Source organism: Ciconia boyciana, chromosome 7 (assembly GCF_034638445.1).
Source record: "Ciconia boyciana chromosome 7, ASM3463844v1, whole genome shotgun sequence".
In the NCBI taxonomy this organism is placed as follows: domain Eukaryota; kingdom Metazoa; phylum Chordata; class Aves; order Ciconiiformes; family Ciconiidae; genus Ciconia; species Ciconia boyciana.
Window position 1 is genome coordinate 43,330,436 of NC_132940.1, and position 142,454 is coordinate 43,472,889.

General features: G+C 46.8%; 2 protein-coding genes across 10 annotated transcripts; one reads left to right on the forward strand and one right to left on the reverse strand.

Moving 5' to 3' along the window:
* Positions 1–6,666: 6,666 nt before the first annotated feature.
* On the forward strand, positions 6,667–67,286 carry ST6GAL1 (ST6 beta-galactoside alpha-2,6-sialyltransferase 1). 9 transcript variants are annotated; one of them, XM_072868432.1, is made up of 12 exons: positions 6,667–6,805; positions 8,881–8,951; positions 10,197–10,294; positions 11,036–11,126; positions 27,285–27,451; positions 49,341–49,467; positions 50,154–50,300; positions 50,590–51,271; positions 55,582–55,679; positions 62,152–62,253; positions 63,611–63,785; positions 65,800–67,286. In XM_072868432.1, exons 8-12 carry the CDS (start codon positions 50,641–50,643, stop codon positions 66,039–66,041), a joined length of 1,248 nt encoding a protein of 415 aa, XP_072724533.1. In that variant the 5' UTR covers positions 6,667–6,805; positions 8,881–8,951; positions 10,197–10,294; positions 11,036–11,126; positions 27,285–27,451; positions 49,341–49,467; positions 50,154–50,300; positions 50,590–50,640; the 3' UTR covers positions 66,042–67,286. The 9 variants fall into 9 exon arrangements, with proteins under 9 accessions (XP_072724533.1, XP_072724535.1, XP_072724536.1 ...); XM_072868434.1 differs by lacking the exon at positions 50,154–50,300; XM_072868435.1 differs by lacking the exon at positions 11,036–11,126.
* A 23,798-nt stretch (positions 67,287–91,084) lies between these two features.
* On the reverse strand, positions 91,085–120,934 carry LOC140654773 (pinopsin-like). Its single transcript, XM_072868486.1, has 4 exons — positions 120,157–120,934; positions 116,806–117,134; positions 98,395–98,628; positions 91,085–91,327 (listed from the first exon to the last, which is right to left on the reverse strand). Exons 1-4 carry the CDS (start codon positions 120,932–120,934, stop codon positions 91,085–91,087), a joined length of 1,584 nt encoding a protein of 527 aa, XP_072724587.1.
* Between the last annotated feature and the right edge of the window lie 21,520 nt (positions 120,935–142,454).

Genomic DNA, 142,454 nt, shown 5'->3' on the forward strand with positions numbered 1-142,454 from the left:
CCCATTCCAGCTGCGGTTTTCTATATTCAGGGAGGAATATTCTGGCAGTGTCTTCCTCCCTTTTAGATTTCTGAGCCCATTACAACTTGAGTGAAGGATTCCCCTGTCCTCTAGAAGAGCACATTTAATTTGGCTGTCTCTGCACTGTGTATAAAAGTTTCTGCTCAAGTTTTCTGCCCCTTTTTTTCCTCTTAAATCCAACATTTTTCAAAGTTTAATTTAATCTATGAATGCAATGTCTTTAAAATCCATGTAGCTCAGTACAATAAACTGCTTACTGTTCTCCACTTAACTTCTGAACAGACCTACTGCCTCTGATTTAAAGGTATTAAATAAAAAATGTGGCTTTTATTCATCTTCCCTTTCAGGCTCCATCTGCCTTTTTGAAAAGCTGAAGTTTTTGCTTGAATCTTTTCCAGCTGTCAGAAATATTTTGGGGAGGCTGAGGTAGATTAGATTTTATAGCTACTGTCTCCCACATTCTGCACCTGCCACCTCTGCTTTTCCCACCTGTTTCCATTTTCTGTGTTTGGACCCGCACCTTCGGTACAGTGCAGCATCACGGTCACCAGGAAGGACTTTGCAATGGGATCAGGATGAGTCGTTAATATAATATAGAGAAAGATTCACACGGTTCTTTCAGGCTGCTGCTACTAAAATAACAACAGCTGCTCTAGACACGAACCACCTTTCAGCTGGAGCCTTCCAGCGTTTGCAATCCAAACCCTTCACAGATGGGGCTGCAAACAACAGCCCCCTTCTTTAAATCCGTACATATGGACCTCTGCTAACCCTGGCCCTTTCGCTGGGCTCCAGTGCGTAAATACACATGCATGAAGGAATAAGGCCAATGACTGCAGGTGGCTTTTTGCCAACACATTCGAAGAAGACTTGAGAAAAGCTTGACTTTTCTTTCAAGGCAGGTGCTGTCAAGGCCAGGTCCCTCTTTCCAAATGGGCATGTGGAGGGGGCTCTGGTGTTCATCCCACTGCTGCATGCAAAGGCTGCTGACCAGACATCTTCCCCTTGGTAACATTTGGCTCATCGCTCCATGCAGCAAACCAGGGGCTGAGTCTCCTGGCAGAGGACAGCTGGGGATGCACCCTGCTGCCATGAAAACAGGAAGTGGTAAAAGGCTATCTTTTTTTACAGCTTAGTTGACTTTTGAAAAAATGAATAGTTATCTGCTGTTCATACCTAATAGTGAGTCTTTTGCTTCCTGTGTTATTGTAGATAATGAAGAAATCATCTTATGAACCTCATTTCCTTGAGATCTTTTCTCAATTCACAGTTTCCCCTTTGCACACCCTTATGGAAGCAGCTCTCGGGTCACATCCTATTTTGAAGTCGTGTCTTGGAAAAGAAGAGGTGCAGGAGATGTGGCTGAGGGGGATCAGGGGTAACTCCTGTTTAGAGCTGTGGTGTTTGTGGATTTGCAGTTGGTGTCTGTACAGCAACAGATGGAAGGATAAAGCTCCAGAACAGGTGGAGAGGACAGTTAACATGAACGGTCTCATCTGCATCAACTAACATGTTGAGGGGCAGAGCCTGGGCTGGGGCCAGCACACCTCAGCGTGCCGGCATCAAGGGAGCGGGTGTTGTGCACCCAGAATAACAGACCACTGAGACAGACAGCTCCTGCAGCAGGTCTGCGGGCTTTGCAGGTGGAAGGACACCCTTAAGGATATCCTTGCAGACTGGAGTAGCCAGGCTTGGTCTGAGCTTTTCTCTTGTTAAGTGTTCAGAAGTGCGCATGTTTTCTTCTTCTCTGGTCTGTGGGATTTCTAAGAAACTAAAGGTGGTGGAGGATGCAGGACAAGGGAGGGCTGTGTTCTGTGTGCTCTGGGCTGGGCAGCCTGCAAGGGCAAATCTGCCCCTCTCTTCTAATTGCAAAGTTAGTCACAGCACTACCTTTTGAGGGGAAACCTCATCCCTGGGGGTCCTGTGCTTGTGCAGACGTGCTGGGAGGATTGGTGGGGAGCGTCTGCTCAGCTCTAGGAGCATTGCACCGTCTGACATCTCCTGTGGCACTTGGATCCACATCAGTGCTCTCCTCCCTCCTCCTTTTGGACTTACAAGCCATCTCCCCGGCAGGAGATTCTCCTTCGAATGGCAGCCCCCAACTCAGGATGAACTGCTGTGCAGATCTTACAGGGATCACAAGTGTGGATGGTGAAGGCTGACATTGGACCAGTCCAATCTCCTTCCTTGCCTTGGTGCTGTCTCCACGCATGTCCCTCAGGAAAAGTGTGCTGCCTTTGCTGCCATCCTGCTCTCATGACTGGGAGGAGAGAACTTGGCCTGAAGCATGTATACCTCTGCATCGGGTGTATGGCTGTGGGAAAGGGGAGGAGAGGAGGAGCTCAGAGGATGCCGAGCTTCTGAGCTGGCCGTGATGGAGCATCACACTAGAGAGTCACCACTTCACACTAGAGAGGGATTTGGCCTGTCATTGAGGGAAATTTTGTGACAGTGATTCTGCCCATGCCTAAATGGAAATGGGGCCCTTCTGAAGTTGAAATGGGCCACGAGCAAGCAGTGAAGCCAGCCTGGCAAGGAGAGTGTGGGCAAGAGGCAACGTGGTGCATGGGGCAGGGGAAGCATTGCCAAGGAGCTGCAGGAAAGTGCTTCAGAAAGCACAGAAAGTTCACAGCTGAAGGGGCTGGTGAGAAGGCAGGCATAAAAACAACATGCAGAAAGGTTATGGGGCATGGAAATAGGCTCAAGCCACAAGTGGTTGAGAAGCTAATGGTGAGCAAGTCCAGACAGTAAAGGAAGAGAGCAAGCATCAGAGATATGAGAGAGGCATCTTGCAAGACAGTGTGGGCATGGGGGCTGAAGCATCCCTTGTTAGAGGAAGTGGGAAATATGATAAAAGAGAGAGGAGAAGCCTGCTGTAATACCTATAGGGACAATTAAGGTGTTAAATGCATGAAAGACAAACATCGACATGGCATTAAAAAGAAAATATATCAAGAAAGCATGGGCCAAGCAGGCAGTAGCAAAAAACTGGTGAAAGAAAATAGGTACAGCAATCATGAAGAAGTATGATCCTACACATCCAAATGATGGTAGAGAGGTAGGGTTATTGTTAGCACTATGAAAAATTAAGGTGAAAGTAACTGGGGCCAGTCTTGCAGAAAACAGTGGGTGAGACAGAAACTGTTTTAAGAACAGGCTGAAGTTCCTCTAATGGACTATTCATGCTCCAGCAGCTGGAGAGTGAAGCCGGGTAGGAAACAAGAAGGGAATTGAAGATGTTTGCCATTCTCCTCAATTTTAGAAAGATCCCTCTTTCAGCTTCCAAAGAGGGATTACAGTGAAAGCAGCAGCAATCACCTGGTGCTCCTAGTGTGATAATTACAGAGTGAGTTGGAAAGGAGGCGATAGTTTTAAGTCAACGCCAAGAGAAGCCGTATCTTTGTTCGATTTTCCATAATGTGTTTAAACTTTCTGCATCAGGTGGTCCCTCCTCTCTATGAAGAGGCACATCCTCTCTGTATGAAAACTGCTGAGGAGGACGCAAGGTGCGTCCTCGCCCTGCCCTGCCGTGGGCCCGGCAGAGCTGAGCTGCCAGCTGCAAGTGAGGGGACGAACAGCAAAGGGTTGTTGCTTCAAATCAAGGCGTGCGACTGCTTTGCAGGCATGGCTGTCTGCAAACAGGTAGTTGTGCTGCACAGCTAAGGTCAGGTGGGTGGCAACCAGGTTGTGCTTTGAATACAACCTTCCATGCCAAAGGACAGTCAAGGCTGTGAGCTGGAAAACTCTTTGTACCAAGGCAGTTTGAACAGATAACCACCAGCAGCTTACCCCACACCAGCCATAAATAAGGTAGCTTACAAAAGCCTCCCTGTAAGCAAAGGCAGCTTTGCACCCTAACTGGTCACACCAGCACTCTGCTCTCCTGCCTTTGCTACCACGCTAACAGAATAACTGGGATTCTGTTTCTCCTGCACCTGAATACTCATTGCAAAGTTGTACTTGAGTTTCTTGAGCATTGCGCACAAAGCCAGCGAGGCGTTAAGGGCTACCAGCTAAGAAGACACTGTGTGATTGCTTGGGAGGCATTCACAGACCCTCACTTAAACACTTTTAAAGCAAACTAGAGCACATGGCTCCGGCGAGGCGTTTAGGAGGAGGGAGGGCTGTGTCCCAAATGTTTTGCTTGTGACTGTATTTTTACACTGGCAAATACACCAGAGCTGGTATAAACCATTGTCTGGAAGTTCCTGTGCATATATTATCAACCAGTGACATCTTTATTTGTCCTGACTCCTTGTTTATCTGAGATCCCAAGGCCAGAGAAGAATCCCCTGTATGTTTTCCTTCAGCAGCATAAACATCACTTCTCTCTTGCCTCAGCTGCACACTTTGCAGTGGGCTGTGGGTCCCTGGAGTCATTCTGGTGCTTTTAAGGATACTGTGCTTTACCGTAAGTGCTCTGGTGCTAGTGCTCATCCCGCAGAGCAGGGTTTGCCATCAACAGCGTTCAGCAGCACTCCCCTACAGCCAGTTGCTAGAGCTCTCCTCTGCACCTTGAATGCACCTCGAATCCTCCTGTATTGCCATGGGGAACGGTCCCTCCCGGTGCCAGGACAACCTGGCTGCAGCCGATCCCTCATCACCCCCCCTGCGGCATTCCCTCAGCTCCTTCGGGAAGAAGGGAAGCGTGCAGGGATGTGGGAGGACCGGCCGTCAGCCTGTGGTTTGCAGGGTGATGGGAAGAGGGAAGGTTTTCTTTGGATCTTGGCCCCCAGGTGTAACCTGTATAACCTAGATTTCAAATATTTTATTTCTGTTACTTTGATTAGCTAACCTGCTGGTGTCTCAAAGGGAGGCACTGGGTATCTGCTGGGTCCGTGCTGCACCAATTGTATGGCATTAGCAGAGCCACACTTCTGACAGGGGGATTAAAAATCTGTCTGGATGTGCTGCTCTTCTTTTTTCTCTGTTTTTGTCACCTTCTCTTTCCCAATTTTTTTCTGAGAAACCCAGCAGACACATAATAACAAGTGCTATTGGGCGAGTCCATCGTAAGCATGGTGAAGGACTGCTATTTTTCTAAAAAAGCATGCATGCTGTGAATTTTAAAGAGAGAAAACTTTAATTATCCTTGTCATATAAGGGGCTACGCCAGGGAATTTTCTGAGAGTGGTGGGCAGGAGGGCCAGCCCCTTGCAGCAGAGAGGAGCCTTTTCTTGTAAGGCAAGTAAGAGAATGGCAGGGCCTGGCTGCTCCTGCAGTACCGGCTGGGGAGGTGCCAGACCCAAATTGGCTGGTGATGCTGCAATGTTGAAATGGTATTGAGAAAAACCCTATATTCCCTGCTGCTGCTGGTAGAGGCTGAAAATAAACAGCGATCGGCTTGGGGAATGCTACTGCCTTGTGTAAATCCACTGCCATTTGTCTTGCACTCTTAATTGGCACCATGCAGGCAATGAACCCTGCAGGAGAGGTGGGTACTGGTGGCTGGGAAGGTGTTTGTGTGCTTAGGTTTGTTTCCTATGTCTGGGCTAGGGCAGCAAATGTGTCTGTAGCTGCGTGGCGTTTCTTGTCAGAGATGCAGGAGTCAGTCACTGAAGTGACAACAGACTTCTCCCCTTGGAGTATTTTGGAAATCAGCCCTGAAAAAGTGCATCTTGATGTTAAATTACAGTAATGGACTGGCAAGCTGTCCTGACAACCTCCATGCTGTGCTTCTAGTAGATAAAAAATCTAGATATTTTATTAAATCACAACGTTGCAGGGCTCAGGGTGAGCATGGTCTCAGTCCCAGTCCCCGGTTTGTCACATCGGGGCTCATTTGGAGTAAATTCTGCTGTGATGCTACAAGTGCAGCCAAGTGCCATGAGCATCGGCACTCCTGGAAAGTGCCTTTCCAGGCATTGCTGGAGTAGGCACTGTGTGACCGCTTTTTAATCCTCTTTTGGATGTAGATTAAAAAGTCAGCATGCTGGATAGTAGAGTCCTGTTGGATACCTTGCTTTCCCTACTGTACTTTCTCAACCAAGGATTCAAAGTACCTGTCATCTTATGCATAGCATGGGCACAGGACATGCTGTAATCAGCATTTCCAGCACCCTTATAACAACCTCTTCTTGCACTTCTTCAGGAAAACAACATCAATACTGAACATAAAAGAATTTTATTTGTAGATCTTAAACCCCCCCAAACAGCAGGCTCCAGAATCAGAATGGAATAAACTTGTGTTTCCATTGAACCACCACAAAATGAGACTGAACACCTCTCACTACCCCATGAGTTCTCTGGAAATCTTAAAAATGCAGAATCTGTGACGTTGCTCCGTTGAGCAATACCTCACTGTGACTGCAGCCGAACTTCTTGCACGCATGAGTGTGGATCAACATGCGTAAGGGCTGTAAAATCTGTCCCTGAACTTCCACATTTGCAACTTGAAAATGCAGTTAATTAGTTTGCAGATGAGTTCAGGATCTTACGGTGTAAAGTGTGTTGAGGATGCAGGTACGCATATGATAATTAAACCAGACCCAGGAGAACCAAGGGGAAATTTTAATGTGAATGACACATGGTGAAGATATCCTGCTGCCTCCCTGCTAGGGACAGTCAAAGAGCCGTACCTTTTCCAGTGCAGCATTGCACAACATCCTGTAGCTGATTATAAAAGTGTAAAATTTCTTTCTGAAGTAAACTCAAAGCACCGTTCTTGATTTAAAGGAAAGAAGCAGTCATACAGTAACATGGAGTTTGCAGAAACAGGCAGGAACAGCATACCTTTGGACCTTTTCAGATCAGTTGGCTTGTCGTGAGTTCACTAAAAAGGAAGGTAAGCAATGATTTCCTTTCTTAAAACTTGTCTAATACATCCTTTAATTTCAGCCATGCATAGGGAGTCAGACAACTCGATTAATCAGCATGAGAACACCCTGCAGAAGTATGCAAGCCAGTGCAATGTCCTCATCATTGGCTCTCTGCTATGGACTATGAACTGGGAAAAGCTGATGCCTTCTGGTAAGCAGAGGCAAAACCTCTAGTCCAACCCAAAGCGCTCCTCCTATACGTTGTGATCACACACTGAATACAAAAACACTCTGTGGTCCAGATGAACCTGGAAACAGTGGTTTCTGCTGAGGCCACCTTTCTCTGTTCAGTGTGTGCTGAGTTTTGATGTCTCTTTAAAGGTTTCTTAGATTTACTGCATTGAGTTCAGCTCAGGTAAGCTCCTAATTCTTCAACTCTGCACATACATACACCAGGTAGAGCATGAAGTAGCTACACTGGATCCACTGTTTCTTAATTCTGAGCTGGAACATCTCCTCTATAGGAGGAGGCTCACATAGAGCTCCCTTGCATTTGTCCAGGACTCTGAGAAGTGGTGGGGAGTTGTATGTCCTGATGAGAACTACCTGAAAATGTTTTGTTGAATTTATTTTTCAGTTAACTAAGTTTTTTTTTCTAGGTGTTTTGGTTTTTTTCCCTAACAAACTTAAGAAAAATATTTTTACTAAATTCCATCAAGAAAAACACTTCAAATTGAGCGGTTTCCTTGTTGGAGTTCTTGGTTTTTGTTAAAACATTATCACTAATGGCAGCTGCTGACAGGATTGGCTGAAGTGTCTGATCTTTTTTCAGGGGTCTGACTCTGGAGTGCCTTGTAATGAAACAGTTTAGTGCACACAGTCTAATTACTATACACTGACAATGAAACAGGATGACTCAGCCAGCCCCAGACCAAGCTCATTTGATTTTTGGGCCCTGTGGTTTGTTTGCATTTCACGGGGGACAAGAGAACAAAATTAAAACTCGCCTGTAAAAGCAGTTTCTGACTCGGAATATTCCTCTGGAAAAGAAAAAAAGACCCTGCAAAACTTCTGACTGGGTCACGGTGCCCTGATGTGTTTTTATCTTTGACACATGATGGTTTATAGTACAGAGAGGAGAGGCAAAGGGTCTGGTGTGTTACTACTTCAGGGCTGTGCAATTCACCTTCACAAGGAAGACTGTTGCCTTCCCCCCCAAAAAAAAAACCCCATAGAACCAAACACTAAGAAACCCCACACAGTGGTAGACCAGAGCCTGTGAAAGCTCTTCATGAGAGAAAATTTCTTCAGGAGAAAATTTCTGCTGTTGCACGGGGTGAAGGCATCCATGTATGTCCCAAGCGTGCTGGGACTTCTGTGCAACTGGTCTGCCCAGCACATGTGGCTTCCCTGCCATTCAAGGACAGTCATGTTAGGCAACCGAGGAGGCAGCAACTTGTTGTCATAAAGTTATTAAAGCTTTAATCAGAGAGTTAAGGAATTGAAGATGTGATAAAATATTTTTTTTCATGTAAAAGCTACTCAAACCCACCTTTATAGGGCTCTTAGTAAAGGAGTCTTTGAGAAAAATTCCTTTTAACAGCCCCATAAAAGTATAATCTACTGTTCCTGAACTTCTAATATTAGCAGGCATGCAGCATAAATATTAATCACTTCATTGAGCAGCTGAGCGCTTGTATGTAACATTTCCAGCAATGCACAGGTAATGTGTCCCCTCCCTGCCGAGACAGTCAGAACTAGAAGTCGCATGAATATAGCCATGGGGGCAAAGCTGTCAGCCAGCAACCTTACAGACCTGCCTGCTTCTTTCCACTAAAGCCACCGAGGGCACTGGAAACTGAACCCGATGGAGAATGAGTTAACGCTGGGACATGCAGCAGCAGCTGCTGATGCTGGGGGTGGTACAAGAGTCCTTGAACTGGGCTGGGATGTGTCTGGGACAGGGCAAGAGTGTGCTGGGACAAAAGCCTTCTTTTTATGCTGTTCCTCTTTCAAGGCTGCCCGTCTCCTTAGGGTGACAAATGGAGAGGAGTGACTATGACTCCCAGCGCTTACCCTGTAACTGCTTGTTCTTCTGCAGCATAGGAGAAAATGACTTGGACGAAGATGCTGATGCCGGCTTTGTTCCCCAGAAAGAAGCACCGCTGGAAGGTAGGAGTCATGAGCCTGAAAAAGCCAGCACAGCTCAGCACATCCCTCTGGAATTTGGATGCTCTCCCTCTCTTCCCCTGTGGTCTCCTTTGCTGCCTGCCCGGGGGCATGGCAAGGCAAGTGGGTGAGGTTCGCCCCACAGAGGCTCCTGGGCTCCAGCAAAGATTGTTTTCAGTTATCTGCAGATTTTGTAAGAGTTTCCAAAGGTAGGGGAAGGTTTCCCTCACCATGGGTGGTCCCTCTTAGGCACCATCATGGTCTGAAACCTCGGTACAGAAAGAGGGGAGGGATGAACAGCGTCAGGAGGCGAGGGGGGAGTGCTTACAGTGGTTTGGGGCTTGTTGTACCAGCCAGGCAGATGGACTTGTTAAGTTATGCTCCTTTCTGCAAGCAGCACAGCACAAGGGGAATCTGAGATGGAGCTGAGGACCAGCGAGAAGGGGACTTATGTGAGAGGGGAATGGGTGGAGGGAGAGGCAGAAAGCGAGCCCTATATGTTACCGCCCTGGAGCCCCCGAGAGGGAGAGCAGGAGGCTTTTCCCAGCTCCTTGCACTGACAGCAGGTGCCTACCTCTTTGCAGTCTAAGTGCAAAAGGACTGGGAAGATGCTCAGTGAAGGATCTCAGCCCAGGCTAAGACCTTTCTGAGCAAACATCCACATAAACATGCCACAATTAGTGGTAAATGTGGGCTGGCCAGCTGCCCATCTCACTTATGTCCCTACTCAAAAGCTGTGCAAACTCATCCTGCCTTCAGGTTCAGTGTAAGGTTTAACCAGCTTTTAAATGCTGGGAAGTGCCCTAAACCATTTGGCCTATGCAGGAAAGCATCTGCCTGCTGTGAAACCCCAGCTCAGGTGCTGGTGCTCCAAGAACAGCACTCTCAGCCAAGGGTCCTGAAGGACACGGGGTCCCGTACAGAAACCTGGCCAGGACCTGAGCCCTGCACCCCAGCCTTGCCCAGGCAAGCAGGCTCTGCCTCCCCACTTCTCCTGAGCAATGCATCAAGCTGCTTGTGGGGAGCACCCTACTCGGCCCCTCTGCAGCCGCGGAGAGGCACCAGGAGTCGGCTGCACTGCGCACAAAAGCTGCATCTCCCTCAGGTGCCTGGCTCAGACTGGTATCGGCCGTAACAGGAGCACCTGGGGAGAGCACAGCGTTGCAATGTGAACCTGCATTCCACAATAACACTGTGGGTTATTTCTTTTCTGGGGTTTGTTTCAAAATACTTTGTATGTCCTTACAGATATTTCATCTCCTCTGACGCTGGAGAGCCCTTGGGATGACCTCAACCTGGTGGGAGTGGAGAGGTCCGCGTGCAGGGGAACATCATCTGCTGCCAAGGTGGGAGTAAGGCACAGCGAGATGCCAAGCTTGGGCACAGACTTGTAGGACAGGACTCCAGACCAGAAGCTGACTCCTTTCAAGGTGGAAAAACATGGATACACCCCAGAAACAGTTTGCTTGCTCTTTCCAGTTGAGCAGTGTAAACGCAGCAGCCAGGATAGGTACAGTGTACCATGTCCTGCAGCCCCAGTTGCCCCCCAACGGGGAATGGCACTGATTTAAGCAGGACCCTGTTTTGGCTTGCGTGGCCAGGGTCTCTCCTGTTCCAGAATTCAAGCTTTTATGATAACACTAATCACATTACTTGCCTGGAGCCTAATTAGTACATAACTTGGCAAAATGTATTTGCTCACACTGGTCCTTGCTCGTGCTTGTATGTTCGATGCAGAAATAGAAGAGGCTGAAAGCCTGAACCTAGTTTAAGCCAGAAGGTAGCCATGAGCCTCATTTTCTGTGCTCTGGGCTGCAGGCAGCCCTTGGGCATGCACCCTGTGCTGCTGGTACGCACGGGCACGGGGGCTGGCCCCTCTGGAGCCATGGGCCAGCCGGCTCTCCCCGGGGTGGCAGTGAAATATGGTGCTGGGGGAAGCTGCCTGTGACTTGGTAACAAAATACTGATATGTCTGCTTTGTATGTTCAAAATCAGGCTGTAGCAATCAAGATAGATGGCAGCGTTGCCAGAGCTAGTCTCTGTCTGTAGTTATAATAGGGGTAAGATCACTTTTTGTTTATTTCCAGAAAGAGCTCCCTAAAGGCAGGCAGGAAGGGAAGGGCGTTGTGCGCCACCACTGAAGGGTTTCTGCAGGAGGATGGGGAAACTTTCTCCCAGGCAAGTACGACACCGAGCAAGACCCTCTCCCCTGGCGCACTCCTCTGTCAGAACAGTGTCGCCGGTCACGCCTCAGCCTCGCTAACGGCTTCCCGGGTGCGGACACCTCCGTTACCGCGGGGCGCGGGGAGGTAGGTGCGGGTGAGGAGGCGCCCCGGGGGAAGGCTCGGGTCTGCGGGTCGTGGGCAGCCGTTTCTCTCCTCCACAGCTCTGCCATGGCGGGAGGAGGAGGAGGATGCTGTGGGGCCGCTGCCCTGCTCTGAATGACTCGTCCTTTCCAGGAAAGCAGCCGCCCCGAGTTTTTGACTAGGTTTTACCGGTGCCAACCCGGCCGGTACCGTTCGCCGCCTAACATCCCTCAGCTCGCTCCTCACCCGGGGCGGCTGCGGGCAGCGCCCGCCGGTGGGCGGCGGGGCGGGGGCCGCTGTGCCCCGTCCCCGCCGGAGGCAGCCGGGCGGGCGGCAGCGCCTCCCCCAGCGCGGCGGCCCCGGCCCCGGCCCCCGCCCCGCCCGCCTCGGCGCAGCGCCGCGCCGCGCGGGGGAGCGACGGTTAAATGCCTCGGCCGCGGCGGGAACAAAGGCGGGTGGCGGCGCTGGGCGGCGGTGAGTGAGTGAGTGAGTGAGTGAGTGAGTGAGTGAGTGAGTGAGTGAGTGAGTGAGTGAGTGAGTGTCAGACTGACGGACTGACTGACAGACTGACGGACTGGGCGGCGGCGGGGCCGGGGCCGGAGCCGGCGCGCAGGTGCCGCGGGAGGGCGGGAAGGGCCGCGCCGCCCCCAGCCCAGCCCCGCGGCCCTCGGGGGTCTCGGCGTGGCCAGGCCGGGGGAGGTTCCGGCGCAGGGGGGAGACAAGCGAGCGGCCTCGAGTGAGCGGCGCGGGGCGCTCCCTTGATTGCCAAGTGCCAGCTCCGCTGCGGCGTAACTTTATTAATACCTCTCATAATTATTTTGTTTTTATTATTATTATTATAACCCTAGCAGTATAAACTTTTAAGCAGTAGTTGTTCGTGGCCGTAGCTGCCCAGGCTGCTCGTCCCCCCTGCCTCGGCGGACACCCCGGCCGCTGCCCGGGCTCCTCTCCCCAGGCAGGGGTGGGAAGCGGCGGGGCCCGGTGCTCGGTCCCGGCGCCCCTCGGCGGGGTTTTGCCAGCGGAAAACCGAGTCGATCCTGGCCGCGGAGCCTGCCCCAGTGCCGGCACCGAGGGAGGTCGGGCGGGGGATGAGGCGGATAATGCTAACGAAAAACGTACCCTGTGCCTCCAGCCCCTTCCTCTCCTCGTATTTGTACTTATTCTCGTCTGAATTTAACTGATCTCTGCTGGCGTGGGTCAGTTCGCACGGACCTATGAGTTGTAGCAAGGGATATATGCTGTAAGTAATTTTAGAAGTAGCTAGATTCGGTTTTAATAGTTCACAGCAGGTCAGACTGCAGAGAGGAAAAATAATATTTAACGTGTTTTCTGTGTTGCCATGCATTAGTGTTTTCTTTTGGGGCAAATCTCATTTGCTGTATTTACGAGCCCCCCTGCAAATCGGGGCGGTGGAAGGCAACCTGGGGAGGTAAAGGAATGGAAACAGCTCCTGCTCCATGCTGTTTTCGTAACTGCTTGCTGCAACTGGATCTAATCACTGACAGTGTCAAAACAAAAATATCTGAGAGGGAAAAGGTGCCATTGCTGGGCAGCTGGATGTAGCAGGAGATTTGCTTGGCTGTGAGGGAGTGAGAAACCAGAGCTGCCTATTAATGTGCTAGGAATGAATATAACTTGCAATGTGCGACTCCTTAGTCGCACGCTCACCGGACTGCGCTTGCCTAAAAGGTTGGTAGGTAACCTAACGGGATTTTATAACCTTCCTTACATGAAGGATTGTGGAATAGTTTTCCTGAGCTAGGATAACCGTAAATATGTGGGAGCACTGTGACGCATGCCTGCGCCATCCTCCTGCACTCAGAGGGGGATCAAGTGGAAGGAGATCCCAGCAGCGTGGGGCAGGCCTACCTAAGGTGTGTTACCAAGGGGGAAAGGGGTGGCTTTCTGGCCTCAGCTTTTGTTGCAAAACCTGGTTATTGGCCTTGGTTGCGTGGGTCTTGGAGAGTTGTCCTCGTTGGCTAGAGTCCAGGACAAGATAAAGTAATGAGCACATATCCCTCGCACTTCATAACCGTGTCCTTTTGCCTGGGTCATGGCATCAGGGAAGGTTTAAGTGAAGCTTTGAGCAACTGAGGAGTTTGTATAGACATGAGTGATGCTGAATGTTCCCCAAGAGGAAGAATATTCCCAGGAAAAATTTTCCCCAGAAGGCCCCTGGGACAGAGGCCAAGAGTGTCTAATAAGGCAAACTTTTCCTATTAGCTGCAGCTTTTGCTATTTTGGAGGGTGAGGGCTTGGGGGGCTGGAGTCAGCAGGCATGGGGACCTCTGAGGTCAGGCAGCCTTTCTCCAGGTCTCCTCTGCTCTGGGTAGCCGATCTACTTGCCTCGGCATAAGCCACTGCTTTGGAGGTGATGCAAGTGCTGAGTCTAGACAAATCATCCGTTTTCTTCTGGTTTAGCTAATAAATTGGTTTGCTGCTGCTGGAGGTGATCGTGCTGCAGAGACAAGTAGCTCCATGGTGCTGATGCATGTGTGCTCAGGGAGCTCTGGTGCAGCTGCTGTGGGTGCTAGGGACAGGACAGGCTTGCGGGGCTGCAGCTTGGCTCCAGATAAGTATGTCCACTGGCTTTCTTTCCTTCATTTTATGGTTGCTTCCCTTAGGTAGGCAGAATACTGTGGAAGAATCTCTGTTTTGGGCTGCGTTCATATGCAGCCATGATGACTTAGTGTGGGCTTTGTGCGTATATTGTGGGGTCCTCTGCCTAAATGTGTGCCTCTGGCAAAAGCGGTGGCTGGCCTGAATATCCTCCTTAGGAGATGGACAACCCACGCAGGGAGCGGCCACGTTATCCAGCGGTGCTGCAGTGCTCAGCTGGGCGTGTGTATGTCTCTCGCTGACAGCAAATGTAAGGTTAAATTTCAGAAAACAGGACGAATACATGATCATCTTTACCTAATTCCTGCACAAACAAATATTTGTTGATGAGGCTTTGATAAGCAGGCTGCTTGCTCAGTGGCTACTGTTTGTTTGCAAATACTCTGTAACTTGGTTAAAACCAGACTGCGGAAATGGAGGTGCATCGTTGTTCACTGAGACCTAGTTTTCTAGGCATAAAGTAGGCAAGTACTTAAATCTTGATTTGAAGTGATTGTTGTCAGAGTCCTCTATTGCAGGAGCTGGAAATGCATGGGAGGAATTAGAGGTGCCAGTATGAGATGGCTGAGGGTGGTCTAATGAATGGCAAAGCGGACACAGATGGTAACGTTTTGTATCTTTAACTCTGTCCTTGAGACTGTGGTGCAAGAGGAACTCCGCTGCAGAAGCAGATTACTGTATTTTCAGAGGCTTATTTCCCTGCCTGCCTCTGTCAGAGGATGGATGGCCCGCTGAAGGGCAGCCCTTTGCCAAAGGTAGTGCATGCATGACATGGCCCACGCAGGCACCTTAACCACAGGCACTTGGGAAGCACACGTCTCTCTCTGCTTCTGTGTTGCTCCAGGCTGGAGGAAGCAGAGGATGATAATAGGTGTTGGCCACGTCAGGTTGTCCTGCCCTTTGCTCTCAGGCTGGCTGGCGCAGAGGAGGTGTTCGAACTCTAGTTCTTACACCTCCTGTGCTTCTCCTGACCCACTTGATCTGTTGCATTGCCAGCTTTTGAAAGGGCAGAAATGATGCAGCAGAGTCATGGTCCTCCTCCCTTTCCCCAGGAGAGGCTAAGCAGCGCATGCAGCCCTCGGTGAAAATGTCATTTTGCTGTTCTCAACTCGACATTCATAAAGATCACAATAAAAGATCTTACAGAATCATTTTGATGCTCTTTTACAAAATGCACAGACCTTTTCCATACCTCTTGGATTTTGCTAGTGATATAAATCACAATTCTGCACAGGATTAGCAATCAAAGAGCATTATGAATCAGTCTGATACTTTGTCTTAACCATAGCCCTTCTTAGATTGCTGACCTACATATTACAGCTTTCACTGTAACTGCTTCGCTGAGGACGGGCTTTGTTTCTGAGTGTAAGATGGCCCAGCTTCTGGAGATCTTTATGTTTGGAGAACATTTTCACTGAGATTACGTAGAGATTGACTAAAATTCCTGGTGACTTCAGATGCGCTTAATGTCTGTGCTGCTTGACTGGTAACTTGTCTATGAATTGTGAAATATAAGTGACTCTTTTGAATGTTCTTTTAATTATTATGCTGATTAAAAAACTAGAAGATGAAATGAGATGCTTTCAGTATAAAGTGCTCTTAGATGTCTAGCCAGCAGGAATCATTGTTATCAGATGCCCTAATCACTTGTGTGATTAAAAACCTTGGAAGTACTTACATATTTAAGCCACTTGCTTATAGGTAAAAATCAAGGTTTCTTGCCTTTCTGAAACGTGCACTGCAGTTCAGCCTTTAGTGAGATGTGAACCCCAAGCTTCCTCCATAAAATCCCTCCCTGAAGTTTGCTGATGGTACCAATGCGAATGCACGTCTGCTTGTTCCACTCGCAGGTGAGTTTTCCTTCTGAGTCATGAGGTGAACGATGATAAAAAAGAGGATCCAGAATTGGGTCTGCGAAGCAGTCACTTACCCGTTTTAAGGCAGCACTTAAGCCCATTCCTACCAGTTGTTATGATTTCAGCTCTGCAAGATAGATCCCTTAGTTTGAAGGACCCTGGGAAGCAACGAGAAGTGCATGTACGAAGCATGTGTGTGTTTCCCAACGTGTGCCGATAGACTGCACATGTGCTTCTTGGTGTGTTCACTGGTGCCAGGGTTGGTAAAGGCCCTTTCAAGTGGAGTGTGTGTATGGCAGCATGTTCACCTGCAGATCTTGGGTATGAAATCTAGTTTGGTCCTATGAGCTACTAGGAGCTCATCTGTAAAAGAAGTAACAGGGCTGTATGATCGAGCACCTCTGCACAACACGGGAGGTCTGTCCTCTAGTTTTTTGTCTCAGCAGGTCCCAAGTGATGCCTTTGCTTAGCTTGGGTTTGCCGGTCCCTCAGCAGTGTTTGGAAGCTGCCTGCTGAGTTTCTGCCTGTATGCTTGGCTTGGGGTGTCTCTGAACTTAAAACTCTGCCAGTGAGTCATCAGATGATCTTAAATATTTGCTCATGATCTGTTGCTCACCAGTTATCACAACCTCTGTTCTCAAACAAAGGTTGCACAGAAAGCTGCCACACAGCATCTTGCTTATTCTTATATCCTCATAGCTCAAAAAAGGTCTGTTTGTGAGATCTTTATTTAAAATAGAAACATTGCATGGAATATCCCCCCTTTTACCAACAGGATGCTGAAGGGCAGGGAGGCCTCTGCTTTTTCACATTTACTCCTGTGCCCCAGATGCCTTTGCCTGGGAACGGTATGTCTATACAGGCAGAAGAAGAGAGCTCTTTGCCAGACTGTGCTAACATTTCTGTGTGCTCCTGATGTGTGTTTCCTCTGTGAACTGGCAGCTACTGAAAATCAACTGTGCGAAGCTGCTTGCTGGTACTGTGCTGCTGGAGGAAGCAGAGAACCTAAAGGCATCCAGCACAGGATGCCAATCTCTCTGTACATTGCATACTGATCTTCATTCAGCAGCTCCTGCGGTACTGGCAGGCGTGTGTCATGGAGCCCAGGCTTGTGTCTGGGATTCCTGGGGGTGAGAGAAACTGGAAACAAGCTAATGCTCCCCTCATAAATATTGCATCCCTTCCCACTTGCGATGGATGAAGCGGTTTGCATTTTCAGCTGTAAAATTTTGCAGAAAAATGGAAGTTGTTGACAGCAGTGATTAATTTTTTTAATATGCATTATGGCTTGCCCTTTGTATCTTTGTAATGCAGCATTTGCTGATTAGAAAATCAAAGGGGTTCAAATCAGCCTGGCTGCTGCGTGTGTCAGTGGAGTCGCCTGTCTGTGGGGAGAGTGTGTTGACACTCAATGGGATGGGATGACAATAGAAATTGTCATGGCAATCCTGCAGCAGTGATAGCTACTTTTTAAAATTGATCTCCTGGGGACTAAGAGAGATCTGGGGTCATGGTTTCCCCCTGCAGATGACTAATCTCAAGGAGCTGCTTTTTATCTTGTAATGGCATTTAACTCTCAGTACCAGAGTAATGAGGTTTTGTTTTTTCTAAATTTGTTTGTAAGGCAGAATCCTCAGGAAATGCTGCAAGCGGAGGGGTAGTGTAGAGCTCCCTGTGCCTTCTGAACAGAGCAGCTCAGGCACAGAGCATCTCGAAAGCAATTAGTTTGTATTTTAAATAAATAAAAATCTTCTCTGCTTGCTCAGAGTAGATACCTTCATGCTATGAGTTGCATTGCCTAGCAAGACTGAAAATTTGAGCATGATCCTTTGTTAGCTAAGTTGGGATGTTATGTTTCTTTATTTGGTTGGGTTTTGGTGTTTTTCTCCTTCCCCCAAGGTGTAGTTCTGCATAACTTAAAGATTTTTACTTTGGTCCAGGGATGGATAATCACTGTGTTGTTTCTTGATTGTCCCTATGACCCAACTGTAATCCTGTCATCCTTTGTGCTTGCAAGGGGTCTTATGGAAATTAGAGATTTGGGTGTACAAGATTATAATTGTTGGGATCAAACTATATATTTGTTTTGTTTACATTTTTATATAAATGTATATTAATACTCTGCCCAGCTCTTATTTCCCCAGTAGAGATTCAGTATAAAGAATTGTCGGAGAGTCGGGCACTTTGTAAGTGAGGTCCCTTAGCAGAAACAGCGCAGAGATGGAAACGTTGTATTCTGGCTCCTCTGTGCTGATTTTTCACAGGCGAGTCTGACTGAAATACTGCATATGTTTTATGAGAGTCTGGAAGGTGCTGGATGGATTTTGCTCTCATCCAGATAATTGTGTCTGTGAGTTTGAAGTTTGTTTCCTATTAACAGCTGTTCTTGCAATATTAAAATTCACTTTTCACAAATGCTTATGTCAATGAAAGAGTGCAGCTTTCCTGGAAAGATCATAAAAGAGCAACCAGTTGCGCCTTAACAATTTCCTTCCAGAGCTTGATGACGTGTATTTTATGTAGTCTGTAACTCTGCTTAGGACGCTGCCTTGTGCGTCTCTGAACAAAACACATTGTGGAAAGGGACTTCCTCTCCAGTAAGTGACATGCCATGAGTTACCTCCAACAAATGCTGCAGGGGCAGGTTTTAGTGGAACAGAGATGGGATTCAGGTTGAATGAATTGGGAACAGAGCTGAAAGAAGTAAGTCCCAAGGATGTGTTTTAGTGTTGGAGGCAGGGGGATTCCTGAAGACAAAAATGGGATTGACAGAAATAAATATTGCTTGTGCCTGTAACAGGAAAGGGTAATTTGAGAGATGTGAGAGTGCCCAGCTGGAAAAGAGCAATGCTGGAAGGACACTTCAATTCAAGAACGACTTGCATGATGGGTTAGTCAGGCTTTCTGCTCACAATACAAAGTGGGGACTGAGAGATCATTGGCATTTTCATGCTCTTCAAATTTAGTTTAACCTGTGTTTCAAGAACAGCTGTGTTGAATCTGGCAAAATGAGTAGTTCACCTAGGTATTGAGGAGTCTGAAAAGGTGATGGAGACCTGGCCTTGAGCAGTGGCCCCATGTGCTGTGTACATGGACCGCTGCTGTGCTGGCCATGCCGAGCCAACAGCAAGACTGCATGCTTTGTATCAGGGATCTGGAAAGCACAGAGAGATGGGAGAGCTGCACGGAAGGAATCTCATTTTATTTAGATTTATCTGCTGGTTTTCAGAGCAGTCACTACTTGCTGTCTTCTATTTTATTCTTTTATAATGTAGCGTGGGTGTGGACTGGGAATATTTTAGGTCCTGTGGATGCGGCTCAGCAATTTCAAATGTGGTTAGAAGTGCATTTTTAAAAATCGAGGGGAACTCCTTCAAGTCTGCACCTGGGGTAGAAATCAAGTTAATTTTCAGCTGTGGCGTAGCTCCCTTTGGCCTTTCTGCTCTCAATTTTGGAAACTTCTTATCACTTCATAAACCACTTTGCAAAACACCTGTCTCTTTCAGATGGACAACACCGATGCATGTCAATGAACTACGTGTTCTAAGGTTGAGAAGTTTTCCTAGTTATTATGGGAGTGCAATTGGATAAATATTTTATTAGATATTAATGGATTGTTTAATTAGATGGATAGATCATCATATACTTGCAATCTAAGGAGAAAAATTTAGAAAGGTTAAGGATTAGTTGTAAAATTTGATGTCAGAAATAGTGTTAATTTTCAGTGTGGACACTCTTAATTAAATTTAGTTTAGTTCGTGCTGGAAGTGAATGGAAATGAAGGAAATTTAAGCTTACCGAAGCTACAGATATGAGGGTGTGCCAAGGTCATTAATGCATATTAACTCATACTTTTAAAATTAATGCCTGCCTTTAATTTGGCTTCATTTTTGCCATCTGTCTCCATGCAAACAACACTCGGGAAGCCTGACTTTTTTTGACGTATTGCAGAAATGCCTTTTTCACCCCACTATTCCTTCACAACCTCCGAGCTGAGACTTTATGCTGGGTGAGGACAGCACATAAAACCCTGCAGGTATTATTTCAAATGCTTAATTTTGTGCCTAAACATCATTTCACTGGTGCCAACGTTTCACATCTGTGAAGTGTTCTCAGGCGTGAACGTCATGTCCTGCCACATGTGCACCGAAGCAGGTCGGTGCGGCAGTGGGGTGGCTGCCTCTGAGGTTGCAGAAGCAGGGGACGGAAAGGGGTGGCTCTACCACAGCTGCTTCTGGTCACAGCTCGGCTCCACCATCAGCAGGGTTTTAAGCCTAGTCTTAGACCTCCCATCCGTCAGAGGTCTTATCGGGCAGCACTCAGCCTTCTCAGCACCTCGGCAGTGGTCTAATTGGCGGCTGAGCTGATAAAACCAATCGCTGCTGTCAGGAAGTCTCGGGTCTTTCTTCCCAGCTTCCACCTGTGTGGATCTCCCTTGGTTGCAGTAACTCCCTAATCTGGAAGAAAACAAACCTGGGGTGTGATTAAACACTACGCAGGGCTCCCAGTAAGCAGAGGGAGCAGCTGCGGGCGTGTTGCCAGCCCCCCACATCCCCTGAGCGTGCAGCCCCAGCATGTGCTGTTCTCGGCCAGCTGGCGCCCGGGGGCTGCAGGATGGTGACAATGACTTTTGGAGAGCCTGGCCTGCCCTTTCTGCCCTAAGCTCACCTGCCAGGATTTCATAACTGCAGGCTGTGCTGGTGGTGGGCTTTTGGTGGCTAGCTTTTTCCACTGCTGGCTGCTTTTCTAAAGTGAAAACACTCAGGCTGGGCAAGAAGGTAATCACGTCTTCCTTCTCCCCATCTGAGATTGCCCCACAGGCCATTGCATGTTCTAATGCTGTGTGTCGCAATCTTGCAATTGTTTTAAAGCATTTCATAGACGAGCAGCCTAAAGAGCACCTTGCAGGCATGCTCAGAATATTGAATCTGCACACCTTTTCCCTTGGCCAAATCCTGGGCTAACCATATGCTCCAAGAAACCTTCTCCTCCTTCCAGTATTGTGCCTTCTAGCCCCTCTCAGCTCCTGCCAGATTCCTAAGTAGCCATCTCCTAGAGAGCTTTGTGTGTCTTCTGGTCCTTGAGCATCTTTGAGCCCCCCACATCCTTTGCTTTCTTTCTCTTAGGCTCCATGAAAACAAACTTGCGGGGGGGGGACACGGGACGGGACCCAAACCCCTCCAAATGTCCAGTTACATTCTGCCTCTCTTCTCTGTAGTTACGCTTCCTATTTTTCCTCAAACTGAATTTAGCTGTTGGTGTTCTCAGTAGTTCTAATGAAATTTTTTACAGCCGCATACTGTCACCGAAATCGGGAATCAAACTCCTTAACACCAATGTAGTATTAAGAAGCAGGCATTCTTTGTTACGGCGCCGGATGCACGGGGGATCGTTCCACCTAGCGTGCATACCACAGGTTACATCAACCAAAACTTATATTATCTGATTACATACGTATGCATCAAATTTCCCAGAATGATCATGCATATTCATTCTGTTTTCCAGAACTAATTATCATATTTGCATGGTCATTACGCATGTGTCCTTGAACTCTGAGGGGCTTCCGTGGCGGTCTCTGGTTGTCCTTGGTGGTTGTACAGGTGTGTCCTTTAGTTGACCCCTTCTTATGAGCATGCGCAATATCATCTTGCTTGTGTAACTTGCTTCCCTTCTTCATGGTACATGGTCCCCAACAATGATTTGGCACCCTTATTCCTATTCTAACACAAACCAATTATTCTAACTGCCCCTCGACTCATTGTCAGGATGGGCTGGGGCTGTACTGGGAGCATAGCAGCATGTCCATACTACTCCTTGTCCTATTGTCTTTGGGCATAGTGGCATAGCCATAGCCATAGATGTACAAACACAACATTAAAGTATTTTCTGCCCTGCTCCTACCTCCATGCTGCTTAGTTACAAAATAAAAAACTAATCACTTTGGTTACATTTGGTTACATTACCAGGAGACTACTAGCTGTGTGTTTGTGTCAAAAACTAGATGTGCTGGTTCAGAGCAGATGAGCTGCAAAAACTACCCCCTTAAAAAAAGCCTGGGGAGAAGCTACTTTGGTGTTGCTCACTGGAAAAAGAGCAGTTCTTCAGCTCCGGTGTGGGGAGGAGGATCAAGGAAGTTGAGTTTATCTCAAGCAAGATGGGTTTGAAATGAAATGTTCGTGCTTGCAGTACCTTGTCCGAGGGGAAGCAGGGAGAAATTTCTGCGAAGCTGGTGGGTGTGGAAAAAGGATCCTGTTGGGTTGTTGCCTGGGTGAGGCTGCTGCTAGGCAGAAGAGGTTGGATTAGCCATAATTTGCACAGGTAATCTTTCTTCAATGACCATGATGTAGTTCCTGCTTGAACCATGTCTATTGTGTGGGTTGGCTGTCTTTCTGTTACTGCACTGTGTCCTGGTGAAGTGTGGGAAACAAAGTCCTCTTTGAACTTGCCTTTCAACAGATGAGTTTCTAGCTCTGTTCATGGGAAAGGCAGTGTCCTGATTTTGGCTGGGATAGAGTTAATTTTCCTCCTAGTAGCTGGCATAGTGCTGTGTTTTGGATTTAGTATGAGAATAATGTTGATAACACACTGATGTTTCAGTTGTTGCTAAGCAGTGCTTACACTAGTCAAGGACTTTTCAGCTTCTCATGCTCTGCCAGGTGCACAAGAAGCTGGGAGGGGGCACAGCCAGGACAGCTGACCCAAACTGGCCAAAGGGCTATTCCATACCATATGGCGTCATGCTCAGTATAGAAACTGGGGGGAGTTGGCCAGGGGGCAGCGATCGCTGCTTGGGGACGGGCTGGGCATTGGTCAGCAGGTGGTGAGCAATTGCATTGTGCATCACTTGTTTTGTATATTCTTCTATTATTATTATTTTCTCTTCCTCTGCTGTCCTATTAAACAGTCTTTATCTCAACCCACGGGTTTTACTTTTTTCCCCCAATTCTCTCCCCCATACCACCGGGGGCGGGGAGGGTGAGCGAGCGGCTGTGTGGTGCTTAGTTGCCAACGGGGGTTAAACCATGACAGTGGTGTGATAGCAGGGGATTTCTTCGCTAGTATTTCCTGATAATGTCACAACTTGGGCATGCGTTCCCCCAGGCATATGGCCAAGATAGTAATCAGTAACTGTATTTTCAGTTCCTGCCCTTGAGAGCAGTAGCCCTGTTCCTTGGTAGCAGAGGTTGAGGTCTGGCAGCAGCAATCGCATCATCCCCAAATCCCTGGCAAAGGTACCACCTTAGTGCTGTCACAGTTCTCTGCTTTCTTGGCTGCTGTGCCCCTCTTCTGCAGAAGGGATGGCATTTGCAAAGTCCAGTGTTTGCAAAGACCTGTTGCTCTGAGGTGACGTTGGGCCACCTAAGCAGAAACTGGCCAATTTATGTGTGTACCTAGAATTAATTGCAGCAGTCTGCAGTAGCCCTAGGCTTGTCCTAAAAGTTGCTTTAATAAAGGGGAAATGTGGCTTTATTAAAGTGGAAGGACTTTTGTGTTTCCCCTGGAAACTGCTGCCTTCTGCTCCTCTAGCTTCAGCAGTGATTGGTGTCTGAAGTCTTTCTCCTGCAGTATTGTGAAGCAATTGAATTGAGTAAGGGTCAACAATAGCTTGTTAGGCTGAAGGCATCAAAACCAAGCAAAGCTACATCCGATCAAAATGAATGCAACTCATGGAATTCCTGTAGTTCACGCTACGTTCATGCCTTTGATTTTATTTTTTTATTATAATTTATTTATAAGAAGGTTCCATTTTGTAGCAGAGGTGTATTCTAGTAGCATCAGCCATGCCAAAAATTTATATATGAATTCAACAGTTTACATTGTAGAAATGGCAGATTTATCAAGCATTATTGTGTCCTTGTGGAATTGTTAAGCTGTTAACCTGGGCCTCAATAGCAGGAGGAAAGGGTTGCAAAGCCAGGCTCTCAGAAAGCAGGATAGCATTTAAGTTACTTATACAGCCCAAATTTGACTTGTGCGTGTGCTACAGCTTCTGATTACATGGTTTGTCAGCTTCTTCTCAGCGTGATGCTGCCTTGCTCATTTTGCACAATGAATTTGTATTTGTTGTTGGTTTTGTTTCTGTGTTTTTCTTTTTCTTTTTGCTGCTTGAGACTGTGCTTTACTTGTGCACTTAAACCCTGCCCCAAAGACAGAAACCTAAGTTCTCCAGTATGCTTGTCTGTGGTGCTCCTCGTAAATGTCTGAGCATCTGCACTTCGCAATGCATTTGTTGGAAAGCATCTCTGTATAGATGGGGACCTGAGGCGTGCACAGGGTACCTAGCCAATTTTGGGAGTTTGCCAGGACTTCACTCCTCTTCATAATTTCTGATGTCCATGAAATGCAATTCTGGTGCGGAGAACTCAGCCCATGTGCAGACTTGATCATGGGCCTGACCTTCTGCAAGGGTCTGGCAATAAAAGATGTGAAAAGTTTATTTTAAGATGTTTGTTTGGTTTCATAGCAGCTCTAACAGAAGCAAGGCAGGAATCACTTCTCTCTGGAAGCTTTGATTTGCCTCTGTCATGGCACTTTATCTGGCCTTTGTGTCTTATTTACGACACTTCTCTTTTTTTTTAACTTAGTGGAAAAAAACTCAGGCAGAACCTTGCTTCAGTGCTGTTATTCAGAGAGCGCTTCTGCTGCATGAAGGAAGTATGCTGTGACAAAATGAGGTGCAGGATTATAATGTCTTTTTTTTTTTTTTTTAATGTTTTGTGATGTGTGGGGAGGGGAGAAGGCTGTTCTACCAGGGGCTGGGCTCCTCAGCCCACCACACAGACTTCTGCCACTTGAGTGATCAGCAGATGGTAGCAATGAAACGGTCTTCTCTATGGACTATGGGTGAGGAGGATGCTTTGCTGATAGGAAATACAATTTCTTTTAGAAGAACACAGACAGCAGGATGTTTTCCTCTGCCAAAGCAGCCATCAGGCAATTGGTTATGCTGCAGCTGGGTAAGGTGGGAAGGAGAAATAATTTCTCACTCGTAGAAAGAAGATAAGCTGTAAGTCTCTGCCGGCTGCCAGTGGGAGGGATGCTGAATGACTGCAGAGAGTTGCTGCCTCCTCTTGCCTCCTGGTCCCACTATCCATGATCACTGACTGTTAGTGCACATACCTGTCACACTGGAGCCTGGATGTTACTAGGGTATTAATTCCCTTCAGGCCGATAAACTCACCTGGGCTGGTACCAGACCTTCAGCATCCTCTACTATCTTTCCATAAAGATCCTCTGTCTGAGGAGGGAAGAAGAATTAATGATAAATTAATGATAATTTTTTACAACATTGTTGTGCGTGAGGGGGTAATTTTGGGTCCTTACTTAACCTTGACATCTTCCAAGGTATCTTCTCTTCCAGTAACTCTCTGCTAGTATTCCTGGTGATGCAAAGGCTTGCCCTCTAGAAATGCTGTGTTGATGAATTTGTCAAACTCAGGCTTGACCAGAAGGCAAGCGGGCCTGATCATTCTCATGCTCATGGCTTGTAGGACAAGTGCTGAGGATTTGAGCTACCCATCCTGCAGCTGGTGACTCCCAGCACGGGCTCTGTGCACATCTAGAAGGGGCTGGGCCACCAGAGCTGCTCCTGAGCAGGCAAACTCGCTGTCCTGCTATGTTGAGGCGTGCACGTCCCCTCGATCCTCTTACCTCCCAGAGATGCTGGTGAATATTTCTGAACATCTGTTAGTGGGAAGGAGAAGGCAGACAGCTGAGCAGCTCCCTCGGCCCCAGCCTGGCCGTTGTGCTTCCTCTCCCAGCTCTGCGGCTGCCCCAGGCACTGCCACGGCAGAAGATGCATGCCTCTGATGGCATCTCTGGGTTCACTTTTCAGTCATGTATAAAGGCAGACTTGGGCAGGGAGCAGGAAGCCAGAGGTGTATTGTTGTACATTTTTAAGTGATGTCCCTGAAGAAGTGCTGTGTGGCTGGACAACCAGTGTGCAGGGCTTGCTGTGTACTGCCTGTGTTCTTCTGCCTCCCTTTTCTCTCCTGTTTGCATCGTTTCTCTAACTTAAACATGCCCTTACTGCAGGCCACAAAGCCTGGTGTGAGCACAGTCTGCAGCAAGGGGATATTGCTGCTCTGCTGAGCTCGCTGGCTGGAGATTTCCTAGCCTGGAATGTAAATGTGCTGGGGCTCAGGCTCACCATTACTTATCCCGCCTTCCCGTACTGCATTACAGCTGTCCTGTAGTCTGCCTGTCCAAATTTCCTCGCCTGAGGGTGGCTTGCTCCAATTGCTTGCTGTGATGGCTGACCCCTTGCTGGGTTAGGTGGCTCTCAAAGGTGCTGCTATGCCGAGGTACACTGCTGGCCGGGAGACGCGAGGAGTGTATTTTTCAGTCTAGCAGCCAGCTCTTTCTGTTTTCCTCACCTTTGACGTAACCCTCAAGTGTCGTTTTAGTTTCATTATTTCTCACCCGGCAAGAACCTGCACCAGCCGGCGCTGATGGGACCGCAGCGCTCGTGGTAAGGCGTTGCATGTCGGTGTCTCTTTGCACTGAGCAGTACCCCTCTTCTTTTTTCTATCTTCCTCCTTTCTTGCTTTTTACCTCTCTTTTTTTCTATCTTCTCCCTTTCCTCATCACACAAACTTTGTAAAGCCTAAACTTTTTCCCTGCTGCTTTCCCTCCCCTGCAGTGGTGTGCTGCAGTGGGTTGGGGTCCTCGGATGGTTCAGGCTGGCAGTAATTTGGGATATCAGCATATCAAGACCTCTCCTTAAGCTGTGAGCGCTTGGGTTCCCTGCTGAGAGCAGAAAGCTGAGCTCCTGGACTCAGAGGTGAAACATATGCCAGGCCATGCACATACACTGGAAACTTGCCCAGGGCAGGATAATTATGGGACATGGCATTTTTCGAGCGGACCATGTGCTCTCACTTGCTGAACAGTCTTGTGATTAATATCTTATTTAAGAGGATTTTAGGACACGTGCTGCAGTTACACTGAGCTTCTTCTAGAAGTAGGGGAGAGGTTAGAAAAATAAACTCTGTGAAGGCTCTTTTGTGTTCCCAGTGAGGGTCATCAGATAAGTGCACTGCATCACTGCTCTGTTGCATCAGTGTAGGCAGTGGGTTTTGCTATTAATGGTTCAGTGGGAGAAGGATCTGCAAGAAGGGCTTTGCACATGTGTTTATACAGGCTGCATTGCTGAGATCTCCTTAGGGACCCAGAACTCCAGTGCTGAGGGTGAGTTCTTCTGCCCTGATCTCAGCATTACCAGCTCTCCCTGACTCTGGCTCCTGGCGTTAGACTCTGGGGAGTTCTGCAACCAGCGGGTCTTCACCAGCAGATTTTGCCTTCAGAATAAGGCTCTGTGTGCTGTTTTACTCAAGCACAAGTTATGTTTAAAGGTGTTGGTGGCTTGGTTGCTGGCCTCACCCAGGGCACCCTTGCCTGTGGTGTGGGTGCAGCAGCATCTGTAGGCTATGGGCGTTTCTGTGTCACTGCTGACTTGCTGTGTAGTCCTGGCTGGTGGTTGTAGTCCCCAGTCTGGTAGTTTCTGATCAGTCTGATGTGACTGTCTAACATCTTCCCCTTAATTTCTTTCCTAGGCTAGAGAACTCGATTAAAAGAGAGATGGGAGCATGAAGAATTGCGTGCAGAGGACGGATGTGCTCCCTGTGGTGGCATCTCCTACAGACCTTACCTGGCAATCTACTTCTGCCTGGAAGGGTTTGATAGGAACTGCTGTGGACAGCGAAGGAACCTGGAGATGAAGGTGATGACCGTGGCTCTTCCTCTTCTTTTCTCTGCCCTTCTTTTCCCTTTCACATGCCTGCAGCAAGAGCACAGCTGCTGTTGGCATGATGAGGCCCCATATATTCAGAGGCACTGCTGTTTGCACTGGGTCTGTCTCGTGTTGCATGCGGAGTTGGGAGGACAGTAAAGAAAACAGGAAGAGTTTTCTGCCATTCCCCTTGCAACTATCCTATATTTCTCCTTTAAAGCAAAAGAAAACATTTATTCTGCTTCTTGTGGGAGCCCTTGTAGATGTTGATATGTATTGGTTATGCTCCAAAGATACGTGTCTAAGATCCAGTGATTATTCTGACTTCCATAAAATTAGTATAAGATATGTGCTGGGGCTCATTTCAGTTTGGGCTTTCCCCAGAAACCCTCTGGGGATATTGCCGTTGGTGCTAGGTTAGAGTAATTAGCCGGCTGCTTTCACAGCTGACCTCTGCTGAACATGCCTGAAGTGCTTTTATTGTTGTTGCCACTACTTTTCCTTTCTGTCACTCTTCCGCACCAGCATCCTGCCCCTTATCACAGTGCTGCAAACCTTCGGCAGCTGCCTCCCGGGATGACAAGCTAGTCCAAAAGATCCATATCACATATTGAATATTCCTAGAGCTCTATGCTTCAGCTTTGGGCCTGATTAGTCCAGTAACTGTGTGAATGCTGCTACCCTTTGGCATACAATTAGGGTACACTGTAAGGTTTTGATCATGCAAAGCAAGACTCTTGGGCAGCCTGAGCCATCGCAGTGGCTGGGGAAGGTGGTGATGCTGGGACCCCGCCTTTTCTCTTGTGCATGAGAAAGCTAACTTGGTAGGGGGCATTTTTGGAGGTAACTGCAAATACAAGTATTGGGTTTGTGCCTGTTTTCATGTGTGAAGAAGGTTTGGGAGGACCTCATTGTATAGCTGTTTCTTTAAATCCTTAACTTGCTATCATCAAGAGTGCCAGATGTTCCTCCTCACTTCCTCTTCTGCTGGTAACATGCTAATCTCCTCTCCTCTGCTTAAAACCTGAATCTTTAATACGGTAAAGGTTAATATGGTGAAAGATTCACCACCCTTTTTTCCTTTCTGGCCAGGGAACGCTTCTCCCTCCCAGTGTTGTATTACCTTTAGCATTGCAAACTGAAACACTTTGGCTGGGGTGGTGGAGCTCCAGCAGCCTGCCTGCCTGGAGGCTGTTGGATTTCCATCCCCAAAGAGGGCAGAGAGCAGACAGAATTTGCATGGATGTCAAGATGGAGCATATGGGGCCTGGGGAATGTTGGTAGGAGTGGCAACGCACTGCTGGAGGTGGGTGAGTGGAGAAGAAAGAGCATGGCATGTTGCCTTGGGCATCTTTTCAGCTGCTCTTTTCACGGGGAAAGAAGGAAACTAAGCTGGAGAGAGCTTGACTTCTGGTTAGGTGCGATTTGGGTATAGAATAGAGGATAAAAAAAGCAGGTCAGCCATGAAGCTCCACCCCTGTAAAACCTCTCTCTCTCTCTCTCTCTCTCTCTCTCTCTCAAAATCTCGTGTATATATGGGAGTCATCCTCTCTCGGGAGGTGTGGGAGCACAGGGCAGCTCTGTGTGCATGTGCAAAGTACAGTTATGCAGCAGTGACTGATTACTATTATTTTGACCTTGGTTGGGTGCCAGTCTTCAGGACAGCTGAAATCTAAGGCCAAGCCAACCTCTTAAGCACAGGTTCACTTTTAGTGCTGAGATATTCCTTCTCTTAACATGCTTTGGTAACACTGAACTGAAGAGTTACCTTCCATTTGTGCCACGACAAAATCTTTAGTCCCTTTTGAAATGCTCAGAAGTCTTCCTGTTGAACACAAACCCAATCCCCTGTTACTAAATACAGTTTCAGACTAGGCAGCCTGGTTAGGCCTGGCTTGTAATATACAAAGGCAGCTGGGAAAGTCGAATATTTGAAAACCAGCAAAGTGATATATTTGGTCTGTAGTGTCTGTATCTCTCAGTCTGCCCAGCCCTCTTGTCAGCAGTTACGCTGTTTAATATGTTAATAGCTGAAATGGAAAAGGGCCTTCTCTCTTTCCTCCTTTGGGCACATCTGAAATAGGGAAATAAAACCAAAAATAGGCGTGCACACACTCCCTTCACACCCTGGTGCTCCATATAGCTGTGTGGAAGCCTCTGACCCCTGCTCCTTTAGAAAGTGGCTTGTGGCTGAGCAGAGCCTGCCTGTTTGAGAAGAGGGACTGTTGATGTGTTGGGTCTAGGTGGTTGAAGGTGGAGGAGAGAAGGACAGGGATGTGCTTCGGTGTGTTGCGTCCAGGTTTAGCAATGGTTCTCCAAGGTGGGCGTTCAGACCAGTGGAGCATGCTCAGCAGAACCTTGGACCACATATTAAAATACAGTTTCCTTTAATGATAACAGGATGATGTATATGTAATCATATTTTGTAAGATCAACAGAGTAATTAATTCTGCATACTTGCTGCTGAAGTGGCAAGCCCACCTGCTTGTTTTCACTGAAGTTTTGCATGTGCTTTAGAGGTGGCTCCATCAGGACTATCAGTTGGGGGCAGCTTTTACTATCAGGAGTTGGCTGTTGGTGTGTGTGGCTCTGCGGCCCTCTCGTGTCAGCCTGCTTCTGTATATTCAAGGCTTCTGCTGTCTTTCTTACATGCATGAGGTCTATGCTGTGTTATACTATGGCAGAAGTCACCCATCTCAGACGTTACTTCGCACTTGAAGCATCCTATGGGATTCATGCATCAGCTCTGAAACATCTTGGTGAGCAGAGGACAGAAGACCAGAACAGGCACTGCACGCAGGGGATCCGTGAGAAATGGGAGAAAAGCTGATAAAAAATGCAGATAAGGAAAGGACTTTCAACAAGGGAGGGAGGGAGGAGAGCTGGAGGTGGGTATATGTATCTCACCAAGGCAGGAGGGCAGTTGCCTGCCACTGCACTGTGGGGAAAGGCCACGGAAATTACAGCATCCCCTCCTGCGGTGCCGATGCTGGAAGGGGTGTGAAGGGCCTTAGGGAGGATTTCCCAGGAGGAAGAGGAGAGTCCTGGGGATGCAGACACAGTAGAAAGGTACCCAGTTCCTCATGAGTAGCATGTATATCCATCTCCAGCCCTCCTCCCCCCCTCCACGCAGTGCTGTGCAACCTTGGTCTCTTAAAAATAGCTCTTTTAATTACCAGTGCATTCAGAGAAGTGGTTTTGCCAAGCGCTAACCACCAGAGCTGCTGCGCGAGCATTTGATCAGACGGTGCAGAGTACAGCACTTTGATCTCTCCTGGCAGTAGCAGCGCCCTGGCGAAGTCAAAGGGTTCGGGGGAGCCAGCGCCTCTAGACAAGCGCGTGGGAAATTTCCACTTGGCTTCCCTGCTCTCATGCAGATGGTTTTTCACCTCTTTGGGCTGTAATCTGCTGAGATCTCTGAAAGAGCTCTGATGTTTGGTCACCTTGTAAAGACCTCCCAAAAAGGGCAAGGGAGGTTGGCTGCAAGTGTGCTCATTTCTGAAGCAGTGGTGCTCCATCCTATTTGAGATGGCTGCAGATAAAGCCTTATGGTGATCCAGGCAAAGATAAGGCTTTACACACCACCCAAAGTGAGAGGAACCTTAAAAACTGGGGCAGGCTTATAATTTTTATCCCTGTACTTTGGGGAAAAAAAATTAAAATTATTGTTCCTAACGGACCTCAGAAAATATTCGTCAGACTGATGCATTTTTTTAACTAGTGATTTCTATATTTAATAACTTCAGAACGAGGAAGAAAAGTTCAGAGAAGATGACTTGTAAATGTAATTTCCCTTGACAACATACAACTCTGACCTATATGCATGTTGGACAGTTTGTGAAAAAGCTTTTATTTCAGCAATATCAATTTCTTATTGTATCCTGAATGCATTATTACCTAATTCAAAAATAGGTGGGAATAGGTATATAAGTACGTATATGTATTTGTTATATATTTGAGAGAGATAGATACACATTTTAGTGGAAGCAGAAAAACCTGAGCTGATTCCTGAAAATAAAAAAAAACCCAAACCAAAAGTCTAATGAAATGCAAATTAATAATCCCAAAATAGTGTGAGAGGGCTTTGCTAGGCTTCTCTGTTGTTTTTTCTTTGCTTTGATAGTGGAGTGTTGCAGCTCCTTCTACATGAGAGGAGATACTCTAACCAGCATACCCAGGGCTTGGAGGTTCTCTGCCAGTTTTGCCTCAGGGGCTACTGGTGTGATGGCCCAAGGATGGAAAAGAAACTCTGTGCCTCCTGTCAGGAGACCCCAGGATGGCCAGGGCTGCATGCCTTCAGATGCCTGTGCAAGCTTAAAGCATGGTGTGGTAGCAGCTGAGCTCCCATCCTGAGAAGCTGGAGGGGGAGATCATGGAACAGAGAGTGAGGTACACTGCTGGTAAGGACCCCTTCAACAAGAAGAGGGAGGAAAGTGGAGATGAAGGGTCACCTAGGATCAGCTCCCACGAGACTATGGTGGCATTCCCAAATAAAAAACTTAAAAACTTGTCCCTTAAAAGTGTACTGGAGTAAAAGTAGACAGATTTGTTTAAATAAAATTAATGAGTATCTTCTAACCTAAAGCCAGATCAAAAGTCAGCCTTGTTTAAAGTTCAGTGAACTTTAAGCCCAGTGCTTTTCCACTTTGAGCTTGGATCAGGTGCATTCAGCAGCAGGAAGAAATGGCCTTGTCTCAGATAAATTGGGCATGTGCTAGAGGTGGCATGAGATGACCCTTGCAGTCTTCAGCACCATGTGGGATGTTATGGCATGTGAAATCAATGCTGTGCGGAAACACCCCGTTCTTGCTCTAAAGCAGTTAGGCATGGTGTCCCCCCCAGGGTGTCCTGTGAGACACCCCCAGCAGCTGGCAGCCACCACCGCGCACGTGGAACATCTCGGCTGGATTTTGCCAGGTTCCTTGTCTGCACAGAAGTGTATCTGCTGCTGGGATGTGGATGGTTTTGGCACTTGGACTTATCCGTGCAGTCCATTGAGGCATGTTACTGTAAGAGATGACTGTAAAAAGTGTTACCTGCACAGCCTCATCTCGGAGACAAGTTTTGCAGTATTCTGCACCTTCTCCCTGGTTTGTAAAGGTTTGTTTCAACCAAATGTCAAGTGCTTTATGCTGCCAAGCAGTTTCCTTCTGTCCTGGTTTTGGCTGGGATGCAGTTAATTTTCTTTCTAGTAGCTGATACAGTGCTGTGTTTTGGATTTAGGATGAGAATAATGTTGATAACACACTGATGTTTTAGTTGTTGCTACGTAATGCTTACACTAGTCAAGGACTTTTCAGCTTCCCATGCTCTGCCAGGTGCACAAGAAGCAGGGAGGGGGCACAGCCAAACTGGCCAAAAGGCCATTCCATACTATGTGATGTCATGCTCAGTATATAAACTGGGGGAAGCTGGCTGGGGGGGAGTGATCGCTGCTTGGGGACGGGCTGGGCGTCAGCCGGTGGGGGGGTGAGTGAGCGAGCGGCTGTGTGTGCTTAGTTGCTGGTGCCCAACGTGGGGCATGAAGGGTTTGAGATAATAACAGATTAACCAGAGCGTGTTAAGGAATTTATATCTTTTAACAGTTGTGGGTCACTATTGATTCATCTGTTCTCCATTAGTTTATCTGATCTGCACCATGCTGATTTTTTTGCTGTACATGTTAAAGATCAGTGTTGGTTTTTGCAGCTTGCTGTGTTCTGCAGGATTAGTGATGTTTTGCCTGGGAGATTTGTTATTAAAACACTGTCCTTGAGCTTAATCTGGTATTTGAGTTTTATACTGAAGCCATTACTGTACTTTGGGTACCACCTCATGGAGACGATTAGCAATTATACTTCTTCCTCTGAGAGGTTTTTTATGGAGGAAATACAGAATGGCACCTTTGCTACCTTCTTCTATGATGTTTCTTCCTTCATTACAATAACTTTTCAGTATCTTAAACATCCTTGGGTAGTTAAGGTACTTCTACTGGTGTTTCTTGGGAATATTGTTTTGGTTTTGTCTAAGGTTAATAAGCAATTTAGTAATATCATCCAGAGATCTGCCCCAAGGCTGTATAGTTATGAGTGGCAGCGTGTGTGTGATAGCATGGGCAAATGCCTAGGATGGTGGACACCTCCAGTGTTTTGGAACTTCACCCCTGAACAAGTGCAGAATCCTGAAAAATTAGTAGAATATTTGGAAAAAGTATGCTGTCACCCTGGCAATTCTAGGGAGACACGAATCACTGCAGTGTGCTGGGGCCTGGCCCATGCCTGCCAAGCCCTGTTCAACACTATTCAGTACCCTCAAGGGGAAGAGAAGGTCTCTGGATCTGACAACAAAGCGACAGGTGCTGCAGCTACTCCAACGCCTGCGACAGGTGCTGCGGTTGAACCAGGGAACCGACCCATATCGGTATTAGTATCTGAGAAATCTTGGAAGCGAAAGTCAGCTTGTTTAGAAAGGGATGATGAAAAAGAAGGGCCACCACGAGGAGAGGAGGAGGAAAAGGAAGAACTCGTAAACGAGACTGAAACCACCCGATCCCTATCCCTGAGTGAGCTGCGAGATATGTGAAAAGATTTCAGCCGTCATCCAGGCGAGCACCTTGTCACCTGCCTGCTCTGATGCTGGGATAACGGGGCCAATAGCCTGGAATTAGAGGGTAAGGAGGCCAAACAGCTGGGATCCCTTTCTAGGGAAGGGGACATTGACAAGGTGATTGGAAAAGGGGCACAAGCCCCCAGCCTCTGGAGGCGACTCCTGTCAGGTATGAAGGAAAGATACCCCTTCAAGGAAGATGTTATATATCGCCTGGGCAAATGGACCACCATGGAGAGAGGTATCCAGTACCTGAGGGAATTAGCCATGCTGGAGGTTGTTTATGGTGACCTGGACAACAAGCAGTTATCCAAAGATCCAGATGAAGTCAAGTACACGTGACCCATGTGGCAGAAGTTTGTACAGAGTGCACCGGCATCGTATGCCAACTCATTGGCAATACTGACCTGGAAAGACGGAGAGGGACCAACGGCGGATGAAGTGGCTAGCCAACTCCAGCAATACGAAGAAAGTATCTCTTCCTCCCTTGTCTCAGCTGTGGAGAAACTGTCCCAGGAGGTCCAGCAAATCAAAGAGGATAGGTCCTACTCTCCACCTGTATGGACCAGCATCTCATTAGTAGTACTACTATTAGTAGTATAGTACTACTATTAGTAGTACTACTATTAGTAGTCAACATTCTTCTGCTCAAGAGAGAGGATGTAGAGGGTACACACCATGGGGCTCCCTATGGTTTTACCTGCGTGACCACAGAGAGGATATGAGGAAGTGGGGTGGAAAATCTGCATCAACCCTAGGGGGACGGGTATGTGAGTTGCAAGGAAAACCAACCCCACATAAAGGGGTTCTTCCCGGAAAATTGCTGTTCTGGTTTCCAGTGGACAGTTCCCCAGACAGAGCAGAAGGGCTGATCTTACTCCTGATTTTAATGAAGGAGCTCCTGACTCCTATGTACAAGAAGTGAGTAGCAAATACTATGACCAGGACTAGGGGGGGCCCTGCCTCCAGCCAGGTGGAGGAAAGGGGCAACCAGGTTTATTGGACTGTGGATTCGATGGCCTGGCACATCAGACCCACAGGAGTATAAGGCTCTAGCAGACACCGGTGCACAGTGTACCCTAATGCCATCAAGCTATATATGGGTTCTGTATTTCTGGAGTGACAGGGGCATCCCAACAGCTAACTGTTTTGGAGGCTGAAGTAAGCCTAACTGGGAATGAGTGGCAAAAGCACCCCATTGTGACTGGCCCAGAGGCTCTGTGCATCCTTGCCATAGACTACCTCAGGAGGGGGTATTTCAAGGACCCAAAAGGGTACCGGTGGGCTTTTGGTATAGCTGCCTTGGAGATGGAGGAAATTAAACAGCTATCCACCTTGCCTGGTCTCTCAGAGGACCCTTCTGTTGTGGGGTTGCTGAGGGTCGAAGAACAACAGGTGCCGATCGCCACCACAACAGTGCACTGATGGCAATATCACACCAACCAAGACTCCCTGATTCCCATCCATAAGTTGGTTCATCAACTGGAGAGCCTAGGAGTGATCAGCAGCACTTGCTCACCCTTTAACAGTCCCATATGGTCAGTGCAAAAGTCTAATGGAGAGTGGAGACTAACAGTAGACTATCACAGCCTGAATGAAGTCACGCCACTCCTGAATGCTGCTGTGCTGGACATGCTGGAACTTCAATACAAACTGGAGTCAAAGGCAGCCAAATGGTATGCCACAATTGATATTGCTACTGCCTTCTTCTCAATCCCTTTGGCAGCAGAGTGCAGGCCACAGTTTGCTTTCACTTGGAGGGGCGTTCACTACACCTGGAATCGACTGCCCCAGGGGTGGAAACACAGCCCCACCATTTGCCATGGACCGATCCAGAGTGCACTTGGACAGGGTGAAGCTCCAGAACATCTGCAATACATTGATGACATCCTTGTGTGGGGCAATACAGCAGAAGAGGTTTTTGAGAAAGGGAAGAAAATAGTCTAAATCCTCCTGAAACCTGGTTTTGCCATAAAACAAAGTAAGGTCAAGGGACCTGCACAGAAGATCTATTTTTTAGGAATAAAATGGCAAGATGGACATCGTCAGATCCCAGATGTGATTAACAAAATAACAGCCATGACTCCACCAACTAGCATAAAGGAAACACAAGCTTTCTTAGGCGTTGTGGGTTTTTGGAGAATGCATATTCCAAACTAGTCTGATTTGTAATCCCTCTCTGTTAAGTGACCCAGAAGAAGAATGATTTCAAATGGGGCCCTGAGCAATGACAAGCCTCTGAACAAATTAAACAGGAGATAGTTCATGCAGTAGCCCTTGGGCCAGTCCGGGCAGGGCAAGATGTAAAAAATGTGCTCTACACTGCAGCCAGGGAGAATGGCCCTACCTGGAGCCTCTGGCAGAAAGCACCAGGGGAGACTCGAGGTTGACCCCTAGGGTTTTGGAGTCGGGGATACAGAGGATCCGAGGCCTGCTATACTCCAGCTGAAAAAGAGATATTGGTAGCATGTGAAGGGGTTCGATCTGCTTCGGAAGTGGTTGGTACTGAAGCACAGCTCCTCCTGGCACCCCGACTGCCGGTGCTGGGCTGGATGTTCAAAGGGAGGGTTGCCTCTAGACATCATGCAACTGATGCTATGTCGAGTAAGTGGGTTGCACTGATCACACAGTGGGCTCAAATAGGAAACCCCAGTCACCCAGGAATCTTGGTAGTGATCATGGACTGGCCAGAAGGCAAAGATTTTGGAATATCACCAGAGGAGGAGGTGACGCATGCTGAAGAGGCCCCGCTGTATAATAAACTGCCAGAAAATGAGAAGCAATATGCCCTGTTCACTGATGGGTCCTGTCGCCTTGTGGGAAAGCATCGGAGATGGAAAGCTGCTGTATGGAGTCCTATACGACAAGTGGTAGAAAATGCTGATGGAGAAGGTGAATCAAACCAGCTTGTAGAATTGAATGCCATCCAGCTGGCTTTAGACATTGCTGAATGAGAAAAGTGGCCAGTGCTTTATACTGATTCGCAGATGGTGGCAAATGCCCTGTGGGGGTGGTTGCAGCAATGAAAGCAGAGCAACTGGCAGCACAGAGGCAAACCCATCTGGGCCGCCGCATTGTGGCAAGATATTGCTGCCCGGGTAGAGAACCTGGTTGTAAAAGTATGTCACGTAGATGCTCATGTACCCAAGGGTTGGGCCACTGGAGAACATCAAAACAACCAGCAGGTGGATCAGGCTGTTAAGACTGGAGTGGCTCAGGTGGATCTGGACTGGCAACATAAGGGTGAATTATTTATAGCTCCGTGGGCCCATGACGCCTCAGGCCATCAAGGAAGAGATGCAACATATAGATGGGCTCATGATCGAGGGGTGGACTTGACCATGGACACTATTGCACAGGTTATCCATGAATGTGAAACATGTGCTGCAATCAAACAAGCCAAGCGGTTAAAGCCTCTGTGGTATGGAGGGCGATGGCTGAAATATAAATATGGGGAGGCCTGGCAGATTGATTATATCACACTCCCACAAACCTGCCAAGGCAAGTGCCATGTGCTTACAATGGTGGAAGTAACCACTGGATGGCTGGAAACATATCCCGTGCTCCATGCCACCACCCAGAACACTGTCCTGGGCCTTGAAAAGCAAGTCTTATGGTGACATGGCACCCCAGAAAGAACTGAGTCAGACAACAGGACTCATTTCCAAAACAACCTCATAGACACCTGGGCTAAAGAGCATGGTATTGAGTGGGTATATCTCATCCCCTATCATGCACCAGCCTCTGGGAAAATCGACCGATACAATGGGCTGTTAAAGACTACACTGAGAGTAATGGGTGGTATGACGTTCAAACAATGGGATACACATTTAGCAAAAGCCACCTGGTTAGTCAACGCTAGGGGATCTGCCGATCGGGCTGGCCCTGCCCAATCAAAACTTTTACGCACTTTTAAAGTCCCTGTAGTGCACATAAAAATATGCTGGGGAAGACTGTCTGGGTTACTCCTGCCTTGGGCAAAGGCAAACCCATTTGTGAGATTGCTTTTGCTCAAGGACCTGAGTGCACTTGGTGGGTGATATGAAAGGGTGGGGAAGTCCGATGTGTACCTCAAGGGGATTTGATTTTGGGTGAAAATAGCCAATGAACTGAATGGTATGATGTTAATTGCTATATAATACTGTATGTCATAACTTTTATGGTTGCTATATGCCATATCAACAGTATTTCAGTAAGAATCACCCAGATTAATGAAGAATGAACTTTGATGAAACCAAGCAAAGTGCAGTGGTGATGGAACCAGAACTGGCTTCAGCATGCAACAATCCAATACCACACACCATCTCTCCTGCCCTGAAGGACTGTTATGACAGATGGAGCCCAAAGTCCTGCGCTAAATGAACTTAATGGACATTTTAGAGGGACGGCCCATAGACTAAGGGAATTATATCTGTGTGTATATATCAAAAGACAGGGAAAGTGGTGGTGATTAATTGGGATGTATTAGAAAGGGTAGAACCTAGGCATGATGTAGATGGTCTAGAATAAGGGGTAGATACTCTCCTGGTTTTGGCCGGGATGGAGTTAATCTTTCTTTCTGTATCAGCACAGCTGATACAGTGCTGTGTTTTGGATTTAGGATGAGAACAATGTTGACAACACGCTGATGTTTTAGTTGTTGCTAAGCAGTGCTTACACTAGTCAAGGACTTTTCAGCTTCCCATGCTCTGCCAAGTGCACAAGAAGCTGGGAGGGGGCACAGCCAAACTGGCCAAGGGCTATTCCATACCATATGACATAATGCTCAGTATAGAAACTGGGGGGAGCTGGCCAGGGGGCATCGGCCAGGCATCGGCCAGGGGGAAGCAAGCGAGCGGCTGTGTGGTGCTTAATTGCTGGCTGGAGTTAAACCATGGCACCTTCTTTGGGGGTGGGGGAAGCCCCAGCAAAGCACTTCGGCCTTCTGTGTCTGGGCTGTTGAGATGTTATTTGAAAGAATTGGGTGGATTTGGGGATTAGGCTTTCTGAGTGAGAGCAGTGCAGCATGGATTTGATTAACATTGGGGTTGAGGACATCTGCTTCAGTGATGTACTTTGGGTCAGGATTGCGCCATCAAAGCTGACCTGCTGATAGCCCCCACACGTACTGTGTTTCCATCCATACTGGGAAGCAGTTTCTGATCAAAGAGGGTTCAAGTCAGGTGAAATCCAACAAAAAGAAACTTCCCAAGAATGGTCTAACATCTAGTGGTTGCACTAGCTACTTGGGTTACTGCATTTCCCAGCAGCAAGACACCAACAGGTCATAAGGAACACCCCCTCCCACTGCCCTGATTTTTTACATGTGCTTTTTTGAGCTTTCCTTTAGGATTTACTTGGTGAAGAAGATGAAGTCGGGATTGGCAGTGCTATAAAATGGCTGACCTGAGGACAGAGCTGACTGATATGGTGAAATGCTGGATGTACTTCAATACTTTAATGGAACCATTTGGTGATGTTATAAAAAGAAATATTGCAGTACAGATAACTTGGGTTTCTCTTGGGGCATGAACTCTGCAAAGTAATGCTGTTACGTGTGTGTTCCTCTCAAGGCCCTCGAGCTCTTATGTGCTAGGAAATGGCTCCATTTTTAGCAATTACATTTAGAAAACAAGGTGGGGGTGAGGAGTTACTAGTAATGGAATAGTTACTATTGTAACTAGTAATGGAAATTATCAGTGGTTGATAATGGCCTCTTCTGAAGCCATCCATCCTAGACATGACAGATGCCCAACTTCTATGTTTGGGGGGACTTTCCTTCGCGAAAGAAGAAGTCTGGTGTCTTTGTGGCCAGGTGGCACTGAGCAGATGGGAAGAGAGCTGTGTGCTTGTGTGCAGGAGTCGAGCTCTTGGCAATAACGTCCTCCTCCAATAGCTCATCTCTTCTTCCAGTGAAGTGCTGGCTGGTCCTGAGGGGAGACAGGAATCTTTCATTTCTCTGGGAGACTCAGAGGGCTTTTTTAGGTCATACAAGAGCTCTCTAAGACTGCTGAAATGTGTTGTGCTAAAAGCAGTACAAGAGCCAATATTGAATGGAGGAGATACAAAAATGTCTGGGGCCTCCTTTACTGCTTTAGGGAGTAACTTATGTTTTTGTTGGAATTATCTGTCTAGATCTCTTCCTCCATGCTGTGAGTTGCTACCTGGCTTTGATGAAAACACATTTGTGCTGAGATTCATTGGTTGTCTCGCTTTTTTTCTGCTTTCTCAGTCACCCCGTTCTCTGTTTCGTGCACCTGGTTTGGCGCTGTGCAGTAAGCCCTGCACACTCAGCTGGTCTGCCATCGTGCTGTGCGCGAGGCTTGCACTCTCAGCCTGTGCTGTGTGCACATGCGTGTCTGCAGTGCCTTCAGAGGCCGCTCTCCAGTGTGTCTGGCACAAGCGAGCAGGAGGGTGGCTGGCCGTGTTTCTCCCCTGGCACTATGCAAACCCAGGGAAGATGGCCCACTGTTAGTGACACCCTGGGAGACCAATATCCTGCAGACTTCAGGAACCATTGCTGCTGTGGGTAGTGACAAAGTTATTCCTGTCTGCTTGTGCCGGTAAGGCAGTGCTGCGGGGCTGGCAGAATGGGTTGGCATCCTTTGTAATGGAAGCACAAGCTCCGGTGTGCATGAAATTTCTGTGGCCTTAAATAGCAGAGGGGAGAGAGCAGCCTGCTTCAAGGGGACGTGTGTGGTTCAGATCCATGGTCGATCCATCTAGTTGCCATCTGCAAGCTCTGCTGCTGGACTTATTTCTGAAGTGCCGACCATAGCAAGCAAGTGATGTGTTTGGGGACAGGAGCTGGGTAGTGCTTTCCAGGCTTTACACCTAGTTTTCTGATAGAGGGAAAAAGCAGGCTAAAAACTTGGAGTAGGAGATACTAAAGAGAGTGGAGAGACACTAAAATGGCCTTTATTGCCTTTTTGGCCTCTCTGAACCCTGTTTTGATTTCACAAGCATCATGTTTTTCTCCCTCCAGCAACTGTGTAGATTTGTTGCACTTCAGATCACTTGATATCATGCCCATAACCACACAGATCCATCATTGGGATGCTGTCAGGGTGTGTAAGTGGGGAAGAAAAAGGCAATTCTTTGGATAGGTTGTACCTGGCACCGTGAAGCTGCCAGATGCATGGCACGCTCTGTTTGGGAGCTTATAGCTGCAGCTGGTGCTAGGCTGTGCCAGGTCCTCCGTCCCACCAAAGAGTGGGTGTTGCACGCCGTTTTGAGAGGCACCTGTTTGCTCCTGCAAAGCATTCTCCATGCTGGATCCTTAAGCAGAGGACATAGTCTTAGGTTTGGGTAGGAGGTACCATTGAACCTGTTTTTCTTTCCTACATGTCTGGGGGGATGCTGAGGGAAGAAAATAGCAAGGAGGTTTTAAATGAAGGCTTTATCAGGAAAGTTTCATTAATGTTTTCTGGTTTTATAAATACATATGTGAAACTTTGAGGGGGAAGGAGTGTCTTAAGCTCTTTAAATATATCTAGGTGCCCAGATTTGTGCTATACGTTTATATTGCCTATGATTTATAAAATTGAATTTTATTCAGGCAAGGTTACTTCCCTGGCAATGTTCTTGTGGGCTTACTGACGGTAGATACATTTGAAATGATGCTACAAGGCAATAGTGTTACCAGATGAATAAACCAGACTTGTGTTTAAAAAACAGAGCAGAACTTGCTGTTATTAATGTCTGAAGTCCAGCCATGCCATGAGCTCCCTGCCCGAGGATGTGACTTGCTGATGTGCCTTGGCAAAACGCGTATTTGACATCTGCTACTGCAAATATTTTGACTTCTGAGAACCTGGCTGCTGCTTCAACAGTGAGAGATATCCAGAACTTTGGGGTATATGGATTCCTGTGTACCTGCTACCTTGGCTGCTCTGCTGCAGGCTGACACTGAACTTGGACCAGGGTTTCCTCGACAGCTTGTGTTAAGCTATACCCAGCTTTCCTCTGGTCATTTCAGTCTCGGTTTAACCAGTGGAACTGATGATGCGTGGTAGAAGTGGTATCAATTTAGCTTACCTAACACTGTGACTATGGAGAGTGAAAGCAAGCATTTTTGGCTTGTGGAAAAACATCTGATTATTGTAACGTGTGTTTTTTCCACCTCCTTTTCTGTCAGAGACAAAATAGTTAACTGTAATTTTGATGTTTCCATTTGTCTTCCATGCCTCAAGTTCCTTGCATAGAAAAGAACTATTTTGATTTTTGCCAGATTGTAATTGAAGTGCTTGTTAAATAATTTTTCTTACAATTTCTCTGAAAGTTATTTGCTTTGATGGGCTCTAATGGGTGTCCATTCTAATATTCTCTTTATTGCCATTGGGACGTGCCTTTTTTGTCAGCACGTGGTACTTTCTGATGAACACTCTGGACGTCTGTATGTCTCTCTTACATGATAAAGTGTGCATTTCTTAGTGAAAACCAATTTATTTTAAATGTAATGCAAGAAGTGTTTTGCTTAACATGGAGGGGTTTGAATAGTGCTTTCTGAAGTCAATGGGCAGAATTCCCATTTTATCTCTGTCCTCCAGTGAAGTTGGCATGGTGGAGCACTGCTGTTGAGTGCCAGCCCTGCCATCCCCGACAGGGATGAGCTCTGGGTATGAAGAAGAAAACTAAATCTCAGTGGTGCTGCTGGACTGAAAACTAGCAATGGTGGATGCACAGCTCTGCAAGTTTATTTCACTGTCTTAGGTTAAATTGAATTAGATTCTTCTCTGAGCAAGTTGCATTGGGTTATTGCATTGTCCTTGAGGAGACAGAAAGACATCACACCCACCTGCAAAAGGCTGATGTAAGAGAAATATTATCCTGAAAGGTAGCGTAGCTGCAGCTGGCACAAAGTGTATTTATTGTCTTGGGCCACGGAATACCAATTACATGGCTTGGCATGCAGTAATATTTGCAGAGGCATTAAGTGTTGACCTGCCACATACTGCTAATTTGAAATAAAGAAGCACTTCCCTTTCATTTTGAAAGATAAATGTCATAGAGAAACACATGATTGGGGGGAATGAAGAAGTGATTTGTTTGATTTGAAGGTGTAATGTTCCATGTAAAGTAAATAGTCCTAAATGAGTGATCACACCCTCGTCTTTAAAGCTGGGGTGGGGGGATTTTTACTGTTGACTTCAGTGTGGGAACGGTTATTATAAAGCTGACTGGTAATGAAAACCTCACTTGTAAAGTCATGACCCTGGGGGGGTCCTGGGTATGGGAGGAGAAGCAGTGCTTTTGGGAACTGGTGCTGTTCATGCATGGTATGATGCACTTTCTTTCTCTTTCTTCAATTTGAACATGAAACTGGCAATTTTAGAAATTGAAAAGGTTTGTTACCAGCAGTGGTCTCCAAATATCTCGCTGAGTGAGGCTCCCATGGGCATGTGCCCATCATGAAATGGCTTCTGTATTGAATTGCACTCTGAAAGCTCCTGTGGTGGCTGTCTGACCGCATCCGAGCAGGACCATGCTGCCAGAGCCCAGGGCTCGCCTGCGGCACTCCGGTACCCCACAGAGGTGAGGTCTCTTTCCTGTCCATTACTGTTAACAAGGAATATTTGGCAGGTGTCTGTCAGTGGGGTAGGACATGGGGTTTTGTAATGGAGAGGTGCTGGTCCCACCAGCCGAGAGCTTGGTCCTCTTCCAGAGCTCATAAACGCACGGTCCCTCTGGGCGAGTAACCCACCAAGCAAGAAACACATATATGGTATTCTCCAGTCTTCGATTATCAGTGGCATGCCCTGATAGTTATTTTTTCCTGTCCTAAGAGTTAAATTGTCCTTCCATCTTCATGTGCCTGCAAAGGAGCCTGCGGTAGCCCATTTCTCCCTTAGCCAGTAGGGTTAGGGACTGTTACTGCTGGTCCAGGGCGATGGTTAGAGCTTGTGGCTTTGCAGAAGAAGATACGCTTTTTGATGTTAACCGCTTTCCTGACAGTGTTGGAGTGAAGGGTGGTAATGTGATACACTTGTCGGACCTGAAGGTCATCCCTCTATGGATGCCAGTCTCTGAACAGGTAGGCAAAGGGACAGGAGGACCGTCCCTTTTACAGTCACCAGCTGTTAGAGCAGCATGGCAGTGCTGTAACACTGTTGAATCCCTCCCTTCCTCTCTTGGTACGTTGGTGTTGAAGATGGTCCCTGTATGTGCGTGTTTGTGTCCACTCCTAGTCTGGACAGGAGCACAACAGCAAACAGAGGCTCACTTCTTGGGAAAGCTGCTTCTCAGCCCTGTGGGTGCTGCTGGGTATACTGCTTCTTGCTGCAGCCATAACCACTGGCATGTCCTTAACTGCACGGGTTACATGGTTCAGATGCCCTGAAGCGGATTTGTCGTTGCGTATGTCATACTTGCTAACATAAAGTGGTTTATTAGAGCTGAGCTCCAACAGCTCCAAGCATGCACTTCATTTAAGACCATGCCCTGGTATGGGCTGTCCTGGGCCAGAGCTGTGCAGGCATCCTGCCAGGATGGCGGCAGCTAGAGATGGGAAGCCACAGAAGCACTGGTCACCTCTTGCCTTGGGTCTGTGGCCAATGGTGACTGTGTTGTTCTGCAGGTGCCTGGCGGAGCATCTGCGGTGAGTGAAGGCAAAACTACTGCTTTTTAATTAGGGCAGAAGGGGAGGCAGTGTGCTGCTATGCAGAGCCACCCTCCAAAAACAACACAGGACCTCAGAAAAGAGGGAGAATAAAGGTCTGACACAGCCAGAAATGAAGGCTTCTGCCTTTATTAAATCCCAATGTTTGTTGACACATAAAACGAAAATGAAACACATGCTTAAACTTTCCCCTGTGCCTCCCCCCAAAATCTGCCTCTCCTGTTCTCCTGGAGGATTTTCTTCAGCTGTGACAGCAGCATATTTTTTCTGGCATATGCAGAGATTTTTAATGCAGGCAGGACTAATGGAATGATTTATTTCATTAGCAAGTGACTTGTATAGCTCCTCAATGCATAATCTGAAATTTAACCATGTTCCTCACTTAAAAAGCTTCTTTTCCTCATTCTCCACGTAGAAACATCTCATTCTCCACTTTATAGGCATAATAAGGCAGGCATTATAGAACAGGTGGATGTGATCCCTGCATGTGCCTGTCTCCAGGGGTTGCATCTCTCAAATTGTCATTTAAATTAAATTAAAGGTGTTATTTGACATGGTTGCATTTCAGAGGGACTCTGGTGGGATCCATTGCTTCAGACCAGTAAACATAAAAATAACTAACACCTGTAGAGTATGTAAGAATTAATGGAGAAGTCTCATCTGTTTGCAGAAGAGTCATGTTTCAAATCTATCTGCCTGTTTCCTCTTCTCTCACTTTCAGAAGTTAGTGAACCTGGAGAGAGGGAAACAGCACGCTTGAATTTTCAAGGTTTTGGTGAGACTGCTCAGGAAGAGCCTCAGGAAAAAAAAGAAAAACCTAAGCTGTTGTGGGATAAGAAAGTTCTGTCCTGGATTAGCAACTGACTAGCAGGTAGGAAACCAAGCAGTCAGGTTTCACAACATCACAGAAGTCCCACAGGGATTTGCTCTGAGATCTCCACTGCTGAGCAGCGATAACAGATCTGCACAGGAGAGGAGGAAGGGCTAAGTTATGGGCTTGGCTGGCTTTGTCTTCAGAGGGCTGCCAGGACCAGAGAAAACACTGAGCAGCTGTAGAGGGATCCGGTGATCCTGGGTGGCTGGGCAGCGCAACGGCAAAGGAAGCCTGTGCTAGCAGGGGTAAGATAATGCTCTTCAGTCGTATTTTATTCCTGCCCTCGGCCCTGTGCTGGGGACAATTCTTAGTGAGTCAGTGCTGTTTGCAAAATATCCTGAAGTCATTACCAACAGCCTAGAGCTCAGGGCTTGGAAATGGTCAGGAAGGGAAATAGAGGTGGAGGAAGTTTTGGAAGGAGAACAAAGCAGCCCTGTTGTTATGTTGCTGCCAAACCACATGGCCTGAGCGTATGCAGCTGGGACGTCCCGGTGTGCCTGCCTCGAGGGATGTTCACGGGCTGCAGACGGTGCCAGGGAAGTTGACCAAGAGAGTCAGAGGTATGGAAAAGCTGCTGTGCAAGGAGGGATTGGAACAAGTGGGATTTAGCCCGCAAAAGCAGCGAGTGGGGAAAGGAGGGTGTTGGGAGAGGTGGTGCAACCATGAACAATGTGCAGAAAATGAAGGCAGAAGGATTACTGTCAGTGCGATCGGATTTGCCGGTGTGAAGCGGAGAGAGGAGGGGTTGTCTCTGCATGGTGCGCGATTGCGGAATTCATTGCTTCAGGCTGTTTGGGAAATGTGAGCGGTTTCAAGAAGCAATTAAATGTGCAGAAGATGGGCATTGGTACAGCTGATGACACAGCTTTTTGGAAGCTGTGTGCATTTACTGGAAGAGAAATATATTCATATGTTTGTCTGTACTTACATGGTTTCTCTGTGTATCTGCTGTCAGTCACTATAGGAGACAGATGAGGGCTTGATAGACTTTTTGTTTAATGAGGTGAAGACACTATTGTTAGCAATTTTAGGGTAAATCTGCTGTGGGTTGTGGAAATGGGGATTGCCTGGTGTTCCTCACCAGGGCACTGCTGGCTGCAGCTCCCTGGGTGGACAGCAGCATCTGGGATGTGAGAGGTGGCAGACACTCTTCTGTACTTTCACACTCTTTTATACTTTGATGATTAAGACCTGAGTCCAGTGAGATACTTGAACAATAAAAGTTAAGTATAAGAGTGTGTGGACAGGATATAATTCCCTGACTGCCTTGAAGATACTGCATCACTCACTTGTTCTCTGCACAGGATTAATTTACCCCCAGAGGACTTGCTGTGTGGGCTTAGCCTGCCTGCCAGCCTGCCAGGCAGTGCTGCACCCCTCAGCCATGTCAGGCTCTAGGTTTCAAGAAGGCAGCAACTATTTGTTTAAGTATTTTTATAGGTTTGGGGGATTTTTTTTGTCCTTTCTTTCTTAGTACTCATAGCTGACACCTTGTGCTTTGTGTAGGGGCTAAGTTTCCATCACCTCCAGAAGAGCACATTTGTACTAACTGCTGCGATACAGAATGCACACAAGCGACTTATCTAAAGTTGTGGAAAGAGAGCACCACTTGTGGGCTATCCGACCTTGCCTGGAAGAGCAACTGCCTTCCCGTTCCACAGAAGAGGTTCGGTGGCAGAATGCTTGAGAGGGACCTCATGCTAGGACACTACTTGTTCAAATAAAATAAAATCATATCATGTGAAGTAATTGTAATAATTAAACTGAACCGCAGTGAATCCATGGTGAGCAAAAGGTACCTTGAAATGTTGTGGCTCTGCTAAAATGTACTTGCTTGCAGAACCTACTTTGCCAGCTTAAAAATCAAAGCAAAATAACTGTTCACGTTGCAGCAGCGTGCACAGTCCTCAAAGGCGGGGATCACGTGCTGAGTGCTGAAGGTGAGTTTTCCAGGTTCCTTTGTGTGGCCCGGGGAGGAGAGGAGGTGTTCTGTCTTGTTGGGCATCCTCCACTTTGTGGCATCAGGAGGAGTGTCCTAGCAGGAACTTGCAATGAGCTGTAAGGTTGTTCCACTGTGATGAATCTGCCACTCCTCTAGATTATCCTAGCCATGGGAAACAAAAGCTGATGGTACTGAGATGTGCCTGCTGTCACCTACACCTGGAAACCCCTCAGGAGAGGCTTCTGAAGTGAAAAGCATGGCAGAGCCCTCCAGGGGCTGGAGCGAAGAGCTCCGCTCTGCATGACAGCGGGGCAGCTGGGGCACCTCCTGTGGCGTGGAAGCTCTGTCCTGCCTGCGCAGAAGATCTTGGTTGAGTTTCCTGGAAGCCAGACCCTCATCTTGTGTAAAGAAGTACAGCGTGAATAAAGTCAGGTTGGGAGCTGCACAAAGCGTGGTTGGAAGGAGGTGTCTCAGAGTTTTGTGCTAAGCTAACACTGGACAACTCTATTTTGGCATTTCTCTCTCTTGATTTGGAAAACATTGCTGTCCAAGTGTGGTTTGCCTGCAGAGCCTCTGACAGTGTGGGGGCTGACTCAGCGGTGCTATCCCCTTTAGCAAATGGCTTTTGCAGTCTCCTGCCTTCATGTGGCTCTTTCTGTTCCCGAGGGCACCAGGCAGACACCGAACGGGCTGGCCCACCACGGTCTCCAGCTGTGGAGGAGACAGGGGAGAGGCAGGGGTGAGAGTGTCTTGCAGAGACCACAGCAGAAGAGGAACTGTAAACAGCGTGGGGAACCTTGCATTAACTACTTGCAGAAGAGAGCACAGCGATGTCCTGCATCCCCTCCTGACACCCCCCCCTTCCCCAGACTGCTGTACCTCTGCATCTGAAACCATATGGGCCAAAAAGACTTCAGCGTGCCTTTCTAGCACTTGCTTCTCAAGCAAATGAAAAGTGAGATGGTCTGTCAAGGCAGGGGAAATTATTTCAATAAAAGCTAGAATTACTTGTGCTTCTTTAATCTTTTTTTTGTTAAGAACTGGAGGTAGAACAACGTTTGCTTTTTAATTGTGGGGTGCTGTGTAAGGAATCAAGTTGAATTCCTTAATAGAGTTAAAAGAAAATATAAGTAGTCAGCATTAGGATGCTTTAATAATTTAGTATTTAATCCTCCGAAGGGTAGCATTTGTAATTTAGCTTATGTAGCATTGTACCGACTCAGAGTTCCTGCAAAAGCAAGCTACTTCTTGAATTGTATAATACTGTGAAATCTCCCTTTCTCTTGCTGCATTTCCGTGGTAGAGTGAAGCTGTAAAGTCTAAAATATATTTGTCTATTTTGTGAAGACCTGTGGATTAAGATATATGTTATAAGCAACTTTTCATATGACTCACTTGCTCCAAAAAAGCAGGGAGTCTTCTCTGCGACTGCATTTGACGAAGAGTGCATGAATTGCCCAAGAATAGTCAGTAAGATATTTCCCTAGGAAAAGTTAGCTTTTTCTTTCCTCTCCCCTGTTCGTTGTGTTAAGCATCAGCATTGGGATTTTTCCTTCACTGTATTACAGGTGTATTCAGTGCTCAGAGCCTTTTCCACAGAGAAGGCTGTTGGTCTGGTGGGAGCATAGAGCAGGCAGCCTGCGAACCGGTTCCTGCTTTAGCTGAGAGTAGATTTCAGACTAAGGAAAATGCCCATTTTGAGTGGGCATTTAAGCATCTAAAAGGCTTATGTGGTGTTAATGTGTTTGCTGATGGCCCTTCTATGCCTGGGTAACAGCTTTTTGTGGGACCGCAGGGCTTATCTGAGGAAATACTTGCTCATCCCCAGAACCACGAAGTTCTTCCATAATAGGGTTTTTTTTATTTCCCTCTTTTTTTGCAGATGTTTCTTGAACTCTTCAGTGCATCACAAAATTGTTGTGGTTTGGGATATCCTGCTTAAACCCTTGGAAGAAAAGTGGCCAACAGCAAAAATGACTTGAGTTGGAGAACTGCTGCTTTATCCACAGGTAGTGTGTTGGTAGCTCAGTAACTTCTCAATACCACAGCTTAGCACTGCTTGCTTTCAGCAAGTTGCTCAAGGAGGGAGTTGTCACTAGTGCCTCTCTAGGATGGGTAGTGATCTGCATGTGTTTGTCTCCTGAGGAGCACTGGGGCACCTGCTGTCTCTATACCACTCCCATGTTCTTGGATGCATCCTGGAGCAGCCACATAGGAAATGAGCAGCTACCCTCCTGTCTTCTGTGGTCCCGTGCATTGATCATGAGGCATTTATGCCTCAGCATATGTTTCCTACAGCAGCCCCTTGCTCTGCCTAGGTTGAGCTGCCCTTTGGGCACTTGTGCTATTGAATTGCCCCTGTTTATAACATGATGGGAGCTGGAGGTGTCTGCTAATATGAGGTAGTGCAAAAAAGGGCAGGCAATGCTGTACAACAGGTTCTGGCTTTGCTTTCTCCAGGGGTGACATCCCTCGAGTAATGTTTATCAGAGTGCATTTATGAACCCAAACATGCCTCAAACCCTACTGTGGATTAATTGGCTCCCAGCAGCTGTTCAGTGAGGTTTCATGTTGGGAGTGCACTCAGCCCACTGCAGGCTTGCAGAAGTTTCCTATGAAGTCACCAAGTGTGTCAGTACCAGGCTGGTGAAGCTCCTGGTGTTCATGAACTCACAGCTTTTTTTTTTTTTCACAGTTATGTGCCTCGTTATGTGCTTCGTTAGTGTTCATGCCTATGGTCAAATAGAAGCTCAGTTCTGGAAATGCTAGTGATGGGATTTGGATATTGGCTGGCTGAGGTGGGAGGTGAAGGAAAGCAAAGTGGAAACTTACCCTGCCGCTGGTATGACACTGGCTGTGTTAAACTTGACTGTCACTTGTGGAAGGGAATAGAAGAACGGTTTGAGTGGCCTCAGGTCACCGTTACATAGCATGCGATGGCTAATAGCCAGCTCAAGTCTATCCATTTGATGTTTGAGGTGGTGGACTTTGAAATGAGATCTTTAAATGACCTGAAATTTTAAAATTGCCCCTCTGTTCTCTCTCTCCCCTCCCATTGCCCACACACTGATATTTATATATATGCATGCCTGTGCATGCAGCCCTGACTGAGATGTGTTCCTCTCCCCCAGGACCAGCTTCCTGCCCAGTGTTCAGTGTCCCATTTGGATGCACCGTACACTATGGTTCACATCAATGTGTTGAAAAAACTCCTGTTTGTTCTTGTGGTGATACTGGTAGCTCTGATGGTTTGCCTGTGGAGAGAGACAAAAAGAAGCTACTACGTTCCTTTCAAGACCGAGAGCGATGATTTGCAGGTTCACAGGACTTTGGAAAAATGGAACCCACTTAAATCACAGAGCCTTTTCCCTGAAGCAGCCAGTGAATTGGGTCAGATACCCAAAACTTGGTTTAGTAACCTAAACAAAGTAAAAGGCAGCACCTCTGGAACAGCCGAAAAGTCCAAGAAAGCAGCAGACTCTGTGAAGGTATGGGATGAGGACAGTTCATCCAGAAATCTCATACCCAGGCTGCAGAAGGTCAGAAAAAACTACCTGTCCATGAACAAGTACAATGTGACTTACAACGGAAAGAGGAATGCTGCTAAACTCAGCCCAGAGAAGCTGCTCTGCCAGCTACGGGACAGGGTGAACGTGACCATGATACAGGGATCGGATGGTCCTTTTGGTACCTCTGAATGGCAGCAATACCTACCAGGGAAAAGCCTCAATGAAACAGTGGGCCGCCTGGGTCGCTGTGCTGTTGTGTCCTCAGCAGGGTCTCTGAAATCATCTCATTTGGGACAAGAGATAGGTTGGTATCTTTCTATTCACATAAATTCAAATAACATTGTTCTATAACTTACACTGAATAGAAGTAACCTACTGTCACACTCTTACCAGTAAGTCTCTGCTGTGGTCACAAAGGTCTTTAAAATAGGCTGAAATATTATCCTCAACTTCTTCTAAACTTAGTGAACATTACAGCCTAGGAGGAGATGGGAGTAATGATCAGACACTCCTGTCCTCTCTGAGTGTACACACCACACAGTGTAGGCTGCCTTACGATGCCCTAGATCACAGTGCCTGTGAGCCTTAGACCTTGGGCAGACCAAAATGGGCAAGCCCCAAGGGAGTGGAAGGGGTTGGGTTGAGCTGAGAGGACATGACTTATGTGCCGGTAGTTCTATTCCAGCTAGTCCTTCCAATTTTCGTGATTGTGTTGGCATCACCAGAGGGTCGCACTAGTGCAGGATACCAGGGAGAGATCTTGGTTCCTCAACTGTTTGTTTCTTGAGAGGACTCACAATGGCTTGAGTAATGCCAATGTGCTCATTCCACAGTCAACAGTCAGAACTTTTTCATTTAGAAAGACTTCTTCAGAGAAGAAGTAAAAGAAAACACTAAAGGGAAAAAAACCGCACTGGACACAGCCCTGAGCAATCTGCTCTAGTTACCCAGCGTTGAGCAGACAGTCTTCAGAGGTCCCTTCCAACCTCAATGATGCTGTAATTCTTGCTCATGGCTTTCCAAAAGTGGCAGTGCTTCATTCTGAACCATAAGGCTGTGGCTGAGTTTGAATGGCCCAGAAGACCATGGAAATACTTTACAGGGCTTTATTTTATCTCTTCTTTAGACAAAGTTTGGTGATGCTTTGGAAAGTCTTATCCAACCGTATTTATCTGAGGTTAATGCATTAATTAATAAATGCTGAAACGTGGGTCTTGTACTGTGGATTATAAAGCAGCATGTTTGGATACCAAAGCATTTTTTGTCTTTAAGAAAGCAGTATGCAGGGCAAACCAACTCTCCAGCCATCAAGTCAGGATTTTGTGCCTGGCAGAAAATTCTCCTGTGCCTGGCAGAAAATTCTCCTGCGCCTGGCAGAAAATCCTCCTGTGCCTGCAGTTCCCTCAGCTTTCTTCATTAATTGTTGTTTGAGGCTCAGTTAAGATTCACACTTTGCTGAACTGCAGCTTCACTGCCGAAGTTTTAAAGCCTATGGGTGTTCTCTCCAGTGGAAATTGTTTGTAGACTTCAGTGTGTCTGTAATTTGTCTGTTGGATCAGGTCCCTTTGGGCTGCACTGAGCTGGAAGTAGCCCTCATTCTCTGAAACAGGTAGATAGCCCTTTAATACTTCATTCATGAACAACCTGGGCAAAGTGTTCAGAATCGTAGTCCCTAGATGCTTGTGGGAATGTCAGGGTTTTCTTCTGGTAGTTCCTCAAAAGTTCACCCCCAAACTCGTGTGTGCTCCACAGAGCAGGTGGGCAGGCGCTAGAATGAAGATGAACAGTCTGAAGTCTGTTAAAATGCTCTGAAAGATGTGATGAAAAAGGTAGTGGTGGTACTAACCAGGATAGCATTGCCTCCTGGTAAAAATTACAGGTGGGAGTTGGTTGATGTAATTGTTTCCGCCTCTTACAAGTGTTTGAGGCCAGGTAGGTCAAGACTTGGGAAGCCAGTTCTGACTTTTCTTTGTATTTAGGTGCCTCTTGAAGTTCAGTAGCTAAAGGTTTCCACAGAAGTGACCTTCTGTTGAACGCTTTCCTCTGACACAGCTGGCTTGTGCCCAAGGGTGACTTTGTTAGACTCCAGCACACTAATAAAACTGCTCGCTTCTCCGTAAGGAGACCCTCTCAAGAGCTGAGGATGGTGTTTACGGTGTGTTGTAATGCAGTCCATGCAAGCACTGGATTTTGTGTCAGAGCAGCCGAGAAGTGCAATGGGCTGTGCTCCGGCAGTGGCACAGCTGAGAGGACGTCAGACGTGGAAAGCCATTTCATTGTTCCTAGAGCCGGTCTCTGAGCCTGTTCCCAAAACTGAAGCACCAGTTTGTTCCAGATCACAAGGGATGGGTACTGGAAAGGTCACTGCATAATGTGCCTGAGGTGAATGCCATTAACCCCTGCTGGTGTCCCTGGCTTGCGTTCCTTGCACCTGGATCACAGACTTTAACCTTTCTGCTCAAGCAATCATCTCTGCTAGGGATTCTGCAGTTTTGGGCATTTGCAGCCTTCAGCTGGACAGGGTGAATGTCAAAGGATTCAGGAGTATTCACTGTATTTATGTACGTTTTTTTCCCAGTTTTGACCTGACATATTTCCATGTAGGAAAAGCCATGGTTTTGTTGGAGGAAGGTGCCAAAAAGGTACTACGTCTGACAGGCTTAAAATGAAGCATTTGCTTAGATAAGCATGACAGATTGCTGAATTATTATTCCTTCAATGGCCAGAAAATATTTGTTCTGTATAATCGCATTAAGATGCCACATGAGCAATTAGTCAATGTAAGGGAGGCTGACAGAGCAGAACAGGGAGAAGCTTGTAAACAAGTGCCGTGTTTCTTACTGGCTCTTGGTGTTATTGGAGGTTATGAATTGCCAGTGAAAAATCTGACATGGGAAATACTGGGTGCAGCACAACCACCTGGAGACAGACTGCTTCAGAGCACCAGCTACCCTGCCTGTGCAGTCATTAAACTCCATTTTTAAATGCAAATTTAAGGCGTAATAAATGCCTGGTGTCTGGCTGAAGGTATATGGGGAAATTATAACCCTGTACTCCATTGATGCAAGGTAGGATGTGGAGTTTAAGGGTCTGTAATGGTAACTACAGAGCTTCTTCTCAGCGTGAACATGGGTTTTTTTCGGAAACATCACCTTTCTGGGTTTCCTGTGTTGCTTTGGAAGGGCTCTAAACAAGATCCACTTGTCTAGGAGAATAAAATAGCTGAGAAGCTAGTCTTTGCTGTGAGTGATTACTGATTCTCCAGCATTGCTTGTGAGAACACTCCTGTTTTCAAGAAAAGACCCGGTTCTGGACCAGCAAGCCCTTCAGCCGTGGCTGGGGACTCAGCAATTCCCCATAGACCACAGCTGCAGCTGGTGTGAGCTGTGGTTGTGTGGCCTCAGCATGAAGGCAGAGAAGCTGGTCCTGCTCCTGCAGCTGAACACCTCTGATCACATAAAAGGTTTCCTATCCAAATCTAGTCAGTAGGAATGGAGAAGCCGGGATGCTAGGGTGACGGGCATGTACACCCTCTATGCCACAGCAGCAGCCTGGCTCCGTGGCATTACGGCAGTGTGGCCGGCTGTGCCGAGGCAGAGGAGAGTGCTGGAGGATGCTGTGCTATCTTAAGAGATGATGCCAGCAGAGGAAAATGCAGTGACACAGCCCAAGGCATGTAACAAGCCGTGCCTGTTAAATCCACAGCAGTGGTTTTATTTCTGTAATGTGAGAGGTACGCTGGCAGGCTGAAGCCAGTTTCATTTTCCACTGTGGTTGTTATACATTTCTCAGGCTGGTCAACCTCCAGGCTGCAAGAGAGGACGCTAACTCGCCGTTATTTCCTAATTCCTTAGCTTGCAGCCAGCCACATGGTAAATTAATTGTATTATCAATCTATCTCCTGGTAAAGTGTTTGGAAGGAAGAAGAGGGAGAGGAAGGGAGATGCCATGCTCCTCTGTGCCGAGCAAATGCTAGGGTTGCGCTCTCAGCCGACCAGCAGATCATAGGCTGAGCAGCTGAGGGAACTGGGATTGTTTAGTCTGTAGAACTGGAGGCTCAGGGGAGACTTATCGCTCTCTACAACTACCTGAAAGGAGGTTGTAGTGAGGTGGGTGTTGGTCTCTTCTCCCAAGTAACTAGCGATAGGATGAGAGGAAATGGCCTCAAGTTGTGTCAGGAGAGGTTTGGACTGGATATTAGGAAAAATACTGAAAGGGTGGTCAAGCATTGGAACAGGCTGCCCAAAGAGGTGGTAGAGTCACCATCCCTGGAGGAGTTCAAAAAACATATAGATGTGGCACTTCGGGACATGGTTTAGTAGGTATGGAGGTGTTGGGTTGGCAGTTGGACTAGATGATCCTAGAGGTCTTTTCCAACCTTAATGATTCAATGATAGTTTTGAAAAGTGGATTTTTAAAAGTGTATTGATCATGAAGTTAGACTGACAACTTCTTCTGCAGAACCTGGCTTGGTACTTCTAGTTGTTACATGGAAAGTCCCCAGGGACTAGCCAGATTGTATTAGAAATGCAAGTGGATAACCTATTACACATCTCTTCTGTCACTCAAAAAACAGTTGTTAGCTCACTTGTTTTCACTCTGTTTTGCTTTCAGACAGCCACGATGCCATCTTGCGATTCAATGGGGCTCCTACCAAGGGGTTTCAAGAAGATGTGGGGCAAAAGACAACAATTCGTCTTGTGAACTCCCAGGTAGGTCTGACAAACGTGTGCCAAATGGGCCAAGCGTGGCAGAGCTGCATACCTCCCCTGTGCCTGCCTGGGAGCTGAACGGCAGCCTGAAATAACAACTTACACAGGGTTTCTGGGCTCATCTGCTGCTGGGAGGTCTTTAAAATGAATTTTGGGAGAATAAGGCTTTCCATCCGATTTCTCCTGTCCCTAGCAGATTGCTGTAGGATGGGGACATCCTTCCTTGTAATGGGGGACAGTTGGCAAATCTGAGGTTACTGCAGTAAATTAGCACGTGCTAGCGACCCTGCAGTAGCCTGCTTGCAATTTACAGCAAGTGCAAGGTAATTTGATTTTTGGCTTGGCTCGAAGCCTCTTTCTGCGTGCAGGAAGGCCAGCTGCATGCTTGCTGCTGTGCTTTGGGAGCGTGGGGCAGGAATGGAACCACAGCTCAGCTAATGCTGCTCAGCAAACTGAGGTGTGTCAAGAGGTGGGTTGTGCCTGCCCCAGAGATGGGTATGAAGAATGAGGGAAGTTTATTTAGTTTTTAATAAAAGAACAATGCTTCTTTTCTGACCAGTGATGTTGCAGACATCTAGATAACATACTAACCAGGGCTGTTAACTGGCTAAAGACAATTGGCAAAGGACCCACCTTTAAAGCTGTAGCCCGCACGCAGCCAGGAGAGGGTATGGACTCTTGTGGGTGAGTCAGAGGGTGCAGGACCTCATTGCAGAGCATGGCAGAAAGTGCCTTGTAATGCAAAGCCATCACTTAATGAGTTCAATTTTCCTTGACTGTTTGAGAGCTCTTTCTGGGTATGAGGCTGTCCCTCTGCTAATTTTCTTTGAACTTCAATAGACTTTGAAGCAGACCCTCAGTGGTTAGGAACCATGTCTAGCAATACATTAGCAGGGTTAGTAAGCCACCCATTCAGGAGTAGTGAGACCCACAACAGAGACCATCGCTGCTCTAGGAAGATCTCGGAGAGTGTTTGCACCTTGCTTCCGTATAACTGTTACACTTCATGCTTGCCCATTTGTGGGGGGAGAAATTTTCAAGCGTAGACATGCAGGGAGAAGAGGAAATCATAGTGGCATGTGCTGGTGAGAGAATGAAGGGGGACAGTAAAATACCGAATAGGCCACGAGTCATTGGATGAAAGAGCTGGTGCGGCATTGCAGCGCAGAGCACGAGCATCTCCTCACCCAGGAAGAGGGGGAGGAGGGTGTAGGCACATGAAGACTGAGGGGCGGTGAGTGGGAGCGAGATGGGTGACTGAAGTGTAGCTTTTCTACTCCAGAACCGCAAAGGCAGTTTCCTTTCCTCACCCCAAAGCTGAGATTTATAGGCCTGGAGTTTTCTCATCTCCTCCTGTGTGAGGAGTCCATGGGTGCTGCCATGTAACAAGGTTTGAAGTTTCTAAAAGCAGCAGCAGAAGCTTGGTCATCCTTTTCAAAGGTGGTATGTGGAGCAAGCTTTTAACAAGTTTCCCTAGTTCATTTTGTATGTCTTTTGAAGTGTGTTCTTGCTTCTTGTGTGAAAGCAGTCACTACCTCTTTCTGCTCTTGGGTCTCACCTTCTCCCCTTGCTGCCGTGTGCTCTGTTCTGCTGCTTGCTGCATCTCGATTCCCCTGCATTAAACTACCAGTCAGATGTGGGACAGTTTGTCCTTTCTGAACCAATCTGTTTTTAGCAGACATATCTGGCTGCTGACATCCTTATTCCTCTGCCCTGTTTGACCTCTCAATTTTTTAATCTTTCCCTTCTGTGTGTATTTTTATGATGTCAGATAGGTGTTATCACTTAAGAAAACTTTCTCTGGAGGATGTGCTCATTGCCAAACTTACTGTGATATGAAGTCATTTACCAGCAAAACCATGTGCGTGACCTGTGTGATACCAGGGTTATCTGCACAGGGAGGAGGGTAACAGTATGATTGTACAGCTGTAATATAGCAGTAATAACTCTCTGTGTGGATGCTCTTATTTTGGACTAAGTGTAGTTACAGCCATGTCTTTACAGTGCTTCTGTTCTTCATGCAGATCAGCCTACAGCCGTGGGTGACACTTTCCATCTGCCACCATCCCCTCTGAAGGGAGACACCAGCTTAGAAAACTTCAATTACGGGGAGAGCAAAATTGTTGCTGGTTTTGAGGCTAAAGTGAACTCAAAATGCAGCATTGATCTAGCTGCAGAACAGGGCAAAAGATGCTCTCCATGTGGATAGTGCAGGAGTCTCTTTTCTGGAGTTTCTAAGCCAAACAGCTCTAACTGCAGTCCCTGTTATCTTCAGGGATAACTGGATTGGGAGCCTGGTTTTCTCCTGTGTTTTTATTTGCACATTTAATGCTTCAGTGCTGTTCTAGTAATGGTGACATCATTTAAACCTTCTTGTTAGTGGGGTTGCCTGATTGCATTTTGTTTTCAGCTGCTTGCAGGCATCAGGTGCTGGCTGGACATGCTGTAATTTGTTCAGGGTTTGGCTTTTCTTATGTTGTAAGTAGTCACTGGGAGCAGGGATGGCATTGTGGCTTGGCTGCTCTTATTTTGGCTCTTACTATTGATCAATTCTTGGCCTATTCTCAAAAGAAGGAAATGGGATCTCCTGAATCTAATCTGTCAGTACTAGTATGTATTGAAGTAGTATCCCTTTGGCATGTGTGGCCAGTGGCCCTAAATTGCTGAATAACTATTTGAAGATATTTTTCTGTAATTTGCTGACCAGTCTCTAGCACGTATCTAGGGGTGGATGGTTTTAACAGTAGAGTGGGGTATCTTGTACATCTGCGTGCACAGAGGAAGATTAATAGATTGTTACTGGCAGGGGGTTAGAAATTTGGGATCCTCAGATCTGAGGATAGGCTTGTAGGTCCACAAACTTGGTAGTTGTTCTAAAGAAAGATATTCTTTAACATTGGCTTGCTTATTTTCTTAGACCTTCACTGGTTCATCAGTACCACTTCCTTTAATGGCACGTTTTCCTGCAGTCTTATGCAAGACATCGATTTGCCCTGGGAAAGCGCTCGTATCTTGCAAAAATAAGGGCTGAAGAGTGTGTGGGGGGAGTGCCAGTGTCGTTCTGTAGGACACAATTGCTTTTCTGCAGAGCTGACCAAAGACCAGAGTACCTCGTTCCTCCCAGCCCTTGTTTACAGTTCTCCCTGGCTGGCTTCTCGCTGTCATGGAGAGCACTCTCTGCTTTGGCTGCTCTTGCTGTTACTGGCACTAACAAGTCTGCAGGGAGGAAGAGAAAGGAGATATCTCACCAGTGGAATGGAGTAAGATTGTGATGGGAAAGGGGGAGCATGTTTAGATTACAGGGCATTGACTGCGGTAGCCAGAGAGAAGGAACTCATTTTGATATGGTCAATAAATGTACCAGGAGGGTAGGGGCTCTATTAGCAAGATACTTGCTAAACAGTGAATTGGCTAAAGACCAAATTAACTAGGAAATCAATAGATCAGTTAACTAATTAGGATCAAAAAGCTGGGCAAGACAAATAAGTCATGTAGCAATTTAAATGAATTTAACTACTTGGAAAGAATCAGTCACTGTTAAACAGAACAATTAGGCACTAAAGGTATCTGGGGAGCCAGATTCCTCCAGCAAACGGGTTAAGTGACTGATAAATAACTAGTAGTGCCAAGGACCAGCTCTGTGGTGAAGGGAAGGAAACAGCAAACACTTTGTGGCTGTGGAGGGAGGTGCTCCCCCCTCATTTCTTATCCCTTTGCTTTTGTGCCTGTCACAGCTCTCTAGGGGTTTGTGTGCCTCTGCCAACTCGCATGGCTTTTCTTGGCTGACCTTTGCTTTCTCTGATGCTCAGTCTCTCTCAGATCCTCCTTTCACGTGTTTCACATCAGAAAAGTTCCTGAAAGATTTCTAGCCTTTAAATAGAAATAATGAAATGAAAATAAAGCGCCTGTGTTCCCTGCCCTATTCCTGTCCTGTTGCGGTGCTCCATCCCACTCGTACCTGGCTAAGGGGATGGCTGGTGCCAGCTGCCGTGCCCTCTCCTTGCCTCTGCCTCTAGTGTTGCGGTGGGTTGACCCTGGCTGGACACCAGGTGCTCACCAAAGCCACTCTATCACTCCCCTCCTCAGCTGGACAGCGGAGAGAAAATACAACGAAAGGCTCATGGGTTGAGATAAGGACAGGGAGAGATCACTCACCAATTACTGTTACAGGCAAAACAGGCTCGACTTGGAAAAAAAATAATTTAATTTATTACCAATCAAATCAGAGTAGGATAATGAGAAATAAAAGCTAAATCTTAAAAACACCTTCCCCCCACCCCTCCCTTCTTCCTGGGCTTAACTTTACTCCTGAGTTCTCTACCTCCTCCCCCAGAGCAGCGCAGAGGGATGGGGAATGGGGGTGGCAGTCAGTTCATCAAACGTTGTCTCTGCCACTCCTTCCTCCTCAGGGGGAGGACTCCTCACACTCTTCCTCTGCTCCAGCATGGGGTCCCTCCCACAGGAGACAGTCCTCCACGAACTTCTCCAGTGAGTCCTTCCCATGGGCTGCAGTTCTTCACGAACTGCTCCAGTGTGGGTCCCTTCCATGGAGTGCAGTCCTTCAGGAACAGACTGCTCCAGTGTGGGTCCCCCACAGGTCACAAGTCCTGCCAGCAACATGCTCCAGTGTGGGCTCCTCTCTCCACAGGTTCTGCCAGGAGCCTGCTCCAGCGCGGGCTTCCCACGGGGTCACAGCCTCTTTTGGGCATCCACCTGCTCCAGCATGGGGTCCTCCGTGGGTTGCAGGTGGATATCTGCTCCGACCTCCGTGGGCTGCAGGTGATATCTGCTCCACCGTGGACCTCCATGGGCTGCAGGGGGACAGCCTGCCTCACTATGGTCTTCACCACGGGCTGCAGGGGAATCTGCTCTGGTGCCTGGAGCACCTCCTCCCCCTCCTTCTTCACTGACCTTGGTGTCTGCAGAGTTGTTTCTCTCACATATGCTCACTCCTCTGTCCGGCTGCAATTCCACAGTTTTTCCCCCCGCTTCTTAAATACGTTATCACAGAGGCACTACCACCGTCGCTGATGGGCTCAGCCTTGGCCAGCGGCGGGTCCATCTTGGAGCCAGCTGGCATTGGCTTTGTCGGACACAGGGGAGGCTTCTAGCAGCTTCTCACAGAAGCCCCACCCCTGTAGGCCCCCTGCTACCAAAACCTTTCCACACAAACCCAATACACGTGTCCACGGACCGGGGGCAGAAGTTCACACCTGCAGTGTTGCACGCTCCAGCTAACAAGTGGCCTAGATATTTTAGCTACTGTAAGGGAATGAAACCAGGCAGTACACGTGGTCAAGGCCAAAGCCTAATCCCGCAGAGTTAAAAACAGATGCAAGGAAACCCTTTTCGCTTTTGGAATAATTTGCATCTGGGCTGGCCAGGGTGCCCTTGTGCTCTGGTTGTGGGGACAGCCAAGAAAGCAGCCTGCTGCTGGGGGCAGCCGGGATACTCAAAGATAAGTTGACTAGGTCTGAATTAGATCTGTGGAGAAAATCAGGAAAAATGGGAGCTGATTTTTATGGTGATGCTTTTCTTCAGCAGATGTTTACAAGCTGTGCTTGTATGGGTTATGCCTTTGGGTGGGGAAGACGGGAGATCAGTCCCTGTCTCGTTTGATTCTGACTGTTTGCTTTTTGCTGTAGACTTGGGTTGCCCTTGGGTGTCACGAGCTGTGATGGTTGTGTCCAGACTGTAGAGGGCAACTTCTCTGTTTGAACCACTTGGTTTTGTTCGTTTGGGACAGACTCTGGTGGAGCAGTCTCTCTCCACTGATAGTGTCTCTAGCCCGTGTGCTTTGCTGTTGTGGTGCTTTCCTTCTCATTGCTGCTCTCACAAGATTCAAACCTCCCTTGCCAGAGTTGCATCACCCTGCTCTGGAGAGGCAAGGTGAGGCTCAGTGCAAGGGTCAGGTGGGATGCCGTGGTCTCTTGTCTCTTGCACCAGTGTTCTCGCGGCAAGTTGGCTCAGCACTGAGCCCTGGCTGCCTGAGTTTGTGCTGCTCAGGAGAAACCACCCACATGCAGACTTTTTTTGGTTCAAATGAAGGTTCTTGATAAAGCCAACAGTGTGTTTGCATTAGGCTCTTCCTGGACTGTCCTGGCAACTGGTGGCAGCAACTGATGTTCCCACCTGCTTCTGGTAGTGGTAGCGATGGTATCCATCATACAAGCTGGGTCACTCTGCAGGTCCTGTCCTTATTTTATTATTGAAGATGGATAGAGAAAACGTTGTAAAGCATCATGGCAGTTTTTCTTGTGACTCTCCACGAAATCCTGTGCTACTAGATAGGACTGGAGTGGGTGTTGGAAGGGCATCACTGGGGGTTGTGTCCTTGCCTGCATGCAGTGGGGCATGGTCAATAACCAACAGTGGGGTGGCTGTGGCTGTATTCGGGTATGTTTTACTGCTTGCCTGCCTGCTAATTCGGACATCATACTGTATATTAATGTATCTGTTGTTGTTATTCAAGCTTGTAACTGTTGAGGAGCAGCAGTTCCTGAGGGAAGCGCTATATAACACTGGAATCTTAATTGTCTGGGATCCAGCACCATATCACGCAGAAATTCATGAGGTAAGGCTGAGTTTTCTGTAAATAAATTCATATGCTTTCATATGATTCATATGAAAATGAATTTTCATATGTAAATAAATTCATATGATTCAAATAAATTCAATCATAAATTCATATAGATTCATATGCTTTGGAGTGCATCTGTTAACCTGCTTCCTCCTAATGTGGGCCATCACTCATTTTAAGGCCATTCTTGTTTACCTCTTCATTATCGTGGATATATCCATATGTACTTCTGAGAGTGTCCCATACATGGGTGCTCCTAGGGAAACACTTGCCTGTTCCTGATCCCTGTGAAGGGCCTCAGACCAAGTGTAATGGGTCACCACCTTTACTTTCCCATGGGCTGATGCTGCAGGGAGGAGGTCACTACTGGCTGCAGCAGTTGTCATCTCGTCAGAGGATGATCTCCTCTTCCTGGCAGTTGTTGTAAGATTTGCTGCTGGATATTTCAAGCACCAGTCAGACATCAGATATACTTGATGCATTATGAACGGATTGGGAAACCCTCTGAAGATCTTAAATGTCTCCTCTCTGTGTCAGCTAGACTTTCACTTGTGGGTGTTGCAATCCCTTTAGCATTCACCTTTCATTTTGAGTACAAAAGGGCGTTATTTGATAAGTGATAAGCTTTGGAGGCTCAGGGTGAAAGCAGGTAGGAGTGAATAGTCTATTCTTTACTTTTATTTTAAGCTCTGTCTGTAACTGAGAGGTCTTTGCGTTCCTTTGTCTGGACTGCATTTCCTATTTTCTCACTGATGTTTATTCTTGTGTGTAGTCCCACACCTCCAGGAGACATGAGGGTGTATTTACAGCATGTTTAAGAGTCAGTAAAACCAGGATGGGATATTTTTAGCATAGCAAAAATCGCAAAATTACTGTAAGAAAACATAAACCCTTCCTAAGTGTTTTTACTGAAAGGGGATGTTTTAGGATGCAAATCAGCTCAGCCTGTTTTAGGAGGCTGTGCTGAGGACACTTGCCTGCAGAATAGGATGCTTTGTACTCCAGCATGCAGAGGGGTCGGGGTCTGTAACATTTAAGGCAGACTTCTCAACATCATCTGCTATTGGGGGTACAGAATGAAGTTATACAAGATGGCTGATCTCATTTAATGGTCCTTCACTGCCAAAGAGAGGAGATTTGGGTTTTTTCCTGCTCTGTTTACTGAATCAAGTCACCACAGCAACCCAAAGGACAGATGAGGTGGTTGGGGACAGGGGGTGAGCGTGTGTAGGTATAGCAGGACCTTTTTCCCCCTGGCAGCAGCAGGTTCACTCATCCTCATTTCCTGTTGGTTATGGGAAAGAGTGGGCTAGAAATAAAAAGAGTCTGACTCCTTGTTTCTGTTTCCCAGTGGTACAGAAAACCAGACTACAACTTTTTTGAAAGCTATAAGTTGTATCGTACTACACATCCAGAGCAGCCCTTCTATATCCTGAATCCAAAAATGCAGTGGCAACTCTGGGATATTCTGCAGGAGAATTCCCTGGAGCATATTCAGCCTAATCCACCGTCGTCAGGAATGCTTGGTAAGATAACTGCCCTCTAAACTTCTCATTCGGTTTGCAGGAACTCTCCAGGATGCCTTTTATCCTAGACAGCTACATATTTATGGTCCTTATCAGAGTTGCTTTTAGTGTTTGTCTTACGCCAAAATTTAAGCTTCCTGTCTTTAAAGCAGTAGCTGAGTTGTGTTAAAGTGGTTTGCAGCACCCCTCTGAAACAGCAGTTACAAACATGGCCTGGTTCCAGGTGGAAACAGGAGAGCAGATTGCAACATTGAGATGGTCCCTAGGATTTCTAGCTTCTAGTGCCAGAGCAGTTCCCACGGAGTGCAAGAGGAAGATATGGCTCCTGTGGGCTCGGATCTTGTCAGGCAAATAAATCTGGTTGCTGCAGATGAAATCTAAGTGCTTGCCTGTTTATGCTTTCCATATATAAATATGGGGAAAAAACCCATATATATGGAAAAATATATATAGCTAAAGACTTAACTGGGGGGCTGGGGATGGTCAGACTGAATAGTTGCCCTGAAACGTTCAGTGATATTCCCCCTTATTTAGCATGCTAACATCTTGTTTGTTAGCATGCTAAATCCAGCCTCTCAGCAAAGGGGCTCATTTTACATTCTGCTGTTGCAAAGCTTTTCCTTCTTGTTGGAGAGCAGATCTCATGACCAGCTGAAGAAAAAGGAGTGAACTTCTCAGGAAGTTCACATGTATTTGAAATCACAGCATAGACGTATGGTCTTGTTTGCCACGTGGATGTCCAACTGCTGTGCTTCAGCCCCTCCTCTGCTCCTGTCTCTGCTCCCATTGCTGCTGGGGCACAGGCACCCTTCTACCTCTGTGTAAACAGAGTCACTTCTTATATTTGCCAGTCAGATGTCTAGTTTTCTTCCACAGCCTTGCTCTTGCCCAGCACCTATTACATCATTGCTGGGATATGTGCAGAACAGCTGCATAACAGCATAGTCAATGACTTCAGCAGCAAAATTGTTGTTAACTGGAGTTAGGGGCTTGAAGGCAGGCACTGGGCCATGTCAGACAGCAAATTCCTCTGTGGCTTAACTTTGGGCCAAGTTACCTGCTTTGTAAAACAAGTCACCTCACCAGACTCAGGGGCACAGATGAGTTCCAGTTTGCAGCTCTGTGTTTCCTGGAAGGCCTAAGCATGAATGAAAATTGTCATTTGAAAAGGTGGATGAAAACGAGATTAACATGCACCTTAGTTAAACAAATGGTTTCACGGATGGGTTCTTCTAATGTCTTGTAAACTACGTTCCTCTGATCATGCATGGTCCCTGATGTCTCAGATACTGCATGAATTCTCTGTGATATTATACATTGGTTCTGTTTCCCTCTATATTCTTGCTATTTCTTGCACTTGGAAGAAAAGTAGCCAATAACTATGGCTTATTTATGATCTGGCCAGAAAGTTGACAGGTCTGTGCCCAGCACTGGTGTGAGTGTCCTCAAGTGGTTCATGTGCCTGTGAGAAGACACAGGAGGGCAGCACTGCTCTGCTGCGGGGGAGCTGGGGGAGCCTGAAGAGCAGAGGCTGCTCAGTCTCGGTGAGACATCTCCAAGCACAGTCGCTTTCTTATCCCTTGCATTCACAAGAGGCAGGTGGGGAAAAGGTGGAGGTCTCATCGCTGCTTACCCAAGAGATGGGCTGGGGATCAGCCCATCTCTTGGCTGAGATGGGCTGTTGGGATCAGCTAATTGTAATGCACGGTTGGGAGATGCCCAAATTTGCACGAAGGTCGTGGAGAATGGTAGCACTCTTAAAAATTGGCCTTTTGGCATGGCTGTAGCTGTAAACAATCTGCTGTAATCAAGTTGATCATATGCTTTGCAAGAGAGGGCTTCAGAAAACAGCCCCGTCTGGCCAGACTTGTTTTCTCCCCCTCTCGTCTGAACGTTCAAAAAGGAAACCCTTCCCCTTGGAGCTGGATGCTCCTTGCTGACTGCCTGTCTTGCTGGAACATTTAATTGGTTCTCTGGTTTGACATGGGGATGTCTGCTTTCTTTCCCTCCTTAGGCATTGTGATCATGATGACACTCTGTGATGAAGTGGACGTGTACGAATTTCTCCCTTCCAAAAGGCAGACGGACATTTGCCACTATTATCAGAAGTTTCATGACCGTGCCTGTACCATGGGAGCTTACCACCCCCTCCTGTTTGAGAAAAACTTGGTGAAGCAAATAAACCAGGGCACAGATGAGGACATCTATACTCACGGGAAAGTTACTTTGCCTGGCTTTCGAAACGTGCATTGCTAGCAGATTGATTTTTAGCGTGTTTAGGAATTTTTCTTGACTGTCAAAGCACTTTTTAAATCAGGGTTGTCAGATTTGTTAGGTCTAAGCACTGGTGTGTTTTGACAGCTCTTCCATGTTGTAACACTTGCTCTTAGGACTTTGTTGCCTAACTTCTCCCAGTTGTAAGGCAGTGTTAATACATTGCGGTACATCCACATGGTATCTGCATGAGCCGCTGCAATAAATTTAGTCCTGGTGGAGCCAGGCTCATGCAGCAGGTGGATATCTCTGTCTTCATTTCAGCCAATGATGGTGTATGGGAGGTGCAGGAGATGCTTTCTAAGCAGAGATTGCACAAGTCAGGATCAAATGCTGAATATAGTTTGGTTTGCTTCAAAGGGGTTATGACAGCCAAAAACCTGGTCCATTGAGAAACAAGAAAAATAATTTAAAACTTGTTCCCATAGTCCTAGGAGCTCTTTGGAGCAGGGCTGGTTTATGGAAACACTGTCAAAGCTGTGTACTGATAAGCTAAACTCTTAGACCAAAATATTTGATTTTATAAAAAGTTTGTAAAATAACCATGGCAACTTCCTTTCAAATTGTAAGACTTCTGAAATAATTCAGGTGACATTTTTGGCAAAGGAAGAGGGAGGCAATTCACAATTCAGTGATTCTTGCAAGCCTTTTTAATCTTTTTACTTTTTTTAATTGCTTAAAATAAATTTTAGTGAACTTCTCCAGTACAGTGCTGTGCTTGGTACAGAAGAAGTCTTATTTAAAAAATGTTTTGGCGAAGATGCTCCAAGGCACAAATGGGAGAACTCACTGGAAGTCGGTACCTCTTTCCAGCTCTCTGCTGGTCTACCTTTGCAATTATTGGCAAATTACTTGCTGGCTCATCTCTGGTAACAGAAATGCCATGTAGCTGCTGGCCAGATGAGTTCCAGCTCTCTGCAAGCTAACTGAGGTGATCTCTCAGTTGCTGTGTGCTTTCTGAATAGGTGGGGAGCAGATGCATTGCCCCCGTGCTTCATGAGCGGTGGGGAGGGAGAGTGTGCTGTGCTTCTCACGCTGAAACACAGGCAGAATTGAGGAGGGCAGCTTTTCCCTGCTCAAGGGGACTCTCCTGTAGCGGCATGGTGGAAGTAGTAGCTCTGCAATCTCTGTATGTCAGTGAGAACACCTTCCCCGTCCTCTTCCATACTGATGTGTTTAATGATATCTGTAAAGAAAGCTTTTTCTTCTCCTGTTTGAATAAATCCTGTGAAGTCATTGGCCCGTTCTTGCCTTGGTGAAACCAGTGTAAATGTCATTGCTCCATGGCCCTGGGGACTTGTACCAGCCTTGCACCAGTGCAGGCAGAGCTGGGAGGGAAGTTGCTCATCTGCTCGTTTCAGTAAGCCCATGGCTCTTGCCCCATCTTGGTGAAAGGGCTGCTGCAGAGCTGTTCCTCCAGCTCTGAGGCTGGCTTTCTGCACGCCCATCTGCCATCTCTTGGGATGGACCGGTTCTGTCAGTATTTACACATTGTATGTCATGTCATATATATATATGTCATATATATATATATATATGTAAAGGAATTCAGGTCCTTACACTACTGCTCAGGAGCACTAGGTCAAGAATGTGATGAAGCCCATGAGCAGTTGTGTCTTGTTAAGCATTCATTTTCACTGTTAGGGAAGGAGAGAGCTCACAGAGGAAAAGCCAGCAGGGGTTGTTTGGGAGAGCCATAGCAAACCTCTCTCCATCTCAACTCTTAGTTTGTAACAGTCCTACCTCTGGCCCTTCAATCAAGGGGTTGTCTGCCACAGTGATTTGCCTTCTTAGTATGCGTTTAGTTGGGATTTGAATAGTTTCTGTCTTTTTTCCTCAGCTGTCTCATTTGTTATTTCTCACAATGTTATTTTCCCCCACCTCCCCTGTTGGGGTGACCGGACCAGCCACCCTCCTCAGCTTGGGCTGTGTGATGGATGGATGGTATCTTGCGGCAGAGGAGCAAGCACAGCCCTGGGAAGCAAGCACAGTCTGCCTGCTGTCCCCCAAACCACCTTCTCTACAGTGCTCCTGCAAGAAGATGAAACATCAAACAGGCTCCCCAGGGTCTGTCAAAGCCCTCAATTACTTAAGGGCAATAGTGTTGCACTGGGCAGAAAATTTCAAACCTTATGCTAACAGTTTTAACTAGATCCAACATGTGATTCATTTACAATCTAAACAGAGTTTTACAGGAATTATGACACAGCTTAAAACAGGCCAGTGTTAACCCTCCTTTTTTTTCTCTTGTTGGCTGTATAGATCCAAATCTAATATAAATTGCAAGTGACGACAAGTCTGGTATTTAGAAGAGCCAAGTTTAAGTTAGTGGGCAGTAATACGTAGACTGTAACAAAAGCGTTATCCCTCCTGCAGTCTCTAACCCTTTCCAGAATGTGAACAGCTTTCTATCCGTGTGGAAAGGAGGAAGAGGGCAACACTGCCCTTTCCAGTTAGCCACTGAAGGGCTAAGTGCTGCGAAGAATGCTCCATAGTGATATGAAAAGGGTGTGGAGGAAGGTGAGCAAGTCTGGGGAGGAGGAGAGTGAAGGGATTATTTTACGTTTTGACGTAGGAAAGATCTCTCTTCTTGATTGTGGTGTTATTTCTGTTTCTGAATATTGCTTAGAAATACTCTTCCTTAGCTGTAACTTCATAACTCCTCCCATAACTCCTCCCATAAACTCATCTATAGCACTTGCAGAAGCTACAGTCTTTGAAGTACTGAAAGGGATGGGGAAAGGAAAGGGAATGAAAAGGAAATACTGAAAGGTGATGAACTCTAGGTGGGAACTGAAAGGTGGGAACTCTAGCTTAATTTCAGAGACACATCATCCCTGAATTGTCTTGACTTCAAGTTTAAACTTTGCATTATCTAGTATTCCACCTGTTTGTAGCTGTGCTGCTTAATTGGCAGAAAGTATATTTTAGTTTGACAGTGGATTTGTCGATTAAACACTGTCAAGATATCTTTTTTCTAAGTGTGGGCTCTTGGGAGCACATATCAGTCCTTGCTTGCCATTTTGAAAATCTAGCTGATCCAGATTTTAAAAAATAGCTTTAAAGACCTAGAATTCCAAAACCAGAGACAGTTTCTGGAGGAAATCTCAACCTTTGATAAGACTTGTGATAATCAAATATTATAATTTATTTAGACAAGGCACTAAAAACTGATTCTTGATGTTAAGATATTAGGAAGTGAAAGGTTTTTTTTCTCCACACTATAAATATACCCATCTTACAAAAGAGTCTAGTCTTAAATGTATTAACATGCAATTTGGAGCAAAGATTGTTCTTGATCTGACACTCCAGCTGGAAACCTTTTCTTCCTCTTTGCCTTTAGGTGTACTAGAGAGCCAGGGGCACGGGTGTGGAGAGGTTATCTGGTAAGACTAGAGCCTGGAGGAGGTAAGTGCAGCTGTCAGGGCCTCATGGTTGGACAAGGAAATATTTGGGCAATGTAAAAGCAATGACAGTATGTTACTGGCAGAGGAGCATTGGACTTTGTTGTCATTGAAGGAGAGCTTTCATTGTCTGGGCTGATAAAACTGCCTGTGTTTTTTTTTGTTTTGTTTTCACTAAAGAAAAAAAAAGGAGGAAAGTCTCAGAAATTCAAATTGTGTGCACCTGAGTCAACACACCCTTCCTCACCTTCCCGAGAAGAATAGAGTGGTTGAGTGGGAACCAGATCTGACAAGACACTAGTATATAAACAGTTATGGTTAAAAAAATACATGCTGGCACTTCCTGGAGAGAAACGCAAGCCACTCCAGCCACATATTCCTTCTGTTTTCTGTGCATGCACCCAACTAAAGGTGTGGGTACAAGCAAGATGGCTTATTCTTCTCTGTTGTGTACCATGAAGTCTGACGCTCTTGCCCAGCACTGTGCATGTTTGTTTTCACTTGTGAATTGTACCAGCCTGGCAGGGAAACATGTTCACTTGCTTCGGGTGATGATACAAGGCACAGTGCAGAAGCATCAGGCTTCATTTTGGAGCAGATAATTCGTGTGCATGGCCATATATATCTTAGATCGTACCAAACGCTCCAGAAACGATATGCCACAGGGATGGAAATACCCTGGTGCATTTATAGGGGAGATGAAAGTGAGAAAGAGCTTGTGGGGTGTGGACATATTACCTGGTGTCCTGAGAAGGGAGCCGCCTGCAGTCACCGTGTTCAGTGTGGCATCACCTGGAGCTAATGAGCTCACTAGGAAATACTGGGAGCAAGCTGTGGCCCAGCTGGCTTTGTGCCTCACTCCAGGTGAGAAGGAGCCACAGATCAGGACTCCTTTTTGAAGACAGAACTTGCAAGGAAGAGGATGTGCTTGTTTCTAGCTTGTTTTTAAAATGCAGATGAAGGCAAACTGGTAAGTGGCGCTCTCTGCTCTGTAAGCAAATAGCTTATCTTTTTGAACAAAACTCAATGAGCAGCTTAGCAGCCTTGTCTTGTGAAAGGTATGGAAAACGGGTTCAATACACAAGGCTGACTGGTCATCCCAATAACAAAACAGAGGGAGATCTGGTGTCTCCTGGAGTTGGTAACGCACGGCTCATGTCATGCACAACTTGTCTGCTGTTCTGGAGTTGGGTATGGAGGGCTTCTTTCAGGGGATTGTTTTAGAGGGTCACAAAACACAGCACCCTCACGCTGTCTCCGCTGAAAAAGGAAGGAGCCCTCATAGGGGCCAGCTTTCACACTCCCATCTTTCATCCAAGTCCTGTGAAATGCTTTCCCCCTATAGATAAGCGGCCCCTGCTGCTACTTATCCTCCAGGATGTCAGCTCTGCATTCAGATAGGATCTCAGGCCATAGTCCACCTGCTCTTAGAGAGAGAGCTCTGAAACTCGCACATTTATCATTTGTTCACCTATTTGCTTTTCTGTGTGTACTGGCAGGCCTTCATCTGTCTGTGGGCAGCGTGTGTCCAGCAGGAGAACAAACAGTCCTACCAAGGTCTGGTAGAGGGTGAGGTGATGCAATAGCATGTTTGTTTCTCCATGTTTTGTATGGGTTTGTGTCTGTCTGTTCGCTTGCCTAAACTTATCTAGCAACTTCATGTGTGATAAAGGGAGAATTTCATATCAAATGCATCTTTTGACAGCCAGGTCAGACTTGAAGCTTAGCACTCTACATTAACTTGTGTTCAATGTACAATGGACAAAACTAATTTGGGGAGAAGACTTAAGCAATTACTATTTGAAAAAAAAAAAAATCCTCTGTTCAAGGTATGTTTTGGGAAGATACACGGAGGTTTGCAAAGGCAGAATGGAAAGTGAACAGGGAAAAACCGACCTTGGAAATGGTTTGGAAAAGTGTGTGTCTAGTGCAATTTGTTCCAAATAATTCTGAAAGCCGGAGAAGGGGAGGAGTGGAGGGAGACAACTGAAAGTGGTTTGCTTTGGTGCAAGTAACTTCTGGCAGAAACTAGGTCTCTTTAAACAGAAACAGATATTTCCCAAAACGCAGTGAACTTGGCTTGCTGTCTCCGTGCCAGCTCTGAGCATGCTGCTGGTTTTGAAGGTCAGTGTGCATTGAAAGCTGTGCTTCTGGGAACAAAACCAACTTGGAATGTCTTTATTTCCATTCATGCAAATATCTTGCAGTGCTTTTCCTGCCTGGCCCTGGCATCCTTTACAAAAACAGTAGTGAGGCACTTCCATGAGCCCACGCCGTTTCAAACCTGTGACAAACCCCTTTTCAGTAGATGCCGATGGCTGTTCTGCATGTCAGAAAAAGTTACCATTTTAGAATGGGGATGTGTAGTTTACAGTTTCAAGGAATTCTAAAATCTCGTGTGGGTTTGTGAAGCCCCTGGGGTGGAAAGTAGTTTGCTGTAACAGATCAACAGGAGCTTTTAAAATCTCTGTCTGGGTTGGTCACTATAAACATAGCAGAAGTTATCTCCGTGTCCTCTCTGAGAGGGTGGATTTGGGAGGATTCATGGAGTCACAGCTATCAGCACATGAAAGAGATGACACTTCTCGGCGGTGTGAACAGCCGCATGGAGGACAGACGGCGCATTGACTCTGCTGTACCGGCAGTCTTCCTCTCCCCGTGCGCTCCCGCTGGCTACCGTGGCTGTGCCTGCTGTGTGGCATCGGGGCGAACGGAGGGATGAGTTTCTACCCTCTTCAGCACAGGGGACACAAAAGTAGTGGCATTAATCCTTCCGCGTGTCCCGTTGTATCGGTGCAGGAGAACCTCAGAAGGAGGGTCCTTGTAACAAGGATTAAATCAGCCAAGCTTTTGCTAATCCCGCTCCAGAAAAGCTCTCCGGTGTGTGTTATCACCCGTGCCAAGCCTTAGCAATTCACATAGAGCCCTCAACGGGTGCTTACTTTGTACCACTCTGGTGATGCTGAAGTGCCCCAGGCCACTTCAGGTCTATAAATCCAACCTGTCAAAATGTGGAATATCCGAGTCCTTCTCTAAAACTGAAAGACTAAAAAGAAATGCAGGGCCCTGGATGGTGAAAATGATAGTAGCATTTGTAGCACTTATTACCATTCCCAAAAGAAAATAAAATCACTAATGTGTGTGAAAGTAGGCTGTAGTTCATTAAAAGACAGTTTCAAGTACATCCAGCAGCATAAAAATAGGAAAACTGATATATAAATCACATGCTCAACCTGTGATTTATATATTACAAAATCAGTGTTATTTACAGTGTCTGAAGTGTTACATAAACTCTAATCTTAACAAGTGTACAGAGGAGGAACTTACTTAGCTTTTTCCTGCTCGGCTGAGTGTTCCACGCCTATTCATAAATGCTGAATAGCTGCATTACCACTCAAAATACTTCTCAAAAATGGAGCCAGATCTTTAACTGGGATAAATCAACGAAGTATCCTGCCTTCAAGGAAGCTGTAAAGAACTTTCACAAACTGAGAATCTCTTTTCCCTCTCAGTTGCCCATTTTTTCCTCAGGTATCTTCATGGATGTTATCCTATTTGATTCTCTCTTGGTTTACCAAAGATATATTAAAGGCCCATGTTTCTTAAGAAAATAGGGGGGGGAGGCATTTGCCCTTGAATTTAGGAAGAAGGCTGAGCAAGCAGTCAAAGCTGGACCTCCTGTGTCTAGGACAAACTGCAAAGCAATTTGGTTTTAGGGGAATGGAGTTTTCTGGGTAATTTCAAAGGCGCTGTTTCATCCCAGCTGCCAATTCAATGCTATTTGTATGGGCTCTGTGAATTGGGACTCAGGCAAAAGAAACTAAGGAAAATGATGATGAAAACTAACTTATTTGTTAGGACTGAGATGTTCAAAGCAGTTTTAACAAGAAGCAACGTAATCTTGCTAAAGTAGGACTGTAGTGGCAGATAATTTGAGCCTGACCAGGCTAATTGTGACTGGTAGTTTAGAGAAACTCTTTTCTTATTTTTAATGATTGAGTACCTGTTCTAACTTGCATAAATAAGTATAGTGGTCTCTTATCTACTATTTGTCCTATTTGTCTTACTACTATTTTTCTTATCTACTATTTGTCTACTCTATTTGTCCTACTTCAAATTCTAGGCATCGTCTGTGTAGGAAGATCAGTGAGTGACTCGGGCAATGCGATAGCCATTTGGCATTCTTGTTTTTGAATGGCATGAGGTAATGCTATGGATAAGTCATGTATCCTGGCAGCAGGTCTGAGCTCTCTGTGTTCAGCTGGTCTCTAGCTGTGCAGGTCTACAGTGGCTCCAGAGATGCCAGGTGTGTGGAGTGCTTTTTCTGCCCAGTGATTTCAAGACTTCCATGGTCTTGCTCAATAAGCTTTGAAGCTTGAGCTGTCTTTGAGCTCACCTCACACATGAGATGAGCCATTGCCTCTGAGCTTCCTTATTGAGTTTGTGTCCAGGTCTGAGCTGTCCCTGTGGCCCAGGGGGTAGATGCAGGGCCTCTTGGTCTGAACCATTTTGGTTCTGCTACCAAGTGGAGGTGATGCAGCTGTAGCTGGGAGCGGCTGCTTTGCATGTAGTGATCTGACTGCAGGTACAGGTGAGGGATGCCAACCAAAAGCCACAAAATGGGTATGTATTAATAAACTAAGTCTATGCAGTCATTGTTAGATTGACTTCTTGTTGACCTTACCCAAGTTCTGCTGTGACACTGGCATTGGGTGGGGTTGGCTGGGTGGGTGCTGCATGCAACCCGTATTACAGCAATGCCAGCTGCTGGGTTTCTCTTCTCACGAATATGAAACTCAAAAACAGGCCTTCTGTGCCAGACCAATAAAACTGCATCCTCCCTACCTGCATCCTACAAGGAAGGAAGGAGGTGTCTCCAGATCTCAGATTTCGAGGTGTGTAAAGCAAACAAGGGCAGAATGAGTGGGTGGGTCTGGGGTACATGAGGACACCTGCAGCTGGCAGCTGGGCTTTGGTGTGGGTGTGGTGCTCTGGGTTTCATGGCGGAAGTTTCATCCAGCTCGGCACACCAGCCCCTTGCCTTCTGATGTCCTCCTGCCTGTATGCATCCAAACCAGTGGAATTCTCATTTACTCATTGTTTTAATTTTGCTCTTTTATTTACTAACTGAAACTTAATAATGGTGCTATAATACAGCACTATCATATGTGGCAGAGAATGTACTTTTTTTACTGTAGTGGAACAAAAAAAGCAAATGAGTAGCCTTGGTGGTGGTGTGAAGAAGGAAGTGGTATGTCAAGAAATCAGCTATTTTCATTGCTGTTTGCCATAAGATGGGCAATACAGGAAACAACTTTAAGTTAAATTCATTTTCAGTTCTCTTATATAGCTATTAATATTAAAACGAAGCTTGCATTGTCCCCTGCTCCCCCCCTCTCTAACTGACCCCTGTCACCCTAAGAGTGTGAATGGCCACGCTGTGTTTCGTGATCCCTGCAGGCGCGCGGGGACTCCTGCACCGCCAAGGGGCCTTGTTTCACCCCGCCACACCTTTCCCTGCCCTGGAAGGTCTCCGGGGAGTTGGAAAGAGATGGTGAAGGTCATGGGTGTGTCTTTCCTTTGTGAAACCTGTGTATATGTAGTGGTCTAATCCCGACACCGTTCGCTATCCATCCTATGTTGTGAGCAGATGGCTTCTGTAGATCTGCGTTTGATATTTCTGTAGTCTCAGCATTACGTGCATGCTTTATTCGGTAATCTTCCAGCATAAGCAATAAAGCATCTTTGGAAAAAGCTGATACACAAATTAATAGCAGCTGAGCTGATACCATCACCTGAGGTCACATTGTGTTTTTGCAAAGTGTAATTTGCCAGCATACCCCTCTGTTAGCCGAGGTCTTAAATTCCCCGCTGTGCCCAGCTGTAACTCTGAGTGGGTAGTCACAAGGGAGTTGCTCAGAGAAAAAATAAATAAATACAGAAAAGTTCTAGAAGTGGGTCCAGGAAAGGTCAGCCTCATGGTTTGCTGAAGCAGATGAAGCTGTGGTTATAATGCAGCGAGGTCTTTAAAGGGTGGGGAGAGGGATACAACTGAAAATGGATTTTCAAGTACTGAGAAAGAGGTATTGGTCGTGTACAACAAACACACATAGGAGCATATGCACGCTGCTTTCAGCATAAGGAAACTGTATGCGAGGGCAGATTTTTTGCATCTCTGGTACAAACAATACCGAGGTGAATACAGCTGTCTGTGCCAAGTGTTTTGTTACAAAACCTCATACTGCATCATTAGCTTAATCACCCCAAACTCCCCAAAGCAGCTGGGAATGCCTGAGTACCTTCTTGCTTGAGGTTTTTGGTTGTAATGAAGTTGCATTTCAAAGCTCTTCTCTGGATCAGCAAAAACCAGAAACACTTCATATTTTGCTTGCAAGGAGAGCTGAGACTGCAGGGACTTCTCAATACAGGGTTGAGAATTGCAATGCTTGTGGAAGCACAGCATTGGTGAAATCGGTCTGACCCTGTGCACAAGAGAGACCCATCAGGGGTCGTTTAGAGTTTGCTTGCTCAAAGTGTGCTCTGGAGAGTCCCCCCCACTGCTTGCTTAACTTCCTTCAAGTTAAAAATTTGCTCTATATTTATTTGCTAATGTACCTTTGGCTTTGATGCATGAAGATAGTGATCTGGCAGAGCCAACTACAGCAGTTTCCAAGCACACAGCCCTTAAAAACAGTTCTTCCTTTAAAGCTGGAAGGTGTTTACTCCACCGAGGGCAGCGCTTGGTGCTTGTTCATTTGTCTAACAGTAACAAAAAACTTAACAAGCATCAGGAGAAGTAACCGGGAAATGGCACATTTGATGAGAACGGGAAGAGCTGTGAAATAGGTTTCAGGAAATTTTATGTATATTTAAAAAAACAAACAAAAAAAAAGAAAAAAAATCTTATCAGCCATATATCTAATGGGCAAAGTACTTGACATACAACTTGATAGCTTGGCACTCTGTTGGCAGTCATGAGGATCCAAAGTCAGTGTGATTTTGCTGCAGTATTAATATCTAAGGCCCTTTTACCGGAGCAAATATGCAGGTGCATATCAGAAATCCTGTAGTGCTACAGAAACTGTTTCCATTTGCAAACCTGAATAGGCCCTTACCCGGTGCAGAAACCGGAGCAATTCCCCTCGTGTAATTGATGTGAGGATGTGCTGCTCCACAAGGAGACTGCAAGAAGCAATTTTGTGCCAATGTGCTGGGTTGCTTCTTGCTGCACCAGATTTATGACATTCAGTGTGATTTAAGAAGTCTGTTCTTGTACTGTTGGGACTCTGCTGGCTTTTATTGCCATATGATATACATAGAGAGATACACACACACACGCATATACACTTGCACATGGGGAAGCAGCAAAAAGCTGCACAGCAAAGCAGTAGTGTTTTAAGCAAGAATGGCAGTGAGGAGCATTCCTGGCTCTGGGGATAACTTTTGGGGTCTGAAGGGCTTTGCTGTTGTATGTGCTTCCTGCAGCGCAAGTTTTCCCATAATAGTGCGATATGTGGCCAGATTGCACTTCTGTATTATACTTGTGATACTTGTTAGTCTGGTGTATATTTATATTTTAATTTTGAAGTCTGGGAAAGGTCATTAATCTGTTTTGGTAACAGATAGGTGCCTATGTGCTGCATTCAGACCCACAAGCTGGAGGGCCATCATGGGCTGAGATTCACTGTATTTTATGGCAGTGTGTTGTCAATGCATAAGAATTTCTATTTTTGCCATGTGTAGCCTCCCTTTCTTGTCTTTTGGGACAGAATGGAAGTCTCCAGGTGCTTTTCTGGAACATGTATTCAGTATTTCATTATGAGGATGGAGCACAGGTTTGAATTTGGGTACTGGAAACGTTTGCACATGCTTAAAATGTGAGCAGGGATAATCAGTGGGAATTTTCACACTTAAACTAAAGGACCTGTGAATGAAAATGAGTTTCTTTCATTCAGCTATTATTTAACAAATTTTGCCGGCCTTAATTGAGTTCCCAAGGTCAGTGCTTCCAATCCTTTCACGTTGTGGTACGTTGGCTGGTGCTTTCACTGCTGCTTTGAAGACAGTTTGTCTGTTTAGTTTTGTAGTACTTGAAGTAATTAAAGTTGCTAGTGTCGTCTAAAACTACCTTTCTAATGTCTGTTACCACAGCTGTTCCTCAGTTTCTCTCTCAAGATTGATCATTTGATGCTTTTCAATATCTAGCTGGAAGAAAAGAACTCCAAAGCAATGGAGTAAATATATCAAATGGGATAAAACGACAGCCTCCCCACACACACCACAGGTAGATACTTCCCATAGAGGAAAACAGTACTTAAAATATATTTCTAAATGAAAACAGCCTCTAGTATGTATTACAAAAAGTTTCACAGTTGCAACTTTATCATTACAAAGCTAAGGAATCAAGTATTTAAAATGAAGGGTCACTTGAATTGTTTGAGAGCCTTGAAAAACCTGGAGCCTGATGGTTTTCTCTTCTGAAGAAATTTAGCATCACCTCAGAACGGCAGTTGTACTAGTTTGAGGAATTTGCCCATCCCTAGTTTATTAGTTTTAGTTCAAATACTGAAATGATTGCATCCCCAAATACCTTGATGTACAGCCAAGGGGTGGTGTTGCAGTGGCAGATGAGCTGGACCATGGATGGTGGGAAGAAATAACATGCCATGAATTCATCTACGTTCTCTTGCGGGCTGCCGCGTGAGAAGCGGGGTGCAGCTGGGAAGGCGCTGCCCCCACCCCCTTCTCCATGCTGCCCCCCATCCCCTTCTCCCCACTGCCTCTGGGGCAGCAGTTCCGGCTGCGAGGGGACTCGGGGGGGGGGGGGGGGGGAGGGGTGTCCCCTCTTCCTTGCTACAAGCATATGGGAGATATACCATTGTACAGGGTCAGGACTCTCATGTTCCTATCTATTTTTAATACATTGGGAGAAAATTACACCATTTTAGTATTCATCTCAGCCATTTAAATATGTGCACGTGGCTCTACCCCTCTTGCACATTTTTTTTTCCTAATTATAATTTTCGAACATACTTTCCTTCTGGAAGCCAAAGTTATTAATGTTTATCCTCCCAGGACTCAATGCCTCTGTTCATCTGAGTCACTTTTCCAATTACAAATTAACTTATCCAGTATTGCTCTTTCCTGCTATGAGCAGTAATGAGAAACACACCAGTCTCAGGCTGAAATTTGCTGAAGGGAAGAAGTAACATGTCCGTGTTGTATCTTTGGGGTATGACTTTGTGAGAGGTATATTTATTGAAACATGCTGGATGTTTGGGAAAGCAATCTGGGGAAGTGCGGTGACTGATATACCCCAAGGAGCTTTGCAGTGTGGAAGTGGGACAGACCCCCAGGGTGCGGGGGAACTCCCTGGGAGTTTGGTGCCTGTGTGTCTTCTTCCCCTTGCCTTCCCTCCCGACTCTTGGGTGCCAGCTTTTAAATTGGCCTCGGCTTTCTCTGCAGACACTTTGCTAACCTATTTGGAAGAAGATACAGATTGCCAAAGGCATCTAGTGCTCTGATTTACAGATCAACCACAAACTTGCAAAAGAAATGGCTTGTTATCTGCGTAGCTTGAGATTGCTCTTTCCAGGTTATGAAAAATGCACATGCTTACCTGTTTATGTTATTCAAAATAGAAAATGCTACTAAAAGTGTTCTTAAAAGATATTGGTAGGAAAAATGAAGGCTAAAAAGCTTTAGCTGTTTTCACCATGATGAAATCTGCAGTGTCTGTAGCCCAAACCTTGGACTGACTGGCGTGAATACCTGTTGGAGCAATGGAGCTGGTTGTCCTGAAGAAGCCTGCGGGGAAATGATATACCTGACACATGGGGAAATGGCATATGCTTTGGGATTGTCTGCCAAGGCAGAGAAATCTCATGAGTCAGTAAGTTGATATCTGAAGGGCATCAGCACATGAACCAGCTGTGCAGTTGGGGTTATCAGTGAAAAGACATAAGCTAAAATCCCTTTGGGGTCACTTGAACTGCAGTGAGGATGTTCCCATAGTGTGCTTGCACATTGCCCAAAGACAGAACTGACATCTGACCTAGGGAGCTGCTCATTAAAAGCTAATTGTTTAGGAAGCTGTAGTGTTGCTGGCTTGGATCTCAGTTACTCTGTAAATAAACCTCTGCCTTGACAGATGGGTCAGGCCTGAACTCCTAATTGATGGGTTTGGGTCCCTGCATCAGGTTGCACCCGTTCAAGAGAAGCACAACCTTGCAGACAGTGTTAGTTTCTGTAACCGCTTCACTCTTCTGATCTGTTCCAGCAGGTCTAGATGGATTTCCTCTATCCCCCATGTCTTAATTACTTCATTCTTATCTAGAAGCGAATTCGGAGAAGTAAAACTAAAATAAACATCCCATCTCTTTCTTGGAAACACAGATCCCTGTTTGTCAGACATGTCTATGACCCTCCAGGTTAATGAGCAACTTTCTGATGCAGCATGGGGGTAAACCTCTCCTTTAGTTTGGTATCAGATGGAAAGTTCAGTAGGTGGAGGCATTTCCTGCTGAGAGGGGCTCGGAAATTTGTACAGTGATGAACAACCTTGATACAGATGTCTGCATCAAGCAGCTGTGTGTGGCACAGTACCGTGGTGCGGGGTCTCGGCTCAGCGGTGGAGTGAGGGGCAAGTGCCCCTCCAGGAGCAGTGAATCATTGATGTTGCTGAGATGATTCATCACACAAAACCAGGAGCCAGTGCTCCTGGTTTCATTAGCAGTTACAGACTCAGCTACAGATATTTTGGCACTGAAAAGCCTGTCTTATAAATCTTATTCTCATTGATTTACTAGTGTGTCTTTTTTTTTTTTAATGGAAAGTCCTTTTTTGTAAAAGAAAAAAAAGACTCATCTATTTAGGCAAATTATATTAAAAAAACAATACATAGAAATAAGATTGAATGGAGCTCTTACTGTTGCTTTGATTAATCTTCCTTTGTTCCATAAACGTATTTTTATTCTATCATCTTCTATGCTTTTTCACAAGGTGAAATTATTTTATGATAAAGTACTGTGCTATGTTAGATAATTCTGATAATAAAGAAATCTTGGACTGCTAGTCCTCCTAACTGCATGCTCTCAAACGTTCTTATATTTTCCCTAGACCTTGTATATCTTATGGTACTCTTTTGAGATGTATCTTACATATGTTCAATAGAATAACCAGCTAATTGTAAAAGATGTGGGTTTTGTACTGCATTTGTACAGATCCAGCTATCAAATGCGATGATGAGAAGGCTAATGTGGGCACGATTGCCCTCCTTTTTCATGCTTTGCAGTAAAAGAAGCACGACTTTCATTTAGTACAGTGAGAGATGATAGACTTCAACTTGATCAACCAGAAAGACTTTTCCACTAAAAATTAGCTGCACTGAAAGAAGGGGCAGAAAATGATGTGAATAACAAGAACATGTTAAGACTTGAATAATTTTATTCCAAACATTTTTATTCCCTTTTGCTTCAGGAAGAACAGCAATGCCTGGTAAACAGGAGTTAAGAAGAAACTTCCTATAGGGATATCTTATGTGGTGATGGCTCGCTATAGGGTTTCTCCTGCCTTTTTCTGGAGTTGTTAGAGAAGTCTGCCTCCAGACGAAAGCAGCGTTACTGAATGCCTTGTTGCTCTTGAGAAACATGGCAAGTCAAGTGCAAGGCTTTTAATACTGTACCTCAAACCAAATCCGAGCACGTTTGGTGGTGAAGTCCAACTCCACTCAGAATAAGTGGGGTCTCTCTAGCAACCAGGCAAATGTAGGGCAGTCTGGTAGGCATCTTCTCTTCACGTTCAAAGCCTAAACCCAATAGTAAGTTTTAGGATAAGCCTTAATAAACAAATCCTTACTATTTTCTGCTTCAGTAAGTGTCGATCAGATGAGGCTATATTTGCCATTAAGATGTTACGTAGTAGATTATGGGTTTATTGTGGTATTTATAACTGAATGTGTTCCCATGTTTGGATTAAACAGGTTTTATCTGGGTTTACCATAGTCAACTCTGGCAAGTAGAGTGGCTTTGGCTTGTAATTGCTTTAACACTGCAGTTCCACTTATTTTTAAAGAGAGTGTTCTTAACGGGTTGAAGGAAAGCAACAGCTTTTGTTACATTGGTTAATCAAATGCTAGTTAAAATCCAGGGTGCCTCTCTAGTAGCAGTAGAGCACTAGTTATATTTCAGTTATTCCTGAGATTGTTAACAATGGTAGAGAAAATGGAGTCCTTCAGCAGACATCACTGTATTGTCACCAAGCTCCAGATAAGCGTTGATGAAATTTAACCTGCCTGACACTTTTTTTCCAGTGCTTTTGTTGGTAGTCCATAGACAGTCACCTACAGCCACCATTAGTTTTCCTTCAAGCACAGCTTATTTGGAGATGTTGCAAACAGCTCTGATCAAATCAAACAAGTCTAAGCCCTTGTTCTCAAAGATCACATAAGGAGAAATGCTTTAAGATTTTTCTTTTTTTTTTTTCCTTCCTACTTTTGAGACTGGGATAGGTTTTCATGGGTGTCTGAAATCTTGCTGTAAAAGTTTGCAGCAGTTTAAAGTGTAATAAAACTGCTTTCTAACTGCCTCCTGGGGTGTTTGGCCACAGCTTTAACAGCAGCCCAGAAGAGTTAAATAGTATTGGGGATGATTTTACCAGCTCAGGAAAAAGTTGTCTTATATAGTAAGTCATAAAAGCTTCTTATAAGACATGATCATCCTATTGGGAGGAATAACTCAAACCTCAATTTAAAAAAACCCTAAAATTCTCATCTTTATTTATACTAAAAATAAACCTGTTGTTACAAGACATTTTCTACTTTTGGATTGAAAGGAAAATTTTTTTGTTATTTACCAAATTTATAAGTGAGTTATTTTGGCTTTTTCTTTTCTATTTTCCTCTACCTTATTTGTATTTTAGTTGTGAGATAGCCATTTCAAGATAAAAACCATGATTGATGTTGGGTTTTTTGCAATGGAAGACTCTGATGTGACTAGAGAGTACCTGCTATTCCCGATATCATGCACAAAGGGGTCACTTGGACCTTGACACATCGTATGGGCAACTGAGTTGGGCATCTTGTTTTAGCTCAAGCACAGGGCTGTTGGTGTCTGTGCAGGGCGCTGCTGGGAGTGGAGACCCTCAGCTGATGGAAGGGCTCTGTGGGTAGCAGCTGTGGAGAGGTTATTATAGGTCTTACCATGGAAAAAGATTGTGAAACTTTCTGCTGAGATATTTGAGATCTCTGTCTTTCATGCTAATTTTAAACTTTAAGATGTTTCTCATGGATTATTTATAGACTGGTTGGCTCTTCAAAGGCCCAGAGGGATTTCTTCTGTAGAGCAGGCCTGAGAACTTCACCCAGGGAGACTGGCCAGGAACCCAAGTCTTTAATTTTTTATACCCAAACGTACAGCTCACTAAACAGGCTGGATCCTGCACAGACTTAATGCAGCTTCTTAACTCAGACTGACCATACTGATGCTGAGGGAACTACTCAAAAGCCTTCAAGTGAAGCTATGTATGTGTGTGGGACTGGGGTCAGAGATACCGAGAAACTCCAATAGCCCAAAATCTGTACCTTTTGAAAACTAGGCTGCTGGGTTATTTCCGGAGTGACGATCTTATCCAGCTGGCATGCTCGTAAAAAGTTAGGAGGAGGCCACATACATCTTCACAGACCAAGAACAACTTATTTTGGAGAAGTCAGTCTTCATACCTGACTTACTCGGTACACAATTATTTCCTCCTTGGTTTCTGTTATACTGAAAAACTTGCAGCATGGCTGGATCTGAGGTTTTGGAGCTTAAGGGTGAGAGTTAAATCCCTCTTCTGCTTGGTAGTGCACATGCAGAGGTTTCATACCGGACACAAACACCTCTGCATGGCAAGGATAAACATAGATGGGCAGAAATAAATGTAAAGAAACAGGCAGTCCTTTCTGTAAAGTCATTATAGAAGGCCTTATGCAGGAATAGCTCAAGTTACTGACTGCATTTGGGTTATGTAGATGTGCAAGATAGGATCTTTTTCCTCTGTGTAGGAGTCACTCCCGTTTGATGTGAATGAATTGCCAAACCCAGGCAGCTCCCCAAAGCAAAGACAGATAATTGGTCATATAATGCTTGTATAAATCTATTTCCAGTTCTTATGATGAAACAGGATTGTGTGCAATTTGATTTTAATCCTTTTCTATCTTTTATTTTACATCTTTCTTTTAATAGATACTGAAATTCTTGCTCCATTGTTCATCCACTTTGTGCTGTGTAACTGCATCAGCTGATAATTTAGAGCGAGTGAAATAGGATCCTCTGTATTCATTCCTCCCATGTCTCCCTTGAAAGGATGTTTTTCTTCTTGAATCACAGCGACTGCTGCTAGAACTGTTTGTGGCTGGCGCTTAGTGCATTTTTACCACATTTAGATCATAAGTGTGACACTTGAATGAACCCTCATCAGTGGAGCTTTTTTCAACGTCTTTGCCTTCAAAAGCACTCCAGGCTTTTAAATCTCATACCTGGGAGGTCTTTTGCAAGGGTTCATTAGGCGTGAGCAGTAGGCTTTGATTTATTTGATGAAAACATGGTTATCGTGTGTAATGCTGGCTGCTGTGGGACTGAAAGCAATGAGAATTCTCATCTTTGAGCAGCATCAAATGTGACATGGCAAATGTGGTGCCATTAGGACGTAGCAACAGGCATCCTTTGAGCTTGTTAAGATCTTTGGCTTTGTTTTCGTCTTTGATTATAGCTGTGGCTTAGGGTACTGTAGGCATGCAGCTGGGTCAAGCTGTCTTGTACAGAAGCCATCAACAAATTTGTGGTGGTACCTCATTAAGGCTTTTGAGGTCTAGAGCATCTTGTAGTGGCTGGGGAGGCCAGCCCTGCGGCAGGGGCTCTCTTCACACCCGTGTGGTAATGTCAGTATCGGTGTATCTCTGGTGCGGCTGTGCGGTGGGGGTATGTGGTACCCAAGCCGGTGCAGAGCTGCAGGGGTGCGTGCTTCCCCCACTCAGCCCAGCCCTCTCCGCTCACAGCGGTCTCGCTTCCAGGCACCTTGTTGGTGCTGCCCTGCAGCTTCTGTTGAATAACAAAAGCAAATAAATACAATGGCATTGAGCTCACAGGAGGCATGGGAAAGAGCTGGTGAGAGCAGAGGTCTGTGGTGGATACGTGTCCCTCACAGCCCTTGACATGTCCAGAGCCGTGGTGCATTTTGCAGATTAAAGGGTGGGTGCTCAGGGACGGATCCAGGCATTAGCAGAGTAGGGACTGACTCTGTTGACAATCCAGTGTTTTCTCTTTGGAGGTCTTTTGGCTACGTGAGGATATTCAGGAAAGTTGATTTGAATTAACTTTTTAAAAGCAGATTGCTTGACTTGCGTTAAACCCTCATGTGGACTTGGATTTCAAATAGTCTTGCTTTACTGTAATTTACTTCAGTTTAATGATATCTTAAAGTGGAGTAAGGACCACTTACTCTGAATTAAAGCAGCTTAATGCAGATTAACCAATTCACTTTAAATCTGTACCTCTTAGTTAACTTGGACCGATTTCCCTCTGTGTCTCTGAGCAGGCAGGTCCAGGGCCCCAGTGTCCTGTAACGTAGCACTTCTCTCCCAAGCAGAAGCAGCTTTTAAGTGACCGACTTTGATGGTCTAAAACTGCCTCATCTTTACTTTTTCCCCTGCTGGAAATAGCCTTCCTCTCTCCTGAGGAACATACATTGTATGTTACAGTTAAAACCACCATTGTAATTAAAAACTATCTACAAGACACCCCCTGCTCCACTTGTAATTGGAAAATCCTGTGGAAAGACCTGGAGAAGATCTCAGTCTCTGTCATCTCAGTGACAAATTTCACCGGCAGTCTGAATGCTGCTGCTAATGTCTTCCTTTTATGTTTAAATCACAACTGATAATTTACATTTTACACAAGAGGGGTTCAAACTTACCTGTGCGCTGCCGTGTAGCCTTCTGCCAAAGTGCATAAAACTAGTAATGTATTTTAAAGTAAAATGACATGTAAACACTGTGGATAGAGCAAGAGCATTTGATGCCGCCTCCTCTCTCCTTCTATGAAAAGATGATAAAACTTCTGCAAGGAAACTTAGGGCAAAAAAGTGCTGTGCAAAAGTCAGCCATGGACTTCAAGTCTGACTAGCCCTAATGGCAGTACTTGCTGGTGTTCAGTAGTCCTGAAAACAAGGCTCTGCTATTCATATCATGAAAAGAAAAGGGGCCACCTGGTATATTCTCTCTGCTCTGGTTGCCAAAACAGCACGAAAATGCTGCAGAACCCTTTACGGGCTGGTTAAGGTGCTGGTGTCGTTCTGCTGTAATTTGGCTGTCTGCTATCGAATTTGCTTATAGTTTGATAGGAAAAAAACAATAAAGTTAGAAACATTTTCTGGGGCCTGGGTGTTATTTCAGTTGCCAGCTGTGTGACCAAACAGCACTGCTTTTTTTGGGTGATGTTCTCTAAGGCCTGTAGGAGAAAATAGCCATCTATCCCATGTAGAAGACAAATAAAATCAGTCACTATAGCAACTGAAGTAAATGTTAATCACGCTAAATATAGTTCTCCCCTGGCACTGCGCTATGTAAAAATAACTTGTACATCAGCTCCCTACCTTTTTGGGTGCTGTCCTGTCTGATTCCTGCACTGACCAAAACTGGCCTGCTGCTTATTGCTGTAAACTCTGCAGAATAACTCAAGAGTGAGTGCTGGCTGTCCCCTCTTACATGTGATCAGTAAACCGGAATTTCCTGGGGAGTTACCTCCCTGCATCTCCTGCAGGTCTTCATCCTTCTCCCAAAGGACTTCTGCTTGTTCTGCTTCTAACATGGGACCTAGGTCCCATTTTAAAGCTAAGCTGGTATTTATGTTTAATTCAAGGTGAGGGAGAGGGTGACTGAGAACTGATTTGCTTAAAATTAAGTTTCAGACTATGGGCCTGAAGCAAGCCCTCTTACAGTTGGTGAGAAAATTCCCATTGGCTGAAGAGACTTTAGCTCGGGCACCGTATTTCTTCCTGAAATGGGGCCAACACTTAATCCAGATATTAAAGGTCAAGAGTATTTAAAAGCTCTTTCTCTGATAAGTACAACGTGGTTTCTGCCTCTGGTGGGTGACATCCAATGTGTCCCAGGGGTCAGTGCAAGGCTCATTCGTGTGCTTGCTGCGAACATGGTGTTTGTGCTGTAGATACATGCTATAATCATCCTTTGTGATTCATGCCTGATGCTAAGAAGGGACATCTCTAAAGAAAATGGGGCTACTTGGAATTGTTTGATATTAATTTCCCCTTGTATCAGTTTGGCTTGACCCTAAACTTGATTCTTAGGTTTACATCCAAACACTATGCAAAATCTCTCTTGGGACATCCTAGGGGTTTACTAGGGATTGGTTCTGCATGCAGTGAGATTCCTACTTTCAAAGCTATGTAGCATTTCCATACCACAAAAAAGGGTGCAGAATAGTGCTAGGAGCAAATTTTCAGTCATTTAGCTATTTTTCAGATATTGGAGGTGTTGAAGAGCAGATAAGAGAAGGCTGAATGCTTGACTGCTTGTTGAACACTGCAGTACTGCTTGTTACACTGCTACAATGCTTAGTTTTGAAAAAATTCCAGGTAAATTGTTATGAAACGATCAGCTCTTTTAATGACAACCTTGCAGATAGCAAATTTACTTGCTGAAATGAAATGATGGGCTGCTCATAAATATCAGAAAGTATAGGGCTGTACACTTGTCGAAACAAATGGGAGCTATACCTCCTTTTCAAGGAGAAGAATCTTACCCCTCACTTCAGAGGTGCAAGTTGTAATCTGGGTTTTTTTGTTTGGTTTTGTGTTGATTTGGTTGTGGTTGTTTGTTTTGTTTTGTTTTTTAAATAAAATTGATATCACCTAGATTGCATTATCCAGCAAATTGGTTAAAGTATCCCAAATGCAACTATTGGGCACCATAAATAAAGCGCAGCCACCGTCTCTTTGGTGTCATGTATGGGGAATTGTGTGAAGGCTATGGTAGTGAATTATGTGCCTGAACACTTTGATGTGCAGAGCTGGACTCCTGCTGGGTTTCTTATGCTGCTTCAACATAAAACTACCGTACCCAGAAGTACAGGTGCTAGGCACAGCGTGCAGCCGCCAGTTAAACCACTCTGATTGCAGTGTTGAAAATCCAGCACGGCCCTTCCCTTCCTGTGTGCTTGAAAACCATGAAGGGCAAAGCAAGCGTGCTTAAAAAACAATTTGCATGGTCACTGGACTATGTGCTTAATGTGTTTTCTGCTGAAGGGGTGTGTGCACAACAAAACCTTTCTGTAGCGCTCAGAACAAAAGCCTCTTGGACCTGCTATTAACCTGGGTCGTACCCGCCTGTGCTAACTAGTGTCCGGTGCCACTCATTCCCTATCTGTGGCACTACCTCCTCCTGTTGCAAGGCTAAATATAATTTTCTATGGTAGGCTAAATTAATGCTAAATGTAGATAGAGAAAGAGAAATCCTTTTCTGAAAGTGGATTTTTATTGTTGCTGCTGTTATTGCACCCAACAATGGGAATTTATTTTTGCCTAAGCTTTGCCAAACTCCTTGTCCTGGAAGAAAACTGAAGCCTCTGAAATGTTTAGAAAGGATTAGAAACCTTTTGGGGCTATAATATTTTTACAGTTATTTTTCAGGATTATGCTGAGTCGTGGCAATCCCATTTCTCAAGTTGCTATTTCTGCTACTATTGCTACTGCGAAATTCAGCCTCAAGTCCTCGGTCAAAACCGCTTACCGGTGAAAGCATGGAGAGACCAAAGTGTTCTGCTTGCACATAGGAAATAAGGCTAGCAAGGTACAGCACAGGAATCTTTTTATTTATAGCTACAATGTCCTGCATGTTTCCAGACAGCGTTGGTGCAGTTACAAGCTCTTGCTGGAGCAGTTGCAGGTGGTGTTTGCCACAAGTTACAGGGTTAATGGAACAGAAACTAACAATTTCGGTTGAAAACATAAATATGTATCACAAGCCACACCCTATTTAACACCTCAAAGACATGTATCGAAGCCAAATTTGTGTACTAAAAGAAGACAGAACAGATTCTTGCATATACGAAAATCACCAGTTACATATTTGCAAAATCAATACTAATGTAGAAATACATGTTGAAATTGAATAATCCACCTAAACACAATATCAGGGAAAGGGAAAGGTGAACTGAAACATTTCTGATGTGCTTTGTAATCTGAAAATAACAAAGCACTCTTTAAAAGTGTGTGCTTGGGAATAAATAATTGATGTGGTGTATTCATTAGCAATCATGGCATCCCTTGCTTTGATTTCATCCACCAATACAACCTCAGTAAAAGCCTCACTTCATGGGTTCAGCTTCTGTATTTGAAAATATTTGGTGTTATTTAGGTTATTACTACAATTGTGGCTTAGGAATAAAAAAAGAACTAGCAGATTGTGCAGTAATGTGTGAGAGTATGAGAAGGCTTTTGGTAACATTGCAAGGAAAAAATAAACCCACATCCCTGGAAGGAAAAGACAGCTTACAATCACCTGTAAAAAATAAAAAATACCTATTTGAAACAGAGATGCTTGTAGCGATGTGCACAGAGTGCTCCGTGGTGGTGAGGAGATGGAGATGCAAACCACTCCGAAGGACGTGGGAGCGCTGTGCTGTGCCAGCCCTGCTGCTGGCGAATGCCCTCTGCCTCCGAGAGGGCACGCGAAGGGCTTCAGTATTTGGTGGTAAAACTGAAGGTTTAAGACCTTTGAACGGGAATGACTTTTGATTGATTTGAGTGCATTTGGCAGGCTCAGTGGGGGAAGCAGAGATGCAGGGGCTTGCATCGTCCTCGGGGGCTGTTTGGAGACATCCAGCGGGGGCTGCTTGGGGAATCTGCTGATCCTGTGAAGGTTTTGTGGCAGTTTTTCTCAGTACTGCTCTCTCTTAAATGCAGTACTCGGTTTTAAGGTTGTCGATGGTCTGATCTGGGGCTAGATGTTTGTACTTCCAGGAAAGAATTACAGGCATATTCCTGCATCCTCACTCCTGGGCAGCTGCAACTGGTGACTGTGCTGAAGTCCTTAGCGGTTCGCTTATTCCTGAATGTGATACATGTACATATGTATAGGGAAAGATCTAACACGGGCAATTTGAAACGGATCCAACTCATGCAGTGATAAAAAAAAATCCAGTTAACTTTTTATCCTACATTACTCATTCACGCAGACCTCTGCGTTTCCCGGTTCTGGCTTGGCTAATGCAAGGTAATTAAAGTGCTGCGATACCAGTTTTTGAGAGCTACCTTGGCAGTGGTGTGGACGTACTTCAGTGTGAAGCTCATCTGAAAGATGGCATTTCCATGTAGTTTGGGATTTGAAAAGTAACTCTCCACAGAATGGTGCTATTTCTTGTTTTCCTTCCCATTTGGGATGACAAATATTGTCAAAATATTGGGATTGTGCTCAGAGTTAATGGGGGAGAAGGTTGTTCCGTGTTTGTTTGGTTTTAATTCTTCCTCCAGCTGTACTTCTGAGGCTTTCCAACACTTTCCTGTTTGTAGAAGACCATCTATCACTTCAGTTCCCAAAGGTGGTCCAGGAAGATCCTGTAGAAGGTCCCCAACCAGCTTTCCTGATGGTCTCACTGCGACTACTCTGGGTAAAAATACACTGTACCCACTACTGCTCAGTGCTGCAGGCTTTCATCCGGTATAAATGAATGCAGCTGCACTGCTCACAGCCTCCACTGACTGGCCTGGCCCTTTTGGCTCCACAAATACTCAGATAACCACACCTCTAAAAAGAGCTGGAATCACTCTTGCTTTTGTCTTAACGCTTACAAACTGGCAGACTTCCAGAGGTGAGAGCTTTACCCAGCTGAGTGCTGCGTATTTGGAGAGTTGTTTGTTTGCTGGGTGTTATGAGGAAATTATTCTTTGGTGCAATAACTTTGTAAGCTAATATTTAAAAAAAAAAAATCCCTAAAATACTTGGTTTCTCAAGCTTCAGCTGCGATTTCTAGATTTTGAAACATATCCAATATAGCACTTTAAATTTTAGTAGAGCTTTAATTCATAACTGCAGTTCTTCATAATCTATTCAGGTTTATACTGAAAAGTGAAGTGAGACTTTTAAGGTACAGTATAATCCAAACCAGAGGGAGACCATCTGCAAGTTGATAGTTTCCCTACTGGAGAATAACCTGTTTGCTTCCCCTCTTTGCATGCAGATTGTTTCTTGGAGCTATTCTGCAGCAAGGTGCTCTGGATCTCTGTTTTGTTGTTGCTGGGTTTGGGGTTTTTTGTTTGGTTGGTTTTTGGCAGAAAGTCTTTAGAACATGGTTGGGGGGGTTTTTTTAAACCTTTTTCTAGAGGCATCTCTGGTTTTTATTTTGTTTTCTTCCAAAACTCCCATAAAAATCTCAGCGTTTGATTAGGGAAGAGTCTTTGAGAAACAGGGAAATGGCTTATTGGTGAAACCAACCTCTGAGGAAGCAGACAGGCAATTCTTCATTAGAAACAAAGCTGCAAACTGAGGTTATTTGGCAAAACTCTCATGTCTGGACTCAAACTCCCCAAACACAGTGGCAGCCCGTGGTGTTAGCCCGGTAGCCTGGGTCAGGCGCTGTCGTGAGCACCTAGCACAGCTCTTTTAGCTGTTGGGGTCTCTTCCGGAGGTGGGTGTGGGTTCCCAGCGGGGTCCGGGCTCTCGGCCGAGGGCTGCCCGGCCGAGTCAGCCGCCGCGGGGCCAGTGTCACCCTGCGCCCGCTGCAGTGCACGGCAGGACCTGGACAAGGACTTGTTGCTGGCGTTCATGGTGGCTTTGTTGCATCTCAGAAGCGCCAAAAAGCACCTGTAAAACTATCACATGCACATAGAGAACAGCAAGTTAGCAGGAATTTTATTCATTTCACCTTTTATAAGACAGGCTTCATCTTATGGTCTTTATATTAATTTAAGTTCCTGGAACGGTCCTGAAAAAACCATGGATGTAATAATATTTTGTATTAGAAGTTGAATTGTTTTGTAGAAAAAATATGTCCTCATGCTAAGTGGGAGCTTGTGCTGAGGTCAAGGTCTCTATAAGCTAAGGTGGGATGGGGTCCCGGGGAGCAGGAGCTGGGGAAAAGAGCTGCCTGCCTTTTCCCTTCATCTGGGCACACAGACCAGGCACACCAATGAAAGAAGGATAAACCCAAGGAAAACAAAAGAAGTCATTTTGGCCAGTGTTTCATGAACCAGGCAGTGTTAGCACTACTGCAGTATTTCAGCACTACAGGGGACAGGTAAAATGCTAAAATCCAGACGGGGTATTTTGCCTGCTTGCAGATTGGATGCTGTATGTATTTTGAGGAAATTGTGCTTTTAAATTCATTGTTTAGATCAATTTATATTTTCATTGTTCCTTGATTAAAAAGTAGGACGGAGGGGAGAGAGCCAGAAATGAAATTTTCGGACAGGTCTGTAACAGTCGTCCTGTGTTTTTATTTAATACAAATATTACTGACTATATAGCAATACAGAGAATAGAAAGGAATAAAATGCTTTTCAGCCTATTTTCAGGTTTGTAGGAGCCTGTTATTTGACTGAGCTGACTGCGTACTCAGATGCACAGTCAGTCTGCTGTGGCGCGGAGATTTCGGGGAGTGCTGACGGATCACTTGTGCTAGCCTACGGTCAGGTTACTGATATATCCTGTTACTAAAAGCATGGTAGGGATTGAGCTAATTGAATCGCCAATGAAAGCAATGTTGGCTGGTTTGATTTGCGTTCGACCAGGGAAAAGATGAAAGGTTGTGTAATGTGCTTGATTTAAGCTCTCAGATGGGGTTGGTTCAACATCCATTATTCAAGGGATTTTTTCCAGTTGCATGGCAAAGCATACTGTGCATCTGAGAGCAGAGGGAGTCTGTTGCATGAAGTTAAGTAAACTGCCTGTAGCAGAAGAAATACATATTTTACATCTTATGGATTGTCTGCATGGCCTCCCTACAACTGCAGAGTCAAATACTGATAGCTGATCTCTCTAGGGTCAAGAGTCCAAACCCACTTTCATGGTAATTTTCAGTACAACACAGCTGATAGCAACAAGCTCTGACAACTCTTGCTATCAACGCCAAGTAAAAAATCATGCAGCTCTTTTGTCAGCAGACTTGCTTGCTAGGGAAAATGGCTTTTGAAAAGTTTCACACATTTTTGCTTCATCTGAAATTCCTTTTTTTAATGAGAAACTGAAATTTCTCAGGAATTAAAGACCTGCTTCATAATAAAAATAATTATATTTTTTTCATCAGCCTCTCACCTCTGAGCATTGAAATATTAAGCAGCTTGAAAACTTGTGGAGAATATTGTCTATTTTTCTGGGTTTTGCTTCCCCCCCCCCCCCCCCCCTTGTGGTCAAGTTCATGTGGGTGGGTGAGGCTCTTATCAGCCATCTTGCTGTAGTTGCTTAATCCCCAGGAAATTTCTGTTACAGTTTAAGAGTATCTTTTATCTGTTTAACCTTCACCTACCCCTTGCCTGGAGGCATTTGCTCAATGCGAATGTTATTTTATCTGGCCTGTTCTCTCATTTTATCCATCCTGATTAGAGATTTCTGAACATTTACCAAAGTAGGGGGGGAAGCCGGGACATAGAATTGCTTTAGAAATACCATGAAATTAGAGGGAAATGAAAGCTGCATCAGTTATCAAGGTATCTCCTATAGATTTCCATAGCATCAGGAATGCTGTCAGTGTTGACCCTGGTTATCTTATCTGGATGGCCAGCATCTCCTGTTTGCACCCGAAGTCTGCCTGGCACTCCTGTGTGCTCTCCCCGGACCCCCGGGAGGGCGGGTGCAGCCATGGGTGCAGTGCTTCTCCCAGTCCTTTCTCAGCCCTCAGTTTGCAAAATGCCCCGTGAATATTTTGCAAATCAAAAAGGCAACAGGGATGCTGCTGGACAAAAACACCCCAGCTTAGGCGTAAGGGCAAGGGGGTGATTCTGGTGCAGGTCTCATGGTACCGGACAGGCTATAACTCCCCAGGCACTGGATTGCTGCTGGCAGATGGATTTTTCTGCAAAAGCGTCTCTTGCTGGGAGCTGGGCTGGCTTCCAGCTGGTCTGTGCTCCGGTGCTCGCTGGCATAGCTAGCTGCTATCCCAGGGGCAGCTGACAGTTACTCAGGGGTCAAGAAAACCCTCACCTCAAAACAGGAATAAAACTTCTGTGACCAGTTAGATGATCCAATAGCCAAAAAGGTCAGAGGTCTAAAATGTACGTATAAATAAACACCAGCGTTTTGAGTGCTGCGTGAACAAAATACTCTAGTTCCTGGGAGTTCCTCTTGTGATTGTAGTTGTGGAGCTTAATTTAGGGATATGAAAAACATGGACCTGCAACGTTAGATAGGAAGAGCAGGCTGTGTGAGAACGAGAGGGTGCTGGAGGAAAGGTGGAGGGAGCGCTGAGTTGTTGTGCTGAAACACAACCTGAGACAACACAGGTTAACTTGTTTGATCATCTTGTGTGTTTGGGGGTTGGTTTGGTTTTTGGGTTGGTGGGGGGTGTTTGCATGGCTTGCTAAGGAATAAATCTCGCTTTATCCTGCTCTGTCCATCCCTCCTCTCTGCACACAGCTCACTTTTGAACCTGTTTTGGAGCCAGATCTAACAGAGGAATTAGTAATGCCACTTTTCTAGATGAGTTTCATGAAGAGAGGTAGCTGGACAGAGGTGGGAGAACTGGAAAGAAACAGCAGAATAAGCACGAAGGATCTTATAATCCACCGAAGAGCCCTTCCTGGGCACTGCCATGAGGCAGACCCTGCAGGAGCCTGTGTTTCCGTGGCTCTGCTGCTTGTGGAGCAGCCTCTGGGCAGGCGCTTGCTTTGTGTCCCTTGCACAGAGGTGGGTAGAGCCCCCGTGCTTCCAGGGGAGCAGCAAGCTTCTCTGTTCGGGGAGCAAAGCTGTCACTGTTAGCAGAAAAGCTCAGGTGTTTAATACGAAGGATTTCACACATGTGTGGGAAACATTAAAACAACCTGTGTCAGCATTTTCTGATCTGAGGTGCTTCTACTGTCTTCTCCTTTGAGTGTAGTGAAACTCAGACTATTGACTTCTTGGTGGTCTGTACTGAAGATAGAAACCTGAACACTGATCGCTGCTAAAATACTAACTGAGCAATGAAAACCAAGTGGCATTTAGAAGAAAAATACAAAACAAAGCACGTACATAACCCCAGTAGTCAAAGTTTATGGTGAACTTAAGGGACGTGTTTGACATGGATAAAATCAGTTTAATTTGTGTCTACCTGCTGCTTCTAAGCAACCTCTTTAGTAAAAAGATTGATTAATTAAGAAAGCATCTGTAGAAAAGATAACTCCTCCGCACAGTCTGTGTTGTTTCATAGAGTGATCCTTCCAGCCCATGAACATGCTAAGATTAGCCTGTGATTTTTAAACGGCCTCTCTTGGTTTTACGGGGGTTGCACATGTCTGAAGTGATGCACAGTTATCTTTGCAGGGTGGAGACTCTGGCCATGGGAATGGGTCAGGTGCAGAGCAAGCTGGTGAGGGGCGAGTCACCCAGGCTTCTTCATGTCTCTGCAACGGGATTTGGGCTGAGATGGCAGTTACCAGTTACTGTAATTAGCTCAGGGCTTCCATCCCTCCCCTGGGTACCAGAATCAACAGGTCATGCTGCTGCAGTTTATAAGCTTGGCTCTAGCTGGTGCTGCTCCTTGACGTGGGAGCAAGGCTTAGCACGGTAGTAAGCACAGTGAAGCACTAAGAGCTGTTGGTCCGTTTGGGTGCTTTCCCCCTGGTAAGGGATCGTAATATCTCTTCAATGTTCCAGGCAGTGTCATGAGAGAATTTATTTAAAAAAATAAATAGTAAAGGAGAAGGGAAAGAATTGTTCATGTCACAGGGAGAAAGGGATTTCTGCAGGAGGCTGAGCACGAGCAGAGAAAGCAACATACTCCCCCGAGCTGTTAGTGACAGTGAGTAGAGCTGATGGACAGTGTCATGGAAACTTTTTACTCCCTGGGGAATTTCTCATGCCCCAGTAAAAACATCCACAGTTACTGCCAGACTTCACATCCATCCTTTACCATCATAATTTGTTTTCAAGAGAGAGTGAGTGATTTACTATCTGTGCTTCCTCACAGCTTCCAAAAATCATTTCAAGTGGAGGATTTGCTGGACTCAGAGAAACAAATTATCCATCTGCTATAATACCAGAAATACAAAGATCAGTGAAATGTGCCTGACTTAGTGGGCTGATGGAGCTGAAGATGGTTGAGGGACTGGACTAGCTCTGATGCTCTCTGCTTGTTCTCTGTAGATCTCTGTTCATCCCCCCTCCTCTTCAGAGCTTTTATTCTGCGTCCCTGCGCAAGGTGCTACCCCACCTTCTGCCCGTTGTGTGCTGTGCATCAGCTGGACGTTTTTTCTCATGAACAGCATTGCGTTTTGTTAGCTTGCACAAGGAAATGTAGCCTACCGGGAGGGGAAAGGGGGAAGGTTTCATGATTTTGAAACCTTTCCCCTGCTGGATCATGAGTTTCCCCCCTGCTGGGTGTGGGACTACAGCTGGGACCAGCACACGGTCCTCCCTTTCCCTGAGTGTGGGGAAGGGCTCGGGTGAAACCCAGCCACCTCCAGCCCGGCAGGGGAGTCGCACACATCAGCTTCCCTCTCCTGGGATCGCTGGGTGCATTTGACACTATTTGCAGAAATCCCCCGTGTGCTGATTAAGGGAGAATATATTTTCTGGTTTGGCCATTTCTGGGAACTTTTCAGACAAAGTAGAACTAAGTGTATCAAGAAAGAAACCTGCTCTTTGAGCCCTAGGGACTAGTTAGCAGCAGCAGGAGGAAAGAAAAGCAAATACTAACAGCACTGTAAGGGGCACGAAGCAAGAAGGAGTTATAGGGCCCATTTTCACTGGATCAGGAAAAAGAAAGGAGAGAAATCTTTGCACAGAGCGGGTGACAGAAGAGCAGATAGGTAGCCTTATAAAGCTTCTTCTACTCTTCTCCTCTATTTTATCTGATGAATAATTTTCCTCTACAGAGATTAGATCCTGACAGCCTCCTGACTGTACAAGCCAGAATCTAATTGAGGAGTGTATTAGCTTAACAAATGTGAGCTAATGCCATGTGTGTTTCAGGGGATGCAAACTTGGGTCAGCAAGGGGGTTTCAGAGCAGTCAGACAGACACAAGTTGTCACGGGAGGGTCTGTCTTTCCCCCCACACTACTGTGCGAAGGCTCTGGCATCCTCCCAGGCAGGCAGCGGCACGAGTGGAAATGTCACCCCAAATCTGCACAGCATCTTTAGTCTTCACCTCGCCTCAGCTCACAGTTTCCATTTGAGGGTCTGGGAGGGATCGAAGAATGAAAATGGCAAATCCAATACCAGTTGAGGAGAAATAGTCCTGCTACTGGTGCCTGGGTATCTGTATCTGAAGTTTCTAAGGGGAGAAAAGTAGGGTTGAAACAAAAGTGGGTACTCTTGGGCTGAATTGACAGCTGCATGGTGGTGTGAAGCATTTCTCTCTTCTGCTCTGTGTTGAATATCGTGAAAACCCATGTTCTCCTGGCATGACTTGAATCTTCACCAGAAAAAGAGGTGTTATTTATGGGCACCTTTCAGCAAGGTAGAAGTACTGAAAGATTTCCAGGGGACCTCCAATGCCTTCTCGAGCTGCCTAAAGATGGGGGTTTCCGTCCCCTTTGGCATTGCAGCTGCTGGTGAGCTGTACCAGGGTGGGTTGCCAGCACCGAGGAGCCTAGTCCCCCTTAGCCAGCAGCACGCTTGGCTCAGAGCGGTCTCTTATCCCTGCCTTTAGCATCAGACCTGAGGTGCCACATCTGCAACAGGGCCAACAGCACTCCGGCGCTGACAGCAGTAGCATGCTGCTCATCGCGGAGATGAGGGCGATGCTCAGGACATGGTGCTCTGCCTGCTGACTCTGACGGGGCTGAAACTCATCCTTTTGGATGAATAAAAGGGATCATTCGTTATGCATACAGCAATTTTTTTAGACAAAGTTTCCAAAGGGAATGAATCAATACATCATATGTATTCTGAGATGGAGCTGGGCAGGGCCAGAAATTCATGTCTTGCTGGCAGGATATGGAGAATCACAGTTATTCACTTACTGTGCACAATGTTAAAGGTATTATCAAGCCTCTGTCTTGTGTTTTCTGTCTGGTGAGGGTAGTCCTGAGGCCAGCCCTCTAGCTGGAAGCACAGCCCCAGCTACATCTACAGCCCCTTGCCTGCTACCCTCCTGCCATCTATTTTTTGGCTCTCTGCATGGCAGAGGGAGGGAAATGCAGGATTTGAAGTGAGCTGTGCTGTCCCCTGCTCCAGGGTCAGCTCCTCCAGTGGTGTTTTTAGACAGATCCTCACTGGTCATAGCTCCCACCAGCTGTTAGGAGGTGCAGAGTAGGACAGAAGAGTGACTGAAGGATTTGAGGGAGGATTAAAGAGTAAATAGGGGAAGAGAAAGTTGATGTTGCAAAGAAGAGGGGTTACTGTGGGCAATTGTGCTGTGCCAGGGCATGGCATAGGGTAGCAAAGGCTCTCATCCTTACAAGACTTCATGTATCTGAATTAACTTCAGACAGTATCTGATGCCTTCACACTTGCCAGAACATTGATTTCTTCTCCTCCATATTTAACTTGCTGTTCATCAAATTGTGTAGTGGAAAGGAAGGACCCATCAGTTGCTATTTGGACATGTGCGAAGTTGGTTGTCTAACATCCAAAAGTCCAGATTTCTCAATTAAATTTGTTCCTCATAGCCCTTTTTCTGTGCTTCCCTCTCATATGGTTTTTCAGTGATGTCACCGATATGCTCTTTATTTCCCCTTCTTATTTCTTTACTTCTTGCATACTTTGAATCTGAGTAAACATAAGGATAACATTTTACTTACCTGTTTGTTCAGAAATATGTAGATGATGGGGTTGTAGACTGTGCTGCTTTTGGCAAGGATGGATGGGATGATGCTGGCTGCAGGGGTGATGAGACCAGGTTTCCCAAACGTAGCTATAAGTGCCACAGTTGCATACGGCAGCCAGCAAAGGAGAAAGCAAATTACCATCACCACCACCATGATCAGGATGCGCTGCTCCCGGGTCCGACCCATCCCTTTATTGATGCCACTCACCTGGGTGGGAGAGAGGCACAAATACACTCTTAGCATTGCTCATACTGGGAGCAGATGATGGGAGCAGATGATGATGCATGGGAGCTCCCAGAGTGGCCACACTAGGGGCAGGCTTGGCAGTGTCATCTGAAATGCTGATGGCTGAAGAGAGCTGGCCAATGTGGGCAGGGTTTGTATGTTATGTACCCAAAGTGTGTACGTAACAGTTGGAATAGGATTACTGATAGCGCTGTTCATCTAGAATAGCCTTCTCCAGCTTTCTCTAATCACAGCATTTAATGTGAGTATCTTGGGCAGGAAGGAAGAAGGGGGAACCTGCCCTGTCTAACTGGCCCTGGAGGACAGTTGGACCCAGTGCTCCCAGAAGGACTGCTTGTCTGAGTCCTACCAGTAGTGATGCACCCAGCCAAGGACGAAATGCTCTGTACCCAGAGGCCACTGGGGAGGAGACAGGAGACAGGCAAGAACATGAAGAACAAGGGCTTGAGAAAACTTTCTCCCCTGAATCCATTGGAAAAGTCAGCAGTTGAATTCAACTGATTTACAACAGGCTCCTTCTCTGTACTTGGGGCTCACGTGTACTCGTAAGTAAATATATACAGTATTGTATATAAATACTGCTGTCTTATGCCTCACCCTTGTTTCCTAGTTTTCAGTATGTTTTGAAAATTGGACCTTTTACTGATTGTTGTGTAATGCCTGCGCTGCCAAGTGCTGCAGTAAGCACGAGAAACTAACTATTACAAGCAGTTTTACGGGGAATCCAGCGGGTTGTATTTGTGTGCTGGAAGTCACCTTGAGACTAATTAAAAAACCAAACCAAAACTGTTCAAAAAGTAGAACATATCTGTAATTGCCTGCTGAGGGAACTCGAATACCAAGTACTTTATAAATATCCTGCTAATGTGCAAATGAAATCTTTTATGACACTTGTCTGTGATTTAAAAGAAAAAAAGTGGTATTTGCCATTAGGCAAATAAAGTTGTTAATCAAAATATTTCCATTAGTGAGAGGTGAATATTTCACTCAGAGACACCCACAGGCATCAGTAGCTCAGATTTGTTCACAGACATCTCAGACAGAAAGCTCACATTTATCTTGTTATATTGTATTTCATGGAGTTGATATGAATTCTGTATGACGTCTTCCCTGTGTTCAGATTTTTTGAAAGTCTGCCACAACTTGGTATAAAACTTTACAAGATGCTCAGGTTGTGTAATGAAGTAGAAACAGCCGGATTGGGGCACATGTGTACAGGGATGGAGATGAAAGAGGAGTTGCGTTTTGCATCATGCGCTCTTGATTTTCAGGCTCCCGAGAAAGAGGCACTGAAAGGCATCGGCAGCCACGTGCCAGGGTGCTTATCCCCACACGAAATCCCAGTTTCTTTGTGCCTTCCTGAGACCCTCCTGTCCACCATCCCATGCCAGGAGACACCCAGGGCGGGTGGTGGGTGATGGCTTGTGAGTGGTGCACCTTGAGGAAAACAAAAGCTCCTTTTTTTCTATTGATTTATATTGATTTTAGAAAAGGCAACCCAACAACCCTTTCCTCTTCTTTCAGGTAAGGTCAGAGAAGACAAATGTTTTCCGGATGTTTTCCAGATCAAAATCAGCCTGGTCTGAGGCTGAGCGTGAGAGGAGGACTCTGGAGGTATTTCCCATTTAATAACTTTTAGCAGAGCTCAGGTCACAGGGCAGCTGGTGTAACGCTTGGTCTCCACATCTCTTTCTGAATATCCTGACGCAGCGTGACACACAGCTAAACAGGGAGAAACAGCTGCTCCTTGTCACTGGGTTGAACATTGACATAAAGCTAGTGGGGTACTTCTGATGGTGCATGTTCTACCAGCGCAACGCACCCGTCTCAGGCAAACCAATATCATGTATTACTCTCTTTACTTTCTAAGTATGTTATCCTTTCCTAAAAAAAAGAAAAGCTTGCAGTTTTCAGACTGATGCTGACAGGGAATGGCTTCACAGGTAAGCAAGGAAAGGCTTTAATTTCCTTGCCAGCAGTAGGAAATTTTTATTTTCATCCTATGAGGCCAGAAAGTTTGAATATCCTCCCACTTCTGTAATTCTCCTTGAAGCATTTTTGCTTTCAATTACAAGGCTCCCCTGGTCAGTCAAGGAAATCTGAGACCTTGATATTCATATTCAAGGTGAAAGTTTACATGCAGAAAACTTTTGCAAAACTAAACAAACTCAGCAACCTTGAAATGGTGGTGGTACCTCAGCAGCAGCTGGTGACTCAGATGTACCACACAACTCCAGGGCTGTGCCCAGACTTGCCATCGGATCAACTTCTGTAGATGGACAAAAGCAAAGAGCTGTGTGATGCTGGTAAGTGGTGCTGTGGGCTTTTAGTTTAATTTTGTCTTGACAACTTCCAGGGAAAGTAAGAGCACAAGTCTGGCCCAGGTAGCTTGTCCGTAGTTGCTGGCCTGTAGTTGCTGGCCCAGAAAGTCAGCCCAGGTTGTTTCTGGCTTAGGGCTAACAGCACTGATGCTGCTGCAGGAATTTAGCGCAGGGTTACCCTAGCAGTGCACTGAGCTGCTATAAAGTGTCCTTCACTTCTGGTTTGGTCAAAAATCTAAACCTCAATCAGCTGTGCAAGAATGAAAAGAAAAAAACCTCTCGCTATTTCTCTAGGTTTTGCTATAGAAAACAGCCACAGAAAATGTGCTTTTATAGCTTTATGTTTTCTTTGCTGGAAATTGAGTCTCTGTTTTTCCTAAAAATGATCTTTTCAGTTTTCTAAAATTTATGATGCTTCTGTATCACTCATTCCATATGTTGCATGTGTGGTCCAGTGTACCGAGTTAGCAGGATTGGAGGGGTTCATCTCCAGTGTAGTTGGAGGCCCTGGTCACATCTTGCTCTTACAGTGATGTTTTCACGTGCTTCCCATAGGTGTTAATTTTTACATGGAAAATGAACAAAAAGGTCAGGAAGGAATCTCTGCAAACATTTGCCGTACCCAGTTAAGGTCCTGACTACGTTTGTCCTGGGCTCTGTTCAGCATTCAGTCCCTGCCATGGGCAGGCAGTAAAGGCTGATGTTGGGAACCATTGCTGAGTAGTGAAAAGATGGCTTCCCAATGGGCTGGAGTCACATTCCATGACAATTTATGTGAGCAGAAAGAAGGCTAAGGTACTGGAAATGTTACTGTGCATTCATTCTGCATGTAAGCTGTCCTTTTTTTCCGAGAGCTTACCATAACAGTCTTCACTGTGCCCTTTCCAGCTAAAACTCAGCTGAAGCTTGATCACAGATGCCAAACACTGGGGCCAATGAAGTGTTTAATCCTATACATTATATAGGCATTTCTGTATGAGCTGATGGAATATGCACTCTCTTAATGCAACCCACAACTTCAGGGCTTGCTGGATGCAGCAGGAGTTTGTTGCACTGCCTGTTTTACAGTGTCAGCCTGGGACACTGTAAACCATGATTTGCCTGTGCTATGTATTAACCTCTGCTATTAGACAGGATCCATGGTGGAGATGGCCATGAACACAGAAGGACAGTCTCTGTGCTGAGATCTGTCATTTAATTGCTACGTTACTTTATGTTTTCTACTACAGAGAGGCACCTCTCAATGGTGATTCAGCCTGCAGAAGTGATTAATTTGCCTCTGTGCTGGTTTTGGCTGGGATAGAGTTAATTTTCTACTTCCCATCACCAGGCCAACAGATGTTGTTCAGCCATCTCCAGGAAAGCAGGGCTCCATCATGCATAAAGGTTAATTGGGAAGACAAGTGCCATCGCTCTGAATGTCCCCCCCTTCCATCTTCTTCCCCCGGCTTTATATGCTGAGCACAACATCATATGGTATGGAATAGCCCTTTGGTCAGTTGGGGTCAGGTGTCCCAGCCGTGTCCCCTCCCAGCTTCTTGTGCACCCCCAGCCTCCTCGCTGGTGGGGTGGGGTGAGGAGCAGGAAAGGCCTTGGCTCTGTGTAAGCACTGCTCGGCAGTAACTAAAACATCCCTGTGTTATCAACACTGTTTTCAGCACAAATCCTAAACATAGCCCCATACTAGCTACTGTGAAGAAAATTAACTCTATCCCAGCCAAAACTAGCATATTCTCCACCCCTTATTCCATACCATTTACATCATGTTCAGGTCCCACACTATCCAATACATCCTTATTACCCACCACCCCCATTCCCATCCTTTGATATAATACACAGATATCATTCCCTTAGTCTATGGACCACCCCTGTGAAATGTCTGTAAAATGTCCATCAATGTTCACAAAATGTCCATTGAGTTCCTTTAGTCCATGACTTTGGGCTCCATCTCTTATGGTGGTCACTCAGGACAGGAGAGGTGGTGTGTTGCATGGAGTTACTGGGCACCAAAGCCAGCTCAGGTTGGGTCACTGCTGCACTTGCACTGCTTCTTGTAAGGCTTCTCCTCCATTGGTTCAGGTGGTTCCTGCTATAGTAATTCCCATAACATGCAACTCAAATCCCAGGTTACAACAATTTAAAGGTATTTCCATTACAGTCTCCACCCCTGGTCCCTTTGGACCAGACAATCAGGTTTAACATTGCAATGAACTCCTCCCCTTGCCCCTGCTCCAGCTTGGACTTATCCCCAGAGTGCAGTCCCTTAGGGGTGCACCTGCTCCCAGTGGAGCCTTATCTATGAGCCACAGTTTCTCCAGGGGTATACCTGCTGCGGCATAGACTTATCCACAGCCACAGTCGCTTTGAGGTGCACTTGTTCCAGCATGGCCTTCTCCATGGGCCACAATGCCTTCAGAGATACGCCTGCTCCAGAGTGGCCTTACCCACAGCCACAGGCCCTTCAGGAGTAAACCTGCTCCAACATGGCCTTACCCACGGCTGCAGTCCCTCCAGGGGTGTACCAGCTTTGTCGTGGGCTTAGCCATGGCCACACACTTTGAGGTGCTCCAGCATGACCTCATGCACAGCCACAGATGCTTCAAGGTGTACCTGCTGCAGCATGGACTTATCCACAGCCACAGATGCTTCAAGGTGTACCTTCTCCAGCGTGGACTTATCCTTGGGCCACAATCCTGTCAGAGGTATACCTGCTGCAGCACAGACATAACCACAGCCACAGACGCTTTGAGATGGACCTGCTCTGGCATGGGCTCATCCACAGTCACAAATGCTTCAGGGTGGTCCATAGACTAAGGGAATGATATCTGTGTATTGTATCAAATGATGGGAAGGGTGGTGGTGGGTAATGAGGATGTATTGGATAGTGTGGGACCCGAGCATGATGTAAATGGTATGGAATAAGGGGTGGAGAATATGCTAGTTTTGGCTGGGATAGAGTTAATTTTCTTCACAGTAGCTAGTATGGGGCTATGTTTTGGATTTGTGCTGAAAACAGTGTTGATAACTCAGGGATGTTTTAGTCACTGCTGAGCAGTGCTTACACAGAGCCAAGGCCTTTTCTGCTCCTCAGACCACCCCACCAGCGAGGAGCTGGGGGTGCACAAGAAGCTGGGAGGGGACACGGCTGGGACAGCTGACCCCAACTGACCAAAGGGATATTCCATCCCATATGATGTCATGCTCAGCATATAAAGCTGGGGAAGAAGAAGGAAGGGGGGAGATGTGGAGTGATGGTGTTTGTCTTCCCAATTAACTGTTACACATGATGGAGCCCTGCTTTCCTGGAGATGGCTGAACACCTGCCTGCCCATGGGAAGGAGTGAATGAATTCCTTGTTTTGCTTTGTTTGTGCGCGCAGCTTTTGCTTTACCTATTAAACTGTCTTTATCTCGATCCACAAGTTTTCTCACTTTTACCCTTCCGATTCTCTCCCCCATCCCACCTGGGGGCGAGTGAGCAAGTGGCTGTGTGGTGCTTAGTTGCCGGCTGGGGTTAAACTATGACAGCCTCTCTTTTTTTTCAATGACCATAATTGGGAACTTATACATCCACCCTCCTAGTGTAGGAGTGGAAATGCTCACAAATACAGTATTTGTGTGGTGTGGCACTGGATGCCATGGACAGGAGAAGGAGATGGACAAGAGACTAATGCAACAAACAATAAGAACAGGTTTCAATAGATGTCACTGTGGACACAGCAAATTCCTGGCTGATATTGCTGACACATACTGTGCTGAAATAACAGAGTCATCACATTGCTAGGAAAGTGAAATATGTGTTTTCAGCAATGGATATGGAAATTGCTCAGTAACATCCAGGACTGGAGAGCACAGCTGAGTATACCCATGGCTGCCTGGGAGGTTTAGCCATGAAGCTCCCACTGGAATTAATTCCTGAAGCCCCAGGATGATCTGAGAATCTCAGCTGAGTGACTGACTATGTTTTCTCTTGTTTTTTTTTGTGAAACTGCCGTAGTATTTAGAGCTTGGAGAGTTGACAAGGACACTCACGGGACTAGGAGGATGATCCTTGAGAAAAGTTGGAATTAAGGGAGATAGAGGAAAAAAAACTCAACCAAACTGGGTATGCGATGGTGTGAGCACACCATCTGAGGCCCCTGGCTTATGTGAGCAAAGCTGCTGTATTTCTCTAAAGCAGGCAGCACAGGCACCCCTGTGCTGTGGCAGCAGCTGAACCACCTTCAGACATCACTGCCTGTTCATCAAGAAATAGTGCCTGAGAGCTATGAAATCAGATATACCCGGTTATACTCTACTCTGGTGAATTAATAGCTGCAGTTACTTGATACATACTAGAGAACCAGACTACAACCTAATAAAGTTGCAATTAAATTGCATTGCCTGTACATTAAAGGTCAATCCAATTTCTTTTAAAGTGGATGTGAGACTTCCTGATGGTCCCTGCTCATCAGCTTATGCCCAACTTTTAAGAATTGATAAACGTAGGTAGCGGGTTTGCAGTAGATATGTGGGATGCTTCAGGGGAAACTCTCAACCCTTTGAAGTGTTACTGTGCCATCTGTTCTTGGTTGATGCTCGTAACTCAGGTCAGGAGATCTATGGCCATGCACATCAATATATCTGTGTGTTGCTTGGAAAGAGCTACGAGGTGCTTAAAATGACATCAGGTGTATCCTGTGCACAAAGCAGGCTGCCAAGGGAGCCTGGCGAGCGGGGACGGGAGGTCCAGAGTCGATGAGACCTCTTGGCATGAGAATAGCCTACCTCTGCAAGCATGGGCTCACTCAGCAAAGGTTGAGCAAAAAGAAATGGAAGCCTAGCAGAAAGCTTCAAACAGTAAGTCAACAGGGTGCTTACAGAAAGGAAATAAGTTAGCCTTGGAAGCTATTGCTGGGGCTTAATGAGAATTTCCTTGAAGCTCTGAAACAGTGGTCAGTGATACTGTGGTCAGTTTAACAGTAGCTCATGGTCTCTCCTAATAATAAAAAAAGTTTTGCTTGGAGAGGAAATACTGATGTTTATCAAGGAAAATAAATGGCTGATGCTACCATCCAGAAATGTTGCAAGATCAAGTTAGATTTTATTTTTAAGGAAGTTTCTTCTATCCCTCCTAACATGTAAGTCTTTGAATTATGCTTAAAAGCTTCTCCCTGCAATCATAAAACCTAGAAACATGTTACCCATGTTCATAATGAAAATATTACCATATAATCTTTAATTCAGAGCTTAGGCTTTCTTAAAATTCCCATGCATTCAGTGCCTTGTTATGAAAACAAGAGTGAGAAAAGCAAGTTCCAACTTTGTGTTATATTTCTGTTTTAATGCTTGTCCATGAGAGGAGTGCTTTGCTCCTGGCAGACCTTGTGCTTTTACTCCACAAAACAGATTTTACGCTGATGTAACAGTCTTGAAACCAGCGGGTCAGACTGCAGTACAGCACAAGGAAAGAGGGGGAAGAGCAAAGCTGGAGACAGGACTTAAAATGACTTGAGGCAAAAAGCAGCAACAATGCTGGTTTGTCACTTGGAAACTTCTGCCTCTCCAGTTTCCTAGTGTGCTGCTTATCTGGTCTAGATCGAGTAAATTAACATCTCGTGAGGCTTAGCAGTATCATTGTCCTGATGACAAAACCCCAAATTCCTTCATCTGAGTCAAAGACAAACCTCTTCTAGTGCCCCTTGCACGATGCCAACTAAGCAAGTTCCCAGCTGGTTGGGCTTGTTGGGGTCTAGGTCTTTCCTCTGTGCAAGAGGACAGTTACTAAACCCCTCCGAGATTTTTTATATATATATATATATATATATGTTTGGATATTAGTTCTTTGGGTGTATGCGATTCCTTGTGGAATCTGTGAAATGGAAGAGGCTTATCAGTCCTCTAAAAGTCACAGAAAATGCACCACCACCTTCTGCAGGGACAAGCAGAGCTTCCCCACTCTGCCTTTGGTGAAACTGGGAGGCTCTTCTGCTCCTGGTGCAGCCTGAGCAAAGCTGAGCTAGCAGTGGGGAGCAGAGATGGAAACTGATTTAAAATAGTTGGTATTAGTTTCAGGAGCAAAAAATGCAATTATTCTTAAGGTTGGGAAACCTTCCTCAGCATTTCCAGGAAGGAAGCAAGTGTGTCTGCAGGTGGCGGGTGGAGGGCTGTGGAGACTCTCGCAGTAGCAGTTGCACATTTCTTCCGTGACCACAGCATTCTTGGCACTTGGTTTCTTGCCTGGGACTAAGTGTAATTTTATGGATAATGGAACACCTTATGCACAGGGAGGAATAAAACATCTGTAAGAAATTGCTTTTGCTTCAAACTGCTACTTTCAACCAGAATTCCATCCTTTTTTTGCAAGAGAGATGTAGTCTGAGGAGCTGAACCTCATGTTTGGATTCACTTAGGAGGTGCTCTGCTTTCCCTGCTCAAGGTTTCTGGTCTCACCTACACTGCCCCTGGGCCCACTTCTTGCCCAAGTAGAGATTCAAGAGCAAATGTCCATGAATTACGCAGCTAAGAGATGGCACCCTCTCTTCTAACAGCATGTGGAAATGCAAAGAAATCTTCAACCAGATGAATACTTTTTTGTTATTGAAACTTGATAACAGTCCACATAAGTGATCTGTTTTTCCAGCCAAACATTTCCTTTTTCCCTGCCTTTTTCCTATTCTGTTTTACCTTTCACTCCCTCAGTTACTGAGGCACAGTTTGGGCTGACCTGAGCATCTCATTGCTTTTGGAGTGCTGTAGAGACTTCCACCTCACTCGGCTGTGCTACGGGGGAAGGGAACCAGATGACAAATGTTATGAGCATTCGTGATGTGCAGAATGTCTTGTGCTCCCAAATCCCACTAATGCTTATGCATCAAATTGTATTTAAAAACACACAACTTCAACCCTAAATGCAATATATATTCATATACCTTAATGAGTTTGGTTTATGCCAGAATATCCCAAGTTTGCCTGTTCATACAGAGGGGACACTAACAGCTCCCTTTTGGTGGGTCCAAATAAAACTTTTGGCCCTCGGGCTGTGCTCTCGGTGCTGCCCAGCTCTGCGAGTCGGGTGAAGATTTTCCTCCGCAAATCATCTTTTTTCCAATAAATGAAGGTTGTGGAAAATCTCCCATGGTAAGTGTATTAACAAGAATGATACTGTGGAAATTTGGCCAAAAGCACTTAAAGCTGGATGTAACCAAAAGAAGGTGGTCTCGGGCTGTGTGCCGTTGGAAGGGGATCACACAGCCCCTGCAGGGACCTTCATCGTGCGGGCAAAGGGACCCAGCCCCACCGTTACTGATTGCTTTCTGGAAGCTGCGGTTTCCAATATTAACACAGACTTCTGCCAAAGCTTATAGGGAGGCAAGAGAGGAGAGGGAGAAGAAGAAATCCATTTCCATCCACCGTGCTGATGTCTTTCACCTCTGCTATAGTAATTTTTCTCGTCTCTGAAAGGGCTTGGAAAATGCCAGATGAGTAATAGTAAGGGCCTTGTGCTATGCAAGAGAGCAAGCTCTGTGGCTCGGGCATGCCCTGGAAGTGCTCACAGCATCCTCTCGCACTCACCTCTGTCCTCACAAGGCTGGACCACGTGATTTAAGATTAAGATTTAAATCTCAATTCAGTTCCTTACTTGCCTTTATAAACATAGAGGGCTCCATAACTGTAAGGAAAGGTTTTGTAATCACTAAAAGGGGTTAATTATTAATTTTAAATATCAGAATATTAAAATAATTCATTGTGGCTGATGTTTGCAAAAGCTCGAGTACCAAGTGCGGGCACAGTACAGTGCTGCTGGGAGGTTTCTGGGTCCTAAGCGTTGCCTCGTCCTTCTCCTGTTGAGTTTTCTGTGACACAGCAGGTGTGCTTCTAGGCCTTGGGGCACTTAACTGGGTAAAGCAGAAAATATTTACAGTTCGAAGGAAGCATGTCCTTTGGAGTTATTAATCTGCATAGCACATCTGTCAGTGAGAATGAATATTAAAATACCTCAGTACTACTTATGTTCACACTGGTTTGGTTCCCCTCCTTTTGCATCTTTCTTTGATGCTTTAATCAGTAATGACTGTGATGATAGCACGTTCTTCTCATTGAGAGTGGAGGTTTTCTGAAACATTATGTGATTTCTAGACATAAAATCAAATATTAGCAGAATAGGAGCCTCAGGATATATTCACCCAAGACTGTCCAGAGTGTCCTTGGGGTGTCCAGGAGGGCAGGGTCAGTCCCAGCAAGCAGCAAAGCCCAGACCTAGTGGCTGCAGCCAGCCATGAGGAAGGGTGTCCTAGTGCCTCCCCTTCTAGGGGAGCAGGAGACCCTGCAGTCGTTGCCCAAAGAGCACAGGCAATAGCTGTGCTCCAAGATGGGTATGTTTTAAAAGCAAATTATTGGAATTAGTGCTAGGGTATGTGATAACAGCCAAGTATATCTGCAGAGCAGCTCTGTGCTGATGTGCACTCTTGAGTGGGACCTTTGCAATTGCAGGATGTCTCAGAGAAGGCTCTTGGGCTCCTCTGTGTGGAGTGTTTGCAGTGCTAAACCTCTTCTCCTAGGGAAGAGGGAGCCCTCTCTGTGAATCCAGAGAGCTGGTGATGTGGTGGTTGTATCTTCTGGGACACTCATGTACAGTATTTGATCATTTGGGGGTGAACGTGGCTGCTATTGTGTAAAAACCATGGTGTTTGGGGTAGAGCTGCATTAGGCTTGAAATGGCTCCACACTCTGGGTTAGTGGTTTGCTCTCCTTTCAGTCCCTTGCAGATCTACCCGTAGTTGTCTGAGCTTGAAGAGCACCCCTTTGGGTGCAGGCGTACTGTCGGGGCAGGGGAGGTTGGTCACAGTCCTCCTGTAAGGGTGAGGCAGTAAGTCTCACTCCCCAACTTGAATTTTTGTAGTATTTTTCTCTGCCAAGCCTAGAGGAGCAGTCAGACTGAGCATTATGGGTGAGAGGGTGTTCTCCCAAGGCAACTGCTAATGAGAGGTAATTTGCATTTGGGGGGATTTTAACCGGTGCTTCAAGGACTGCTGCGAGGGGTGCTTCTGTAGAAAGAGACAGGTGGGGCTCACTCATTTGCTGAGCCTCCTCGTTAATTTCTGTTCTGCCTGGTGATAAAATGACTTAGTTCTGGGGGCAGGTTTCTCCCTTCTGTTTCCCACAGCACACTTTCCCTGCAGGTTAGATGGTCGTGGGGTGAAGCCCAGGGCGGTGATGGGGCAGAGAATAGGATGGACAGAAATGCTGCCTGGTAGGTAGCACAGCAAGGGATGTGAGCCTGGGCTGGCCCCGCAGTCCTGCGATACGCAAGAGCATCACGAAGAGCCAGTGGAGGAGGAAAATGTGGCTTCTGGCGCTGGCGGGTGCCTGCTCCGGGAAGAAGGAAAGTGCCGCTCAGCCTGCGGGGCACGGCTGCTCCCTGCTGTCCTGCAGGGTGCAAGTGCTGCGCGAAACTTACCTTCCCTAACTGCAAATGCTTGAACATTTCACTTCCGAGTTTTTGAAGCACCTGCTGAAAAATATTTGAGCTAGAGGAAAAAATAAAAAAAGGTTCTCAGCTGCTTTGTTTTCAACTAGAAAAATCCTTAGTGTGTTCATCAGGTTAAATGACTGCTGTTGGACAGATCTCCACTGCACACAAGCACAGTGGCAGAGCACAAGGTATGTCCCCTCTAGCTCTTTGGAGAAGCTGAGGACAGTCAGTGTGCCCTGCCTGCAAAGCAAATGCCCTGGGAATCAGAGTACCCGGGGGGTGGAAGTGTTGCCCCTTGCTTCACAGCCACGATGTGGCCCATGGCCCTCATTGTACATGTATTTTTTTGTTCACATAGATGTCTGATTTTCCAGTCCCCATGGCTATTGCTGCTAATGGAAGAGTTCCTCCAGCTCTGAGAAGGAGCACTCACTGCAGGTGAACCTGCGGCAGAGACGAACCAAGTATGGGCAGCTCTAATGAGCAATCTCCTGCTACTGTTCAAGTGGGAAAATATAAAGCATCCCACAGTTGTGTTTTCACTGGGATCAAAGTCAAATGAAGCAAAGAAAACCAATTCCTTGGGTTTTTTGTGCGTGGGTGGATTTTCTTGTTTCTAAGGGTGATTGCTCTCTTCAGTCACTGGGGCTGCACTGTTACTGCAGGCTCCTCTGGGTTCAGCTGTCTTAAGACCGATTTCTCTTATCTGACATATGAAGTGTTTCAGTGCTTAAGCTTTAATGCTTCCTGCCTTTGGGAATGTGTTTGTCTCACATCCCCAGTTCAGTCTCAATGTGTTCTGGGTAAGCACTGCAGCAGCATTAATAATTGTCTAGATAAATGCTTGAGGACCAGTGTAATTACCCTTTCCCCTCTTGCCAGTGGAAGGGAATGCTGGCAAACAGTGCTGTTTTCCCTGGTTCCTCTTCCCAAGCTGTATGAAACTATTACCCCAACATTAGAAACTGTTGGACTCACTAATCAACATAATGAAATTAATATGTAACACATCAAATGCCTTGCTGCACTTCGTTTTCCTTTCCATAACGCTTGAGGGACCAAGGGGGCAGAGGGCTGATGGAAACCATGCCTAGATGCTGGCTTTTCCTGCCTTGCCTGTGATAACTGCTGGAGGAAGGGGGCTCAGAGGGCCCTGCAGCGGGTGGTGAGGACCGTACAAGCCTGGATATGCTTTAAGAGCCCACATGTGATTATTTCTGCAGCACAGTCCCTGACATGCCTTTGGTCCATGTAGCCAGCATGTCTGGACAGTGCTGGGGAAAGAAACCTGCACTTGGGGCTGCGCTCTGCCCGCTCGCCCTCCCCATGCCAGCAGGCCAGCGTGTGTGTTGGCATGGGTGCTCATGGCTTTGGGCATGAATGTCCCATGGGCCACTGGTGCTGGGTACCTGTCCCCTGGCTGGTGTGCAAGTGCCAGCTGGAGAACAGAAGATGGGGCTGCAACTCTGCCAGAGAACCTGACCTCTCATGGGCTTTGCTGCTTCTCTGTTTCTGTCTGCGAGGAAGGATGTTCTGGCAGGGTGGGACAAAAAGAGGAATGTAAAGTTTGGAAACTGGTCAGATCTGGAGTCTGAAGTGAAAGAGCTGCTAAACCTCCCTTAAACCTCAGGAGCTTTGTGTCACTGCACTTATGGTAGATTTATGCTGATGTAAGTCAATGCAGGGCAGGAGTGTGAGCGGAAAAGCAGAGTATTGAGCCCGTGTACTAATCTCCTAGGATGAACCATGGTCAGTAATTTGGAGGCAAGACTTCAGATTCATTTGTCTGATGACAGAAGAGTAACCTGTCAGTGAATTAAGGAAAAAAAAAATCCACACTGTAATACAGTGACATAAAAGCTGGAATCGATTATATTTGCATTCTGACAATTCTTGTGAGAGCAATTTGCTGAGCTTGTCAAAGACTCTAAATAATGACTTTTTAACCCCTGTGCTCAACAAATCATTTATTTTCATTTATTTAAAGTCTCACGTGCTGACTACAGCTATTTTGAAACCCGGTAGCAGAATGGTTGTCTCCTGCAAGTTTCATGGATGCAATGGGGGAATCGCTGCCTGTTTGTTGCTTTCAGTGAGCCGGTTATTTCCAGTGGGGGGCTTGGGATGCAGAACATGTCTGAGGAGACGATTTACCCAAGCAGGTATGTACTTGGCATCTTTACACCCCATGCCCCAGAAGGTTGGGCACGCTGGTGAAACAGGAATGGCCATAAAGATCTCTTGCTTCTCCAGGACATCCAAGAGCTCAGGGTGAACATGACGCTGGCTATGAAGTATTTGTACGAGAAGAAATCCCAAACTATCCTTTTCAGTAGCCTATGAATTGTTTGCATTGCTGAAGTTGTATTTGAGAGTATTGTCCATGCGCACTGTTTCTGGTGGCTACAATGGTTTTGAAGCAGTAATACAATAGACATGACCGAGCTTTTCAAACCAGCACAGGGCTGTGGATGGAAGACACATCCAGCTTTCCTGCACTGCCCAGCTTCACGTCCCAGAGGGTTTCCCCAGCGGCGAGCAGCCGCCTGCGTGCTTCACCCTGAGCACTGAAAGGGAACCCAACGTCCTCGGACCCTGCTCAGGCTCCTAGGACCTCCTAGGGCACCAGGCTTTGGGAAATAAGAAGCAGTTCTTGGATTTGCTTTTCAGCTGCTCACAGCTTGCTCAGGGGTGGTTGCCAGCTGTCTCCCAAGCTCTGTTTCACTTCTGTCATTTTTGTGAACTTCTAATTCGATCTGAGCTGAGGGATTACAGCTTCCCTGCTATGGCATGTTGTACGGATGAGATCATGTGTACTCATCTGAAGATACATACTCAGCTATAGGGGAAATAACACGCTCTCAAGACTCTGCTAACAAAACTAAGGCAATTATAAAGCATCCTTGCTCTTTGCAGCAAACCCCAGTCAGCAGGTTTCCGCTAGCAGCTGCGTTACGGAAACGGGACCGGCCACGGGAGGCAAAGCTGGCTCTTGCCATCCCACCGAGGTGCTGCGGTGAAGTCCCCCATGCAGGAACCTCAGGAAGGAGAGATAAACCCTCACACCCAGCTGTCTGCCATCGCACAAGTTCATAGTGCTTTTGCAGCACAACAGCCTTCCCCCAGGTAAAGCAGCTGCCTTTGCCTTCACCTGGGTCGTGCACAGTGCTTCACAGGGGAGGTATGAAATTGCTACGAAAACAGGAAGACTTCTCAGAAAGGAGATAATTAAGAGGAAAGCTCAATGTGTTTGGAAACCTAAATACCCCTCATTTTCTAATGGTTGTTTTCAGTATTCAGATTTATTATCAACAGCGTACTGTAATATGTTCAAGCTCCTTTGGTATTCATTTGAAATGGCTCAGAGCGAACCCTGCCTCTGGCCGTTGCCTGCCAGCCTGAAATGAGACTTGGGGGCAAAAATGGGTCCTCTCTTAGTGGTGACAATTTTCTTCAGGTTTAAAGAAACTGTGAGCTTGAAGCAAGATGCTAGGATCTCTCATCTGCTTGCAAGCAGCACAGGTGAATATGAGAGCCTGGACTGATTTCCAAGATTTTAAGCATCCCTGCATATGTCCTGTGATGACAATCATGTCAGAAACCAGAGCATGAAAATACAAATGTCAAGCGAAAGGATATAATTTTTCATGCATGGCTGAAACCAAACACCCTGATCTCCCACTACAATTTTACTCCTGTAAGTGGTGCAGATAACCTCAGTTAAGGGAAGGTATTCACGGCAGGAGTTGAAAGCATGATAAAAGGCTTACAGAGTATTGCCTCTAATTTGGAATCTTCTAAAAGCACAAATGTCTGTTCAATTCCTTAAATATTTAGCTTGCATGTGAAGCTTATTTTGTTCAGTCTTTTTTTCCTCCCTCTTACACATGCCAGGGATTTTGCGGCTTCTGCATCTTGCTGCCATGGGGGAAGCTGAGCAGCAGTGTAACCGGCCGGGAGAAGCCTGTGTTGGCAATGGGCACACTGCCCGAGCCCAGGGGCTTGCTGCCCCTGCAGAACTGCTACATCCCGGCTTCCGAACAAGTTCCGCAGCACCCAGCCCTCTGTGCTCGGCTGTGCCCAGGAGTCTCTGGTGGCACCGATTGGTTTTGACTTTCCCTCTTTGTGGAAACCCCCCCTTTATGGAAGGATAACCCAGATCCAGATGGAGGTGTGTGTCTGGCAAATTGGGTATGACGATATGGTAGAGGCTGAGCCTCAGAACCAGCTCTTCTCCGGTGTGCTGGGGCTTCAGGAGCCCCATCCCGCAGGGTCATGCAAATACATGTCACGTGTGCAGACTTTGCACAAACTGCAGAAAAATGGCTCTTCCCCTTCCGAGAATAATTTTCATGTTATTTCCCAGAATGTTTCCCATGTTTTGGGGTCCCCACAGGACCAGACAACCCAGGAAAGGCAGCTCCTGACCTTCACACTCATCACCCCTGATGAAGGGTGCAACAGCCCCTTGCCACCACCCTGTCCCCTTTTCCATGCCACTGTGGTCACTGGAGGACCAGTTCATATCACTGAAGGGGTCCCATCACTCGCTGGGTTTGCAGAGGGCTCTGCTAAAGCTGCTGAGTCCTGCTGCCGCCTGAACTGGTGTCATACTAATGCTCACCCTGATGAGAGTGTCCAAAGCTGTCCTGAAGACAGATAGCTCTCCGGGGCCTAAAATGCACTTGTTAGGTGATGGATGCATCAGTGGGAAGAGTATTTAATATGAAAACTTACACCCTTCAGTGCTCCCACCTAGGTGCAGCCCCAGCAGAAATAAAGAGTCTGTCTGCCGACGTATCGGACAGCGCAGCCTTCCTGCAGGGAACAACTCTCCATCCAGGTTTTCTTGCTGTTTCTTGCCCATGGAGGAGCTTTGGAAAGGAAGAGCCTCTCCTGCAGGCACTACCTGCTCCAGCCTTGGCTGCTGTGACTGGCTTGCAACAAGCAGCACCTCAAAACCAGTTTTTGCAGCTTCAAAAGATGGAAAAAAGAGTCCCGTGAGAGCCAGCCACCCGCCTGCACTCAGGGGACAGGTCCATGGTGGTGCAGGAGCAGCCGCCATTCACAGCAAAGGGTGCCCAAGGAGGACTGAGCTTGCTATTAGGGGAATGAAAGGTATTTGTAATGAGACGACGGGCTGGGAAAAGCTGAGAAGGATTAACTCAAACATCTCCACTGATTTGATTTAATTCTGCCCAAAGCCCCAGAGCAATAATAAGCTTAAGTTAAATGTTTACATCTGCAAATGTGGCTCATCGAGTGATTTCATCTAATTCCCTCTTATCTTTCAGGCACTCACTGTGTGAGCTGAGACAAAGCCAGGTCTCATAGCACTGACAGAGCTTGTGCCCAGCCTGGGGTGGGCTCCCGGGGCTCGGGGGCCAAGTGCAGGGTTGTGTAGGGTGGCAAATGCTCACTTTGTGCCAGGGGAGAGCAGGTGGCCTGGCCTGAGCTGCCTGGTCCTTGCCTGCCCGGTCCTTGCCTGCCCAGTCCTTGCCTGCCCACAGGCTGGTCCCTGACAGAGGGGCTGCCATGCTCATGGGTCTTCTCCCAGCATCGCCGTGCCACGAGCAGGCAGTGTGGGTGCATCGCTCCCTAGGACTCATGGCTGAATGCAGATGCTATTCACAAGAAAACAAAAACTTGTGCATCAGCATTTCCACCTGCCTGACAGTGGCAGCCCTGACAGTGTTCTGCACCGAATGCTGCATTGGGTGGGTTAGCACTATTAAAAGCAATTATCTCTTATCTTGGGAATAGATTAATAGCTCATGGTCATTTATGGATTGGCTTTGTTTTTTGTGCAAAGGGATAAGCTTCATGCCACAGGACTGCCTTACAGTTTGTATTTGCTGAACTCCAGTTTCTTGCTTTGCCTGGATCCTGCCAGCACCTGGATTATATATGACTTTTCTTTTTAGCACCCCTTTTTTGCAGGGTTCATGCTTACGCTTTCAGAGAAGAAGCACTGATCTTCTGAAATCACAGCTCCCACGTCCTCCACTGATCCTACAGCCTCTGAACCTCCAGGTGATGCTCACCTCTCCATAGGCTTGTTGCAGATTTAAGTCCTAGGACCAATCTTATCAAGGTAGGTAAGTCCCTCCTATTTTAATTAGGGGTAATTGGGAGTATCTCGAGTGGTCTGGCAAACTTCCCTCATCTGCAAAGCTGTCATAGGGACTTGCAGCTGCTCACACTTGAGTGTGACTTTGAAAGCCCTGGTAGACTGGAGCCTGTCACCCTTCCAAGGGTGGCAGCACATCTGACAGCAGAGAAGTTACAAAGGTGGAAAATGGTGGTCACTGGTTTCTGCTTGGTTTGGGGTCACAGTAAAAAGGCAGTTGAGGAATCTACTTACCTGCCTTATAGCACACAGCAGCTTCCCATACGAATAAACAATAATGACAAAAGGGATTACGAGGCAAAAGATGAAAAGACATATGATGTAGGACACGTTGTTAGCGTCCTTTGAATGCCAGTTCACGGAGCATGTTGTCCCTGGTCCTTCTGGCCCATAACTGCTCCAGCCGAAGAGGGGGGGTGCAGTCCAGACCAAGGAGTATGTCCAGGACAGGATGATGCCTGTCCATGTTTTCCTGTAGTTTGTGGTATCGGCCTCTGTTGTTCCCGTCATGGTGCAGTAACGTTCATAAGAAAGCACAGCCAGGGAGATGAGCGAGACGATGCCTGTATCAAAACATACATTAGTATTAGCAGAAATGGCTGAATTAAGGCTTTGATCTATCTCCCAAAGCAATACTGCAAGCTAAAGATGAGGCTGATGGCAGTGGCTTTGGAAACCTGGTGGGCAAGGACTGGGGCTGGAGGTGTCCCCCTAAGAGTGAGAGGTGCTGAGAGCCTGACCTCACTCACTGAAAGCTGGGGAGTCTTTAAACATGTATCCAGCCAAAGCAAGTCTTTTGTAAGTGCTGATCGATAATTAAGCACATCTGTCTGCATGTATACGTACGTGTGTGTGTGACCTGCAGCAAAATCCTGGTTTCTCTACCAGATTTGGTGTTGGTGCACCTGTAAGACTTAAGGATAAAAGATGAATAGCTATATTTGCCCAAAGTTCAGGGCTTATCCAGCTTCACAGGCTTCCTTAAGCATCACTGCTTCTGCTTGAAATAACATTGGCTCTTTACTTCCTGGGATTTATGCTTTCTCCCAGATATCTTTTTTTTTTCCCCTGCAGGAAAGGTGTGTGAGGAACAATAAACGTCCATGCCCATCCTCTGATCTCTTCACACAACCTTTCCTGTCCTTGCCCTCTCTCCAGATGTTACGGCCTCCAGGCACTCCTTGGATGTTTTCATACAGCCATATGAGTGCTGGAGACTTGCACAACCCCCCTCAGCCCGGTGCTGTGCTGGACCTCGAGAACATGGCATTCTCACCACGAAATGTATGTGAGCAAGGGCAGACACTGCAGAGGAATAAAAGTGAAATTTCAGTTGTTGGAGAGAAAAGATGGTTCTGTGAAAGTGGGAAGAGGGTGTGTGTCACCAGAGGAACCTGCTTAAATAAAACTCTTGGTGACAGCCAGGAGATATTTCCTTGCAGAGCATCTATCACTCCCAAGGAAACCACAAAGTCAAAATAAAGATCTATGTCTCTCGGTGTTAAACCAGTAAAAGTAGAAAGAGCATAAGGAACATGGGCGCTTTGTTGCTCAGGTTTGAAACCTAACTCGGTTCCAAGAGCAAGAATTGCAGCTCATTAAAGTAATGCTTTTCATATCTAAAGCATGAGGACAACTTTAACAGTCAGCAAAAAACCAAATCCTCTTTACAGGGCAAGGCACCTCTTCTGAGATGCAAAAAATGAGAGGTGCCCCCCTGCCAGCTTGAAAGAGCAGCAGTCTGAACCCAGCCTCAGGGAAGCGCAGCTCCCCCGGTTTTTCAGACAGATTGATTGCTGTGTGCAGCTCCCCCGGTTTTTCAGACAGATTGATTGCTGTGTGGTAACAAAGAGAGGTAGATTAAAACAATGTCATGAAGCCCGCTGTGCCAGCAAGTGCCCTGGTGTCCCTCAGCACGGCTGTGCAGCGTGTGGGTGGCTCATGAGCCCTTGCAGAGACATTTATGGGTCTCTTGCAATTGGGGTACTGTCAGCAGATACAAATGGGGTGAGAAAACCCCTTAGCAGCAAATCAAAGATTTCTTCTGCATACAGTAATGCGGGGGGGGGGGGTGGTGGTGGTGGTGTAACTTCTAATGCTGATATTAGAGTTTGTAATTTCCCACACACACCTCCCAGCCTGCATTCTGGAAGTGATGCTGGCAGGTACAATTGAATACAGCTGGAGCTGCTGCTTAATGCTGACATACTCTGTTTGAACTTTCCTTGGCATGTAAAGGATTTACATACACAAAGCTGGCTTGCTACCCTGTAGAACTTTATCAGGGAGAGAGGTGGCAGCAAACATCTAAACTGCTGCTGCAAATGTATCTTTAGAATGGGTTTAAGCGGTGTGAGTGTCTCCTAAAGCAGTGGCGTGCAGCCTAGACACAATGCTAAGCTTGTTTTCCTCTGGTTGTTCAGGTCTGTTACTGATGGGCAGAGCGATGACTCTACTGGTAAAGCTTCTGACCTGTATGAGGGCTAGCTGGGGGACAGCCCCACTGATGCGTGTCGGTGTCTGTAGAGGGAGGCTGGGATTTTTAGCACTGGGAAGCTTGAAAATATGAGATATTGTTAAAATTAGCTCAAAGTGACATTACTCTAAACTTCTGTTTCTATAGCTTAGGAAACACTGCAGAGCTGGGAGGACGACGCAGGGGCAGGTCTGCGTACTGGCTGTCCACACAGCCCCCTCGCTGTCTCCACCGCACCGTGGGTCTCCCTCCACGTGCCTGGCTGGCAGGCGAGGAAAGGGCTTGGTAAAGGCAGAGGCACAATGGATGCTCTTTCGTGCTCACCACCCTGCCTTGCTCTGCAAACACGTTTGCCTTGCCCGGAGTCACAGCGGTGGCCAGGACCTGGAGCCCTGCACTCGCCTCCGGCACGCGGGGCTGCTCCCGGGGTCCCTCTGCACCGACCGACACCGCAACTGCTCCACCACGCAGCATCCCGGGCGTGGGGCCTCGTCCGCCCGCACCTGGCTCCCGCTGCCCCGGGGTGAGCGCGGAGGCAGCGGCGACAGCTGCTGGGGCTGCCCTGGGGCCAGGTCTGACAGCCACGCCATTTCAAAGAAATCCCGGCTGTTGGGGCTCCGAGCTGCCTGCTCCTTCAGTAACTGCCAGAAACGTGCACTTTGCAGCCCGAATGAGGATTCATATTTAACGCTGCCTGGTGGGTTGGTTATGAGCTTTTTCCAGAAGAACAAAAGTTGGGAAAGTTTAACCCCCTGTGTCTTTTGCATCCTCGGGGAGCTGCTGCCCCCACACAGACGGGCCTCATCCCACTTGCCCAGCCCTCCTGCGTGCCCACACTCAGACAACCACCCACATGCCCACGCTGCTGGGTTTGGGGCTCCTCACCCTCCGCTCCCCTGGCGCTGCCGGGGCTGTCCCGTCCCCGTCCCCTCCCCGACGGGCGGCTGCCGGGCGCAGCCTCGTCCTCCCGCGGCGTGCAGCCGCCTCCTCTCCGTGGGCGCAGACCGCGGCAGCCTCCCCCGGCTCCCGGCTGCCCCCCGCCTCCCTCCCACGGCCGCCCCCGGTGCCGGTGCCGGTGCCGGTGCCCGTGCCGGGCGGGTCCCACTCACCGCAGAGGGCGTTGGCGAAGCCGTGCCAGGCGCAGGCGGCCCCGGGCGAGCCCCGGCCCCGGGCGGCGGCGGCCAGCCCGAGCGGGGTGCCCAGGGCGCAGACCAGCAGGTCGCTGAGGGCGATGTTGAGCAGCAGCAGGTTGATGGGGGAGCGCAGCGCCCGGTAGCGCCAGAAGAGCAGCAGCACCAGCAGGTTGCTGCAGAAGCCCAGGCTGCCCACGGCGCCCAGGCAGACGGCCGCCGCCAGCCGCCCGGAGGGGCTCAGGCACGGCCCCGGCTCCGGCTCCGGCCCCGCGTCGCGGGCACCGGCCGCGGCCCCGCAGCTGGGAGCGGCGGCGGGCACCGGCATCCCCGCGGGGCTCCCGCCTCGCCGGCGGCGGGCATTGCAGCGCGCCCGTGCCGGCAGCCTCCGCCGCCTCTGCCGGTCGCAGCGCACCGGCGGCGGCTTCTGCTTCCTTACGCTGAAGGGGAAGGCGCGCAGGGTTTGCGCCTGCCGTGCTCCACCGTGTGGCCGTCGGCAGCTGGCTCCTCTCCGCGCCCGGCCCTGCTCGGCCCTCCGCGCCCGGAGGGCTGAGGCCGGGCGCGACCTCATCACAGGTGTGGGGCGGGAAAGCGGTTCGGGGGAGCCGAGCCTGGTGCCGAGCAGCCGCTGCGCTGCGGGCCGGGGGAGAGCGCCCTTCAGTGCTCTCCTGCTATGCTGCACCCACAGCTGCTGCTTGGAGACCTCCTCGGAGGCAGAGGCCGGTCTGGGGGATCTCACTACCAAGGAAGGTCTCATAGTTCAGGGACCTGCTGCAAAGCTGGGAATACAAATAAATTCAGATCAGAACAAAAGAGTCGGCTGTGTTTAGGCACCGAGTTACACGAAACACAAAACGCACATAGCTATAGCACTAAGTGACTTATGTCTCGGCTTGGCCAGATAAAGCCTTTCAGAGTAAAGCTGTGAAAAGCACAGGCTGATCCAGAAGCTCCTGTCATTAACAGAATGGGTAAAGCTTGAACTGCCAACCAGCCACGGAATAAATTGTTTCTTATCAATTAAAATCTCTTAAAATCTATAGGGCACTTCCTATGACACAGCCAGGTTCTGGCTGTATCCCACCCCTTGGAAAGGAGAGTGTTGTCTGCTGTCTTAATGTGCTGTCCTGGGGGAAAAACAAAATCACACTGTTCTGCTCGAGAGAGGATTTTCTCTATGTTTGCAAATAAAAAGGGAATTTGTCTCATTTCCTGCGGCTTGGCTGCTAGGAGCAATTAGTACTGAAAAGAAGAGCGTGAAGGGTGATTTTTTTTTCCCCTCTCCTTTTTTTCTCTTTTTATTGGATGTTTATTATGAGGAGGAGGCAGTTCAGAGTATCTCTGCTTGTAATTAACTTTCAAGTTATTTTTTAAAAAAGCAAAAATCTGGACTTTGGGACAGATAGCTGCCTCTTGCCTTCCCTCTGGGATGCTAAGGGTATGTTAGGTTAAGGAGGGACACAGAGGGCTGTTGTCTTCTCATCAGCATTTCTGAAGACCAAGAATGTAACTGGGCAGGTAGCACAAGCAGTCAGTTGGGTTACCTGAGAGTAAGTATTTAGGCAAAAATTAAGGATGGAAAGTACCTGGTCCTCAAACTTAATTGGAAGAAGAAACCTCTGTCTGTATGATTTTATTCTGCTTACGTGCTAGTGTTGTAAAACTCTACTTATTTCATCAGATAGAAAAGGCCAAAGTTAAGTCCTGATGAAGGTAAGGTGTTGTCTACAGCATTTATCTCTGTCCCTGAGAGCGCAGCCTCCCAAAGCCGATACTGGGAAATGGCTGCACTAGAGGATGCTACTGCACTTCACATAGCTTTCGATAATTATTGCTGATGGGTCTACTTTTTGGGGGCCCATGGGAAGCAAGTTTCTGTCTCCTTTTATAAAAAAATGTCTGATTCATTTCAAGATTTGCATGCCCTTACTTGTGTAGATAAGATGCGTTGCTCAGGGTGGGCTGCTTACAGAGGGCGCTGCCTGCTCAGGCAGGCAAGGAGCTTTGCAAGCAGAAATGAAGAAGATAGGCAGAGTTCACGTGTGGCTGGCTTGTTGGATGCTCAAGAACACAAGATAATCTGCATGGCCTGCATGGAAACTATAATGTAATTATAAATATTAATAGAGGTGAAATAAATATTAATATAAGTAAAATTCAGGACCAGTGTGTTTCTTAAAGGGAACTTTGATTAGAGATGAAAAGAGGCTGCAGCCTCTGGTGGCAATAAAGCCAAAAGGTTGTTTCCGCTGACTTGAGACGTTTCAGACCGTTTACTGAAAATGTGTCAAATAATCATTTTGATAATACAAAATTGCTTTGAACTGACCATTTCATTTTAAGTGATGTGATTTTCTAGGTGAATCTCGTGAGTGGGAATTTTCACTCCCTATTAAAACCCAACAAAAGCATATATTAGATGTGAAATTGCATTCTGAAAAGTAAATCCATTAAAAACATCTCTTGAGATTTCACATTTATTTCTAGGTAATTCCTACCCATTTTTCAGAGGAGAAACAAGTTGCACCAGCAGCTGTGCAATTGCAGCCAAGTTCCCAGATGATCGAATAAACAAATGTGCTGCTGCGCAGCACCTTTCCTGCAAATGAGATGCCAAGGCCCTTTGCTCTGTTAAATAGTAAGTGAAGAGGAAAGCAAGGGAATGACAGACTTAGGCAAGGCAGAAAGATAGCAAAGGAGCATTTTGCACTTTGCAGAGGTGGAAAACTGGGCTGCCTGTGTGGGGCCTGCGGCCGAGCATCCTCGGTTGCTCTCATTTTGGAGGTCCAGTCTGCATTCCTGGCTATTGTAATCCCCTGATCACATCCCACTGCGATATAGCCTGTGGGACTTATTTTCCTAAATTCCGTTCTTGTCATTGACTTGGTAAGTTAATGGCACAGAAATCTATTTAGGTATGCTCCCTAAGAGACTGCAGCTTATTGATTTTCAGCTGGATGGAAATATCAAGGTGCCCAAGTTCCTTTGAGGAGCAGGTCTTGGATTTCAAAGGCAGAAGAAAGGTATTAGCAATGTTAAATGCATTTATCTCGATGACAGCTCTTTGGGGATGTTTCAGGAAGGGTAAATTCTAGTTTAAAAAAATTGCAACAGAAACAATAAAGAGGGAAATGTCATCTGTTCACAAAAAACCCTAGCTTCTGCTTCTGGCTTAACAGCAGAGTTTCACCAGTTGAGGTGCAAAGGATGGGCTGCAGCTTGGAAGAGCTGCTTGCAAAACCAGGAACATTTGCAGCCCTAAATTCAGTAAGATGCAGGGATTTCTCAGCGCTGGGGCCAGCAGCAGCTCTCTGTGGCACAGTGCAGGGATGATTTGCCCTACAGGACCTCCTGCCAGGGTGCGAGTGGGCCCAGGGAGGGCAGCCAGGGCAGGGGGGCACAGCTGGCCGGGGGAGCAGCCCTGCCACTGCTGCCAGCAGCCTCTTCCCCAGGAAGGGGGTGGCCGTGCTGGAGGGGATGTGAACATGGGACAATTCATCCCTTTTCCAGGTCTCTCCTGCTCTGCAGAGACAGTGTAATGTATGATTTTTACAACGCATATTTATGTCTTAGAAGGTTTCTGAGCTAGGCTAGAGCTGGTACCTGGCAAGGAGCAGCGTGCCATTTGGGCACTGGGGGAGCAGCAGAAGTGCCTGCTGAGAGCATCAAAAACATTTTCCACCAGTCTTTGCTGGGAGAAAAAGAAAATCCATACAGTCCCAATGGTTTCTCTCTCTGCTTCATCGCTGATCTTTTACTAGAGATCTTTTCCATCCTTCCTGATGTGAAAAAAGAAATAATACACTTGTCCTGAGATGTTTGCACCTCCCCACCTTAATTTAAGATTAATTTATATACAAGAGCTCTGTTATGCATGTGATGTGATGATTTGTGAGTTTTGCTGGCAATACACCTGCCCTCTGGGTTGGGCCGGGACCCGGTGCCCTGGGTCAGAGCACGTCTCGCCCTGCCTGGCTCTGGGGGGGCTGTGGTGTGGGTGTGGGCGCTGGGGGCACCCTGGGGACACGCTCACCCCTTCTTGTATGGCATTGGGCATACATTTTTGGGGGTAAGTCAGAGGTAAATTTAGGACATATTTTCAAGCAGAAGCGCATCTGATTTCACTTCAATTCTCTTTTCTGTTTCATTTTAAAAAGCCTATTTCGCTGCCGAGCTGCTGCAGCAGTGGCATGTCCGGAGGTGGGTGGCAGGGACCGGGGCTGGGCCAGGGGCTGCAGGCAGCAGCAAGGTTTTTTTTAAGTTTGGTTAAGTTTACCTATATTTTAGCAATGGCCACAAGATGGCACAGGGCCCCTCCTAGTAAGATGCGAATGCGATCGCCGGAGAAATGGGTTTTTCAGGTTGCCTGAATCCAGGCTGAGCGAAGGCTGCTTGAAAATGAAATCCAGGCATACGATGGCCATGAGACCTGGGCTTCAAGCCATTTCTGGGACGTGCCAGGCAGGCAGAGGGTAGCCTGCACCCCATCCTGCTTCGGCGTGTACAGAGCAACCCTGTGATGGAGGGCTCCGGCGATGCCGAGGGGCCAGCAGGAGCTGGGAGAAGGTGGTTTTCAGATCAGCGTCTTGTTCAAGGGCTCTCTTTTGTGGCACCCAGCTTATACACAGGTATGGGTAAATTCTTCATCAGGCTGGGAGATGCCTGTATTTGCTCTTGCAGGCTGGCTGATGCAGACAGCGTGGTCAGCATCCACGTGCTGGAGCCATGTGGTCACCCTGCAGCAGCTCTCGCGGCTGATCATCATGGGTCAGGGAGCACAGGACATTGCAGCCGCTCGGGGAACCAAGAGGAGAGTTTTGTGGGGCAGCAGAAAAGGCAATCCCCAGGGGTTTTGCAGTGGGTTCGAGGGCAGGATCCCGGCCACCCAAGGAGATGACATTTCTGTTGGTGGCTGCATGAGTGACTGCAGTGCAGCTCAAAATGCAGCATTAGCAGCTGGGCAATGTGCAAGCAGCTTTGCTGTTGTCCGGCTGTGTTGAATATTGAGTATCAGTGTCCAGCTAGTATCCAAAAAAGCATTTCCTACACAAATATTTTGATAATGTCTGGAAAGGAGCAGGAAAGGGATCCAGCCAATTCCTACTGCGTTTCACCACTCTATGGTTTGTGGTTCCCAGTGGTGCGTGTCCTGTAAATACCTTGTCCTGTCATGGAAATACAGCCTGCCTTGTGCAGGCTCTTGGCTGGTATTTGTGGGTCATTAAATTGATAGTGGAGACGTTGAACAGGTTTCACCCAGAGAGTGGAAAGCTGTCAGGGTGATGTGCTGGTTGGAGTAGGTGGCTGTGTGGGAGCCGGGGCTGTTTGCTGGGAGATGAACAGGGTACAGGGGGGGTTGGCTGGGGGAAACCCAGTGTAGCCTCTTGCACTGCTGTTTTGAGCTATTTAACACAACACCATGCAGCAAGCCCTGCAGAGATGATGTGGTGGCAGTACAGCACAGGGACTGAGGTTACGGGCAGTCCCCAAGGGCCATCCCCTCGCCGAGGAACCCCCACGGTGTTCAGCCCGGAGGGGGTGAGTGAGACCCTTGCAACCCCAGTGATTCCCAATGGCCCTGAACAGCAGCAGCAGCCTTCAATGGCAGCGAAGTCAGCAACTTTGTGGCAGATCAACTTTCCACTCTTATTAATGATAAGAGAGGTAATAATCCTCCTACTGGACTAATTACAGCCAGTGAAAGTATGGTAATGAGCATAACTCTCATTGCCAGTATTTGAAGAGTTACAATTTACATTAAAAAAGAGGCTTATGTGAATAGCAATTATTATTTTGTACATGGCTTTCTCTTGTCCCATCTATTCTGATCTTGGCAAATCACAGTGTAATTAATCATAGAGGATTAAATGCTGCAGGGAAAGGACTGGGAAATTATGTAGAAGCAAAACTCTGGTTGGCTTTGACTTAAAGTAAACTTAGGTTGTCTGTCGCAAAGAACATATTGCCTGCTCCACTTCCTACCTGCCAGCTCTTTCTTGCTGCTGTCGAAATCAATGTAATTGCCCCAAAGGTTTAGCAGTCCAACTGCTTTCTGGGTGTCTCCCTGGCATTGCACGGCTGGATCCATGTGGATTCGGCGGTAGCTCCCCAGTTCTTTGGGGCATGTGTTGGAAAGGTTGGGATGCTCTCCTGCTTTGTCCACCCTTGCTTGAAAAACAGTGGTAGGAGGTCAACCAACCAGATGCAGGTTATGCCCAGGTATCTGCTGGAAGGTCATCACCCTGGCTGTGCTGGGGTCAGTAATCGTAACACCTACCAGTATTTCCCTTGCCAGAGCTGCACATGGTTGTCTCCCAGTAACAGGTACATAAAATACTCTCACCATTAGTTCACCTTGTCCTGGATGCCTGAACTCCCTAATTCCAATGACTGCACCAAAATCCAGCCTTTCTTGCCCTCCACCCTTTGGGTTTGGCCAAAGATGGTAATGAAGACGTGTTTTTGCTGGCAGATCAACCTAAGTTCCTCCAAAAGCCACTCCTCTAATGGCTTATGGTTAAACATTTGATATGTGTGAAGGATCATTTGATATTATCAATAGCAAAACTGCTATTGCAGTCCATGATGATATCTCATCTTTATTCCCCAAAATAATGTCTGTTAGCTAATGAATTTCCTAATGATTGTATGAGTAATTCCTGTGTGAACAATTGCTGCTCTTTGCTATAAATTAGGCTTAGAACAGACTTTTCTATTTGGTCCTTCTTATTCTCATTTCAGATTTTGGGTTTGTATATTTTGTTTCTTAAAGATCTTTCTGTTTAATTCTTTATAAAACATCATCTTCTTGCAGGGCTGTTAGCCCCAAAGTATCTTAATGGGACTTAGTGAGTTTGAACAGTGCAATGAGTTGGTGTCATGTCATTATTTTGATATAGATCGCTATAAATATTAGTTATTGCTTTTAGGGAGCACTCTTTAACAAGAGTCCTACTAGATTTTTGGTAAGATTTTAGTGAGGTGCTGAGTGCCTAGAATTACCTATTTTTTTTTTTAAGCTTCCCGTGGGATCCCTTCAGGTTGTCCCATCAAATCTATTTTGCTGATCCTCTACAGAGAACTTTGTCTCCAAACTTCTTGTTGCTGTGAGTGCAGCAGCTTTGGTCTATTTACCCTTCTCTAGCCAGTAATGAATAGTTATTGAATTAGAGTGGTTTTAACTAAAACTCAAACAATAGCCATGGATAGTAATGAAGCCTTTAGGAACCATATTAATTAGCAGCCAGTTCCCCCCAAGTTATCAGGAATGGTTTGCAGTGTGTGGACAAATGCCAATAGCTGAAAATATTTACAGGCAGCGGAGATTTAATTAGATGCTCAGGACAAGCTTTGCCTGCAGTAGTGCTGTCCTGGGACACAGCTACAGCAATGCTGCTCCCAAGGGTGCCTGTGGGGAGGCAAAGTGCTGGCAAGGTGAAGATGGGGGAAGGCAGGAGCAAGCATCTGTGCCTGCCCTGGAGGTCCCCAGCTGGCACTGCTTGCACCGAGCCATCCTGCTGCCCAGGAGCGTACGTGCACAGACACACACGCACAGAGTTTATCTGATTCCCAGAAATACTCCCGCATTACAATTAGACCTCCACTGGGCTGCAGGTCGCTCTGCCATCCCTTTCATTTGCCTGTTGCTGGTTTAGTGGTTGTTCTCTAAATAGCCCATGATGCTACAGGAAATCTATGTGGCTTCCAGTAATGTCTATGGTTTGAGAACGGTCCAGAAGAGGAGTGAGAAAGTAACACAACCTAGCAAGGAAATACTTTGAGGTCTGCTTGGTTATACTGAGTTTAGAGAAACCTAGTGTACCTTACCTCCATAGCTGCAGTCTCAGCTCTCGCCACAAGCTGTGAGCAGCCTGTATCACTCTGCTTCCTTGTGATTTAACCCCAGCCGGCAACTAAGCACCACCAGCTGCTTGCTCACCCTCCCCGGGTGGGATGGGGGAGAGATTCAGAAGAGTAAAAGAGAAAACTCATGGGTTGAGGAAAAGACAGTTTAATAGGTAAAGCAAAAGCCGTGCATGCAAGCAAAGCAAAACAAAGAATCCGTTCACTCCTTCCCATGGGCAGGCAGGTGTTCAGCCATCTCCAGGAAAGCAGGGCTCCATCACGCATAACGGTTACGTGGGAAGACAAACGCCATCACTCCAAACGTCCCCCCCTTCCTTCTTCTTCCCCAGCTTTATATGCTGAGCACGGCATCATATGGCATGGAATAGCCCTTTGGTCAGTTGGGGTCAGCTGTCCCGGCCGTGTCCCCTCCCAGCTTCTTGTGCACCCCCAGCCTCCTCGCTGGTGGGGTGGGGTGAGGAGCAGAAAAGGCCTTGACTCTGTGTAAGCACTGCTCAGCAGTAACTAAAACATCCCTGTGTTATCAACACTGTTTCCAGCACAATCCAAAACATAGCCCCTTACTAGCTACTGTGAAGAAAATTAACTCTACCCCAGCCAAAACCAGCACATTCCCAGTCCATAGCATTTCAGATGTCCCTGCAAAATGTTGCTCATGGTCATTTTTATTAGTGCAGAGCTGTAGTCTGTATGGCTCTCTAGGCTTTCAGCTTCACAAAAAGACGGGGTGTTGTGGAAGGGGTGAGCACAGCACTATCGTCCTTAGGGAGCCAGCAGAGCCGAGAGACAGCGAACTCCTCCATGCTGGGGAAGGAGTCTGGGGAGGAAAGTGTGACTCAGGGAGCCTGGAAATTAAAACTTATGGTTATCAAACTGGAAAGAAGGTTTCAGTTTAGCATTGAGGGCAATTAGATACCAAAAAGACAAAGAAAAAGCAAAATAACTAAATTCTTCATTGCTTGAGGTCTTAAAGCCAGTACCATCTGTCTGAAAGAGGACCTGATACAGAAACAGGGTGTTCCCCATGCAGAAACCTCAATGAGAATCAGGGAAGGGCTTTGCTAGTTGGAGTCACTGACCTCTTTCCTTGCCCCGGGGCCCAGGCAAGTGGGTGCACAGCAGGTGAAGCTCCCCTGGCACAGCTCGAATGCTACAGCAGAGCTGTGACATGAAAGGGATCCCTAGGATGCACTGCTGTAAAAAATGTATCCTATAAAATTGGTCACTGACATATAGATTCACAAATGTTGTTGTCTCAAATGTTAAAATCTTACTTTCTCCTGTTTTGTCTTGTTTTCCTCCTTATGTGCCTGTTTTTTCTGTACAGGAGTAGAAAAATCATGGTCCCAAAAAAATATCTGGTCCACCACCAGCCTTCATAGCAAGAGGTCCCTGAAGAGCCTCCCCAGTTTGTCCTCTCCCGCAGTGCCCCAGCAGGACTTCAACATAGCAAAGCATTTGCTTGCCGTTAAGCCACAAGTCACGTCTTTGCAGTGACAGCTGTATACGTTTCGGGATGCAGAAAGTGTCGACACTCCCCTCTCGGGGGGCTGGGAGACCCCAGCTTGTGCAGCAAGTCTGGGTTCGCACGCAGCCTCCCGCTGCAGCAGGGCGGCCAGGGCAGTGTCAGGCAGTGCAGGAAGATTACTGGCATTTAAGCCAGTTTATTGCATTATTTGCCCTATGATGGGTCATGAAAGAGATTGCCAAAGAAGAAGGTAGATAATAGGCTGTGAAAACAAAGAAAAAGCTTAATGGCTTTTTCTTCGCCTCTTTTTTCAAGGCCTATTAAGGCTTCTCAAAGCGTGCTAAAAGCCAAAGAGGCCCCTGCAGTCCGATGTTACAGACATTTCCAGAAATTATTTTTTCAGAACTGGGAAAGGGCAATTACAGAGGGAGCCTCTCCCTTTCAGCCGCCTGATGCTGCTGGGTGCACACAAAGCTGCCCTGCTCCCATGGCCGTCAGCGTCCCCGGTGCCATGGGTGCAGCACGGTGCTGGCTCCCAGCAGGGCGGTGCTTGGAGCTCGCGGGCGCACTGGCTATGCACGTGACTCACTCAAAAACTCCCAGCTGAGAGTTAGGCAAGGCCATTTAATAGGTTACCAGATTAATTGCTCACCTCTGCGCACTCATGGCTGCAAAACCCAGGTGAACACATTGAGCTTGGTGTCAGCTGCCCCTTTCCCCTTTGAAGGGTTCACACGCCATGGCCACAGCACTAGGCAAAGGTTTAGGCGTAGGTGATGAACAACCAGGGTGTCCTGGGGCACTTTAGCTACACGCAAGAGTGTAGACCCCAAGAGTAATTCTGGACCTGCTGTTTAACTTTTTTTGGTCCAACTGCAAGTATTTAAAATGTCCTCCAGCACGTCCGCACTCCCCAGCAGTTCAGTCTAGCAGTACGGGAAGGTGAATGTGGTCCTGCAATAACTCTTTGATTTTTTTCAGGACAACTATTTACAGTATGTAGGAATTTCATTAAAAGCAGGAATCTTGTCTTTAAATATATATAGACTTTTCTTCTGGGGAGCTTCGAAACTTTGGAGCAGTCACTAAGCTGTAAGAAGCAGCTGCGCAAAGAGAATGCTTTCCCCGGGGTGAGTGGTTGAGCAGTGATCTGTTATAGCCACTCCTCAACATTAGCTGTGCAGTGACACTAATGCCGACAGAGTAAGCTCTGTCAGCAGCCACTGAACAGGAGGGGATGCTGTGTGTGCGGGGAATGCACAGTCAGGTTCCCAAAGTGCTTGCTGGGTGTGCACTGAGTTGCCATTTCAGGAGTTTTTCATTCCCATGCCCAGTGGCTTTATCTTGTCCTCCCACGCCACGTTGCCACGCTTCACTGCAGGATCCAAGGCCCTTGTCCCCATATGGCTGGTTTCAGTGGCACTCTGCAGGCTTTGCAGCTGGGCTTGCCTGGGCAGCGTGCGGCATCTGCAGGGCCGGGCTTCCCGGAGGTTGAGGGATCACCAGGGTGTGACACAGGCGTCGGTAGGGAGGGGTCTCTGGAAGCGTGCCGTCTGCCTGCATGCACCGCTCTGTTATGATGTTTCCTTGGAATCAGGGGGTTAGATACATATAGCTGTCCCTGGGAGTGGCACCCAGGGCTGCTGGGAAAGGGAGTCGGTGGAAAAGGCTGTGTGTGTTATGGTCTATAAGCCTCTGTCAAATAAGGTACATTTGAAGTCTTATAACTGTAAAATGTCTAGCAGATAATACCCTTTACTGTACTAGAAATCTGCAATATTGCTCCATGCCTGGCAGGCTAGGAAATGTAGGTAAACTGTGGTTCACGCACATGAAAGCTATACATTCCTGCTGTGGTTCAGGTGTCATTTTTCTTATTGTAAATGGTTTTCTCATAGGTAAATGGCACAACAGCCTTGGGCCTCCTCCTGAGCTGGGGGGTCTTGCCATCAGCTGCACCAGAGGAGCCTTGCTTTCGAGACATGACACTCGCTACTCTGATAAATGACCAGTTCACATAGGTCAAAATAAAATGTGAATTTCCCCAGATCCCACTGTTATTTAAATCTGATATTTGTGGTGTTGATGGGAATGTCTGCCAGACAGACCTTAGTATCTCAAATGAGCCAGTTTCCCCTCTTTGGCTGCATTAAAATTAATTTGAGCCTCTCTTCCCCAGGCGAATTTAACCTTGGTGTCAGCAAAGCACTTTAGCTCCAGATACCAAAGACAAGTTTCAGCAAGAGCACAAACCCACCAGACACACCAAAGAGCGTGAGGGCGAGAAGCCCTTCCCATGAGAAAGCATGGTAATTGTGGCTTTTGGGTTTTTTTTTTCAAAGGGCTGAAGAGGCTCTCAGCAGCTGTAGGGAAATGCCTGCATTCACTGGGTTTATAATGTGGCAAACCTGCAGTTTCTGGTTCCCCTCTCTGCACTACACCAGCCCTTGCCATTTCCTCAGCAGTGCAGCTCAGCTGCTGCAGAGCTGGGCTTGCTCTCAGGGAAACCAGCTCTTCTCAGTGCTGAAACTGCCCTGCCAGCCCCTGCTCACACAAGCAGATCAAGATGTCAAAGTTTCATTAATTTGTGTACGTCCTCTGGACAGAAGACATAAACAACAAGGTTCACACACCGTGAGTACCGCGGTGGACTCCCATTGGGTTGGAAAGGCTCCACGGGTACTAATTCAACAAGACAAGACCCCTGGCTGTAAACTCTGGCTTTTCAAACTTTGTAAGTACAGAGTGCTGGTTGCAAAAGACCTATCATGAGATAGGAAAACATACAGCAAAAGCTCGGTCCTGGATGCCGACGCATTGGCGGTGCCACCAGCTGTGCCAGGGCTGGGCTCATCACGTGGCGCTGCCTTGGGCACGTGTACAACGCTGGGCACTGCTCGCTGGTCGTGCTGCTTGTGCCGTGTTCTGACTAATGCCAGTGATGCCAGTGAGGCTGTTTTCAGAACTAGGGATTTTAAACTCCAAGTTGTTTCGGGCAGGAATTACTTTTACTGTGTATGTGTAGGACCTAAAAATAGCCCTGATGTTTAGGACATCAGGTGCTCCTGCGTTGGTACGGATGACTGCCTCCCTTCCAGGTACGGGCTGAACCTTTCCCTGGAGAGGGGCGTGAGGCCATGGGAGCTGTACGTACCCAAATGTCAAGAGGAAACGTCGCTCTCCTAAGTATCTGCCCGCACAGACTGGGCTAATACAAATTTTGGAGAGGGCACAAACCGTCACGCTTAAAAACTCTGTCTAAGCTGCAAATTATGACACAAAGTTAAAAAATGACCTTCAAACACCTAGTTCAGGCACTGTTTTCCCCTGAATATAACCTTCTGGTGACCTGCATTGTTATAGCATCCAACAGGACAATTAGAAAAATAGTAGTATTAATTCCCCACAGAGCTACTGTGAAGTAGCCTGCAAGTAAAATGAAGATCTATCGCTGTTGAGAGGAAAAGCAACAAAATGATCAGAAATCAGGAAAGCAAATCAAGCAGAGATTTCCTGTGACATAAGGTTTTCAATGAAATTAATGATGTCATGGAGTGGAAGAGAAAGGAGGAACAACAACTTTTTGAATTAAGCACGTAAGCAAGTTAAGCAAATTGTTTCTTCCCTGTTCAAGTGGAGGACATGTTTTTGCTTGGATTTTCTGGCGCCAGGTTTTTCTGTATGAGGATCTAGGTCTGTCCAGCTGTTAAAATGTCACTCTGGATTTATGCTAGTGTAGGAGGAAACAAAATGCAGCCTGCGTTTGGTGCAAGGTGCATGAATTTGGAAAGGTCAAAGGAAAAAGTGTTCTGGGAATAGTCCTGGAGAAGAGGGTTCTCCCGGACCGGTGGTTTCTGCTGGGGAGAGCAGTCCTCTGCTGCTCAAAGGCAGCCCAGAGCCCCTGCCTGTGCATCAGCCTTTAGCAATAGTCAAAGGAAGCAATCTTTGGGAAACTACAGTTTGGCAATGGAAAAAAAAGAACGGATGCGGGGGCCATGGGGCAGTGGGTCGCAGCGGTGCAGGGTGCGAGGGTGGGAGGGCTTGGGGCAGGGTCAGTGCTGGGGATGCCTGTGCAGCTTTCCCACCCCACTGTGCCCAGAGCCCCCCCTCCACCCTCACCCTGGTTTAATTGCTCCTGACGGCTTCTCGGTGCGGGCATAGGATTGCTCACGCTGAAGGAAAGCCTGTCTGTGTGGCTGGTGCCCCTTCGGCAGTCTGCAGAGCCTGTGCAGTAGACCCTGCCATGGTGTTGCTGCTGAGGGACATCACACTGAATATACGCTGGTTTACATGGCTAAGATGGACAGGTATGTGCTCACAGTCACCTAGGATCAACGTCCTTCCTACAGTGACTGAGTTATGGGCACATTAATAGTAACTGTGTTTTAGCACCCCAGAGTTTCAATAAAACAAATTTATAACTCTGCCACCTTGTAGCAAAGTAGAAAATTGCTTTAAAAATTAATGTAATTTGTGGAGCATTATTTTCTGTACCTGCAAGTTTTTAAACCTAAGGGTCTAGGGTATAAAAAATAAATATCACAGCTGACTCTGTTGTATGCCTTCTGGTAATACCAGCAGAAGAAGTTGATTTTTTTCCTTGACCTTTTACTTCAGGGAGGAGAGGAGACCTACTAGATGCGAGATTTCATCTCTGTGCGAGACACACTGTACTGCGCTCAAGGCAGTGGCGAGTAGAGTGACTGCACATCTTAGTTGAAATGCCAAAAAGATACTGGTTCAGTGAAATGAATAAGGCATGTTTGAGGGGCTGTGGTCTGAGGGAAAGAAGCAATTACCTGAAGTCACATCAGCAACTTGCAGCAGCATATGTGTCCTCAGAGGTTCCTGCTGCTGCATGATCCAAGTGGTCACAGGTTTGCTCTCTATAAAGTATTGCAATAGAGGGTGAATTTTGAGAGTGCATTTTAGACAGTGCCAGTGGCAGATTTGCTCAGAAACTTCAGGTTTCAGGTGGGGATTTCTCAAGGGCTCCTACATGTGCAGCAGTGTTGCCATCAGCAGCAGATGGAGACTTGCAGCAAGTAACCTCAAGATGTTATCTCACCAATGGTTAGCGCTGATCTGCTAACACAGGCCTATTGCTGGGAATGGTCTCAGTGCTTTAACCCATCGCAGGTCTCTCGAAGCAACTGGAGGAGTGCTAGCAGAGTCAGTCACATCACTGTTTCAGCGACGGGCCCTGCTGAATAAGAAAGTCAGGAGACACCTGTGATGTTTCCCAGGGTCCTGAGGACTTACCTTCTGCAGGGACATGCATTACCAAGTCCCTGTTTCATCTGCAGGTGAGCACTGGGTACCCTTGCTGTCCCCTCAGCTCCTGCTGACCTCGCAGGAGGTCTTTAATTCTCAAAAAACACCAATACTGTGATAAATGAGTATTTTAAACCATTGAAAGTATTTTAAGCCATTAAAACTAGGGAGAGGTAAAGGGGGGACCTAAATAAGAGGCTGTTGAGACTATTACAACAACAAAACTTGGGCAAGTCTAGAAGTCACTTGACTAACACCAAGTAAAACCCTGCCCTGAATAGGCAGAAGATGGCATTGAAGTTGTAAGGAGGTGGTGTTTTTTATTTATCTGCAGGCTCGGGGTCTGTATCACTAGCATCTGGAAAATGCATTGTGGTCAGATCTTTGCACAAGGGAGCTGTGGGGAAATTTGGTGCTTTCCCGAGTAGGAAGTGGTGGTGAAAGGCTGTCACACAGATGAAATGTCACGGAGCAAAGCAGACAAAAGCCCCAGCCACCAAATGAACTTTGTAGTTAAATGGGATCCAGCACAACTTTATGGGTTTCTTGGTTTTCCTTTCCTCACATGCTCCCTGATGCCCGCAGCTCGCTGTTCTGCACAGCCCCGTGCTCACGCAGTGCTGACGAGGGCTGGGGAGGAGAGCAGCCACTGCCACTGGATGGTGTCTTTTTGGCCAAATTCCCTGCCGAAGATTTGTTTCTCCTTTTCTAGAAAACACAGAGGTCTGCAAGTGGGAGGCCCATGGAGGGCACATGTATGCTGGCAAAGCTGTTGCATTTTCAGGGCTTGGGACAAAAGGCTGTCTGTGGCACGAGGGCAGGGGTTTTAAGTGTCGTGCTGCATTGAATTCTCACCAGTGACAAGCAGTTGGATGACAGAGTAACCGAGTGATTAAGTAAGAGTGAAAATGCCTTGGTGCAAATCAGTGGCTCTTTGTGGGTGCATTGCTTTCAGCCCCATTCCCTCACACGTTTTAACTGTGAGATGCCGAAAGCCAAGATGTCCAAGCTCAAAATTAAATTCCAGTGGCAGAGCCTGGAGCTGAACTTCCCAAACCACGTCTTCCTTGCTTTGTGTCTGTGCAAGGTGGAAGTATGCCCGTCTCCCAGAGCATGTGCTCGTTGGCCAGGTTCATATTCTTTGCTCTCCTGTTTTATTCTCTGAGCGTAATATGTCAGCACAGCTCCAGAAAAAGGAAAGGTTGACATTTATAGGTATGCTTATATGCTTCCCTGTCCTGCAAAGCAAAGCAAACATGAGCAACTTAATCTTTGAATCTGAAAGGCAGTCCTGCAAAGATTACCAGTCAATCCAATCACTGACATATTACATTTTCTATAAATGCACAGACAGATCTATAGCTCACACCACCCAGCAGGCTCAGGGTAGCATCATTTGCGTTAAATCCCGTTATTCCAATTGCACAGTTTAATTATATTGAATGCTCGGTAGCACACACAGGAAGGAAAAACCCATTTGTCATCATTAGCTGGTGTGCCCTCCAGCCCTGGCACTTTGGAGCTGTGTAATGTTATTGACAGATCTGGTATATCTCTGATTGGAAACAAGTATTTAGCCACTTAATCCGTGATGAGACATTGGTCGTTATTGGAGCTGGAACAGGTGCTTACAGTGCTTGTGCGTTGTAATGTTACCCGTCCGTTCATGCAGGAAGGATAAACAACATGCCTAAGTCCTTCAGCACAGTCCTGTCATGTCCTTGGTTAGCTGGGCACAGCTTATGCCTCACGTACGGTTTGGAAACCGATGGTGTGCTTGAGGCCAGGCAGGGCTTCACACGTTGGGTTTTGTAGTGACACTGGTAGCAGGTCTGGTGCAGGTCACCTGTGGCATTTGGAGGACCAGGTGGAGATCACCATCCGGTGACTCCTCCATGCCAGCCTACCCTGGTGGTGGGCGCTTCGGTGTCCCTGACTGCTGGTGCTTCAGGGACCCTCCACCAAACGCTCTTTGCTGGGTTTCCACCTTCCATTCAGCGCAGCCCATTGAGGACACCAGCCCAAGCACTGCCAAGCAGCAGTGGCCGGTGCCGGCACATCAGCTCCGTGTGCAGGCAGCATCTTGCGTGATGCTGCGACACGGCTGCTTTATCAGCCATCACCGCCATATCGCTAACAAGGCTGCCACATTGTATTACACGTTTTCATGTGGTTCTGCGATTTTTTTTTTTGCTTATCTGCTCCCTTCCTGTGCGTGGCTCACCTCTCCAGCAGAAACATGCATGGTTATCTGGTACACAGTAATGAAGAAGAGATTAAAATATAACTCCTTGGCACTAATAATCTCTGCTTAACCTCCCTCTCTAGAGTCAGTTAGCTCATTGACCTTCGGAAAATACTGAATCAAAGGGTGAATGAGATATTCCTAAAATTTCATTTATTAAACTTAGTATTAAACTGTATTCCTAAATTTGTTTTCCATTTCAGGAAATGGAGACAGATCAGATGAAACATTTGCTCATGAATGTTTTTGAGATCTGTGGTAAAAGAGCAGCTTTTTGGCACAGATGCATTATCACCTGTCATGAATGATGCAAGATGGATTTGAATCTAATTTGTCACCTCTCCTTTCCTGATTCATTGATAGTTCTTAAATGATGGGATAACTCGCTTTCTAAAAAATGCATGTTTATGGAAAGCTCTTCTCCCCCCACCCTGTACCTCTGTGAACCCTCTGACTGCTTTTCTGCCTCTGGCCTCCCGCAGCAAAAGTTTTGCAGTTTAATGATGTATTGGGTGTATTGGGTCTGTATGGCAGGGTATGGTCATTTGTCCATAAAGGCAGGATCACCCGAGGACACGGAACCCCGAGTGGTGACTTTGAAAATGAGAAAATGGCCTTATATCATAGGTTTTGACTTTTTTTCTGTGCTGTTTCTAGCTGATCCATTTTGCATGCCTGTGGGTGCACAGTGCACCGTTAGCTCCAGGTTAGCTCATGATATTGAGCAGTGCTGTGCTGGAGCCACCAACCACCTCAGTACCGGAAAAGGCTGAGGGGGTGCTGATGAGCCACCCCTGCACTGGGAGGAGGCAGCAGCGGGTGCGGTGCCATGCCCCCCGTTAGCTGGTGCAGAGAGCGGGGCCAGATGCAGTGGTGAGGGCTGGGTGGGGCGTTCTTGTATGTCCTGTAGAAAATGCCACCACATGGGGCAATGGAGCCATTTCTGTAGGGGAAAACCTCTCAGCTAAACTTCATGTTCTCATCCGCATTTATGAAAAACAAGATGTAATGTAGTTTAGAACATAAGTGGAAAAATTAAGCAGGGGGGATGAAAGGCAATGAATCCAGAGGCCAGTGAGTTTTAAGGACACTTTTATTTCAGGAAATCAGTTTATATACATTTCAATATCTAGTCTATGCCAGTGACGCTTAGGAGACCAGGAACAAAAAAGTCCCATGGGAAAAGTCCAAAAATATAAGCAAAAGCCTCTAACACTCACATGTGCTACATTGCAGGAGTGATTGCTCCTCCTAGTCTGAAAGTGCCTCTGTTCGAATGTAGAAATGGGGAGGATAACTACAGGCCAATTACAGACCAGTTGGTGAAAGCAGAGGATAAACTGATTTGTTCTCCTGGGAGCAGGACAAGGTCAGAAGAGCATGTGTTGCAATTACCAGACCTACCACTGCTCTCCTCTGTTGCTTCCCATTAGCAAAACAATTTTATTGGGGTTTTTTTGTGTTTTGTGGTTGAGAGAAAGAGAGAAAAAAAACTGCTGGAGCTCTTGAAACATCAGGTGTTTCCACCCAAGTGCAGGGCACTCAGAAACAAAATGGTTCTTATATTTACATAAGAGCAAAACGTTTTTTTTTCAGCTCAAGAAATCAATGATATTAATCTATAGCATCAACATTAACGAGGCTGAATAGGCTGGTGTACAGCCTGAAGAGCACTAATGATCCATTCCAGTATGTGTGCAGGTCACACATAAAATTCATTCAAAACAGAGGCACCTGCATGATGTATTTCTACAGCATTGTACAAGTGGGGTATTGCTGCAGCCAGCCCTTGAATAAAGCATTGCTGGCTTTACAAACAATGCTATCCTTACATCATCCTTGTTTTCCTGCTCCTTGGACATGTGAACGTAAATTGTAAATAAATTAAGCTTTGAATTTGGAATTTTAATAAAGGTGAAGACATTCCACACCCAAAGGATTGCACAGCAAAGTGACCTTTCAAATTGATAATGCAGGAAAGACATGTTCATGAGTGTTTAAGAGTGTTTTTGCGTTGCTGCAATGGAAAAGGTGGTATCTTCAAAGGTCACCCAGGCTGTCTCATGAAGGTTTGCGGCATCCCATGTAGGCGTTCCCCCTGTTTTACACCACAACCAAAACCACATCGTCTAGTCCTGCTTAGTGTACTATATTTTAGCAAAACACAAACAGATGTAATCTGTGTTAGTTTAGCATCCTCCAGCACTAAGATTTGGTAGGACACTGGTGAAAAATGCCAGGAAAATATACAGGTCCTCAGGAGGACCCAGCATGCACAGCCTTCTCCTGTCTTCCTCAGAAGAACGAAGCCCTTGTGTCCAGGCCAGTGGCTTGCAGGCAGGTGCCACTGGCCTTACTGGCACAGACCTACCTTCTCCTGGTGCTATTTGGCTGCCACCATCCAAGAGGTCCTCTCCTGCCTTGTCCTTGTGTCCCCTGGCCACTTCCAGCCTTTGTGCAAGGTGGAGCACATCAGTCCTGACTGTACGGCCAGCCTGTTTCCTTCTCTGTCCCCACACCCATGGTCTTCTCCTCCAGCCACCTCACCCTCCTGGCCTACACCTCTTTGGGGCTCTTTCCTAGGCCACCACCTCCAAATTAGCTGCTTCTCACCTGCACCTCCAACCCTCTGCCATGAAATATTCCTCCTTCCCTTCTCCCTTCTCCATGGGCTGAGTTCAATCTCCTGGCACTGGCACCGGCAGCCACCACCTTCTTAGTTCTTATCACCAACTGCAGCCTCCTGCTTGCTTGTGGTGGCACACGAGGCTGCGCCAACACCATCACAGGCACCATCTCTGGAGAAGCTCATCTCCTCCTCTGCTTGCCAAAGGCTGTACCCTGCAACCCAAAACCATGGATGCTGTCACCCAGCACAGGGCTGGTAGGGTCTGTTCCCTGGGGGACACTCTGCTCTCCCCAGTCCATGATGGCAGCAGACCTCCTGGACAGGAGGCAGTGCATGTGAGTCCAGCCAGGGATGGATCCCACCACACTACCTCAGACGGTCCTTGGAGCTCAGTGCTAGGACAGGTGACCCAAGACACCTGCTGTCTCCATCTGAGGGGGTCACCAAACCATCTGTCTCCATCTGTGGAGCCACTCAGGGCTTTCTGCCTGTTGTTTTTTAACCCCAACCGGCAACTAAGCACCACACAGCCACTCACTTACCCCCCGGGTGGGATGGGGGAGAGAATCAGAAGGGTAAAAGTGAGAAAACTTGTGGATCGAGATAAAGACAGTTTAATAGGTAAAGATGCAGACACAAGCAAAGCAAAACAAGGAATCCATTCACTCCTTCCCATGGGCAGGCAGGTGTTCAGCCATCTCCAGGAAAGCAGGGCTCCATCACATGTAACGGTTACTTGGGAAGACAAACGCCATCACTCCAAACGTCCCCCCCTTCCTTCTTCTTCCCCAGCTTTATATGCTGAGCATGGCGTCATGTGGTATGGAATAGCCCTTTGGTCAGCTGGGGTCAGCTGTCCCAGCCATGTCCCCTCCTAACTTCTTGTGCACCCCCAGCCTCCTCGCTGGTGGGGTGGTCTGAGGAGCAGAAAAGGCCTTGACTCTGTGTAAGCACTGCTCAGCTATGACGAAAATACCCCTGTGTTACCAACACTGTTTCCAGCACAAATCCAAAACATAGCCCCATACTAGCTACTATGAAGAAAATTAACTCTATCCCAGCCAAAACCAGCACACTGCCTCACCTAGTGGAGGCTGGGCATTCTGTCCTGCTGGCAGCAAGGCCAGCAAGAGGTGCATGTACCTTCACATCTTGATTTTGGACTGCAGCACCCACCCCATCTCTGTCTCTCAGAGATGGAAGGATGCATACGCAGCCATCTTGTCTCCCACCTGTCCTCCTAAGACTTGCTCGTGGATGACAGAGCTTGGATGGACCCTGCTGACAGAGTTTGCTCAGTGATGACAGGGTTTCTTCCACAGGCTGCCCCAAACTGTGTTCAGGCCCCCCAGGGAGAACTCTGTGCCCTACAGTCAGCAGGACAGGTGCCCACCACGCGGTTCCACACCATCCTACAGGAGCTCCCTGGCCCCCACCAGGCAGTGACCCACCACAGCTGTGTGTAGGTGGGTGACAGGCGTGTGACCTGTGAGTCACTGCTCACCCCCGTCCTGCCTCGCTTGGCAGGACTCATCACCAAGCTCACACATCATGGTGAGTGTGGGCACCACTGGCATGGAGACAGCCAAGGCTGAGGGCTTCGCTTTCCCTACAAACACAGGGAGCAGGAGAAACCTTGCCACGGAGGGGACATCGCAGAGTGACGGACCGTAGGCATGGCTGGCTTGGTAAATACAGCGGTGTCAGTATGCATGGGGGCAACCTGCTCTCTGCAGCCTGGTTTCGCTTGTCTAGCACTGACTGAAACAGCAGGACGTGTTTGCAGAAGTCTGTATGTGGCTACCTGGGTGCTTCCTGTGACCCATTAGACACTTTTCAACACAATAATTCGCTGTGCTGCCAATCTGGAGTACTACCCTGGGAAGGCTTACGTTGGCATCAAGGGCACACGAGACAAAAGTGCCCTTACGTGAAAGCATTTGTGTCCGTTTAAGTGACAGGTAGGATTGGAAAGCAAGCTGAGCTGTGATGCAGAGGAGGAAGGATGAGATGAGACACACCAGGGTGATAGCACTGCACATGTATGCCGTGGGCAAACCTGATCTGAAACACCTTCACAACTGCCTGCCGTGTTTCACATAGGAGCTCTGCCTCAACATGGAAAAGGCCACGCTCAGCCCCTTCCACTACTCTCGTGATGCCATCTGCGTCTCCTCCCTGCCTGGCACCCTGCCCGTGCGGGCCACCCTGGCAGCTCACACGGGCAGCACCTGGGACTGAGCTGTCACCTTGCCCAGCCCCACGGCAGCACCCGATGCCGCCACCTTTTCCCACGCCGGTGCCCCACTGTTGCACAACTCCCCCTGCAACGGGGTGTGCAGCAGCCGCTCCGCGGGGGTGCAGGGGTTCTACGGTATCTGACTTCCCAGCACTGCCTGGGTGACAGCTCACCTGCGCAGCCATGGCAGGGGATCAGCCTCTCCCCACGGTGGGTGTCTGGCCCTGTCGCGGCGGGGCCGTGGGCATGATGCCCCCAGCAGTGTGCTCTCAGGAAGGCGCAGTCTGGCAACTGGGGCTGACAGCTGCGTTTCTGCAGAGCTGACACTCATGTGACTCATCTCGATGCTGTCTTATACTCTGTGGACACAAACACACCTATCAACAAGTCTCTCCTGGAAGGGAAAGCACTGTGCTTTGATGGTTGCCACTGCATCGTTTCCATCATGCCACACCATCAGACACTGAAGCGTACTGCTGCCCTGAAACATCACCCCTCACAAAGCCCCAGGGAGGTATTTGCTCCCTTCCCCGCTAGCCTGTGGCTTTTGTCCACT

Excerpts from the sequence above, each read along its gene's own strand:
- ST6GAL1 (XM_072868432.1), top strand. The coding sequence starts at position 50,641 with ATGGTTCACATCAATGTGTTGAAAAAACTCCTGTTTGTTCTTGTGGTG. Across the intron at positions 51,272-55,581 it reads TCATTTGGGACAAGAGATAG|ACAGCCACGATGCCATCTTG; the intron begins GTTGGTATCTTT and ends TTTTGCTTTCAG. Across the intron at positions 63,786-65,799 it reads ACCGTCGTCAGGAATGCTTG|GCATTGTGATCATGATGACA; the intron begins GTAAGATAACTG and ends TTCCCTCCTTAG.
- LOC140654773 (XM_072868486.1), bottom strand. The coding sequence starts at position 120,934 with ATGAGACCTTCCTTGGTAGTGAGATCCCCCAGACCGGCCTCTGCCTCC. Across the intron at positions 117,135-120,156 it reads CTTCGCCAACGCCCTCTGCG|GCATCGTCTCGCTCATCTCC; the intron begins GTGAGTGGGACC and ends GTTTTGATACAG. Across the intron at positions 98,629-116,805 it reads TGCTGTGTGCTATAAGGCAG|GTGAGTGGCATCAATAAAGG; the intron begins GTAAGTAGATTC and ends TCTCCCACCCAG.